The sequence below is a fragment of the Giraffa tippelskirchi genome, chromosome 4, assembly GCF_054371585.1.
Source record: "Giraffa tippelskirchi isolate mGirTip1 chromosome 4, T2T-mGirTip1v1.2.pri, whole genome shotgun sequence".
Taxonomy (NCBI): Eukaryota; Metazoa; Chordata; class Mammalia; order Artiodactyla; family Giraffidae; genus Giraffa; species Giraffa tippelskirchi.
In genome coordinates, this window is record NC_137278.1 from 78,398,495 (window position 1) to 78,542,673 (window position 144,179).

Genomic DNA, 144,179 nt, shown 5'->3' on the forward strand with positions numbered 1-144,179 from the left:
ATGTTGGTGAATGTTTCATATGTACTTGAAAATGATGTATATTCCATAATTGTTAGATGTAGTAATCCAAAGTCAAATCAGCCAATTTCTTAATGGTGTTATCAAGCCTTCTATATCTTTATTGACTTTTATGATTCCTATCAGCTGTTGATAGGGTAGTGTTAACATTTCCAAAGTTGCTTGTAATTTGTCTATCTTTCCTTTAAATTTTTTAGTTTTACTTTTGTATTTTGAAATTCCATTTTTGGTGATGAAGTACAGCATACTTTGTCTGATGTTAAATACCCATTCCTGCTTTCTTATTCTTAGTATTCTCAAGGTATACACTTCACCGCCATTTTATTTTAAAGCAGTCTACTTTACATAATACTCCTTGTAGGTATATAGGCAGTCTTGATTTTTTAATTTGGGCTTACAATCAAGATCTTTTAAGTAAAGTGTTTATTCCTTTCCCATTTATTGTATGTTTGGCATTTGTTCCAAATACTGATGTAGCCTATATTCCTCAGTTTTATGCTTTTTGATTAGTAACATTTTTTCTAGTATTTGATTTGTATTTCCTCTGTTGAGTTTTAAGATACATCTTTTTGCATTTTATTTGATTTCAATGTATCTTTAACTTATCACAGTTTATATTCAAATATATGGAATTTAAAGAGTATAATTCTATTTAACACTTTCATGTCCTATGGGCTCTTGCTACTTTTCTTCTAAATAGTCTATAATGCTGCCATGTATAATAGTTTTGTTTTTGTTTTTTTTTTGCTTTTAACAACTACCTTGCAGAAAAATTTAAAGATATATTTAAAGTTTCATCATGGATAAACACATGTACATTTATGTATACTTTGATACCACTTTCCCTTTAGACAGATAAAGAAAAATATATTGCTTACATGTGGAATCTAAAAGATGGTAAGAGTGGACTTGTTTACAAAACAGAAAGAGAATCACAGAAGAAGAAAACAAATCTAGGGAGGAGGGATAAATTGAGCAATTGAGACTGACACGTACACTCTACCATATACAACATATATAACTAAAAAGGACTTACTGTATAGCACAGTGAACTCTACTCAATAATCTGTAATGACCTACTCAGGAAAAGAATATAAAAAAGAGTGGATATATGTATATGTATAACTGATTCACTTTGCTGTATGGCAGAAACTAATACAACACTGAAAATCAAGTATACTCTAACAAAACTTAATTTTAAAAAAGGTGAGAGTTTTGAAATACAGATTATTATAACATACACATTGTTCTGTGCCTTAACACTTTTGATTTTATATATGTTAGACACTTTGCATGCAGATCCCAGCTGTAGCTCAGAAGTAAAGAATCTACTTGCCAGTGCAGGAGATGCAGGTTCAATCTGTGGGTCAGGAAGATCTCCTGGAGAAGGAAATGGCAACACACTCCAGTATTCTTGCCTGGGAAATCCCATGGACAGAGGAACCTGGTGGGCTACAGCCCATGGGTTAACAAAGAGTCAGACATGACTTACTGACCTAACAACAACAACAACAACAACAACATGTGATATTTTATAAAAGATGCATGTTTTTCCATTGTATGGATATGCTATCATTGATTTAAGCAGGCTACCGTTGAGTATTGCTTGATGTTAAAAACAGTGTTTCAGTGAACAATCTTTCCTTTACATCTTTATATACAAGTGATGATTTCTGTAAATATCTAAATGTGGAACTACATAACAAAGAAAATATTTATTTTAATTGTCATAGATGTTCTTCCAAAAAGATTGCACCAATTTACAGTTCCATCTACAGTGTATAAGAGTGCCTAATTCTAGGACTTACTTTTAAATAGTTATTGGCTATAATTTATATACAAAATTACTCTTTTAGGAGTACAATTTGATACATTTTCTAATTGTATAAAATTCTATATCTTCCATTACAATGAAAATACAGTATCCATCACCCCCAAAGGCTCTCTTATGATCATTTAAAGTGACTCCTTCTTATCTCCAGGCAGCCACTAATCTGTTTTCTGTCATTATTCGCTTTGCCTTTTATAGAATTTCATGTAAATAGAATTCAACAGTACCGATCTTTTGGTTATGAATTCTTTCACTTAGCAAAATGTGTTTTAGTTACATCTATGATGTTGGTCATTTTATTGCTGACTGATATTTTATAGGATGGTTAAAAGATAATTTGTTTATCCATTCTCCATTTGATTGACAACTTCAGGTGTTTCCAGACTCTAAGATAAATAAAACTCTGAATACTCATGCATAAGTTGTATGTGTGTGTTTTCATTTCATTTTATTTTGTTTATCTGTTCTTACACAATGGGATTGCTAAATCATATGATAAGTGACTTATATATACTGCTTTAAATTTCTCAAACTGCCCATGCCATTTTGCAATCCTACTGACAATGTAAGAGCTTTCCAGTTGCTCCACATTCTCTCCCATTCTTGGTAATTTCACATTTTTCTTTTTTAAAATGTAATCATTCTAATGGGTGTTAGTAGTTTTAATTGCATGTCACTGATGATTGATGATGTTGAACGTCTTTGAGGTTTTATTAATCATTCATGTACCTTCTTTGTGAAGCATCAGTGCAATAGTTTGACCCATTTTATATTTGGTTGTTTGTTTTCTTATCATTTGTGGACACATGACACATGACACATATATGGAAAGAGACAGGAGAAAATGGACTTAGGAAAAGAAGCAAGGCTTGTACCTGATTATTACATAAAAAAGACTCATTAAGAGATTTCAAGCTTTCATTGGGTACTGATTTCTAACGTAATTCCACAGAGATAAGAGAACAAACTATGTATGATTTCAATACCTTTATACCATGAAATTTTTGCACCTTGTTTTATGTCCTTGGATATCTTCCAGTGTCTGTTAGTTTATAGTCTATGGGAATTTGAATAGAATTTGTATCCTACTGCTCTCTGAAAATTGTAAATTTTAATTAGTTTGAACTGGTTCGTAGTGCTTTTCAGGTCCACTATACCTTTCTACTTTGTATATATTCATGCTATTAATTTTTGGAAGTCTGATATTGAAACTGCAACTAAAAATCTTAATTTATATACTTAAAAAAAATATAGTGGAACTATGTGTAATTTTGTTCTGTTTTATAACTTAAATAAATAAAGGGAATAAAAAATTTAAAAAAAGGTCCTTAAATGTCCCTTTGTGGGTATGTCTTACTTTCTCTTCTTGATTAAATTATCTCAACTGGGGGTTACTCTCTCTAGGCTTTTGAGTTTATCTTTCTCTGATTCTCTCTGTGGACTAGGACTCTTAGATTTATCTATGACTAAAAACTGAGGAAGCCATCATAATCAAAGACTCATAATTACTCTTTCTGGCACCATGAGCAAACCTGTTCAGCTGTACCAAAAAAATGCATGCATGGATGCATACATGCATGCTCAGTCATGTCCGACTATTTGCAACCCTATGGACTGTAGCCTGCCAGGCTCTTCTGCCCATGGGATTTCCAGGCAAGAATACTGAATGGGTTGCTATTTCCTCCTGTAGGGGATCTTCTCGACCCAGAGATTAAACCCATTTCTCTTGTGTCTTCTATATTGGTAGGTGGATTCTTTGTCAGCTGAGCCTCTAGGGAAGCCCCCAACCAACAAAATGGTGGTTCTCTTTCCCAGCTTCTACACAATGAAAGCCAGCTACCAAACACTGGTACCTCTGCTTATGTTCATGAAAAAAAAGCAAATACCTTACCTGAGGTAACAGAAAGCTTTAAAGCAGCCTGCCAACACTGTAGAAATACATCCAATAATTACAAAATGATATGTACTCATGGTTGTGTTTGTGTGTGTGCATTTGCATATCAAAATAGTGAGCATTATTTCCAGAAGTGGACATGTAGGCAATTTCTTTTTTTTCTTAAAATTTTCTGTGCTATTTGAATTGCTTCTAATAAATAATACACTATAAAATGTGAATTTAAAAAATTCAACTTTTAAAGTACATTTGTGAGAGAAACTTTTAAGATTTGTGTCTCAGGGTTACAATACAATGGAACAGTTGCTAAATAAAATCATTCTGATCTTTGTAAAATAGCAGCGAGAGAGAGAGATTTCAAGATTTTCTTTAAGCAGTTGTTCTGAAACCTGAGGCTTCACTGGTGACATGGATTTGATCCCTGGGTTGGGAAGGAAATGGCAACCCCCTCCAGTATTCTTGCCTTTGAAATCCCATAGACAGAGGAGCCTAGTGGGCTACAGCCCATGGTGATACAAAGAGTCAGACACGACTTAATGACTGAGAGCACACATGCACTCTGAAACCCAGCTACATGTGAGAATCCCCTGGAAAGACTAGAAATCTACCCAAGCCCAGGTCCAACCAAAATACAATTAAATCAGGATAAGTAGTGATGAGAAAGTCTCAGTAGTTATTAAATCTCCCCAAATGATCCAATTATGCATTTAGGATTGAACACAACTTCTTTATAAACTTTTGATAGTGGTAGGATTTTCAAAAGGATTAAAGCTAAGTTGGCTTTAAATCCCATTATGGATGTTTAATTCAAAGAATGAGATAATGCCATTTGGAGCAACATGAATGAACCTAGAGATCGTCATACTTAGTGAAGTCAGACAAAAAAACAAATATTATATCATGAATCTCAAGGTAAATAGACACTTTAAATATTGACTGATATTAAATATGTGTCCATTAAAGGGAATCAAAGTGAGATGAATTTTAGCTCATTGTAAAATGGCACAATGGACTTCCCTGGTGGCTCAGAGGTTAAAGCGTCTGCCTCCAATGCGGGAGACCTGGGTTCGATCCCTGGGTCGGGAAGATCCCCTGGAGAAGGAAATGGCAAACCACTCCAGTGTTCTTGCCTGGAGAATCCCATGGACGGAGGAGCCTGGCAGGCTACAGTCCACGGGGTCGCAAAGAGTCGGACACGACTGAGCGACTTTCCTTTCCTTTAAAATGGCACAAATATTCTAAAGATATGCCGCTACAACATCTAGTACATAATATCAAACATATCTTTTTCTAGCTGTGTGTTAGCAGCTCAGTCATGTCTGACTCTTTGGAACCCCCTGGACTGTAGCCCTCAAGGCTCCTCTGTCCAGTGGAATTCTCCAGGCAAGAATACTGAAGTGGGTTGCCATTCCCTTCTCCAGGAAATCTTCCCAACCCAGGGATTGAACCTGTGTCTCTGACGTCTCCTGCACCTCAGGTGGACTCTTTACTACCCGAGCCACCAGTCAGGAAGGCCCCAGTCAATACTTATTTTATGTAAATAAATGGACACTTTAGGAGAACGTAGTCCCTACCACTACAGTATCTTTAAGCAGAAGCTAGACGGCCATCTGCTAGAGATACTGCTTGAAATATTTCTAAAGGGTAGAAAATTGGTGACAATGACTTACAAAGTTCTTTTGACCTCTAAAATTATTTGATCCTATACCTTCAATATTTTGACATTTACACTTCACAATACCTTACTGATATTTCACCTGCTATGAGAGAAAAATGAAGTTTTAACAGAAAAGCTTTCTGACCCAATTCTTTTTTCATATTTAAAGAATTCTTATTAATTTTCTCTTAGGTTAGGTAGAAGTGTATGGAAACATGCAGGGTCTTAAAATTGAATTAGTAACACATGACAGAAAGTGGAGTTGACTGGATTGTAAGAATTCAATATGGAAAGGAATAGTATCTAAGTGAAACCACTGTATCAAACAAGTCTGAGACTTTGTGCTTTTGGTTGCTGAAAACAACACATCTCATTCTTGTTTTTTAAATAAGATCCTTCTTTTCCACCTTTGAAACTGCATGGATTGGAGTCATTTATGCCTACTGCCTCAAGACCAACATTATTAGCCTTCCCTTACCCCTGTAAATAGTAGGAATCCAGTCTCAGTATGACATTGATAATGTTTTATCATGCTGGTAGTTCAACTTATTACCTATCCTTTGCATTGTATTTTCCACACTGTATTATAAACTTTATAACAACATTCTAATTGTTATTAAATTTTACAACTACATATTTGTTTTCACAGAATTGCTTGTACTGACAGTGTCTGTTTTTAATTGTTTATGAAAATCACTTCTTTCCCTTTGTCCAGAACTAAAGAAAAATTTGTAGACTATAGATAAAAAAAAAAACAAACACAACTTTTCTTCTGTCCTATCATGATCTTTCCTTTTATTTATTTATTTTTTACTCTAACCTTTCTACTCTGTCCCTCAAATTACCTTTAACCTATTATGTTCTAAAGTTACATTTTCTGTGCATGACAAACATGATACTACTTTGCTACCAAAAGCTTAATACATAAAACTTGCTTTATATCCCCAAGTTTTGGATAGGAGCACTTAGCTATTTATTCAACACTTATTATCTACCCACCATATAAAAGGTACTCAATAAAAAGTCATGAAATACAAATACTTTCACAAAAAAACATGTATTATAATCTTGGGGGCAGTGAGATGAAAGTGAAAGTAAAGTCGTTCAGTTGTGTCCAACTCTTTGCAACCCCATGGTATGTAGCCTGCCAGGCTCCTCCATTCATGGGATTTTCCTGGCAAGAATACTGAAGTGGGTTGCCATTCCCTTCTCCAGGGAATCTTCCCAAACCAGGGATCGAATACAGTTCTCCCACACTGCGGGCAGACTCTACTGTCTGAGCCACCAGGGAATCCCTGCCACCAGGGGCAATAAGATAGACACACCAATAAATCCTGAAGTTACACAAAGAGAAAGCAAATAGATTAACTTAATTTTGGCAGCTAAGGAGACATATCTGCCATATTTCACTCTACGAAGATTTACATGAGACATCAAAACAAGAACTTAAAGATGATGTTTAAAAGTTTGGTATTTGTTATTGACACTTGCAAGAGCATCTAGCCCAACTATATTATGCCCCATACCCACAAAAAATATATTAACAGATGGAGACAGCTCGCTAAGAATCTGCAAAGGCCAAAAACTTAGAAGAGGAGGAATGAAATTAAGATTCCAACACCTAAATTACACTTTGGACTACTCCAGTGGAAACTCTAAACGGGCAAATATCCCTTCATCACAATGATATAGCCTCTTCAGTAAATTCTGCCCAGCATACTCTTCCTCATATCACTCTCTCCCTGAATCAAGCTTTCATGTGTGTTTGGTTGACAAAACCTTGGTCATCTGTCTGATTCAGATTGAAGGAGATTAGGAAGACAAACTCAGGTTTTTAGCTTGGGCAGTCTGTACCCCAATGTACTGATTTCTGCTAATCCAGAAAGTATTCAAAAGGTGCTCAGTAGTAACAAGTATATAAATAATCGCTGGGGTATCAAAAGAGTCTTTTTTATATTGATACTTACACAACTCTCATCACAAACTTCTTAAGACAGCAATCACATAGTAAGCAGTTAATGGTTGGGAGAGGATTTCTAACCAAGGGAGAAAATAATAACCATTCTAGAAAGAATAATTCTTTAGCAAAGGGAGTAGGTATCACCAGGATATAGATACAGAATTTTTTTCATTTTTTTGCCACAGAAATATTGAGCATACTATTTAACTGGTTATACATTTTTAATCCCTTCTTAATAAAATGTACTTAGCAGAGACTTTCAGTTAGATATTAGAAAAGAAAGTGTGTTATTAGCTCAGTCGTGTCTGACTCTTTGTGACCCTATGGACTATAGCCCACCAGGCTCCTCTGTCCATAGGATTCTCCAGGCAAGGATACTGGAGTGGGTTGTCATTTCCTCTTCCAGGGGATCTTCCTGACTCAGGGATTGAACCCAGGTTTCCTGTGTTGCAGGCAGATTCTTTACAGCCCGAGCCACTAGGGAAGCCCCAGATACTAGAAAACCTGACTCCAATTCTATAACGGAATTCTATGTGAAGAAGTTCTATACCTGATAGGCATTTGCTTCATAGAGCACGTGGAATTTATTATTTCTGGAATTTGAGGTTTGCCTGAAAACACAAGTCATCTTCAGTACATATACAAGTGTGCCACACAGCTCTTTGGACTGTAGCCCACCAGGCTCCTCTGTTCATGGGATTCTCCAGGCAAGAATACTGTAGTGGGTTGCCATGCCCTCCACCAAGGGATCTTTCCAATCTAGGGATTGAACCCAGGTCTCTCACATCGCAGGCAGATTCCTTACCATCTAAGCCATCAGGGAAGGCCAAGGATACTGGAATGGGTAACCTATCCCTTCTCCAGGGAAGATCTCCTGGATCTTCTCAACCCAGGAATCGAACCAGGGTCTCCTGCATTGCAGGCAGATTCTTTACCAGCTGAGCTACCATGGAAACCCCTACCTGCCAACAGCTCTATATCATGGGAGCTGGGCTAAGAGTTCTTTTACCACTGCTGCAAGCTGAGGAGACACTGAATGTACTCTATTCAGCAGCAGGAACTAAAAACCTTGTCAAAATCATGCCATTTTGGAGACAGGCTGGGATGACTTCCACAGTATCAACAGACCTGCACTGTGAGGGCAGCTGATCTGTTGCGTCTAAGAAAGCTGATCTGTTGTGTCCACCTGACCCAGTGGCTGCCACAAAGGCCTACTGTCTCCTGCCAATCCCTGGGTGTATCTGTACCACATGCTGCTCCCCCATGTCACTTACACAGCACTGCCATTCATCAAATGGGCTCCAAGTAGGCACTCTGCTGGGGTCTTTCCTAAATATGGTAGGAATTAGGGGATGAGAAAAAATACAGTGCTATAGTGCTGGCAGCAGCAATGGAACAAAGGAAATGCACATTTGAAAAATGTCTGATTTAAACATTACCACCATAACAATTTGACTTCCCTATTAATATTTACTTATAAGCTTTTATCTTCTTTCTCTGCCCCTATTCTAGAATTGTTCCTTTTTGCTGATGCTAGATATTTTTTGTAAAAAGTTCTTGAAAAGCACTATAAAAGATTTTGTTTTAATTGTCATTCTTAAACAGGATTTCATTCATCTTATGAATGCAGTTGTCAGCAAACCAGGGCAGAATCAGCATGAGCTTAGGTTGGTGCGGGAGAAAATATTTTTTCCTTATTCTGTTTAGAGATTCAGAGCCTTGGGTTTGAAGCCTGGTTCTGATTTTTGTTGTTGTTCTGTTTTTAGTGTATACTTTCCCTTTCTGAGCCTCAGTATCCTCAACTACATAATGGAAGCAAATAAGACAAACTCAAACAACAACAAAAAGAACCTAGTTCATAGTGCTAGGGCTATACTCAATATAAAATAAGGAAATAGTTGTAAAAGTACCAGTAGCAGTACTTGAAAGATGGTAGCAATTCAGCATATATTAACTAGATATAGATGTAGTTCACTAGATATAGATGTAGTTCATAGATAGCAAACAATACATATTAAAATTAGAAAACATGGTCAAGAAATATCCTGTGCTTTTCATGTAAACAGAAAGTATAGTTTAAATTTTTCAGTTTTCCTCTTGCCCTTAGAAATGAGTGAAACTCCATGGCTGCTATTTTTTTTTTTTTTTTTTTTTACTACTTCCACTGGTCATTCACCATAGTATGAATAGTAGAAATGAATTTAAATAAATTGTGACTTCAGTCACACTCAAAGAAATCTTCATGAAGGGATTATTTTAAATATATACAACAAAAACATTCTGAGAGAACACATATCCTTTTTTAGGTGAGTGTTCTCATTATGCTTTAAATTATTTTAAAAATGTATAGGATGCACAGTTATATAATGTGTTTTGCTATTCTTGAGCTGGCAAAATAATGATCATCTGTATAAAACTGTATTCATCGTATAGCAAAATAATCTTGACTTTTATTAGAAAAGAAGACAATGATTTCGGAGATGTTTCAGTTTGACTTCTGACAATTTGAAGCTTCTTGTAATAATGAGTGATTGCTGGTTGAAATACTGAATTAATAATTAATGGCAGTGTGTGTCAAATAAAAATTTAAGTGCCTAAAATGAATGGTTGCTTCTGACTAATTTTTGGCCTTTGCCAGATGAGATGTAAAAAGGTAGTCTGGAACCCCCGGTGAGACAGAATGACGTTGGTCATTTAGCCGAGACAAAGGGAAGGCAAGCCACTGACTGAAATCCAATCAGGTAACTACATTTCTTTTAACATAAAATTCTCATGTTGTTTCAATTAAATATTATATTTTCATTTCAGGTTAGACATGAAAATGAGAGAGCTACTGATTTATTCAAGGAGACTAGCAACATCATTTTAGCTGTAGGAGAAATGATGTTTGTGACATTTGGTATGAAACTTGCAAATAGACTCCACAGCTGAAGTATTGAGTGATTGTTCAAAAGGTAAGTAAAAAGAAGAAGCAGGAATTCAAAGATGATAAGAGCTGGATTTCTAACATGTTTTCAGTCAAAAAAAAAAAAAAGGTTTAAGCTGAAGGAAGCCCATGTTGTAAGCTAGTTCAGGGGTCAGCAAAATTTTCTGCAAAGGCCAAATAGTAAATATTTGAGGCTCATGGGCCACACAGTAACTTTCACAACTATTCAATGATGCCTGTGCAGAAGAAAGGCAGCCATGGGCAGTACATGAACAAACAAATGTGGCTGTGTTCCAGTGAAATATTTACAAAACCAGGGGGTTAGCCAGATTGAGATGCAAGTTATTAATATTTATGGACCACTCATTTAATCTAGGGGCTTCCCTGGTGGCTCAGACCATTAAGAATCCACCTGCAATGTGGGAGACTCAGGTTTGATCCCTGGAAAAGGGAATGACCACCCATGTGAGTATTCTGGCTTGGAGAATTCCATGGCCAGAGGAGCCTGGCAGGCTACAGTACATGGGGTCACAAAGAGTCAGACACAACTAAGCAACTTTCACTTCAGTTCACTTCATTTAATCTAATCTCTTGAGTTTAGAGGAGGAGAAAATCAGGTTCAGAGATACCGTGTGTGTGTGCTCAGTCACTCAGTCATGTCTGACTCTGCAACCCCATGGACTGTAGCCCACCAGGCCCTTCTGTCCATGAGATTTCCCAGGCAAGAGTACTGGAGTGGGTTGCCATTTCCTTCTCCAGGGAATCTTTCCAACCCAGGGGTCAAACCTGTATCTCCTGCAATGGCAGGAGGATTCTTTACCACTGAGCCAACTGGGAAGCCCTCAGAGATACTAAATGAAGTTAAATGATATACTTAAGTTCCTTAAAACTTTTTATCAGAGCTCAAGTTGCAGCCAAGTTTTCATGTATCCTAATCTGCTCTTTTCCCATTGCATCACTGTTACATAAACGCACAAAAAATGGTCTCTCTGTGTTGGCCCCAATGTTACTTATTCCCTTCAAACTGGGACTTTCCAGCTCCAAAGCCTGCCACCGTCAGACTCAAATTTTTGCACATGTAGTTATTAAAATAGACAAAACAAGCAAATGTTTGGCTATGTCTAGCCTTCCTACTTTGAATATACTATATAACCTCACCGACCAGCTGTTGATCAAATGGAACCTTGAAATTATAAGGTCGCTCCTTTTCAATTCTCTGACCAAAGAGTGTTCCTAAGAGGCTAAGAGCACACAGGTCTAAGCCCCCTCTCAGGTTCCCCTCTCCAGTTAAAGTTGTCTTATCTCTCTCCCCATCTGAGTAGTAGACCCCTGAGCAACAGGCTCTGAATAAGCTTATTCTGTGCGGGATGTCTTTCCATGCAAAACTGTCAAAGAATTGCCAGCCAAAACCGGATGTTCTGTTGCCTGTCATGGTCATGTGTTTTTCCTGGACCAGTCCAAGAATCCCCTGATTTCCTACAATCATGATTCATGAAAAGCAAGAAAAATGGAAAATAAAAATAAGAATATTTAAGTCATCTTTAGACTGTTTTCTGCAATTACCAAAATAAATGTTTTACAACAGGAAATTATTTCTGTAAAGTATGTTTCCCAGAATACTCTGCTATAAAATGGTTAAACTGTTAGGATTATATTCATATGTGCAATCCCTCTGTTAACCAAAGGACTTCTTTTTCTGTGGAAAATAGAAAGTATCAAAGAGTTTAAGAAGTAATACACATTTAGCAGATAGAAACTTTTTCATTATAGTCTATCCACAATGCTTAGTGGGAAGTGGTTCCAAATTGTCTGTGATAGGATGACGAATAGTAAGGGATTTCAACCACTCCCTATCTTTGTGAATGTCCTTTCAAAGAAAAGTGTGTGTCCATAGTATAATTGAAAAATACGTCTGTGAAGCAAATAAAATGGCAAGATCCCTACCAATGTTTATAAATGCCTATTTGAAAATCTAAAGAATGAGTTTCAAATTTTCTAATTAACTTTTCTGTGAACAGACTACTTTGAAATGTATAATGATACCTGTTGAGTAGTATGATAGATTACGATTAGTGTTCAGGAAATATTCACCTTCCATAACCACCATCTACATTGGAAGACTATACTTTTCATTATGTTGATTCAGGACTTGGCCATGAAACTTGCCTTGGCCAGCAGGATTCTAGCACACATGATGTAAGCAGAAGCTTGAAGTGTTTGCATAGTCAGGCCACATATAAGGAAACATAGAAGGCTGGAAAATAGTGACTCAGAGTGGTGAAACACTTGGTAAAGGTGTTGCCTAAAATAACTTGAAAAGGAAACTTAACCAAAAAATTGAGTGAGGAGATTTTGAAAGAGAATGCTAAAAGTATGAAGCATGAGCTGGTTCCTGCTAGTTGTAATTGTTTCAATGATGCAAGAAAATGATGCACTTAGACCAAGGCTGTCTAGATTAAAAGATAATTTAGAAGGAAATTAAAGATAAATTTCAGAGTCAGAGTTTTTCACCAAATCAAAGGTAAGCCACTTAAATGCAGTTGCAGGGAAAAGATCAAACACAGTATGCAACCATTAATAAACGGGCTCCAGGCAAAGACCAAAGAGTGTGGCTTCAATCCCATTTTGTTATTTGTTAACACTTTTGAAAATATTTAGATGGTATCTAGCAGACCATTCTTCTGGACTGAAATGACTTCAGAAAGATTAAATGCCTTGTTATACACACACTTGTATCCAAATTACCTGAAATTAAATAGAGAGTTCTATCTCAAAAAGGATTATGAATGTAGCTTTTGCCAAAGGAATTGATCCGTCTTTGAAAAAGATGTGTGCTAGCAAAAACAATGCCAACTGAGTCTAAAACATTAAAGTAATTGAGTCGCAAAATTACATATGGTCTCCGACTTAATAAAGGAAAGGAACAGGCTGGAAAATCTCCTTGGCTATCAAGAAGGGTACACTCTCATATTCTAACTCTGCAGACATGGCCAACGAGGGTAATGGAAAAGGAAGTGCACCCCAAAGGTGGAGTCAAGAGCTGGCAGGAGTGAAGGACTCAGGTACCATTCTGTAGGAACAAAGTTGGGACTAGTCAGTATCTTTTGGAGTTGGAGGACCTGACAACATCTGCCCAGGAGAATTTCAGAATTCAAATGGTCCTCTGACTTCTACATGCTTTACACATTTCATCTTCTGTTTTAAAATCAAAAGTTTAAGAAGGAATAATTGGAATTAACAAAATATGTAGACCTGAATATAGACAAAAGTATACGTCAAAATCTCTGGGATGCAGATGCAACTACAGAAGTTAGTGGTGAAATTATACCTTTAAATGCATTTAATAAAATCAAGTAAGAATGAAAATAAATAATCAAAATATTCATCATACAAAGCTATCCTTAGAAGAAATGGCTTCTTTTAACTCAACTTCTCTGTGAAATCGATGTTGTAGTTCAATCCTTTGCATGGTTGTGCTAAATTCTACTGTAGAGTTAACCACATTCATTTATCAGCTTTCCTGTTGATGAAGACTTGTGCTACTTCTAATTTTTAGTTATTGTGAATAAAGTTGCTATGAAAATTCAGGTATAGTTTTATCTGTGGACATATGATTTTATTTGTCTTGTATTAATACTTAGAAATAACGTTACAGGTCAAATGTTAGGTGTGGTTTTAACTTTCATGAGAAACTGTCAACTCTTATGTCCAAACTATCTTATATTCCAGCAGGTATAGTATCTGAAAGGAATGATAAGTCCATCACCTCCTTGTTAGGTTATCAAGAAAGTAATCAGAACTGTATTTAAATCCAGTAATATTTATGGTTTTAAATTTAAAAAGCAGCCTGCCTATATACAAACATTTATCATTTAGTAAAATATAATGAAAGAATTCTATTACAAAAGTTAAAAGGAAAACTATATTAAAATATAATTAGGAAAACATTAAACAGGAAATATGCAAGTACCATATGAATGAAATCATGAAATATTAGTGAGGAACATAGAAGATACAAGTAATGGTAAAATATGCTATAATCCTATTTAGTGAAAAATATCAATTTTCCTCAAATTTATAAACAAAATGAAATCACAATCAAAAGTGCCATATATATATGACAGAAAATTACAAGCTCATATTAAAATTTATATGGAAGACTAAAAATTATGTTGAATTTTATGTGATTGTGCAAATGTGAAGGAACAGTGAAGATATTTCAGAAAGAAAAGTACAAATCAATGTATAATTTACTTAAATAAGATGTTTGAATGTATTTAACAGAATGGCATTGATGCAAGAACCCACAAGTTTATAGAAGAAATTATTAAAAGAACTGCATTGCTTATCCATTTAGAAACAAATGCAGTTAGAATTTGGGGGCTTCTCTGGTGGTTCAGATGGTAAGGTATCTGCCTGCAATGTGAGAGACCTAGGTTCAATCCCTGGGTCAGGAAGATCCCTTGGAGAGGGGAATGGCAACCCACTCCAGTATTCTTGCCTGGAGAATTCCATGGACAGAGGAGCTTGGTGGGCTAGAGTTCATGGGGTCACAAAGAATTGGACATGACTGAGTGACTAACACATACACACACAGTTTAGAATTTACCTCAAACCATCTACGAGTAAAACTCCAGAGTGATTTGAGAGGGAGAGATGAAGAGAGATCTTAAATGTATAGTCATTTGAAAGTCCCTTCCTTTTATTCAATAATGGAGCTTTAGAGTATAAGGAAAACAGAGATCATCTGGTCCAGACTTTTTTTTTTTTTCAAATTATATTTTGTAAGATAATATTACCCTGAAGAATTAGATTGGGAAGAAAAGTGAGCCTACAGAAAGATAAGGGATACTAATGAATCTTTGGAAAGAGAAAGGGAAACGGAGCCTGTGGGACAATTTGAGGTGGTATGTAAGGTTGCATTTTGAAAAGGTTCCACATCAACAGGTAGGTAGCTAAGTATGTAAATGTTTAATGAGAGACAGATTTCTTCCAAGCCAGGTCCATCTCTTTTTAAATTTTTCAGCATTATTTTGGATTGAGAATAATATCTTGGACTTAAGTGGAACTATAGCTGCTATAAAATAGTGTTTTATGCTATGACTAGATATTAGAAATACATGTATGTTTCTAAGTGAATTGGTGTATCATCTGCAAGAGAAAAGTATAAAGAATTAATGCAATTATACCCTTATCTGTAGGGAAATTTGGGAATCAATGAAATGTGATTCAATATCCATATATCTTTAGTAATAACATGAACATGAAATTAATGCATTTAAAATTATTCAAATATGATGCCAGCAGTACTTCTGTGATAATAATAACAAATCTATCAACACATAATGATTAGTTCATGTGATCATTTAGTAGTTTTATGTAACATTAGTAGTTTAAAATGAATTCCATATTTCATGAAACAAAGTCCTACCCACTTGCATTGTCATGAGAAAAATCAGCAGATCTTTCTAAAGAACACCAACCACCATTCACTACGAAAATGCACCCTAATTGCCACAGGAGTCCTATAATATACCTGAGATCTTTAAGTTTGTCAACCAAAAATCTGGAACTTAATTGCTGCTTCAGAATTTATTAGCAAAGTGCCTTTGCACATGTCACTTTTTCCTCTGAAAACATTTGCTCCTTTGTAAATGTATTGTGACAATCAAATGAGGGACTATAAAACATACATTGTATATCAAAAAGTGCTCCACAGATTGTGGTCGTTGGTATTGCTACAACAAATGGGAGCATGAGAAGATGTATAGGAATGATTTTTAAAACTTCAATTTTCTATTTTCATCATAAGTTTTATATTTAACAATGTGACTGTTAATAACGTTTTACAATATTTATGCCTTGGAAAAAATTTAAAGTCATTAGCTCATAAACTACCATACTATTGCACTCATTTCATATGCTAGCAAGGTAATGTTCAAAATCCTTTAAGCTAGGTTTCAACTGTAAGTGAACTGAGAGCTTCCAGAAGTACAAGCTGGATTTAGAAAAGGCAGAATAACCAGAGATCAAATTGTCAATATTTATTGGATCATAGAAAAAGCAAGGGAATTCTAGAAAAACATCTACTTCTGCTTCATTGACTATGCTACAGTCTTTGTGTGGATCACAACAAACTGTGGAAAATTCTTAGAGCTGGGAATATCAGACCACTTTTCCTGTCTCCTGAGAAACAATATGCAGGCCAAGCAGCAACAGTTATTATTAATAGAACCAGACATGGAACAATAGACTGGTTCAAAGTTGGGAAAGTAGTACGTCAAGACTGTATATTATCACTCTGCTTATTTAACTTATATCCAGAGTACATTATGTGAAATGCAAGGCTGGATGACTCACAAGCTGGAATCAAAATTATTGGACGAAATATCAACAACCTCAGATATGCAGATGACACCACCCTTATGGCAGAAAGCAAAGAGGAACTAAAGAGCTTCTTGATGAGAGTGAAAAAGGAAAGTGAAAAAGCTGGCTTAAAACTCAACATTCAAAAAGCTAAGATCATGGAATCCAGTCCCATCACTAGAAGGCAAATAGAAGAGGAAAAAGTAGAAACAGTGACAGATTTCATTTTCTTGGGCTCCAAAAGCACTGCAGACAGTGACTGCAGCCACAAAAATAAAAGACGCTTGCTCCTTGGAAGAAAAGCTTTGACACACCTAGACAGTGTATTAAAAATTAGAGACATCACTTTGCGGACAAAGGTCTTATAGTCAAAGCCAGTGTGTTCTTCAGTAGTCATGTATGGATGTGAGAGCTGAACCATAAAGAAGGCTAAGTGCTGAAGAATTGATGCTTCTGAATTGTAGTGCTGGAGAAGGCTCTTGAGAGTCCCTTGGACTGCAAGGAGATCCAACCAGGCAATCCTAAAGGAAATCAACCCTGACTATTCATTGGAAGAACTGATGCTGAAGTTGAAGCTCTGATATTTTGGCCTCCTGAGGTGATGAGCCAACTCATTGGAAAAGATCCTGATGCTTGAAAAGTCTGAGGTCAGGAGAAGGGGAAAACAGAGGATGCAATGGTTGGATAGCATCACTGACTCAATGGACGTGAGTCAGTCACTCAATGGACTTCACTCTGGGGGACAGTGAAGGACAGCAAAGTCTGTCATACTGCAGTTCATGGGGTTGTAAAGAGTTGGGCATGACTTAGTGACTGAATAATGAACAACATAAAGCATAACAATTTCTATGAGTTTGTTAAATTTCATGTTCTTTATTCCTTTTTTAAGAAAGAACACATTATTGAAGTATGATTTTTTTTTTTTACTAAAAGGCAAATGATTTATTTGATCTGAAGAGAAACCAGAGTATTATTGAGGTATAACTGACATACAAAAATCTGTATATATTGGATACAACTTGATGTATTTGCGGATAAAAATACACCCATGAAACCATCACCATAATCAATGCCACAAACATATCCATCACCAGACTGCTCCTAATGGCACCTTTTTGGTCTGCTCTTGATACCTATTCAAGAAAAGATTCTGACAGTTGTCCCAGAGGACAGTCCCAACTGAAAATCATATTTTGAAATATATCCCTGAGTAGCTGGTGTGACAGGGAAAACTAATGATTCCAGGATGTGATATTGAAAATAAAATGCTATGACATTGTAATAACTGCATCTTCAACAGTGCCTGTTAAAGGAAATGGAAAATAAGAGTCTAGGTATGGAAAGAAAATGTAGAGAATTACTAGAATTGAAGGCAATTATGATTCTTGTCAGGATGTATGTGTGTAATGGAAAACATTTTACAAAAGAAGATTGTTTTTCTTTCATACAATGAAGTAATAATAGTACTGATTTTGTCTAGTATGGAGAGACAAGAGGACTACATTTTGAGTTAGAGGAACTGTGTAATAATATTGGAATGACCCACCCTTATAACTGTCTGCTTATCAACTTTCTCATCTTAACATGTGGACCCTGAGGAGAAAGGCTATCTAAGATTTTTCAACATTCTATTAATAAAAGATGATGATAGGGTGGGGTGAAAAACAAAGCAAAAAAAAAATACGGCAGGAATTCAACACATCTATAAGAAACACTCTGTAAAAATTACTTGCAGATTTTGACTGGGTGTAAACAGAGAGAAACAATAGAATAGGAAAGACTAGAGGCTCTTCAAAAAAACTGGAGATACCAAGGGAACATTTCATGCAAAGATGGGCAAAATAAAGAGCAGAAAGGTAAGGACCTAACACAAGCAGAAGATAGTAAGAAGAGGTGGCAAGAATACACAGAAGAACTGCATAAAAAGGTCCTAATGAAATGGATAACCATGATGGTGTGGTCAGTCACCTAGAGCCAGACAGTTTGGAATGTGAAGTCAAGTGGGCCTTAGAAAGCATCACTTTATTGTCCCTTTTCCAGGTCTCTTGGGCTCAGCTGCATGCTGCCTGGTCATTAGGCAGCTGCCAGCCCAGGGCCTTTGTATACTGTACTCAGGCTTATCCATAGTGTTGTAACTGCTCGTGTCTTTATGTCAGCACTTTAGTCACTCTAGGCATGGCTGGACCCCTGTAGGAGGGACAGAGCAGAGAGGCCTGTGTCAAGTGGACTGCTACTGAAATCACCCCAAGAGACCTGCAGAGAGCTGGCGGGCTTGAGCACTAAAGCCATGAAAAGACTCACAAGCCAGTGGCTCACTACTTCTCTTGCTGTTCCCAGACAGAGGCGTCAACTGTTAGAATTATTGTTTAGCTGCTCAGTCGTGTCCGACTCCGTGAACCCATGGGCTGTAGGGGGTTTCTCTGTGCAGGAAATTCTCCAGGTAAGAATACTGGAGTGGGTTGCCATTTCCTTCTCCAGGGGATCTTCCCGACCCAAAGATTGATTCTTTACCACTGAGCCACCAGGGAATACTGTGTGAGATTTGAAGCTGGGACAAGGTTTGTCTGTCCAGCCATCTTCACTTCCCCATCCGAGCCCTGCTATTGCCTAGCAGGGCTGATTTGCTGGCCTCCAAAAATGTCCGTGGAGGGGAGCAAAACAGAAGACACTAAGGACAGATGAGGGAAAGAGAGGAAACCAAAACTAAGGATTCTCTTAGGAGATTTTTTGGGGAAGGTCAATCTCAAGCCAAAATAATAATAATAATAATAATAATAATAAAGTTACAGGCTTTGTTTAAAAAAGAAAAAAAAAGCACCACTACAAACAAAGCTAGTGGAAGTGATGGAATTCCAGCTGAGCTATTTCAAATCCTAAAAGATAATGCTGTTAGAAGTGCTGCACTCAGTATGTCAGCAAATTCGGAAAATTCAGCAGTGGCCACGGGACTGAAAAGATCGAGTTTCATTCCAATACCAAAGGGCATTGTCAAAGAATATACAAACTACCACACAACTGCACTCATTTCACATGCTAGCAAGGTATCGCTCAAAATCCTTCAAGCTAGGCTTCAACAGTATGTGAACCGAGAACTTCCAGATGTATAAGCTGGATTTAAGAAAAGGCAGAGGAACCAGAGATTAAATTGCTAACATCCACTAGATCATAGAAAAAGAAAAGGAATTCCATAAAAACATCTACTTCTGCTTCATTGACTACGCTAAAGCCTTTGATTGTGTGGATCACAACAAACTGTGGAAAATTCTTGAGATGGGAATACAGAACCATCTTACCTGCCTCTTGAGAAACCTGTAGCAGGTCAAGAAGCAACAGTTAGAACAGGACATGTAACAACAAACTGTTTCAAAATTGGGAAAGGAGTATGTCAAGGCTGTATGTTGTCACTCTGCTTATTTAACTTATATGCAGAGTATATCATGCAAAATGTCGGGCTGGATGAAGCACAAACTGGAATCAAGATTGCTGGGAGAAATATCAACAACTTTAGATATGCAGATAATAACTCTCTAATGGAAGAAAGTGAAGAGGAACTAAAGAGCCTCTTGATGAAGGTGAAAGAGGAGAGAGAAAAAGGTGGCTTAAAACTCAACATTAAAAACAACTAAGATAATGGCATCTGGTCCCATCATTTCATGGCCAATAGATGGGGTAAAAGTGGAAACAGTGACAGGTTTCATTTTCTTAGGCTCCAAAATCACTGTGGATGGTGACCACATCCACAAAATTAAATGACGCTTGCTCCTTGGAAGAAAAGCTATGACAAATTTACATGGTATATTAAAAATTAGAGACATCACTCTGTGGACAAAGGCCCATATAGTCAAAGCTATGGTTTTTCCAGTAGTCATGTATGGATGGGAGAGTTGGACCATAAAGTAGGCTGAACACCAAAGAATTTATGCCTGCAAACTGTGGTTTGGAGAAGACTTTTGAGAGTCTGTTGGAGAGCAAGGAGATCGAAACTGTCTATCCTAAAGGACATCACACTGAATATTCATTGGAAGGACTGATGTTGAAGCTCCACTACTTTCACCACCTCATGTGAAGAGCTGACTCACTGGGAAAGACCCTGATTCTGGGAAAGATTAAGGGCAAGAAGATAAGGGGGTGACATAGGATGAGATTGTTGGGATAGCATCACTGACTCAATGGACATGAGTCTGAGAAAACTCAGGGAGACAGTGAAGGACAGGAAAACCTGACCTGCTCCAGTTCATGGGGTCACAAAGAGTTGGACATGACTTAGAAACTGAACAACAACAAATGAGTGAGTGAAAGTTGCTCAGTTGTGTCCGACTCTTTGAGACCCCATGGACTATACAGTCCTTGGAATTCTCGATGCCAGAATACTGGAGTGGGTAGCCTTTCCCTTCTCCGGGAGATCTTCCCAACCCAGGGATTGAACCCAGGTCTCCTGCATTGCAGGCGGATTCTTTACCAGCTGAGCCACAAGAGAAGCCCAAGAATACTGGAGTGGGTAGCCTATCCCTTCTCCAGTGGATCTTCCCAACCCAGGAATTGAACCACGGTCTCCTGCATTGCAGGTGGATTTTTTTTTTTTTACCAATTGAGCTATCAGGGAAGCCCAAAAAAGAACAAATAGAGGCTACCTATGTTTTTGAACCTTGTGTATATCAGTATCACTTGGAAAAAATTTTAAATATAAATTACCAGATCCCACCACTCAGAATTTCTGATCTAAGAAATTCATCCTCATTGTATAGTGAAATCACTAAAAACATCCATTTATATTCCCAGTACTCAGACTAATTTAGGCTCAGCAAAGGTACACAAATTTTAAGTTTTGGGAGAAACAGCATTAGGATATGTGGGGAGAATGCAAGAAAGTATGTGTCGGGGTGAGTGTTTGTATAAAATGAATCCTTAACACACGTTGAATTCAAGTGTTACAGGGAATGGATGAAGAGAGAAAGGACATCAACTATTGTTTTAACCCAAAATTGGGAGAATTAAGTCGAAAATCAGAAATTCCAAAATCAGAAAATTACAAGTTAATTATTCAAGTGGGTAAGTACATTGCAAATAGCATGATGAGCTGATGTTAGAAAGGAAAGCAAGTTAATGTGTCTATCTAGGCACATTATTCTATAAGCTTAATACTTTCAATTTTTAATTTTATAAAAAAATTGATTATGAAACGCTTTTTTCTGTGAAATATTACAAAGAAACTTAGCACATGAATTAGATCTTTAAAAGAGTAGCAATGCTGGAAAAAACTCTTAGATCTTCTTAGCCCTACAGGTCTTAGGAGCTAGCCCAGCCTCCAACACATTTTCATTAAATAAACACAAGGTTTTACAAAATGCAGAATGTAGCAGTCAGATTTGGGTGGCAAAGCACACTGATGGCAGAGATTGCTTATCAACCTCTTGGTTGTTCATCAGAAACAGCTGGGACTGTGAACATGAGTGAGGTCTAAGTTTTGCTATCTAAAAACTTAGATCACAGGACTCTGGGGACATTGACTCTCCAGATCTGGAAATCATTTCCAGTTTCATCCCTGAATAGTCCCACATTTATCAGTTATCACATGTACAGGACACAGTGCATATGAAAAGCTGGGGCTTATTTCAACAAACAGTAATGCTTCTTGGTGTCTGGAAAAGCTTTTTAAGTGTATGGTGAAGATGAAAGTGAATTTTGTGTAGTGTATGCCAGCTTCTTTGTACGAAAACATCTAGTACAGAATAGCACACAGCTTTCTCTAGCTGCTGAAGAGAGACGAAGTGAAAGGTGCATTCATGATCTCATACAGCAAGCTAAACCAGAGTTAAGTTACCAAGGACATGTTATTAACCTCAAGCAGATGCAAACGCTTTTATGAAATCCAATCCATACTAAAAGCTAATGCAATAGCAGGTATTATCCATACTACTTCCATCAGCTAGGAATGTACTTGGCTCCAAGTAAAAGAAAACCTGTAAAAGTTTCACACGAGTTTATTTAATTTATGCACCAAGAAGTACCAGGAATGGCGTTTCTAGCAGCTTAACACCTTTAGAGAGATGCTCCTTCTGTCTTTCTCTTTCACAGCGTTTAGTGATGGCTGCTCCAGTTTCATGCATTGAGAGCCCCTTCCAGACAGAAAGATGGAATGAGGAGAAGAGCCACTAATCTTATAAATCACTAATCACAGATCACTGGCTAACCAGGCTTTACGTTTCATTGTGCCTCGTGGCAACTTGCAGTTTGAAGGGAGGATGGAAAATTGGTATTTTAGCTTTAGAATGACTGAACTAGTTAGAAGGGAAATGGAGCTTAGGACATCCAACTTAAGTCTAATACTAGTTCTAATATAAAAAATATTTAAATATGTCTTAAATATTAATGTTAGAGAAGACCAGAGGAAACAATATATAATTTGAAACTTCTTATAACATATCCTAATGTATCTCTACTTGATCTATGTGTCTAAAATGTTTTGACATTCTTACTATTTTTTATCTTGCTGAAAGAAGTCAAACATTTTCACATGACAATGTCACAATGTTCACATACCTCCTCTAATTTCAGAGGTTAGGAGGTCAAAAATGATGCACATTTATGTATCTTCTAATATTGACCACCTCTATGTCATTAATTGGTAACATTTTCAAATATAAAAGCACCATTTTAAAATAACATTTTAGAAAGAAAAACATTGTCATTTTAGTATTTTTTCTTTCTTTTTTTAAAATTAATTTATTTTAATTGGAGGCTAATTACTTTACAATATTGTAGTGGTTTTGCAATACACTGACATGAATCAGCCATAGGTGTACATATGTCCCCCATCCTGAACCCTCCTCCTAACTCCCTCCCCATCCCATCCCTCAGGGTCGTTTCAGTGCACTGGCCCTGAGTGCCGTGTTTCATGCATCGAAATTGGACTGGTCATCTATTTCATATATGGTAATATACATGTTTCAATGCTGTTCTCTCAAATCATCTGACCCTCGCCTTTTCCCACAGAGTCCAAAAGTCTGTTCTTTATATCTGTGTCTCTTTTGGTATTTTAACAAAAATGGCTATAACCCCAGGGTTCATATTTAGGGTGTAATATTCCAGTGCTTGGAGAAGGCAATGGCACCCCACTCCAGCACTCTTGCCTGGAAAATCCCATGGATGGAGGAGCCTGGTAGGCTACAGTCCATGGGGTCGCTAAGAGTCGGACACGACTGAGCAACTTCACTTTCACTTTTCCCTCTCATGCACTGGAGAAGGAAATGGCAACCCACTCCAGTATCCTTGCCTGGAGAATCCCGGGGATTCTGGTGGGCTGCCGTCTATGGGGTCGCACAGAGTCGGACACGACTGAAGTGACTTAGCAGCAGCAGCAGCATTCCAGTGCTATAATTTGATGGATTTTCAATCACACAATTAAAATAATTTTATAAGATTAGTGTACTGAATTTAATGAAAAATAAATGTTTATTTTTAGCCTGTACTTTTGGATATTGATTTTGCAAGCCTATTAAATCAAAATTTACTTTGAATGCATGTAGGATGGCATAAGACTAATTGAACAGACAGGTGGTATTCATATGATTTCTTACAGAATAATGGACTATAGAAAGGTGCGCATTAAATTTTTTTTTTTTTTTTTTTAATAAATTTATTTATTTTAGTTGGGGGCTAATTACTTTACAATATTGTAATAGTTTTTGCCATACATTGACATGAATCAGCCATGGGTTTACATGTGTTCCCCTTCCCGGACCCCCCACCCACCTCCCTCCCCATCCCATCCTTCTGGATCATCCCATTGCCCCGGCCCTGAGCCCTTGTCACATGCATCGAACATGGAATGGTGCTCTGTTTCACATATGACAATACACATGTCTCAATGCCATTCTCCCAGAACGTCCCACCCTCACCTTCTCCCTCAGAGTCCATAAAATTGTTCCATGCATCTGTGTCTCTTAGAAACTGGAGCCCATTATACAGAGTGAAGTAAGCCAGAAAGAAAAACAACAATACAGTATACTAATGCATATATATGGAATTTGAAAGATGGTAACGATAACCCTATATGCGAGACAGAATAAGAGACACAGACGCATTAAATTTTTAAAACATAAGTTCTAATATAGGTGTGATAGAGTCCCTGAAGAAGAGAAGTAGAAGGAGCAGTAGACAAATATTTGAAGAAACAGTGATCACAGTTTTTCAATTTGATGAAAAAATGGACACCATACATCCAGGAAAACTCAACAAGCACCAAGACAAGAAATGTGAAAACAGCTATTCCAAGATATCACAGACTACTCAAAAACTATGGAGAAAGAGAAAATCTTAAAACCAAGTAACCCCTCTTCCCCCCCAAAAAGACATGCTATATAATGTAAAAAGAATAGATGTAGGCATGACTTCAGATTTCTCATGGGCAAAGATGCAAGTGAGACTGCAACCACCACAGTACATGGTACAGCTATATAATGGCATAGTATGAAGCAACAAAAGAAATGAACTATTGATACACATGCAAAATGAATGAACATCAACATAATTATCTGAAGCCAGACAAAACACACTGTATGCTTTCATTTTTATCAAATTATAGAGTAGACAAATTGATTATCAGTAACAGCAGATCAGTGGTTGTCTGATGGACAAGGTGCAGAACCTGAAGGGGAACAAAGAAACTTTCAGGGGTGATGGACAAAATCATTTTCTTTTTTTGTTGGACTATGCTTCCTACACACATCATACTTTTGAAAACTTTTTGAGATAATTTGAGGTTCACGTAGAGTTATAAGAAATGATACAGAGGGAGCACATGCATTCTTTACTCAGTTTCCCCTGTTGGCAAATTCATGCATAATTATAATACAGGAATTATATAAACAGGAAATTTATATTGACACAATCTACCAACCTTATTAAGATATTACTAGTTTTAAATATTCTCATTTGTGAGTGGGTATTTAACTGTATACAGTATTATTACCTATGTTGTTTCAGTGACCACCACCAGTCAAGATATAGAAGGATTCCATTGCTATCTTTTCACTATCCCTTTATAGCCGCAGTCACTTGGTTTTCTATCCTTCATCACCACCATACCCCAGGCAACCACTAAACTGTTTTCCATCTTTTTAAGTTCGTCATTTCAAGAATATTATGTAAAGTGAAATTATACAGCATCCACTAAATACAATGAAATGCACGTATCTTTTTTCATTTTGCTGATTTTGGTGATGATTTCTTATATCTATATGTCAATCCTATCAAATTTTACACTTTACATATGGTCAGTGTGTATGTCAATTATATCTCCACAAAATACTTTAAATAAAAATAAAATAAAAATCCTATGAAGTAGTAAAAATTGCTAAATCCTGTCATGATTGTCCACATCTTCTTTTTATGCTGAATTTAGCATACAATGAAAATGTGCAGGGAAATATGATAAAACTCTTATGCCAATTGGTTTTTCATTCACTACTGAACGTTATAGGTTATAAAGGCTCCAGTATTTTTTTTCCTGTGCAAATTCTTGCCAATTTAAACATGAAGCTATCAAAGCTAAAGGGCACCTATGTCAATTTTCAAACACTTTGGTAAGTGTAGAGCTTTTACTTAAGAAAAAGTTTTGACATGAAAACTTGGATTTCCCAAAGACTTGTCATGAAAAATCCTGCAAATTTGCTTATCACCTGGTGAAGAAAAGTAAGATAACATCATTATGGAATATTGATGAGGCCAGGTATTACTAAAATTATTAAGCTTGGAGTAGAAGAAACCTCAAGCAAATCATCTTGAATGATATCATCTACTCGAATCACTAATTGCTGAAGTTCCTTTTATGCCATTTATCTGCAGCATGAAATAGGGTGCACTTTATTTTAGGACAACTTTTGATCTTCATCTACTCCAGGCAAACTGACACCATTGCAGAAGTCATTGAATTTTGTTATATCCCTTCATATATTACAAAGGATATTATCATATAGAAATATCAAGATATAAAAATCTTATTACATTTATTCTATGGAGCATCTATAATTTTTGATAATGATATCATCCTGCTTCAGTCATGAAGAGCATCCATAAGTCATTGTTTCTGCATTGGCCTATGTTATCCTCAAATACTGTTAGGCTAAAATACAGCTAGTGTTACTGTTTCTTAGGTTTTTCTGTCAAACAAGCAAAGTAGCAAGGTAAGTGTTATACTGGGGATAAAGAATAAAAATGAGGAGTTGCTACGTTGCGAGGTTGATCACGTGATGCCATTTGTTCCTGGAGATGTGCCTGAAGGTTAATGATCAAACAGCTTGTATAGAATAGGAAATCCATGTGATTAGGGATGGGCATAGTTGAGGCTTTTGCTTTTTTGTTTCCTCACAGAAAATCCATCAATTCTCAAAAGTTCCCTCTATTGCCATACATGTAAATGGTTGCCTCATGAACATATATTGCAACATTCGATTTCTTAATGCATCATTATCAGGCCAACCTGAGATTTTAGTGTATTAGGCCAGACAATAGTCTATCAGAATCCACTTCTGGTCAGCAATAAGGTGACAATCCCCAATTTTCAAACAATTTTTCATTAATCCCATCTTAGTAATTGTTACTACTTTACCCTGGTGACAAAAAATTATCGAAAAAAACACATATAAGCAGGTAATATTAATTACAACTCCATTTATTGTAGCCCTCTCCACTCTCCTTTTCATTATAGATCACAGATTTTTATTATGGAATAATAAAAATTCCAATGTGACCCTTGAGTTTGTAGGAGCCAGTGTTTGTGTTTTATCTCATGTTGCCCAGGATTTGAAATCGCAGATGTTCATTCTGACACCGTTGAAGATCTCTTCAAATTTTAGTAGTCAGCTTTCATCTGATTGAACTGACTTTCAAGAATGCATTCTTATAGCTTCCAAGGCCATTAGCCAAGGTTTAGAGTTTTGAGGTTATGCAATCAGAAAGCCTATCACTAGGAGGAACCAGCTCAGGGTTGGGAGGTCCAGGACCACTTCATCATTCCAACATACCTTGAGTTGGTTTTTGCAGATTTGAAGCAATAGTAGCAATTCTCCCAAATTCTAAGACTAGAGAGTGATTGAACGCTGAGGGAAGTCCTTTATATTGTGCTTCTGTCCAGTCTCATTCCACTGCGAGTGCTACATCTTTATTTCATTAAGAGTAATCTTTACATTCTACTCGCCTTCCTTATTTAGCTATTAAATTAGTATTTCAAAAAACCTATGCCGATTCCCATGATGTAATACTGACATGCCTCAAGCAGCCTGAATAATAAGAGGAATCCTGAGTCTTCTAATGGGTCTGGTCCAGCACATTTCTTCATGCTGAGTAAATGAGCCAGCACTACTCACTCCTAATTTTCTGTTCTTTTATATCAAGTTAAGCATTTTTGCCTAGCATGCAATTACTAGTGCCTAACTTCTCAAGTTCCCAAAACACCAGAATGTCTGATCCAAACCCCAGCCCACTTTAGCAACATTTTGGCAAATGTTCTCTCTGCCTGAATTAAGATATCAACACTAACCACGGAGTATTCTAGGTGGAGAGGTTATGAAGTTGAACCTTCTACTTCATTGCAGTTAGCCAGGATATCCTTGGCCCCCAGAGGGTGGTACTTTAGGTCATTTGGGTTTCAAGGTGCCATATCTATACCTCTAGGCTTGGTGCAGAAATTTTGGATTATAACGTTAGTAAAACAGATTCTGCTAGCTTGTACCAGCTCTGAAACAGCTATTAGGTGCCAACCTAAGCAGGCAGTACCTTCAGTTTATGGGTACAGTTTCCATGCTTAAATCAAAGACCCAAACTTGGCATCATTTTATGAAAATTGAAATGGCAAGAGATCTTCCTTCCTATGTTATTAACTATTTATAGTATTACATAGTATTTTCTGAGATACATTTTCAGAGCCAGAACAGGATAGCACTCAGCAGTAGTCTGGCCACCTTAACAGGTATTCTTCCTAAATAGTGACTAGAATAAAACATTGTGTATTGGTGAAGCACATTAAACTAGTAATAAAATTCTAAGAGTTTTCTCTTTATTAAAATTAGAGTGAATCAAACTGGGCATGGAGTAACAAGCAAAATAAAGTTCTTGTCTATGAGTGCCTTGGGAAAGAGTACTTGCCAGCGAAGCAGCATAAGAATAGATTTCACACTTAGGATTCATTTCAAATAAAAACTAGAATTTAAGACACAAGATGATGCCTGTCTACATCAAGTACAGAGGCCCAAAATCTAGAGTTTTAGATGTCTGTCTACTTACTAGATGCTTCTCATTAGCCATATGTCCGTATTGCTCCCATTAAAAAGAAAAGCAAGAAGAACATAAAAAGAGGAGGAGGTGTGAAAGAAAAAGAGGAAAAGCAAGAAAATGGAAAGGAAAACAGCAAAGAAAAGGAACGTCAACAATACAAAGACTACTTAATTCAGTAGAGAAAGCATTTAGTATCTTTCCTCTCTGATGTGACACAAACTTTTCTTTGCCATTATCTGGGTTCCCTGACTTCCTTAATAATAAAATACCTCATTTTTAGCTGGGCACATGGCCTACCTAGAATAGAGAATACATTTCCCAGACTCTTAATAATAGGCTTGGCTACGTGACTAAGCACTGATCAGCAGAATGCAAATAAAAGTATATGAAAGTGTCCAGAAATCATCACTGTTGGAGTAGACAAGCCTCTGTCATCTTTGTCATCCTTTCCCCTTCCTGATGGCTGGACTGTAGTCAGTATGGCCTGAGAGTCAACAGACCTCTAAAATTATAAAATAGAAGCTGATGATGGGGAAGCAAGCTGACAGAGGTGGGTCCTGATTGTCATGAAGCTTAAATTTACACAAAGTTATATGTCAATTATAGCTCAATAAAGTTGAAAAAAATTATAGTGATTGTGCTGTAAGGATGACATAATGTTGAAAAGTTTTGGTACAAAAAGCCTTATTTTCTTTTACAAATGCTTGCTATTAAAAATGTGCTTAATAGGAGACGTCCCTGGTAGTTGAGTGTTTGGGACTCCGTGCTTCCAACGCAGGGGGTGTGGGTTCAATCCCTGGTTGGGGAACTAAAATCCCACATGCTGCATGGTGTGGCCAAAAAAATAAAAAATAAACTAAAATGTGCTTAATAAATGGTAGCTATTATAATGATGATGATATTTTTAGTAAAGCATTGTGCTAGGCAGTATGTGTACAGCAAGACAGTCCCTATCCTCAGTGAGCTTGTAGTAGAGGATAGACATATCAAAACATATTAAGATGCATAAAATTGTGAAATATAAGCAGATGTAATAACTTTTAATTTTATAATGTACTATATATTTTTCCTGAGATTTCTTAAAGTCACTGTAAAATTCTATTGAACTTTCACCTTTTAGACATATCTCCAATAATAAAAATGGGTTTTAGTAGTAAAACTACAAAACATCCACAAACCATCTCTTTGCAATTAATCCAGTTTACTTTCCACAGTAGAACAAAAATAATCCCCAAATATTTTGTCATATCCTTGAAACAAAGATCTGAAAGGAAAAAAACCCTATTATGCCATTTCAATGCATATCATCTTTTAAAGTACAGCCTGTTTACTTGAGGGAATATAATTTCAATTGTGACATGTATATATGATAGATGTTACATGTGTGTATATTGTTATTTGCTTAGATAAAAATTGGTGGTAAATATGAAGCCTGACTATAATATATACCTATTTAATAATAAAATTCTAATAGTACTATTCACAATTTTATTTTATATGGAGAAAATTTAACCCAGTGCGTTGATATCTTGAATATATCTATATTGTTTTTACCAACGTGAGATTTTTTAAAAAATTATAAACAACTCTGGATTAAATTTTAAAAAAGAGAAAGGGACAATTCAGGTTTTCTCTTGGATTTTATTTTCAGTAATGCCCATGTTTCAGATAATAATATTAGATAATTAACATTTTTTAAAATAAATTAATTTCAGTAATGGAATCAGATTATCTCATAAAACCACAAGTTATTTCCTCACATGTACTATATAAAAATGGCCCTCAAATTTTTCTTTTAATCAATAAGCTTCATGAATATTTTTTCAATTGGCATAATATAGACTATGGAGAACAGGTACTTAATCTGGATAAAATAAGATCCAAAACAGAAAAAGTTCTGGATCTTTATTCACTCAGATTTCCTTCTTCCTCAAGTGGCCCCTGACAGGATTCCTATTGGCCAATAAAGCGTGAAGAAAAATCTGTGTGTGTGTGTGCTTGGGAAATGAGGTGCTATTGTGAAGAGGTCTCTTCTCTGACATGTTATGAATGCATAAGTCATGTGAACCCACTTGAGTCATCTGGAAGCCAGGGAAGAACTAACCCAGTGATAAAGTTGAACATAAGGTGGAAAACAAGAGAAGAATGAAAGAACCTGAGACTATCTATTATACCATTATTGACCCATTAAATCAGCAAAATCTAGATCCACCCTATGTCTAAGCTTGCTGTTTAAGGAGGAAATAAATTTTCTATTGCTTAAGTCAATTTGAATTTCTTGTTGCTGCTGCTGCTGCTGCTAAGTCGCTTCAGTCGTGTCCGACTCTGTGCGACCCCATAGACGGCAGCCCACCAGGCTCCACCGTCCCTGGGATTCTCCAGGCAAGAATACTGGAGTGGGTTGCCATTTGCTTCTCCAGTGCATGAAAGGGAAAAGTGAAAGTGAAGTCACTCTGTCGTGTCCGACTCTTAGCGACCCCATGGACGGTAGCCTACCAGGCTCCTCCATCCATGGGATTTTCCAGGCAAGAGTACTGGAGTGGGATGCCATTGCCTTCTCCGGAATTTCTTGTTACTCTAAGTCAAAAGTCTCCTGATTAATATAGTCTCTGCACAATTGGAAAACCACTACATATAGACCAATTGTAGAATGGATAAGCAGATTGTGGCATATCCATATAATAGAATACTTCTTAACAATAAAAGCAATGAGCAGATACATGCAATGACATGGTTCAATCTCAAAAACATCAAGCTAAATGAAAGAAGTGAGACTAAAAATATCACCAACTGTACAACCAGATTTATACGAAATTCTTGAAAGGTCAAAATCAGACCAGTGATTACAAGATGGGGAGGGGGAGGTTTGACCTCCAAGAAGCAGAAAGGGAATTTTAGGCACTGAGAGAAATGTTCTATATCTTGACTATAGTGATGATTACATTCCTTATACATTGTACATACATCACATAAGAATGGTGAACTTTACTGTATTTAAATTGTACCTCAGTGAATAAAAATATCTCTTTTTAAAATATATAAATGAAAATACTCCAAAAAAGGGACTGGAAGTCATCATGCTACAATATCTTCTCAATACACAGTAGAAGTGGTGAAGTATTTTACAAGTAATATTTTGCTTATATTTAAATTTTAATACTAAAAAGTGATGAGCTTTCTAAGTTAATTGCAATAGATTTAATGTAATCCTTAGAGTAACATGACTTTTCCTCACTTTCAGTCCTTTTCTCCAACCAAACTTCTTCAATAAATAGCTTAGCCTCTCTACTGCACTGTTGGAAAATCATGTGTTCTGCTTTCTTAACTGAGAGAGAAAAAAATGATCATCCAGTGTCCATTTTAATGCTCCTGATGAATGTCTCTACTGACTTTTTAAAAGATGAAAAGTATCCAAGTATTTAAGAAGTAGGAAGAGTCAAGACCATCAAGTATTAAAAGTAAGTGAGGATTCAAGGTTTTCATTAGAAGAATTTTTCCTGAGTTTGCTGGTCAATTGGAACATTAATTATGAGTAGTTTTGGCATAAGTCCTTGCTAATGCAACACTAAAGCAGTTCATTCTACTAATGGCTAGCTCTAATTCATGGCAAGGTCTTTCTTATAATAAGCAGAACTCTGGCTTGCTTTAACTTATAAACATTTATCTTCTGAATGAGGCAGCAGGCATTCCCCATCCCTCTCCACATTTCTGTCTTTTCTTTCTAGGGTCTGTGTGTTACAAGGATGGAGAAAAAGGGACATTTCTTTATCTATGAGGTTATATAATAATAATTTTATTTGTTTTTTCATCAGCGATGAGTATGAGAGACACAATTGATTCTCTCTCTATTCACACCGTCTACCCACACCCTTTTCTCTCTTCCACCTGGAAAAATGATTAATACAGGCAAAGGCCGAATATCTATTCTCTAATGGTCAGAGTTCACTGTTCCATGTTCACTGACCATGTCTGTCTTGGCCTCTCTCAGTTTCTCTCCCAGATGACAAGAATGCCTTTAAGTGGCAGATATTCTCCTCAATTCTGTCTATGTGGTAAGCTCACCCTAAAGACCTTTCCAGTCTTACTAACTATAGGAAATAACAGTTATTCAACTGCCTGGCCTGAAACTGGATGGGCAAGAGAGTTCAACTCATAATGAAGAGTGTAGAAAGCCTCTCTTCACTGTTAAGTCCAAGACACATTTTCACATTCAATGTGAATAGTAAGCTGTGTGCTTTGGACAATAAAGTTGATGCTGGATGCATTCCATCCTTCATCCAAATCCTTGAACTTCATCTCAGTTGGCTCACAATTTAGAATGAGTCTGAGTATTATTCAGAGCTGGCGAATCTCCCCTAATAATCCCTAGTTCTTTCAATATTCTTCTGTACATGTTGTCCTTATTCTCCAACATTATGTTTATCCTTTTCTGAATAGTCTTTAATTTGTGTAGGCAACTCTAACACGGTGGCCTCAGAGTATCATTATATACTGGAAAAAATCCTTAAATTGAATTCAGTTAGACCTTGGTTAACATCCTGACTCCACTGGTTATCAGATGAGAGTGGTTGGGCAGATTACCTCATGGCCCTGAGTCTCAGGTTCTCCATCTTGAATGAAGAGAATATCAACCTCACGGAATTGTTATGAAGCTAGAGATAATTAAGAGATTAATAGCATTTGTAAGTCATTTAGCACAGTGCTTGATATACATAAAGTCCACGAAGAATGCAGTTTTCCTTTCAGTGCTCTCACACAAACCTACACCTATTTCAGTGTCATACCTGGGGCATACTGAAGACATTTTAAAATGTGATACTTGCTCCACAGACTAGACATATTTTGAGAAAATTTTGTGAAGCTGATTTATTTCTCTATAAATCATTGTCAGACAATCTTTTTTAAAGGAAGTTATACTTCCTCAAAACATTTGTTCATTGCATCAAAATCAGACAAACTTAACCTTCTTTCTGAGCCTCAATTAAATGCTGTCTTTTCGGTGAAGGTTTAATGATGTCTTCTCAGCCTTAACATAATCAGAATGATGCATTTAGGTATCTTTTATATCACTGACTGCATTCTTTATTTTGCGATTTCAGTTCAGTTCAGTCACTCAGTCCTGTCCAGTTCTTTGCAACCCCATGAACCGCACCATGCCAGGCCTCTCTGTCCGTTACCAACTCCCGGAGTCCACCCAAATCCAAGTCCATTGAGTTGGTGATGCCATCCAACCATCTCATCCTCTGTCGTCCCCTTCTTCTCCTGCCCTCAATCTTTCCCAGCATCAGGGTCTTTTCAAATGAGTCAGCTCTTCGTATCAGGTGGCCAAAGTATTGGAGTTTCGGCTTCAACATCAGTCCTTCCAATGAACATCCAGGACTGATCTCCTTTAGGATGGACTGGTTGGATCTCCTTGCAGTCCAAGGGACTCTCAAGAGTCTTCTCCAACACGACAGCTCAAAAGCATCAATTCTTTGGCGCTCAGCTTTCTTTATAGTCCAAGTCTCACATCCATACATGACCACTGGAAAAGCCATAGCCTTGACTAGATTATTGTTTTCTAATAATTCACATTACATTGTACACTTCTATGAAATTAGGCCTCACACAATGGTACTGATTCATACCAGGATTCCTATCTAATATCAGAGTTTCTTAGAGGTCAAAGGGCAGTGTAAATAAAATGTTAACACTGGGCCTACTTGAAGTTAACACAACACTGCTTGAAGTTTTCCTTGGAAGTACTGGTGAAGACAAGTGAATGTTTATGCCTCCTTTGTGGTGTGGTACTGCACTGGTTTGGGAGAGATGTGATTTAGGATGGAAGGCTTCAACTGCAATGGTATACAAAATTGGTGGGTAGAGGGGTGATGCCCTTCCATAGGTCAAGGTGATCCTCACACTCTTTGATCCTCAGCTGTGGCAACCATATGTGACCCATGTATCTAAAGAGACAAAAGTAGCTGCATTTTTCGGTACATTTTGCTCAGGCCTTCTAATGAGATGAAGATACTGTATTTCCTGCTTTGTACCCTTCTAAGCAGCTAAGTAACTATAGTATTATATTACTATTCTCTATTATTAGATTTTATTGCCTTTTTGTTTATGTCACATGAGTCTTATTGCCAACCTGAAACCATAGCCATAGATTTGCTACTGCCAGGAGTCTTTCATAACTTATCTAAATCATTCATAACCAATAGAACATTTACCAAATGCTCCTGGTTCATCAGAATAATAACCCTGGCATTTGCAATTATTGAAAGATCACAAGGTTGGAGGAGAAGGCAATGGCAACCCACTCCAGTGTTCTTGCCTGGAGGATCCCAGGGACGGCAGAGCCTGGTGGGCTGCTGTCCATGGGGTCGCACAGAGTTGGACACGACTGAAGCGACTTAGTAGCAGCAGCAGGAGCAGCAGCAGCAGCACAAAGTTGGGGGTCACAGAAGTTCAGGATGTATTACACCATTGAGTAGCTACTGTGACTACTATGTAAGATAGAAGCCAGAAAAATGGGTAGATACAGAGTCTGTGAAACACTGCAGTGAACTTGTGTACCTCCCTAAAATTTTACGCAGTATCTTTATAAATATGCATTGATTATTTCTCAGAATATGCTCACATTTTAAAGAGGTGCTGAAACATGACCACATAAAAGGTTAAGAGTTATTACTTTACTTTAGAGAGGCTGAATGCTCTTTTGAGATAAATTCAGGCAATTTATGTGGAAAATTATTTCTTTGATGCCTCCAGGTTACCACTTAGCAAATTACTCTTAGACTCTACCAAGTGGCCTTAATTACGTAAAATTAAGGTTAATTTTTCCACCTAAAATGTCTTGCTCATCTCTGAGGAACTTACTCAAACACTGTTAAGGACAAATTTTTCCAAGAGTTCCAGAACAATAGGCAACGTGTGTATGCTTAGTCGCTCAGTACTGTAAGACTCTTTGACCTCATGGGCTGTAACCCGCCAGGCTCCTCTATTCATGAAATTTTCCAGGCAAGAATACTGGAGTGGGTCTTCCCGATCCAAGGATCGATCCTTTGTCTCCTGCATTGGCAGGCAGATTTTTTTTTTAATCACTGTACCACCTGGAAAGCCAACAATAGTCAATATATTATTTCTAATGAAGGTTATCAGAACGTCCCTTCATCTTTTCCTTAGAGGAAAAATGCTCATACAGGAACAAAGTTCATGTAAAAACAAAGTGTTACTTTGATTGGCACTGGGGACAAAACAGTTGAAACAAAGTGTCCCCTCACCCCTATCCTCATCTAATGACCTTCAAGTTCCTACAATAGAATGAAGCATTCAGGAAAGGGCAACACCAGGGCACTAAAAAAAAAAAAATCAACAAATGGAAAGAATTAACTATTCACTACTAGTACTGGTGATTATGGTAGTGTTTCTTTTTTAACATAGAGATTGTATACATGTGCTAATGTATCAATTAGGAAAGGCTTTCCCTTCAAGTGAGACAATAGCCAAGCAACAGTAGCCTAGACTGCTGCCACTGCTGCTAAGTCGCCTCAGTTGTGTCCGACTCTGTGCGACCCCATAGATGGCAGCCCACCAGGCTCCGCCGTCTATGGGATTTTCCAGGCAAGAGTACTGGAGTGGGGTGCCATAGAGACTTGATTTTCTCTTTCTCACTTAACAAGGGTAGGATAATTATTTCTTGTAGTCATTTGTTAAGCCAGCACCAAGGATTTAAGACTGGCATCATTACAGTTTCCCAGGTCTTTTTTTTCAGTGTTCCAAAATGATGGAAGGTATTCTGATCATCATATCCTCACAAAGATTTCATTCAAAATAATGAGACAAGCAAGATGTAACCCAGAACAAATGTTTCTTCCTGAATCTACTGTAACTTTTTACGAAATAGGAGTAATTTTCTCTGAACTATCTCTGCCCCCAAAGGGCTTATTCCCAGAATTGAGTCACTTGCCAAACTCTTGAAAAAGTGCTATCTATAACCACAATTGATGATGTCAGAGGTCACCACCTAATTCATAAACAAGAGATATTCGCAGAAATGAAGTAGTAATACTAGCCATGGAGTAAGCAGTGGTTTTATTTTTGCTTTTTTCATTTTCTTGTTTGTTGAGCTTCAGTTACAAAGATTTCAATTCATCATAGTGCACAGTTCAAGTTATAGTCTCAATAGTGATAAATGCAAGATGCCTCTCTTTTATAGATATTATATATATTTATTTACCACGTTTGATCTCCATATTTCCCTAACATGGGACAATGGCTATGCTCATTTATTGCTGGCTTTGATATTATTTCCATGCCTTTGTAGTGGTCAAAAGTAAAATATCTGTACTTTTAAAGATAAACTACATCAAGAATTCTTACTATTAATTTATACTGAATTCATTATTACAGATTTTACTTAGCTTCATTAAAATTTTCCAATTGAATCTAATTTATCTCATGACATAAATTTTAATCTCAATGATATCAACCTAGCTATTCATACCACAAAATAAAAACAACAGTCTCTGAATACCAATGATAATATTTAAGTCATCAAGATAGTGACTAGGTAGTTCAAAAAACACAACAGTGTGGCAATGGCATAAAAATAGATGCATAGACCAACGGAACAGAATAAGGAGTTCCAAAATAAACCCTAATAAACTAACTAATATTTGAAAGGGAACCAAGAAAAGTTAGTTTCTTCAATAAATGGTGCTAGGAAAGCTGGATATTCATACACAAAAGAATGAAACTGGACCCCAGTCTTACACCTCTCCCCCAATTAACTTGAAATGGATTAAATACTTATGCAAAACCTGAAACCATAAAACTCCCAGAATAAAAAAAAGGGACAATTTTTTTCATTGGTTTTGGCAATGATTTTATGGCTGTCACCAAAAGCACAAGCAATAAAAGCAAGAACAAGCAAGTAAACCAAAAAGCTTCTGCACAGCAAGGGAAACCGTACACAGAATGCAAAGGAAACTTACTGAATAGGAGGAAATATTTACAAACCACAAATGTGATAATGTATTAATACTCAAAATATATAAGAAATGCATATAACTCAACAGCTAAAAACTCTACAATAAATAATTCAAATTTTAAAAATGAGAAAATAGACATTTTTCTTTCTTTTCTAAAAAATTAATTTAGTTTAATTGGAGGCTTGTTACTTTACAATATTGTGGTGGTTTTTGCCATACATTGACATGAATCAGCCACGGGTGTACATGTGTCCCCCATCCCAAACCACCCTCCCACCTTCCTCCCCATCCCATCCCTCTGGGTTGTCCCAGTGCACCAGCTTTGAGTGCCCTGTTTCATGCATCAAACTTGGACTGGTCATCTATTTCACATATGGTAATATATATGTTTCAATACTATTCTCTCAAATCATGCCACCCTCACCTTCTCCCACAGAGTCCAAAAGTCTGTTCTTTATATCTGTGTCTCTTTTGCTGTCTCGTATATAGGGTTGTTGTTACCATCTTTCTAAATTCCATATATATGCATTAATATACTGTTTTGGTATTTTTCTTTCTGACTTACTTCACTCTGTATAATAGGCTTCAGTTTCATCCAGCTCATTATAAATGCTGGAGAGGGTGTGAAGAAAAGGGAACCCTCTTACACTGTTGGTAGGAATGCAAACTAGTACAGCCACTATGGAGAACAGTGTGGAGATTCCTTAAAAAACTGGAAATAGAACTGCCATATGACCCAGCAATCCCACTGCTGGGCATACACACCAAGGAAACCAGAACTGAAAGAGACACGTCCCCCAATGTTCATCACAGCACTTTTTACAATAGCCAGGACATGGAAGCAACCTAGATGTCCACCGGCAGGCTAATGGATAAGAAACCTGTGGTACATATACACAGTAGAATATTACTCAGCTATGAAAATAGACATTTTTCAAAGAAGATGTTCAAATGAATAACAAGAGCATAAAAAGGTATTCGACCTCACCAATCACTAAGGAAATATGAATCAAAACCACGAGTCTTATACCATAAACCACCATTGAAAATTATGAAATGCTGATAGTTATTGGCTTTCCACATAATTTTCTCTTCTGAAAGCACAATCTTTATTGGAAAAAGGATTAGAGAAACCACTTCTGCTCCTTGATCCAGCTCCCACTCCTGGACTTTATAATCACAAATGAGATGTTTTTTAATATAATAATTTATCAATATTACCATGAAACTGAGCAAAAGTTGGCACTACATGTAGAACTGGTGAATTGGAACAGACTAAATTACATCCCTACCCAGGAAAACAGCATACCTTCTATTTGACACACTAGTGTCTAGGAAGTCAGTATCTTGTACCTAACCAAATGTCTCAGTACATGCTTCTTCCATCAGAGAGAGATATATAGATTGCGATAGTTATAGCTATAAAAGAAGAGATTCCTTATAGGAACTGACTCACAGTTATGCAGATCAAGAAGTCCCACGATCTGCCATCTTCAAGCCCGAGAACTAGGAGAGTCACTGATGTAATTTAATCCAAGTCCAAAGAAGGGAAAACCAGAAGTGCCAGTGTCTGTGGGCAGAAGAGAGTTGTCACAGGTAAGTAAAGAGAGAAAATTCACCCTTCCTTCACCATTTTTGTTCTATTTGAGCCCTCAGCAGGTTGCATAGTGCACATGGACACAAGTAGAGGTGGCCCTCTTCACTCAGTCTGCTGATTCAAATGCCAATCTTTTCTGGAGACACTGTCATAGACACGCCACGAGATAATGCTGTACCAGCTGTCTGGGCATCCCTTAGCCCAGTCAAGTTGACTCATAAAATTAACCATCATAGGAATCAACAATTTTCCTTAAACTATTATTGCCTGAATACCCTCTTCATCATTCTGTTAAAAATATTAAACTCTACCGCTTCATATAATCCAGATACAGCATCTAGGTTCTTGATTTCATAATTTTTCCGTACCCACTTGCCTTGCTCTATTTTTGCCACACATCTTATCACCTCCTAATGTTCTATATTATGTTATCATTGTATTTTCTGTCTCCTCTTGCTAAAATTCAAGCTCTGTAAAGACTAATTTTTATCTGTTTTAGTTTAGTGATATATTTCAAGCATCTATTTAAAATACACCTAGTAAATACTAGGGGCTCAATATCCATTTCATACATGAACATAAATAAAATCTTATTTAATGTAATGGTATATAGTTTCCTCTGTTTCTCTTCCTCTTCTGTAGTGGACTACTCTTTGATAAAGCCCAGTGCAGAGTTATTCCTTGTAATATTCATCCAACTCCATTTTTTTAGATAACAGAAGTAGTGTTTACTTGTCTAACATACAAATACATTTTATTAGTCTCCATATATTTTAGTTTATCATGGATTTCCTATAGATTATTTTCTTATATTCTCTCAAATAAGTTAGAGCAGACACATAGTACAATTCAAACTTTTTCAGAAAGCTTTTCTAAGAAGGTGTTGCACATATGAATATAGTACTAATGACCATATCAATGGAGGAGACACATAACATACATATTCTGTTGGTCTCAAGAACTTTTTTTTTTTTTGCTGGAAACTGAACTGTAGCACTTTACATTTACTCTCACCTCCAAAACGCCCAGAGTAAAATGCTTTTGGTGTGTGTGTTGTTCAGTGAGAGACAGTATCATTGTTATAGTTAAATCTTCATGGTATAGTAATGAAAGACATGGTTGCTTAAAAGACTGAAACAGTATTTCTCTCTAGGTTCTTATGTCACTGTCAGAAAGGGACTCGGGCTCAAAGAAAACACAGTCTGATACTTGCAGATCCTTAAGGATTAAACAACCAAGATGAAATTCCACACTCTTGCTCTGACTCTGTTGGTTGAACCCTAAAGCATGTTTCATGGGTTGATGGAAATCAGAGTTAACTTTTATCTGTAGGAAAATAATATTTTTATAGCTGCTCACAATCCTCCCTGTAAAACTGTCAATTTTACAAATGTTGGCAATAGAAGCATACGTTGCAATGCCTCAAGATAATCCTAAGTGCTATGCAATAAAAATAAATATCCATGGCCTGTTTTTTACTGAAACTATTATTTCTTGATTCACACTGACATAGAACCAGTTGCTAATATTTTTATTCATTAGATTTATCTTCTTCCCCTTATCTTCTTGCCTCCTATGAAGACATAAGAACATATATTCTCATGACAATTAGGGTATTAATGACACTATCAGGTTGGCCCAAAGGAGCAGCCAACAAAAGCACCTGCCTTTCTCTCTCTTCTTATATTCATTTAATTGCAAGTCCTTCTCCCACCATGTATACACAAGTATATCCTCCCAAAACTCCACAAAGAGTAAACCCACTAAGTACGGTGGTATTATGCCACCAACCAGAGAGTATTTTCTCTTTTTGGAACAATCTCAGCCTTAAAGAATATTTGTAATATTATCCTTAGTGAGAATATCCTAATATTCTTCACGAAATGCTACTCATAAGGTTATCCTGCCCATTATGAACCTAGGAATATGGCTATTAATTAATTATGTAGGCAAATTACCTTTTGGGGTTTCATGTGGGCAGTATAAGTAAATTCTGGAGTCAAATTTTCTGGGTTCAGTTCACAGCTCTGACATTTACTAGCTTTGTGACATTAGGCAGGTTATTTAAACCTCAGGGTTTGTTCATCTGTATAAATCAATCTATAAAAGGATGGTGGTGATGATTTGGTATGTTATTATCTGTAAAGATCTTAACAGTTTCTGGTATCATATAATGTAAGATGCCATTATCAATATATAGCTACAAGTGATGGGGTGTTTTAGAAATATGTTGATGGTGGCATTCAGTATCCCTCCAGTTCTTACTCTTCCTATCTCTTAGGAAACTGAACTTGCCACTGCCCCTAGGCAACTAAAAATGCTAAATAAATCAGCAAAGACCAGTAAAGGACTGGATTTATTTGTTGTGTTTTCTTATAGAAATTAAAAGCAAAAGTGAGTTTGTAATATAAAAGATTTTTAAAACAATTTCTAAGACTTGAAAGACAGTAAACATTTCTCTGTACTGAACAGAAATGTGTTGTTTTACTATTATTTTACATATGAAAGTCAAATTGATATTTTAAAAATCAGTAACGTGCCAAGTGGAGAACTCCTGGGTGATTCCATTTGTGATTCAATCCTTCTTTGTATTTAGGCTATTACAAAGCAAGATGGAGTCCAAGATGTCCACAGAACTTTTGCCAAGATAAGCTTTTACTACATAGACATGTGATGTTAACAGAGTGGAGGATTTACCAAAAGATCTGTTTTTAAAAACTCAAGAAAAGTATAAGCATCAGTCACAATGCACTGCCTGGTCCCCTAAACTGTACTGAATAGCTTTTGTAAAAAATTCTTTCCTTAGATTTTACTGATATACTTTCAACATGAAACAGCATATGAATAATTTCTCCCTTTAAAAAGAACTTGTAAAAATTGGTACAGAATTAATATTAAAATTTCAATCACACAGGCCAAGTCCACAGAAAAATGAACCATTACCATACCATCCTAAAGAAGTACTGTTTGCATTTAAAAGAGATATTGGATTATTACTCTCATATTTGGATAAAGAAAAAAACTGAAATGAAACTAAAATTTGTGGTGTATTTCAAATAGTTTCTTTACCATAGACATGTTATTTCCTAAGTATCAATCTAGAGTCATATGAAATCAACATGAAAATATTGAAGTCCTTAAAAACTGGTTCTGCATTTCAATGGTTTAAACACTCAGCCCTACTTTTTCCAGAATTTCTCTATTTCTGAGTATTTTAATCTAGATTTAGTTCTTTGTTTATGTTCCATTTTGTTATAGACTAGCTTTATTGGTTTAACAAAGATGTATATTGTCTTTTCCTACTTCTGCTTTATTTAACGTCTTCCTGTTTCCTTTAGAGATGAAGGGTAGATAGGAGAATGTAACATTCTTGGGCTGCTCTTTAGTTCTGGAACTGTGGGTTATTGGGAAGAAGTCCAAGACCACCTTGATCTCCCCTTCTGTACTGACTCACTCTTTTACCTGGATACACATGTTTTATTCCATCCTTGAAATTTAGCAACAAAGGGCCTTTGTAACGAACTTTACTAAAAGATCTCTAGCACCCCTCTTGGCTTTGCAGCTCTAGTTCACCCTTAGTTTTCCTCTGTTTCTGTAATTTTATTTTTATTTCTTTCCCACCCACCAAATCTTTCACTCCTCTTCAGCTTGTTGTTGCTTCTCTTGTTTGAGATACAATTATGTGTCCAAATCATGTGCTCTGAACATCTGTGTGATAAACTATTCACTGAACTATATATTGTGTTTTTGGACACAATTGTGTATTCTCTGTCTACTTAACAGAATGTGGTACTTCTAAGTGAAAAAAGTGTTACAAGGGGCAAGTGATAAATACAGAGACATTAGAAGTCATGTATTTGCTAAATAAAAATAGCATCCCTGCAGTAATTGTCAGAATCACATGCTATATCAAATAGGCTTGGGCTGAAGAGCATCATTTGTCAAACAGTCTCACTGAGAACATCTCTCCCTTGGAACCCTCCCTGCCAGCATAATTTCTGTTGATTTCAAAGATTTCTCTGTGGTTATCCTAGGTCTCTTGGCCAGCTTGCCACAAAGGGCAAACTGGTCTTTTACCATCATGCACCCAACTCAGGATTTTATCCTAGCCATTTTTTTAGAGAGAATTAAGTTTCGTTTTCATAGAGAAGATGTTAGTTTGAGAAGACCAAATAGAACAGTTAAGAATAGAGACATTTGAACTTTCAGAGGCAACGTATACAATAAAAGTTTTCTTAGGGAAAAAAATTATTTATCTTCTTTATATTTATCTACTGTTCTTTCCTACTCTCCGGACAAAAGAATTTTGTTGTAAAAGCATTTTTTAAAACAGGAACTTACAAATTTAGAATCAAATTTAAAGGCTCTATTCACAAAATAGGCAAACAACACATTTTGGGGCCATTATGAAAAATCAGCTCCATACACAGCATACATTTTATAGATTGCTAAATGTTTATGGTAGGTTGTACATAGAGCAGTCCTCATCAAAGACCTTAAGATGACACAAACAATAATAATACGTGAGTGTCTTTGGTAAGGGTCTGAGAGCAGTATAGAAAATTCTTTAGGAGCTTCGAGAGGATGAGCCCACTTTTTCTTGAAGGAATCAAGAAAGATTTTATCAAATACTCAAGTGATAGAGAGAAGTGGACAGAATCAGAGAGTAACAGAAGCAAAGGCATGGAGACAGGCTATTATGATGCAAGTGTTCCCCCCCACCCCGGAAATATCCTATCTAATGACAGCTGTGACCCTTAAAGGTTATTAAAAGTTGTATAGCTATTGCACACACATCAGTAGTTTTACAAGCCTCTCTTATAACAGGTAATATGAAATGAAATTATAGTTGATACTATATTTTGTACCAGGTCATTGATTTACAGAAGGTCAAGATTAGCCACAGACTGAACAGCTGAACAGGTGAAGCTTATTATGTTCCTCAGGTTACTAAGCTTTTATGACCATCCCTACACACACATACACAACACACACACACGTGTGCCCTTTCATCCTAGACCTTTAGCTTATTTTCCATTAACTTTATGTGTCTTCTGCCATCCCACTTCCCTGATTCTCATGTCTGCAAATACAGTGACACTCTTTAAGAGGTACCCTTCTATGATTTCACTATGTTCCAAAAGCTAGCTTTGAAGCTCCATGTGATTTCATTTTTGCTATAGACCTAGTGCCTGTAACATGGTGAATACTCAATAATAGTTGTCAAATGAACAGAAGATTAAGAGACTGTCATAGGGTAAACTGTTTGACAAGCAGAAGATGAATTATTGTGTCCATTTTGTAGACAAGTTTGCAGAGATAAAGAGAGGTTCTAATTCTCCAACTTGTGCTTGTTTTATCATGAGACATTGCTTTTACTCAAACAATGATTAATGGTAGCAATTACAGATTGGGTGCAGGAGTAATGTAATGATGGTTTGGATACACAGAACCTACAATGGTCCCTCAAATCATGCTATACAAGCATCACACAGTCAGCCAAGGAGGTGATAGTAGTATCTAATGAAAGATAATACAACTGGGAAGAGACACAAATTAAATATGTGTGGTTTGTCACAATTTCCTTAACTGTCCTGCCCTCTAACTTAACCTTTTCCTACTCAATCTCTCCCCTTCCTATAACCTGGATTATTAAGAATTATACTTTTAGCTAATGATTCCCAACTGTTTTCTTGCAAGGAGAATTGGGGCAATGGTAGAAACAGCACAGGAGTAGTGAGACATTTTCATTAGAAGGAGCTTGAATCTATTTCTGAATTAGAGCAAAAGCAATGAAATAGAGTTATACAGGGAGAAACTGAGTCTATGTGAATTATGTGAGAGTAATTTGGGGTACCTTTGTCATAAAATGGTGAGATCCTTAGAAATATTTGCACATTATGTGTGACACTGATAAACTGGTAGAAACAAGGCTTTTAGAAGTTTTGCTCTATGCTAAAAATAGGAACTTCTAGAGAGACTGTAATGAAGATTTCAATTCCTGTTAATCATCTTTTATTGCCAGACATGTTGCTCACTGAACACGGGTTCACTCACAAGTGGACATGAGGCAGTTGAGTTACTATGATTTCTTTGTGGTCTCCTGATTTGGTAGGAATGTTCAGCTCTATATATTGTAGCAGAAAACATGATATATAGGGGCCCACATGTAGAGGGGTTAATTTCTTCCCGGCTAACAAGAAGTCTGGAAGTACTTTCTTCTACCACTTTCTTCCTTCAGAAAAGGATGTGGGGAAAGTGCTTGTGTCCAAACAAATGTAGAGAATTCATAACACTGTGCAAATCTCAGTAAAAACAGAGGGTGGTCTGTGAGGTATTTCATATACCACTATTGTGAAGTAAGTCAAGGATAGTTCAGAGAAAGGAATAAAGAGGCAAAGAACAGAGAAGTATGGAAAGTATGTTTGCTGAAGTATTTAAGAATATTCATTTCTGTTGTAAAGACCATGACAAAAAATAACAGACAAACTTAAGCACAGAAGTAACTGCTGAGATATAGTAGACATAGAGTTAGCATAGCACATATACATGTGTTAATTATAAGAGAGATGATGGAAGGAATAAGTAAACCTTATCTATTCATAAGACATATATTAGGTCATCTTCAATTGGTAGCAATGTAATCAGGTATCCATAGATGACACACATTCTGGCCTTAGGCATCCTCTTCCAAATCACAGATAAAAACCAGATACTCAGCAGGTTATCAACCAATTTTAACCATAACCAGTAATTTACCTTGACTCTCCCTAATAAAGCAAGTGTTTTAGGTACAAGGTAACTTCCATCTGCCAAACCTTGCTTAGCTTGTCTTCTGAACCATATGATTAACAGAAGAGGTTGCTGTGATTAGAGATAGAACATACAAACACTGCACAAGGTAGAATCCATCTTTCTCGCATTTTATTTAAGGATATTTCCTTACCCTATTATTAATATTGATAGTTTTTAATATATATAATGCATGCATATTATGTATGCATGTTATATATTAATTGTATACATTATATCAGCCATTGATAATATCAACCATATAACATATTACAGCACATAATATTGTATATATGCATGTATTATATGTCACATAATTATTAATATTAACAATTAATAGTCACAGTATGCAAGTATTTGCTCCAGAAAATGACTGGTTTTCAAACAAATCAATTTCCTTTGCATCTAATGAAAATTTTAAAAGAAGATTTTATATAAAGAAGCTATTTAATGTGGAAACCTGTGTTTATCTCCTATAGATATTTTCCTCTTGATATTGCATATGAAACTTTTCATGCATACACAACTCAGAGCTGACTTCCAGGCAGAACGCCTAGCACAGAGATCTCCCTGTATGGCATAGATCCTTGGAAGAAGGCTGAGTGCTGAAGAATTGGTGCTTTCAAACTGTGGTGCTGGATGAGATTCTTGAGAGTCTCCTGGACAGCAAGGAGATCAAACCTGTCAATCCTAAAGGAAATTAACCCTGAATATTCATTGGAAGGACTGATGCTGAAGCTGAAGTTCCAGTACTTAGGACTTGATATGAAGAGTCAACTCACTGGAAAACACCCTGATGCTGGGAAAGATTGAAAGCAAAAGGAGGAGGAGGTGGTAGAGGATGAGCTGGTTAGACAGCATCACTGATTCAATGGCCATGAGTTTGAGCAAACTCCCAGAGACAGTGAAGGATAGTGGAGCCTGGCATGCTTTAGTCCATGGGATTGCAAAGAGTTGGACATGACTCAGCAACTGAACAACAACAATAAATCAGAGCCTTAATGTCTATATAATCTCTATTATAAACTTATTTGCCTGAGCATGTGTGTGTCCTTGGTTGAATCATGCTGGTTCTTATTCACCTCTTTTACAATTGCTCTTTTTCGCATGTTGTAGAAGTTCTAGAACTACACCTCATTCAATTTGACTCTTACTGTGATACCTTACCCCAGATGCACAGTCCTAAAAACAGCCTATAAGCATACCACAAATTATTCACGTATTCACCTCAAGAGAAATTTATTTCAACATAATTATTCTTTTTATGTTTAATGTTTGTTCACCAAATGGTTAATACATTCAAGACTTGATGTTTTTATGCTAATAATAATTGGAATGAGAATTTAATTAAGAAGAAAATATTAGCACATAAATCCATGTGGTCACAGGAAAGAAATTAAAATTTTCAATTATGTACACAGTTTTATTGTAGAGAAGAATGACAGAGTGATTACTAAAATACTTTCAAGCATAAAATTATATTACGTTAGTATAAAATTCTATTGAAGTAGAGTGAAAATACAAACTTCTGAGAAAAGGCAGCAATGTCAAATTTATAATAATAAAGAAGAGAATTGTTCATTTTAAATGATTTATAGCTAGTAACAAATTGCTATTACATTAGTACACCATTGGAAATATATAAAGGGATGATATGTGCTAATTATTTTTTAACATCAAATTTTACAGTATATGATAAATCACACCTGTTCCAATTGCTTAAGTTTAGTATCTAAATGGATTTTTAAAAATCTAGATGTAACTACAATGTGTACAAAGTAGTATAGCAGTAAAATACAAGTATATTATTAATGAAAGTGCAACAGACTAAAATTTGCAGATAAAAGACAAAGAATATCATAATAGTGAAAAAAACTTGGACTCTTACAAACTGACTAATGTTTATATGGATTCAAAGGACTCAGGGTAATCAATTCAATATTAAAAGAGAAGAACAATGTTGGGGAACTGATTACTGACTTCAAGACTTAAAGCTATAGTAATCAAGACAGTGTGATATTGGACAAAGAATAAACAAATCAATGGAGCAATAGAAAGTTCAGGAAGAGACCTCTATGAGGATACCCAATTGTTCTTTAACAAAGGAACAAGGGCACTGCAATGGAGAATGGACAGCTTTTTCAACAAATGGTGTTGGAACAACTGGACATCCACATACCAAAAGAAAAGAATCTAGACACAGATCTTACACCATTCAAAAAGAGTAATTCAAAATGATCATGGACATAAATGTAAATTTTAAAACTATGAAACTTCTAGAAGATGTAATAGGAGAAAATCCAGATGACCTTAGATATGGCAATAGTTTTTAGATACAACACCAAAGGCATGATCCATGAAAGAAATAATTCTAAACTGAAGAAATAAAAGCAAAAATAAACAAGTGGGGCCTAATCAAACTTATAAGCTTTTGCACAGCAAAGGAAACCACAGGCAAAATGAAAAGACAACCTACTGAATGGGAGAAAATATTTGCAAATGACGTGACTGATAAGGACTTAATTTCCAAAATATACAGAAGCTCATACAACTCAACAACAACAGAAAGAACAACAACAAGAGCAACAACAACAAAAAATCAACTGAGAAAGAGCATAAGAACTAAATAGATACTTCTTCAAAGAAGATACACAGATGGCCAACAGAGCCATGAAAAGATGCTCAACATCACTAATCTTTAGAGAAATGCAAATCAAAATTACAATAAGGTATTAACTCACATAGGTTAGAATGACCATCATTAAGAAATCTACAAATAAACACTGGAGAGGGTGTGGCAACAATGGAACCATCTTACAACTGTTGGTGGAAATGTAAGTTTGTGCAGCCACTATGGAAAACAGTATGGATATTCTCCAAAACACTAAAAACAGAATTTACATATGATCCAGCAACTTTACTCCTGGACATATATCTGCACAAAACTATAATTCAAAACATACATGCACCCCTATGTTCATAGCAGCACTATACACAACAGCCAAGACATGGAAACAACCTAAATGTTCATTGATGGAAGAATGGATAAAGAAGATGTGTCACATATATACAACAGAATACTACTTAACCATAAAAAAGAATGAAATAATGGCATTTGCAGCAACATGGATGCACGAGAGATTACCATAAGTCAGAAATAGAGAGACAAACACCATATGATATTGCTTAAATGTGGAATCTAAAATATGGCACAAATGAACATATCTACAAAACAGAAATGGATTCACAGACAGAACAGACTTGGTTGCTAATGGGGGTGGTGTGAGAGGGATGGAGTAGGAGGTTGGGGTTATCAGAGGCAAGCTATTATATATAGAATGGATAAACAGTATGTTCCATTATACTTAACGTAGAAAATGAATAAGCAGCTACCATATAGCACAGGGAACTCTGCTCAATATTATGTAGAACTTAAATGGGAAAATAATTTGAAAAAGAATGGATACATGTGTAAGTATAGTGGAGTCACTTTGCACAGCAGAAATTAACACAACATCGTAACTCGACTATATTTGAATTAAAACATAAATTACTGCACCAGTTTTCCTGGGAAAAATTGTTAAACTGGCTTTATTAAAATTAAAATTAAATTAAAATAAAAAAATTCTGCTCTGTGAAAGACAGTGTCAAGAGAGTGAGAAGACAAAACACAGCCTGGGAGAAAATATTTGCACAAGCAACAGCTGATAAAGAGTTGCTATTAAAAATATTAAGAATTCCTAAAAGTTAGTAATAAAAAAATAATAACCTAATTAAAAAAGGGGTTATCATGGTAACTATTTTGAAATGTACAGAAATACCAAGTCACTGAGTTGTATAAGGACTGATGTTGAAGCTGAAACTCCAATACTTTGGCCACCTGATGCAACGAACTGACTCATTTGAAAAGACTCTGATGCGGGAAAGATCGAAGGCGGGAGGAGAAGCAGATGAAGAGGATGAGGTGGTTGGATGGCATCACCAACTCAAGGGACATGAGTCTGAGTAAACTCCGGGAGTTGGTGATGGACAGGGAGGCCTGGCATGCTGCAGTCCATGGAGTCGCAAAGAGTCGGACATGACTGAGTGACTGAACTGAACTGAGTTATATAAAAGGAAATAACATAGTGTTGTAGGCTAATTATTCTTTAAAAACAAACAAACTCACAGAAAAAGATCAGATTTGTGATTACCAGAGGCAAGTGGTGGGAGGAGATAGAATTAGATGAAGGCAATCAAAAGGTACAAATTTCCAGTTTCACTTTAACTGTAAGTAAGTACTAAGGAAATAACAGAGAACATAATAAATATAATTAACACTGCTGTTTGTTATGGGAGTTTGTGTTACAAGAGTAAATCCTATGAGTTCTCATATAAGGAAAAATTTTTATTTGCTATTTCTGTAATTTCCTATTCACATGATATGACAGATGGTCACTGAACTTACTGTGATAATCATTTCATGATGTATAGAAGTCAAATTATGCTATACACTTTAAACTTATACAGTGCTGTATATCAATTATATTTCAACAGGATGAATTAGGAGATTAAGATTGATATATATACATATATATATGTATATATTATCAAGTGTAAAACACCTGGTGGGAAGCTGCTGTATAGCACCAGGAGCTCAGCTTGGTGCTCTGTGATGACCTAGAAGGGTGGGATAGGGGAGGTGGGAGGGAGGTGCAAGAGAGAAGGGATATATGTATACATAATAACTCATTCAGTTTGTTGTTCCACAGAAAGTAACACAACATATAAAGAAATTATACTCCAATAATACAATTAAAAATAACAAATACAAAAGCAGTTTAGATAAGAATACTACTACATGATTCTTTGCGCCTGTTAACTCTTTTTGATAACAGCACAGCAATGTGGAGGAATGTTTCCGAGACACTGAGAACAGGCCTGTGTCCATGCTCAGGTATGTGTGTGTGTGTGTGCATGTAAAATGAGCCGAACCAAAATATTAATGCTTTATGAATATATATGCAATATAACCACAGAGAAAAGCATGGGAATGATAACACAATAATCAGGAGTATAACCACCCCTGGACAATGGAAGAGGAAAGTAACTGAGAGGAGAATACAGTGATTTTCTGAAGTGTAAATATTCCATTTCTAAGCTGCATGGGGAGAACTTGGGTGTTAATTTATTTCATAATCTTTAAATGTCATATGTGCATTATGAAATTATAAGGGAAAGAGGTGGTAGAATTTATTTAAATCTATGAAATAGTCCTGGGATGGGGGAGTTTCTAGATAGTGTTTGCTAGAGAGGGCCCTGTTATCATCAAGATCCCAGTTCCTCTGTTTTCCTGGTCTGTTTTCCTCCATGTGTCAGCTGCATCCTTTCCTCCTTGTAGTAAGAGTTGGCTGTTACAGTTCTGGGTTATAGTATATGAACACAAGACTACACTGAAAAGGAGAACTTCTGTTATTCAAACTATCAGGCAAAAGCCCTTGGCTTCACACACATCAAACCTACATAGGTTATGTCCCTGCCTGAACAAATCCCTGTGCAGAGGAAGTAGGGGCGAGGCCAATTATTCTTCACCCAGGATGTGGGTGGAGGTTGTGGAGTCATCCCACTAGGGTGACCATTCTGCTCAGTAGCCTGAGACTTGACATGTTCTAGTTGATGCTTCTGTGTCCCACAAAACCTCTTAATCCCAGGCAAACCAAGATTACTGGTCACCATACAACCAGCAGTGTAGACATAAAAATCAGCTACCTCCTCCCCCCAAACCCATGCTCAAGTCTTATTACTAGGTAGTAGATTTAAATAAATGACTATTTCTACTTTCTCATAACAGACATCTTTCTCCCAAAGGTACTACTGAATCTTTTTCAATTATAGAATTCCACACTCAAAGAATTTCTTAAAATTTTTATCTCTTTCTCTTAAATGATCAATTAATATCCCTTATGTTTTCTAATATTATTTGATGTAATTTCCTAGTCTGTCAGCCCCATTTCTAAACCTTCTTTAGAATCAGAGCCCCAAAACATGAGATCCTATGCAGGGTGTTGTGTAACATTTCCCAATTTCAGAGATGTTTTCTCAGCTATTCCCCAAATCCTGGTGAGGTGGGAGCCAGAAGGAGCTGTCTTCTGAGAAAGATCTGTAATTTCCTAGCATAAAGAAGGGATTTAAAGGCCACTTTATTTAGAACGATAAAGTTAATTGTTTTCTTAAATTATATCAAACAATATCCTGGTTAATTTCTTGATTCATCTCAATTTATGCTTCTCATTGTTTGCAAATATTCTACTAGTTTCCCTGATGAGCTTATAAAGCAGTTAATTTTACAGTTAAATTTCTCTCCCATTTTCTGTTTGCTTTTCACTGTGTCTAAATGCGTGAAACTGAGACTCCGAGGTTCTGTCCAACTACTAATAACATCAAAGAAAACATTAAGCTATTTGATCATTACTATGTAAAACAGATAGGAAGAATTTCATATGTTTTATATCTTTCATTAGGTTAATTTCAGTGATGGGTTATAGAATCTGCAGGAACTCTTGTTAAAAATGGAGATTTTAGGCTTTTAAATTCAATAATTTGAGGTGGTAAGGACCTTGCTTTGAATGAGGATCCAAGACTAATCTCATTAAAATAACCTCTGATGTATATATAAATGCAGATACCAGGCTGGAGCCTCCAGGAACTAATTCCAAAGTTTGTAGACAACCATGAAATCTACAGTTCTGAGAGAGTCTGAAACCAGAGTGTTGAAATTCCACCACAGCTGAAGCTTTAATTATGTTTTTTGTCAAAGATATTAGATAACATGAAGGGGTTGAAATCCATAGGATTTCGATGGAAAATGTCATGGAAAGCCCCAATATCCTCCATCCCCTCAAAAAAATGTGATTTGGAGGTCTTTTGGAATACAATTACAAAGCTATCATCTGTGAGTATTAATATGGTGAGAAGAACAATAGTTTCTTTTGAATTAAAATTTTGTCAGAATTGATCAATCATTTCCTCTTCAAGCCTTTGGAATTAAACCCTATTATAGCACAGGGTTCTTTTTTCCCCTGTTGTATACTGACCAAGGACATTTTCTGGTCAAGAATTCATTCAGGAACTTTGCTGTATCCACAGAGGAAATGGCTGTGACCTTTCCGGCCTGAAAGGTTATGCATTTTGACAGGCGGCACTGAGCCAATCCCTCCAACCACGCGGCACAGACGACCACACACTGTTCTCCCGAGGCATGCTGCTACTCATGTTGTTTAATCACATTCGGCATGTCTGGAGCTGAACGTCACTCAGAACATCAGAAAGGCAAAAAATCTGCTACCGATTCCATAGAAATCCTCAGTGAGAAGCAGCATTCATAGCTGGCTAGTGATTTAATGGATATGTGTTTGCTTCCAAAAATATCATCCCCTTCTGTCTCTGTTACTTGCCACCATATCCAACTGCAGCCTCAAACATGAGTTTTGATTTGTCAGAAATTACAGAACTTGTTAAAATCAAAATAAAACATTAGATGCCTTCTTTGTTCCACATTATGTACAGAAAAATGAATCATAGCCCTGACTTAAAGCTTATACCCTGGTTGGAGTAGTGCACTAATACATGTTTCCTATCAGAGTCCTTCATTTAGCAAATGTTAGCTCTATTTTGACCTATGTCAGAAACAAAGCATATCTCTTCTAACACACACACACACAAACACACAGAACACCTGAAATTCATCATGGATTTTGGGAGTCTAGCTACATTGCTGAGATTCAAGAATAACAGTGAGTGTTCACATTGCACTTTGTATGAATTCCCACCATCTCTAATTGATTCCTCAGTTGTCTCAGTCTCTTTTGCTTTCTCCTCCAGCTCCTGGTTTTTTCAGGAACAATATGAATTCTCATTTTTGCCTTTATAGCAATTCAGCCAGGCATGTGCTGTGCTCTGTGCTCAGTCGTGTCTGACTCTTTGTGACCCCACAGACTGTAGCCCACCAGGCTCCTCTGTCCATGGGATCTTCCAGGCAAGAATACTGGAGTAGCCATTTCCTCCTCCAGGAGATCTTCTCAACCCAGGGATCGGACTCCTGTCTACTGCATTAGCAGGCAGATTCTTTACCACTGAACCACCTGCCTACCATCAAACTTCAACCTCTATACTAGGTTCCTTATTAAAATATCTCCATGAAAAAAATACAGTTTTCTTCTCCAGGAAAAAATCTAGTGAATAAAAGTTTCTCCACCTTCAATTTATGAAACAACATTGACAAACACAAAACAATATTCACTAAAGTGTGAAACTGTATGGTGTAAGGAAAGGGTAATAGAAGTGTGAGAAAACTGAAAACATCAGTGATGGCTGGAGTACTTAAGGACTTGCTGAGGTGCCCTTCTGATATGTTCCCAGGATAATTTATTATTCAAAGAAATAATGCTCATATGTTTGCTAGTTCTCTTTTCACTAAATACTAAGCTTACTGAGGACAGACACTATGCCTAAACCACTATTTAGACTGTCAACCCTGAGAACGAGGTTTTAGGAAAAGAGAGAGCCAATTTTAAACTGAGGAGTATCTTGACTGAGTCTTGAAAAAAGCATGAGATTAAGGTGGTTTAAAGTAAAAAGAGAAAGTTTTCCCAGCAGAAAGAATAAAATGAGTCAACTACTGGAGAACTTAAAGACTAAGGAATCAGACTTAACAATAAGGTAAAAGAGTTGGGAGATATTGAAAAGTGAGTGTGTTTAATTTAAACAGTGGTCAGGAAAAGGGAACTTGAATGCCTGTTGGAGGATGTTAGATGCATTGTTGCAGAAAATAGAATGATCAGAATTTTTGAACATAGGACATAACTAAGAAGACTAGTATCCAAGAAACTTAATTATACTCAATATGTGGGTCACTTATGCTCCTTGCTTTTTCAGACTATCTAAAGTATTTGGGTTTCTCCTATTAAATTAGAGTTGCTATCTTTTTTTTCTCTGTTCCATTTCTTTCATACCATTTCTCGTCTACCAAACAGAATATTATACATAGCACAGGTTTATTCTATCAAGTGAAAAATATTTGAAAAACTCACGTAGAAAGAGGTTGTAGGGTCTTAAAATATAGGCTCTCCTGCAATGATATACAAAAGCATTTAAAGCAGAGACCAAAGCTCAATACTCAGGAATTACTATAGGAGCAATTTTTATCACCACAGTAGGGTTAGAGTGTTGTGGGCTGGAGAAGCAGGTAATTTGGACTTCAGAGTACAATTCAAATCCCACTTAATAAAAAAATAGATTCACAGTTTATTGATAAGATTGATCTATTTGACAACAAAAGAAAAATTACGCCTTAAATATTTATATTATATAAATCTCTGACAGCTATTGTTCTACCTATTGTAATCACCCTGTAAACACAGGATAGATCCTCATCCGAAATATAGATTGGATGTTCACTGATACTGCATACATACCAATAGGGTAGGAAAACTTTTATTACTTACATAAATAAGACTTTCTGGGGACACAGGGCATAACACCCTAGATGGTCAAAAAATGGCTTAAGATAGTGGGGGAAGGTTCCTGTCTTTTTGAGTTCAGTCACTCAGTCGTGTCTGACTCTGTGACTCCATGGACTGCAGCACGCCAGGCTTCCCTGTCCATCACCAACTCCCAGAGTTTACCCAAACTCATGTCCATTGAGTCGGTGATGCCACCCAACCATCTCATCCTCTGTCGTCCCTGTCTCCTCCCGCCCTCAATCTTTCCCACCATTAGGGTCTTTTCCAACGAGTCAGTTCTTCGCATCAGGTGGCCAAAGTATTGGAGTTTCAGCTTCAGCATAAGTCCTTCCAATGAATATTCAGGACGGATTTCCTTTAGGATGGACTGGTTGCATCTTCTTGCAGAGTCTTCAAGAGTCTTCTCCAACACCACAATTCAAAAGCATCAATTCTTTAGTGCTCAGCTTTCTTTTTGTCCAACTCTCATATCCATACATGACTACTGGAAAAACCATAGCTTTGACGAGACGGACTTTTGTTGGTAAAGTAATGTCTCTGCTTTTTAATGGGCTCTCTAGGTTGGTCATAACTTTCCTTCCAAGGAGCAAGCATCTTTTAATTTCATGGCTGCAGTCACCATCTGCATGTGATTTTGGAGCCCCCAAAAATAAAGTCTGTCACTGTTTCCATTGTTTCTCCATTATTTGCCATGAAGTGATGGGACCAGATGCCATGATCTTAGTTTTCTGAATGTTGAGTTTTAAGCCAACTTTTTCACTCTCCTCTTTCACTTTCATCAAGAGGCTCTTCAGTTTCTCTTTGTTTTCTGCCATTAGGGTGGTGTCATCTGCATATCTGAGGTTATTGATATTTCTCCTGGAAATCTTGATTCCAGCTTGTGCTTTATCCAGTCCAGCATTTCTCATGAGGTACTCTTCATATAAGGTAAATAAGCAGGGTGACAATATACAGCCTTGACATACTCCTTTCCCAATTTGGAAGCAGTCTGTTGTTCCATGTCCAGTTCTAACTGTTTTTTCTTGACCTGCATACAGATCTCTCAGGAGGCGGATCAGGTGGTCTGGTATTCCCATCTCTTGAAGAATTTTCCACAGTTTTTTGTGATCCACACAGTCAAGGCTTTGGCATAGTCAATAAACAGAAATAGAAGTAGAACCTGTCTTTTTAGGTTTCTATTGTAGTACAGGGGGTGGGGCCAAGATGAGGGCTTATGCTGGTGGGCAGGGGATTGCATGGCTTGAACTTCCCATTGGCAACAAAGGAGAAAGCACCCATGTTTGTTAACAGCTTGTCCAGATTAAGGGCATAGGGTAGAGAGGGGATGCTAATAGCTATCAGAAGTTAAACATGAAATGAAGTCAGACTCTTCATTTTACTTTCACAGTTTAATTTGCCTCAGTATCCCAAAATCACAACAGGGTTTTTTTTTGTTTGTTTGTTTTTTTAAGAGAAAGACATACATTTTTTTCTTTTCCCAAGTAATCTTACAGTACGTGATAGTAGCACATGGTGTTATACTAGTTCATTGCCCCTAAACACTAGTTACTGTAATCAACTCTCCAAAATCCTTTCACTCTAAACAGCAGTACTCTCATTCCCATAGTCAGAGATTAGAAACAGGCATGTAATGGTAACCTGGCCAGTGAGACTGGAGGGGAAGCTTACTGGGAATTCTGGATAGGATTCCTCACTACCAAAAAGAAAACAAAAAGAAGAGATTGCTCTGATTTTTCACTCTGGTAGTGGCCAAGCTTGAAAGTGGTACCTGAAAGTCCTGAAGTTAAAGCATCCTAATTTATATTCCTTGTTTAACAGAAATGCTCTGGCCAAAGAACCAATTTTTATACAGTCACACCTTTAAATGAACAAGACAGTACCATGGTAATGTGCAAAGATTATTAGCTGCTGTATGGGAAGACCTGGATTTCAGCTCCTGTTCTAACCTTTACCAGCAATGCAAACCTGAGTGGACAATTTAAGTCATCTTGAGCATCAGTTTTATTCATTTGTAAATAGTGAGTATGTATTAACACTCACTAGATATGCTTTGCAGAGTTATTGTTGTCATCATATAAACTAATGTTTTATTCATTACTTAATTATTAATTAAAACATATTTAATGAGGACCTACTGCAGCCAGATATTATGCCCAGAGCGCAGAAAAGACTGGTGAATAAAATAAAGTCCCTGCCTTCACAGCATTTATAATATAGTTTAAGTAAATTTCTCTACGTATTATAAAGCCTCAAATACACATAAATATGCATTCACTATACATTATTAGCACCCACTATGTGGGAAACATTGTTTTAGGTGCCGAGCATTTAAAAATAAAGAAGATACAATTCCTGTTGAGACGTAGTCAACTGCATTTATATTGCATATAACTTAAGAATTGCTTCAACAATAGAAAGCAAAATATCAGATGAACCTGAGGGCTAAACAATGAAAATATTAAGTTTTTAAAACCACAGAATGCTTGGATATAGACTTAAAATGTCAACAAAGGTATAGCTCTTCTTTCCAAACTTCAGCTCTAAGGAAGCTAGGCAAGTATGTATCTGGCACAGGGGACTAGAATAACAGTATTAACTTAGGCAAGTCATGATTCATCATTCGGGTCTGAAAACATTGTGCTACAAACAGAATTGACAAGAAGAAAGATAAATGGCTCATGGGAAGGTGATTAAAATATGTTCCAATATCTATGACAATTATATACTATTTAAAAGTAACAAAGTAACATCTTAATTTTTACAAGATATTAATTTTGTGCTGGGGAGCATCATTCTCATATCATGCAGTTGCTAGTCCATAATTTGCATGTTTATAAATTTGTGATTTTCATGTTTATATGTTTGAGTATTTTCTCTAAGTGGGCTTAACCTAAAGTTAAAAAGACATCTAAAGGTATAATCCCTTTGGATTTAATTCCTATTTACCTTTGGATTTAACATTAGACTTCTGAAGGACCTATCCATGGTACTGGCTAGATTAAGTAGTTAAAAACAAAATAATACATGTACTCAGTTTATACACTGAGCCCTAGATATATCTCAGAGAAAGAGATACATGTCAGTTTAAATTCAGCACAACTCAGCATCAAAAATAAAATTTTCTTGCATTTTTATTATTTTCAAGAATAAAATTATTCTTGCATTTAGAGTTTTTAAAGAATGTCTTATATCTTGTTTTACTCATAAAACATGTTTATGACATCAAATGGAAAACATCTGTTTTATGGGTGAGGTAACTGAAACAGGGGCTTCCCAGGTGGCTCAGTGGTAAAGAATCTGCCTGCCAGTGCAGGAGATGCAGACTCTAGCCTTGGATCAGTAAGATCCCCTGAAGAAGGAAGTAGCAACACACTCCAGTTTTCTTGCCTGGGACATCCCATGGACACAGGAGCCTGGTGGGCTACCTTCCGTGGGGTCACCAAGAGTTGTACATGACTTCGCAACCAAGCATGCACACACCTGAAACAAAGACCTCTGAATGGCTTTTTAAAAAATACACAATATATCAATGTCTGCAGAAGACTATATTCATTATGGTTCAGGTTGGAAAAATTTGGTAGCACTCCAAGCTCACAATCATATTTGCTCAGCCTGGGGCTGACATTCAAGGACTTGAGATAGTAAGAATTCTTCAAAGTTGAAGAGCCATTCATATGATATGAAGAACACTTACCAAGATACTAAAATACAAAACTAGCAAGAGGTGAAGTCATAAAAAAGCAATTTAAAAAAATGAAAATATAGTCATATGTACTGTATAATTTTGTGAATGCATAGACACATACATCAGACTAGAAATATAATCATAAAAATGTTAAGAGTGATTACCCCTGAGTGAGATAATGAGGGAATCTTAATTTTTGTCTTTTCTTTTTATGTGTTTTTTTCCATTTTTTTCTATACTGAAAATATATTAGTTTATATAAATAACTAATATAATTAAAAATAAAATGGGTGGTGACATGGAACAAAAAAGAATCCAATCCTTTGTCACATATGCCAATTCAGTGTCTTGCTTCATGCCTTTTTTTTTTTTATTGTTATCTTCAAAATTGGATCCTAATCCTTCAGAAAACCCCTAGAACAAGGAAAGTATGTCTATCCTTTGGTTATACTCTTTATCAAGTACAGGCTTTTCCTTGGTTCTCTATCCCCTTTGGCTTCATTAGAATTGACCAATGATTTTAATAGGAAAAAAATGTCCATTGATTCAGAGTAATTCCATGTTTTTCCATACCAAGGAAGATTAATAGGGATAATGGATTTGCAAACCATTTTCCAGGATTTTATGTTTTCTTTCTGGCTCAAAATTGCTACTATTGATAATAAAATCAAATTATGTGCACAAAAAGAGACATGCCAATAGTGTCATCTGAAAAACAAATAAACAAACAAACCAAAATGCCCTAGAAACATGTACTTAGAAAATGTAGAAGCCTCACTCTTCAATGATATTATAATTGTTAGTAAGGAAACCAGTCATTAATCAATTTTTTTTTTCTGAGCAGCCTTTCTTTAAAGATAAGTGTTAATACTCATCTGCTTTTCTATTTCCTGCTGTAAAACAATCTACTCAAAATATCTTTATCGCAAGATTTTTCAGGAAATGTGCAGTTTTTCTTGCAACAGTAGGAAGTGACATGAAGCAACAGAGAAATTACTACATATGCAGACAGAGCAGGTGGCTATTATGGAGACAGACATGAGCATTAACCTTCATTCCCATAATAGCTTCAGCTGAGCTAGCACTTTCTACATTGTGCAAGGTCTTTACATGTGTGATTCTTATGAATCATTCCAATTTGGAATGAGTGGGTGGTAGCTGTTCTCTTCATTTTATGTGCAGGAAAACTGTACAAACACCAGAAAACTACCCACCATTTCCAGTGTCATGTAAAAGTCAACTGAGATGGGTAAAGAAGCCCAATTCTTTACAGTGAATATACTTAGATTTCAAAGTTACCTTTTGAAAACAACAGCTTTAAAACGAGTGCATTTTTTAATATGTATATACCTTATATTTAAATGGAAGAAAAAATTCTATGTCTACATGCCTACCAAAAAAATAGAATTAATAATATCAGTTCCTTGATAGAAAATGTCAAGAGCTTAAACAAACATCTAAAAGGAGAACCTCCTTAGGTGTCAACACATACCAGAACTATTTAATGATGGGATGGCGACAAATACATCTCTATACCAAGTAGAAAGATATTCCTGTTTGGGATTTTTTTTTCCTTTTGTATTACATGCCACTAATAGGATCATAGAATGTGTAGGTTTGAGACATAGCATTAAGGACTAAAAATTCAAATTTCTGAACATCTTAAGGAAAATAAAGCCATATATATGGGGTTACATTCTTGAGTAAATATTCTTGACATTTTAATTAGTTTATGGGAATTCTTAGGGAAAATAAAAGGAAGAAATTTATCGCACTCAAATTGATGACAATAAGAACAAATTATAAATTTTTAAATCACCATAGAAATCAATATTTTGTCAAAATTTTAACAGTTGGTATCGTTTGCCTAGAGACTTCAAATACAAAACATCTCCAACATCAATTACCTTCTTTGCTAAAGCACTAAGGCTACTATCCTTTTGCCTTTTTCTCCCCCTCACTAATTCTGGTAGTTTCCAAAACTTCACTAACAAATAGGATGATCATTTGTTTTCATAGAAACCTCTGCATTTTGTGGTTTAGGGTTATCTTGGGGCTACCCTAGTGGCTCAGTAGTAAAGGCTCTCCTTGCCAAGCAGGAGATGCGAGTTCAATCTTTGGGTCGAGACAATCTCCCAGAGAAGATAATGGCAACCCTCTCCAGTGTTCTTGCTTGGAAAATCCCATGGACAGAGGAACCAGGCAGGCTACAGTCCACAGGGTCACAAAAAGAGTCAGACATGACTTCGTGACTAAAGGACAAAGTTTATCTTAAAATATTTATAAATGGCAGAGAAGGCAATGGCACCCCACTCCAGTACTCTTGCCTGGTAAATCCCACGGACAGAGGAACCTGGTAGGCTGCAGTCCATGGGGTCGCGAAGAGTCGGACACGACTGAGCGACTTCACTTTCACTTTTCACCTTCATGCACTGGAGAAGGAAATGGCAACCCACTCCAGTATTCTTGCCTGGAGAATCCCAGGGACGGGGGAGCCTAGTGGGCTGCTGTCTATGGGGTCGCACAGAGTCAGACACGACTGAAGCGACTTAGCAGCAGCAGCGGCAGCAGCATTTATAAATGGAATCTATAAATGTGTTTTTCTCCCCTTTTCCTGAACAAGTATACCCATTCTCTTGTACTAGACTTTTACTCCTCCCATTGCTGCTACATTTGGCATAACATCCATTCAAATGAAAACTCTAGGCTCAGACTAAGCAAAGGCTGCTACCATTTACTTACATTTTCTATATTTTGCTTCATGAAAACATTATTGTGACAGTTGCATTTAATCCTTGTATGTAGTTTTAATGTATAGACTAAAGCTTGAATTCTGTCTGATGATATTGGTTAACAGCTATGGTGTTTCAAAAACCTTTCTTCTGTTGAGGTACAAAGCATTTCAAAACTTTCTCTCTGGTACAGAAATAGAACCACAAATGGCAGTGGATGCCCCTTCTTTATCCCTACCAACAGAACCATCACCAAATTCAATAGGGGTAGAAATTTCCCTAAAATGCCTTCTTTATATTTTATGGCATCCAGCAACCTATGGGGTAATGCTCATTATCCTCATTCATTTCTGTGATGCCAGAAATTTCCATTTCCTTTAGCAATGAAAATCAGCCTTCCAGAAAGATGAAAAATAGGGATATTCTTTTATATTTTTTATTATTGAGGTTAAATTTGGTGCAAAATCTTTTACTTATTGAAAATGAGACTTGCGTGCATAATTTTCTGATCTTAGCCATGAGGAATTTCTTTGCTTATCTCCCAAGGCTCAAATATGTTAGGGTTTCTGTCTATTGGAAAATGTCAGATAAAACACTAAATTAAATGAGGTAAAGCTTTTTTTCTCCTTTTTACAAGGCTGCTTAAAGGAATCAGCTTAAATTAAAAAGAGCAATGTAAAGAAGATAAAATGTAAATGGTGACTGGTTTGACATGATGAATGTGTAGCTGATTCCAGGCTGCCTCATGAAAATGTCACAGTGCTGGGGAGATTTACCATTTTCTTCACTAAGCCAAATGCTATTGTTACTCATGTTCAGTGAAGGCCATCAAATGCCATTTACACAATATATAATAGATTTTTAAGATACATCCACAATAGTCACAGGTCTCAATCATGCTGTCAACTCTTGGAGTTTTGCACCAAGTTAGGAATGGCCAGCCCTGGATCATGACTGGCCTAGAAGTTAGTCAACTGAGACAAATGTAAAATATGACGGGGGATCAGAGGGAAGGGAGGACAAAAAGAAAAAAGAGTTTTGAAGCCTAACCCACTTAATACTTTAAGAAGAGAAGCATGTGAAATCTTGGAAGCATTTTCTCTTCCAAAACACAGGCCTAATGGTAAATGTCTGTGACCAGCATTTTTATTTTGACTTGAGCTACAGTTTTAGATTGATACGGTCAGTTAATTGCTCAGCTGTGCTCAATTACATTACATTTGAAACTACTAGGTTAAATATCATACAAGGGTGTTTAATCCTCCTCCAGGGAAATGGTATCTTACTAAATACACGATTGAGGCATCCGTAGTAAACAAATATAACTTTATATTTATATAAAGGAAGGGAAGAAAAAGTTTAAGCATCCCTTCATACTCCCCCATCTGCACATTATGTATTAGGAATCAGAAGGAAATTCACACCTCTAATTTGAATCACAAGCAGATTGCTTCAAGAAATGTGTCACATCACTGGCTTCAGGAAGAACTTTAAATTCTTGGAGCAAAATACAGCACTTCTGTGGGTTTCAAATATCGCATAACTGCATGTTAATTTCAAAGGGTTCAGAAGGAGGCTTTGCCAGCTTCATGTCACTAATCCCACAGTTGGATCATTGTCAGAGCTGGATTTTTTCATTTACAGTCCAGAGGGGCTAATTGACTCGAGGAAGAGTAGGTCAGGTTTTTTTTCTCAGTTCAGTCCCTGAGTTTGGGCCACCTGGGGATACAGGCATTACAGGGCCTCAAATACCCTCAAAGTTTCCATCTTTGAGATCAACAGTCTTGTGAAATAAATGCCCTTTATAAGCAAAGAAGAACAGTGGGGAAAAAAAAAAAATCCCAGGTAGAAGGAGAATAGCAATTTTGGCTTTCTCCTCTTTCCACACCTCACAGAACTCTCACTACTCCAGTCCTCCAACCCTGCCTTCATGAGTGCAGCCACAGTTTTAATCATTGCCTCAAACACTCTGGACCATTATCTTTTTTAATGGATCCCAAATTTTAGTGTGGCAAGCTACTCATTTAGAAAAGTCTCACTAGAATAAGCATTCCTTTCTTCTCCTTCACTTGCTTCTCCTCTTCCTTCTTTACTCCAATAAGCACAGACTTGGGTTGTGAAAGCTCTTCATTTTAGTCAGAAAGTAATTCGGTGGCTATAAGTTATCAGGCATAGTTTATTTGCTCCCCTTCCTAGAACCAATATTGTCTGAGTTACACTACAAGACTCTTTTTTTAAAATTTCAATTGCTTTCTTTTTCACAGAGCTATCTAGTGGTGGGGATGGAGTAGGAATGATGACCTTTCCAAGGGGGAGTGTTTAGTAAGTGTGGAGTGGAAGCTTGACCTTTCCCTTAGGGCATGAAAAAAACAATAGACCCATCTTACAGAAGATGGTATTACATTATCCTGCAGAAGAACAGGAGAGTAGTTAGCAGAGGAGTTCATCCAAAGAAAGAAGAAATAGATGGCAATATATAATTATGTTTTCCTCCCTCAAGAAGGTTTGCATGAGACATGAAATGAGCCTCAAACTAAATAGCTGGTGCATTAAGCAAACTATTAAGTGGAAGGGTCGGTATTTGAACATAGGATATCTGAGTCCCCAAATCCAGACTCTTTCTGGGGAACCATATTGCTTCACTCACAAAGTCAGTCAATCTCCAAATGAGATTTTCATTCATACACTCAACGAAAGTGATCAACTGCAATCCAGTCACTACATAAGAGCTGGGGAGTACAAATGATAAAACCAAGGTCCAGAGCCCAAGATTTTATATTCTAGTATAACTCATATACAACCATAGGAAGACTATATTTGATATCCAACTATCCTTACTGATATTCAGTTAATCAGGTCATAATTGTTAGATATTCACAGATCGAATCAAAGAATTTGAAGCAGTTAGATATCACAGCCTCCAAATGCTTTGACTAGAGGTTTTACATGCTTTTAAGAGTTTTGAAATCTCTCCTGCTTCCTCTTCCTCTTCTTCTCTTCTCAATCAATGAGATAGTAATTATTGCTATTGATGGTGTCTGAGTTGTTGTAGATAGTAATCTAGTAACCCTGGGAATTATGGTTAGCGTATTTAGAGCAATTACTTTGGAGATACTCAAAAACGAAAAGAAATTTATAAAATGACCTTGGGAAGAGCAGTGATAAAATTTTAACGAGGACAATGCCTAAGGCTGCATTTCAATGTCACTAAAAACACACAAATTATATGCAAATCTAAGAGTATGCCTCTGGAAAATCCTTGTAGAAGCCACATTTGTACATCATTTCAAAATGCTGAGTTTAGGCAGAGATGACACTTTTAGGAACTTAGTCTATTACAATCTATCCAAGTAGTTTTCTGCCATAGCATAATAGTCTGTGTGAACACTGAATTAGCTTTATGTTTATCAGCCTACTTAAATGTCAGTTACGTGCATAAATTATTAGACTAAATTATGACTGCAGACGTACTTTAAAAATCAAATTTTCTTCTGCTAAATCTAGAGTTATAAGGCCAACTGTGAAAATAAATAATGAATTATAAAAAGAAATTGGCAGACTCAAAACAAGTTAGGGAAATACCTTTTCGAAAATCTAGTTGTAAAACATCCAGTAAAATCAGTAGTTTCAGAACACTAAAACTAGGTAAAATTGTAAATATTAGATTCCATCTTCAGTTAATAAATCAATCCATCAAAAATCTACTGTGAAGAATTCAGAAGACATAAAATGGGTTCTCAGTCATTATCACATAGGAAAAATTTTCAGTGCACTTGAAGTGCATTCTGAGCTATGAGCACCTTAGTGCAATCTTCTTTTGGGAAAGAGAGAAATTCTTTGACTGTCCACAAAGTTAGGAAATCTTCACAGGTCAGACTGATCACAATCCACACTTTACAAAAATGAAAAGCCAAGAGAAGGATGTCCTGAGGGAGGGATAACAGGTGTGTGAACATTAATTAAACAGTAAAAACACAGAAGCAGACAGGATGGTTTCGACATTGTGAGATGCAGGAGGAAATTGGTAAGCCTGACACAGATGGTGCAGGATAAGTTGATCATATAAGTTAACATTGGATTCTTGAAGACTGAACCATGACCTTTCCCATTCCCCAAACAATGTCCTATTCAGAAGGGGATCTCAGCTCCACCATCCACCATAATTGGCAATATTACAAACTAACAAGCATGTTGTGGGTCTGCCTATGTTCCACAGTTTCATAGACCTAGCAGGTACTTGTGTGTGTATTGAGAGGTAAAATATAACTGTGGTGGAGAAGGAAGTAGATAAATAACAGCACTGTACTTTTGTATGAATGGAGTTCATAGTCATTTTTGCCAGTTTTATTTCCATGAATAAATATTTATAATTATCTATTCAGGATCTTAGTTGGAAAAAAGGACATTTTAATGATAAACATTTCAGCCACTATAAACCAATTTTACAGTAGAGAATTAAACTTCATGACTGAGCATGGACAAAAGTGCTTATGTCATCAAGAGAAAGGGTTGACTCTGCAAATTTGGCCAAATGTCACCTATTATATAAAACTCTATATGGTGATATGATGAATTTTTATTACAGATGCATAATAGAGCTGTAAATAGAGATATAAATTTGAGCATATTCAGAGTATATATAGCTGTTATAAAATTACCAAGGTAACAAGTATATCTAGAGAATATGAAAAGTGTGAGGGCTAAGCCAACGGCCTATCAATATTTAAAAGTCAGCACGATGATGAAGAAAAAATATGGAAAAAGACTGGAAAGGAAATACCAATTAGGTAAGCAAGAACTGAAGAAAAATTGTGTCTAGAAATGAAGACATGAATAACAATGTCACACCATGCTGAAAGTTAAAGTAAAACATGGTCTAATAGTTGCTAATTCAGTTGAACCAAGGGGAACTCCTTGGTGAACTCTACCAGAGCAATTCTCACAGAATGGTGAAGGCAAAATCCAGATTGAAATGACTTCAAGAGGAGAGAAATTGGAGACAGCGAGGTACAGGCATATAGGACCAAAGTGGAGATTTTAAATTCCGAAAAGATTACTGGGAAACAGCCATCTAGAGAGGTGGGAAGGGGAACTATGAAAAACTAAGGAAGGCCATCACCTGGTGCCCATTATCTCACAGTGCAAAAAAGTAAATAGGGTGCATTTTATAAGTTATAAAATAGTAATCTGGGAGAGTGACACGGTGAATGAACTATTAAATAAAAAAAGCACCCAGGGCCCTTTTAAGCTAGGGATCATGAAATGAAAGTTCAGGTGAGTCAGCATGTTTGAGTTTTATTCTTCAGACATGTTATGTTGTCCATATAGATGGAGTAGCAGCAGTAGTGATAAGAGATACATACTCTTATATATATAATGAGCCAGACTTCACAACGCATACCTCAGAGGGTTATTTAATTTAATTTCTACAACAACCCTACAAGGTAGTAACAGCTTTCAATTTACAACTTCCACTACTTTATAGATCAGGAAAGAGTTCACCATGAGTAAGTGGCAAAGCCAGAATCTGAATGTAGATGGTAGTTAAGACTTTGACTTCATAACCGCTCACTACAATGTCTCAGGCACTCTATTTCATTCTGTGAACAGCAACCTCACTACCTTTTCTAAGTCTGGTTAGAAAATATTCCCATTCCTTCTCATGCCCCAGCCCAAAGTTCTCCCTTGAGTTTCAGAACTAAATATTTTTTAGCCCACTTGCCCTTCCCCTTGGACAGTCAATCCAAAATCAACATGACCCAAGCAGCTCTTAATTTCTTCTCCCCAAGCCAGCTTCTTTTCTATCTTCCCCATCTTTCCATATTATAATTCAATAACTTTAAAAAAAATTCCAAAATATTTATGGATACCTATAGGAGTGAAAAATGTAAATGCAAAGTCAGTAGAGTAAAAATTATAATGGCCATTGAGGAATGGAGGATTCACAGAATATTAAGTAAAAAACTGCAAAATAATATACTTAACTATAAAGGAATATGTGTGAATTAAAATGATTATCTCATCAAATCAGACCATTTATGTTTCTTTTTGAAAATTACTATTTTGGTTAAATTATCACAGCTGAGGGGGGAAAAGACTTTCAACATAGACATAATATATGAGACCAAAAAAGTATATCTTTTCCATTTTTTTCATGACAGAAATTGGTCTTAAAGTGTTGCTAAAAAGTGATAATTCTCAAAAGATTCATGAAAAGACACTGGATTCCTTGCAGTTAGTATCACTAACTGTTTAACCTATTTCCCAAATATTTAAAAGTTTCTATTTTTCTTCTAAGTGCTCAGAAATGTGATAAATAATCATTGAGGATTTTTCTCTCTGACAATTACACAGCACTAACAAGAGCATAAGAAGAGAGAAACTGAAGGATTTCTTGCAGGTTTCTGAAAACAGCAACCTGTGATTTTCATTAAATAGTTCAAAGGCTTCCTGCTGATACAATCATTTTCTCTATCTACAACTCAGATTTTGTGTCTCCTAAAGAGGAGACCTGCTTAAAGATGCAAGTTTTGATTGAGTCAATATACAAAAGCATACCTTATTTAAACCTTAAGTAATTGCAAAAAATATTTTCATTCCAAATAAAGAATATGGCTTCATTAAGATCAACTATATCCCTTGATGAAAATGTAAATTTAAACTGGAAAGTCACGGAGACTTCTGTGAAACATAGTATCTTGCCTCACTGCATTCAACCAGGGGCAAAAAGGCTGTGAGATATGTCTATGTAAAGGTGCATTCACATGTCTATGAGAAGAAGTCATAGTTTTTGACATATTTTTTTTTTCTTATATGCTATGTTGTTAAGATCTCAAGAAGAAAGCCTCTCTGAACACTCTGCCCCAAAAAAGACCTTAAGCCTATGATCACTGTCATTTAAAAATTTAACAGATCTAACAAAAGTAAGACTTTTTGTATTTCTTAATAACATAATACTCTACATTATATATGATTGCAAATTGTTCTCATGCCATATCTGAAGGTCTAGAAGAAATAAGGAAGAGATGTAAAATATATATTATATATTGAGGGAGATGGTTCTGATTAGGGTATTAACTAGGGGGTCCTTGGTGAGATGAAGGTAATAAATGCATTGGTACAAGGGGCTATTTCAAATCCTAAAAGATAATGCTGTGAAAGTGCTACACTCAATATTCCAGCAAATCTGGAAAACTCAGCAGTGGCCACAGGACTCGAAAAGGTCAGTTTTCATTCCAATCCCAAAGAAAGGCAATGCCAAAGAATGTTCAAACTACTGCACAATTGCACTCATCTCACATGCTAGCAAAGTAATGCTCAAAATTCTCCAAGCCATGCTTCAACAGTACATGAACTGCAAATTTCCAGATGTTCAAACTGGATTTAGAAAAGGCAGAGGAACCAGAGATCAAATTGCCAACATCCAATGGATCATCAAAAAAGCAAGAGAGTTCCAGAAAAACATCTACTTTTGTTTTATTGAATACACCAAATCCTTTGTGTGGATCACAACAAACTAGAAATTTTTTCAAGAGATGGGAATACCAGACCACATGACCTGCTTCCTGAGAAATCTCTATGCAGGTCAAGAAGCAACAGTTAGAACTGGACATGGAACAACAGACTGGTTCCAAATTGGGAAAGGAGTATGTCAAGCCTGTATACCGTCACTGTGCTTATTTAACTTGTATGCAGAATACATCATGCAAAATGCCAGGCTGGATGAAGCACAAGCTGGAATCAAGATTGCCAGGAGAAATATCAATAACCTTAGATATGCAGATGACACCACCCTAATGGAAGAAAGAGAAGAACTAAAGAGTCTCTTGATGAAAGTGAAAGAGGATAGTGAAAAAGTTGGCTTAAAACTCAACATTGAGAAAACTAAGATCATGGCATCCAGTCCTATCACTTCATGACAAATAGATGGGGAATCAATGGAAACAGTGACAGACTATCTTTTTGGGCTCCAAAATCAATGCAGATGGTGACTGCAGCCATGAAGTTAAAAGACATTTGCTCCTTGGAAGAAAAGTTATGACCAACCTAGACAGCATATTAAAAAGCAGAGACATTACTTTACCAACGAAGGTCCATCTAGTCAAAGCTATGGTTTTTCAAGTAGTCATGTACGAATGTGAGACTTGGACTATAAAGAAAGCTGAATGTTGAAGAATCGATGCTTTTGAACTGTGGTGTTGGAGAAGACTCTTGAGAGTCCCTTGGACTGCAAGGAGATCCAACCAGTCCATCCTAAAGGAAATCAGTCCTGAATATTCATTGGAAGAACTGATGTTGAAGCTGGAACTCCAATACTTTGGCCACCTGATGCGAAGAACCGACTCGTTAGCATCAGGATGCTGGGAAAGATTGAAGATGGGAGGAGAAGGGGATGACACAGAATGAGATGGTTGGGTGGCATCACCAACTCAATGGACATGAGTTTGAGTAGGTTCCAGGAGTTGGTGATAGACAGGGAGGCCTGGTGTACTGCAGTCCATGCGGTCGCAAAGAGTTGGACATGACTGAACTGAACTGACAAGGGGCTATGGAAAGGGAAGATGAATGGAGTTTTTCTGTTTAGGGTATTACAAGAGTGAAATCAAGATGGTGGTCAGAATGAGTCCTGATCTGGAGGCTCTTGGGAAATGTTTTACCTCCAAGCTCGTTCTTGTTAAATTTATTGTATTATTCTTTCTACTTCAGTTTCTATTTACTTTTCTTCAAGTTCATGGCTTCCTTCCTTGGCTGTATCAAGTCTACTAATGAGCATATCAGAGGAATCTTGTGTGTCTGAAATCATGATTATTATGGCTAATAAGCTGGCATTTCCTTTTATCTGTCATAGTTTCTATCCTTTGCTTAATCTCCTATTTGCTTGTACACTTCACAACTAGATTCTTTAGCAAAGTAATCACAATCATTTCAAGGTTCCTGTGTATAAATTCAACATCTGGGTCATCTCTGAGTCTGGTTCTGTTTACTGCTTTTCAATTGACGATGGGTTGCTTTTTCCTTCCTTTTTATGTATTATCATTTCTGGAATATCAGCTGTCTTATGTAAAACAGGAGGGACTGAGATAAACTGTGTTTATACCTGGAAATGGATATGTGTCTTTGTCAGGCCATCAGTGTGTGGGATTGAGTCAATCTAGTCAAAAAGGACATTTGGTTTTCTTGTTAACATGGTTATCAACAGTGTACCACAGACCTCAAATTCCTCTAGCATTGACTGCCGTTGCTCTGTGGTTAGAATTGAGGCTCAGTTGTTGGAAGGTTTTCTCCCTATTCAATTATCCCCTCTTTCTTGCAGCCCAGGAGAACTTCTCTTCATGCATTTTTTCTTTCCCCAGAGTCTGCTGTTACTTCTACTTTGTCTTAGGCTCATGTTGTGAGTACAGGTTTTTTGTTGTTCTAGTTCCACCCAAGTCTAAGGGTTGCCCATATGCCTAAGTCTTAGTGGGGAGACTTTCTCCATCTTTCTGCTCCTCATACCTTTGGCAGACAAATCGTGCCTTAGCTGTGATAGGTCTTAGATGTGAGTTTCTAGCCCACCACAGATAGTTATCTAATCTTTATATGGTGTCTTTGTAGGCTCTTAGGCTCAAGGAAGTTTCTTGCTCCTCCCTCCAGTGGTAAAAACATATTTTTCTAATCTTAAAATGCACCTGGGAAGCTTTGCATCTATCTTGTACAGCTCATCGCCAATTTTGAAAAGAGGAAAAGAGGACTCATTCCTACTCTCAGAGCAACTTCTTTTCCTTAAGAGATAAGAGCTTGAAAATGTAGGCATGTCTTTGTGCCAATCTCAGCAACCATCACCTGCCCCACTGAACGGAGGCCTCACTAGTCTTCTGCTCAGTCCTTTCTTCCTCCAACCTGAGACCTGAGGCCCCACCTCGCTCCTGACAATGGCTTATGGGAGAAAGCTTACAAGTGAGTGTGAGCTCCCCTTGTTTGTGTGTGTGTGTGTGTGCACTCACACTTGTGTGTGTGCTCAGTGGTCTTCTACTCTCTGTGGACCCATAGACTGTAGCCCACCAGGCTCCTCTGTCCATGGAATTTTCCAGGCAAGAATTCTGGAGTGGGGTGCCATTTCCTACTTCAAGGGATGTTCTTGACCCAAGGATCAAACCCATATCTCTTGGGTCTCTGCATTGGCAGACGAGTTATTTATCAGTAGTGCTAACTGGAAGCCCTAGTTTCTGTGGTCCCCAGCTGTTTTAGTCCATGATTGGCCTTTGCTTTTGTTAAAGTTTTGTTAAAATTTAACTGATTCTGGACAGAGCCTCTTTTTTTCTGTGTTCTGCTGGTCTGTGTTGCAGTGTCCACATCACTTTAGGGAAGCTTGGGCCACTTTGGAATTCACTTCGAGGTTGCTTTGCAACCTCAGTTCTCTGGTGATGGTTTCCAAGTAATGACTTGGATGAAAATTTACTAGGCTTTTACTCATTTTTGAGATGGGAGCAATACCCTTTGTGGCTTTCTATAGCTTAGGAAAACAAAATTCCTTGCACATCAGTTTTAAAATTTTGAATGTGAATTCTTTTAGTTGAGACACACTGTAATTCTCCCATTCTCACTTATCTTTACAAGATTTATGAATTAACCTTAGGACCTGTCCTTTGTTTCATGGTAATTAGAGACATTTGAATTTGCAAAAACCTTTTATAGTTCAGTATTGTAGGAAATCTAAGTTTTTCAGAGACTCAAAATACCTAAAATCTTAGAGATTTTAAAGACAATTATTCATTTGAAATGGTGAATATATAATCTTTAACTATTAAAATTTATCTTTCAAATTTCTAAAGGGATCTTCTATATTAATTTTTTCTCTGCATATTAACTGTATTTTATATATTCAAACACAATAGACAAAAGGTTAGCACTTTCAAAAATAGTATTTATAAAAAGAGGTCCTAGATTATAACCGCAAGGGCAAATATAAAAATCATGACTCATTGATTTTCAACTTGAGTTTTTGTATTTCTTTAACAACAAAAAAAAGTTGTAAATAAAGTAGAAGCAAAGAACCAAATAAGGACAAATGTGTTTGTGTATCAACTTATCATTCAGGTATAGCTGATTGATTAGAACCTAAAAGTGTACAGTTGCTATAAAACTGTGTGCCTAGCACTAGCTGTCTCATCAAGCTGTCCATTTTCCAACTCTTAAGAACAAAGCCATCTAAGTTGCTGACCTCATTTGCTTAGACCAGGATGAAAAGGAGAAAAAAAATATAGAGCCTTTAACTTCATAAACTATTTAGAAAGTGCCTAGCTTCCTTGAAATTCAAATTGGCTAAGATCAATAAAATAATAAAACTATAAAAGCAGAGCAAGTTCAGTTTTCTGGCCTATGCCCCTACCCTCAGGCAGCAGATATCCAAATATTCTAACCAAAAATCTATCTGTGCTATAGTTAATGTTCTTTAAGGGAGCGATTCTGTAATAGATTTTAGGGTTAAATTTTTGTAATAGATTTTAGGGTTGAATTTTTCACAGGCTTAGGAGGTTACATTTGAGCCTCATAATTTGGTGGAAGATGCGGAAAAATGAACTGTACCATTTTGTGTAAAACATTATGGTCAGGAGTAAGAGCATTTGGCCTGCATTTAGGACAATTTATAAATATTCACTAGCATGCAAACACTGCAGCAAAACTGACTTGTTTTCTTTCCTATGCTTGGCACAAAAATAAGTGTGTCTGTTACCTATTGCCACAGTGAAAAATACCCTTAAACTCAGATAACAATTAATTTGGCTCATCTAGTTCGGCCTTGGCTTCCGGCTCTGGTCCAGGCTGTTTAGGTAACTGGGCAGTGTATACCTGATGCTTGCACTAATGATGAATCATTGTGGTACAAAAGACAAGTCAGGTATTGCTATAATAATACTGCATAAGGAAACTCCTAAAATCTCAGTGGTGTAAAATATAAGCATCCCGCCACCCCCACCTCCATTCAATGTGTGGGCAGCTATGACTTAGGCTGGACTTAGTTTAAGTTTAGGGTTTGGGTTCAAATCCATTTTATACACCTCCATAGGGTCCTTGAATAAGCACTACCTGCAGCATGTTCTTCTCAAGGCAAATCTGGAAAAAGAGCCACACTGATGCTTACTTAGGCACATTGAAACTGTTCACATCATGCCATTTGGATAACTATAATCAAAGCAACACAGCCAAACTAAATTCAATGAAGTAAGGCAGTAGGCTCTGCCTCAAAGAGGATGCTAATGTAAGAGAATAGTTACTGTACAACATGCCAGTATATTAGTGTAGGCATCCACATGTTGTTGAAGATGTAATAATCACGATACATAACAAATGCATTCATTGATCATTTGTTCAACCAACTACCAGGCTAAGACATATGTCATTTAATTTGACCCTCAGAAGACCCCTTTGAAAACATACTACAATTATCCACATTTACAGATAAGAAAACTAAGACAAAGTGGGTGTGAGTCATTTCCCAATTACATGCAGGTTCTATGTGTCCACAATGGTATCTGAACCCAGGTGGTCTCACTCTAGAACATGGCCTGCAAACCACTGTGATAATGACATTGTGTTGATTGAGTCATCCCACAACTAGACTGAGCAATCAAACTTTCTGACTGGTTGACACTATCACTCTTTATTAAGTGATATGTTTTCTGGGTTGTAGACAGATGTTGAACACACAGATTCACAATGCTTTTAGTGTTCAGGGAAATCCCTGCACTCCCTGTAATCAAGCCTTTCAAGCTTCCTGTCCATTTATACTGGGGTTTTGCCTTCCAGCCTTTCTTCAGATTGTTTGTCAACTGGCTGATACCTAAATAGCCATGTGTCAGTTTATAATCTGCTTGATCTCCTATGTCTCATGTTTATCACCTGCAAGAGTTAACATGTGCAGTTCAATGAAGTATTTCTGAGCCCTCCTAGGAGCATCAGCATATCCACAGTATCACAGCAGTGGAGCAAGAGGAGGGAAAGATCCTGAAGAAGGCACGAAATGCAGACCACAGAAGAGCAGAGGCACCAGAGAGGTAATTTTTCCTATACTAGAAAAGAAAAAAGTGAAATTCAGAGAAGCTGGTTAGTTCATTAAAGGTTGCTCAAATGACAAGCTGCACAGTCAACTCTCAGTTCAGTGTTTATATGATTCCTAAAATGATCTTACCTACTACTCAGGACTGCCTTCCATAACTAGCCAGAATTTAATATGAGTCTAACAAAACTCACTTCCAACTATGCTCCTACACTCTAGATTAGAGTCACAGAGAACTTCCCCAAGTCTATTTTCTCCCTACAGAAAAGCATCTTGAACACTCTCCCCATTAATCTCCCTAATTCATTATTTACATCACAAGTTAACAAATCTAAATTCTTCCTTCTGACTTTCAAGCTCCTGATTAACTAATTATTAATACACCTGTCCTAAACTGATAGCCATAAAGGCAGTATGAATCACAAATGCCATTCTACCCTGTGGACCACAGGTAGTATTTCTCATTCAACAACACTGACAGATCATAATTTATTCTCACATGAATATGTTCTGAAGTCCATCAAAAAGTGAATCTTTCTGATCTACTTTTCCTGCATGATGAAATCCAATTAAATGACACTCAAACATCAGCCCACAGCACCAAGATAGTGTGTATGTTAAGTCGCTTCAGTCATGTCCGATTCTTTGCAACCCTCTGGCCTGTAGCCCACCAGCCTTTTCTGTCCATGGGACTTTCCAGACAAGAATACTTGGAGTGGGTTGCCATGCCCTCCTCCAGGGGATCTTCCTGACCCAGGGATTGAACCTGCGTCTCCTGAGACTCCTGCACTTCAGGCAGATTCTTTACAGCTGAGCCACCAGGGAAGCCAAGATAGTGCTATATTGAGTCTTATTTTTCTTTCTTTTGCCTTAATCAGTCACATATATCAAAAAGCTATCCTTTATATACAAAGATGGGTCAATATTCTTATAAAGAATTTAGTAGAGGAAACTACATTCTCACTCTCTTTCTCTACATCCATAGAAATAAAACAGGAAAATAATCATAAAGAGGGAATCATAATGTGGTAGATATGACTTGAATCTAAATGTCAAAGGATATGAGTTCTGCCAATAAAAAAATAACTCTGTGATTTGAGAAAACTAACTCCATCATTTTCTTGGATCTCCTAGCAACTCCACTAGCTTACAACTATCTCATTGTGGTTTGCTCTCTGCCCCCAAATCTATTCAACTGTTTCCTTTCTTAGTAAATGGTATAATCACCACCCATTGCCTAAACTAGAAACTTAGGAATCAGTCACCTCCTCTTGCTTTCCTACCAACTCGGTGAGATACTAAATCTTATCTGGCTTACTCATAAATATATTTAAAATATGTCCTCCTCTTTCTACATCAGCTGCCATCACCAGGTTCAACTCTTAAAGCTCTGGGCACAACCTTTTAACTCCTTTCTCTACACCCCTTCTTGTTCCCATTCAGTCCACTCTCCACAAAACAGACAGAGTACTATTCTGTTTGCAAAATGTTGCCTTAATCATGTCCCTCTTCTTCTTGAAACCCTTCAATGGCTTCCCATTGCCTGAAGATGCAGAATAAAATTTATAACCTGAGCTACAGGCTCTGTATAGCCTAGTTTCTATCTTTACCCCTCCTAGTCTCCACTCGTAAGTCCCCTTCCACTGTTGTCTCTATAGCTACACCAGCCTTCTTTCATTTTCTTTTATGTGATCTCTTTTGCTTTAGGACATTTGTATATGTTCCCTGTGTTTGGCACTGTTCTGGTCTTCCACCCTTCACTTACTATGTGGTGCTAAACCTGTTCATTTTTCAGTTCTCAATATAAGGTCATGATGATAGGAAAGGTTTTTTTTTTATTTTTTTCATACCCCAGATTAGAAAAGATATAGGATATTAAATTATATCTACAAATTATGCAATACTCTTTTCAAAAGGTGGAGCCTAATTATACTTCTTCCCCCTTGAGTGTGGGCTGTACTTAGTGACTCATTTCTCACAAATAGAATGTGGTGGAAATGACATTATGAGTAATGAGCAAGTTATGAGACTAGGTCATAAAAAGGTACTGTGGCTTCTCTTACTGCTCTTTCTTTTGGATCATTCATTCTAAGCAAAGTCAGAAGCCATATCATGAGAATATTCGAGCAGCCTTATGGAGAAGTCAATGTGGTAAGGAACTGAGCCCTCTTGCCATAAACCATGTGAGTAATTCATCTTTAAAGTAGATCCTTCAGTCCCTGAACCTCCCTTAACAACCTCCCTAGTCAGCATAAGTCTGCAGCCTCGTGAGACACCCTGAGCCAGTGCCAACCAGCTGGGCCAATCTCAGATTTCACTGTGTCTGGGTGCTCAGTCACTCAGTTGTATGTGTGACTCTTTGCGACTTCATGGACTCTAGCCCACCAGGCTCCTCTGTCCATGGAATTTTCCAGGCAAGAATACTGGAGTGGGTTGCCATTTCCTACTCTAGGGTATTTACCACTGTGCCACCTGGGAAGCCTGAAGATTTCACTGTAAGATAATAAATACTTGTGTTTTAAGTTGATAAATTTTGGAGTAATTTATTCTGCTGCATAGATAATTATCACAGCATGTGTGTCATCAGGCATATTCAAAATATGTTCATAATATTTATACATTATAACTACATTATTTCATAATAATATTTAAAAAATGGCACCTATGATTGATAGCAACTGCACAAAGGTAAAGACTATATATATTTTTTTGCTTATAATTTTATCCCTCTTCACTCCTCTCCAAAACAGAGCCTATAGTACACAAAAATATTTCTTAACAGTATTCATCCATCTGAATTAATATGTATGCTAATGCTACAGAGACAGAACCTTCTGGTTATTTAATGAGTGCTATTTAAGTGATTGATTTATTCATTATGCAAAATTAGAAAAATAGATATCCTTATGGCAGAATGATTAAAATTTCTCTTTTAATGGTGCCTTCTGGATATGAGATAAACCAGTACATCCCTACAAATGTCTGAGAAATGATCCTCTCAGCAACAAATAGAACCCTCAAAATCAACTCAGAGTTTTGGAGAAGAATTATATTTAGAGTAACAAAGCATGTAAGGAATAAGTAGTTGCTATAAAATGCAGTGTGAAATGTGCTATTTAAAGTAACATTTTGGGGTGTTTGGTCATTCAATCATTGACTCAACAAATTCATTTTTTAAAAACAGTCTCTAGCTGTTGCATTCTATTATCAATAAATTTGAAAATTCTGTAATGTATTTTGAAGATAGAAAGTCAGTCTGAGACATTACAACTCTTTTCCATTAACTAGAACTAACATGATCTAACTACATTTTTTTGTTATATTTGTGACTGTCTTTATAAATTTTCTAATAGTAATTTTCTTTCCAGGATGTTGGAGCTCCTAATATTGAAATATTAATTCCAATTATCATCCTTGCTGTTAATATCATTACTTGACCTCTTCCAAAACATTGCTCTACATATAGGAATTTTGGCACCTAGGTTCACTGTATTTCTCTCATTCTCATTCACTCTCATCACTCAAGGTTAGCTTAAAGCCCCTTTGTTCATTCATATATTCAATAAATATTTATTGCACCTCTATTTTGTGTCATAGTACAGAATTTAAAACTATGATTACATCACTGACCAGATTCTAATCTGGTGAGTGAAATGGTCCTTGAACAAGTAAGTATTTTATTGCAACTCTGATAGGCATAGCTTACCAAGGAGAATCAGATTCTGTAGGATATATATAGGAGAAAATGGGAAAGGAGTACATCAAAGTTGTATATTGTCACCTTGTTTATTTAACTTTTATGCAGAGCACATCATGCAGAATTCCAGGATGGATGAATCACAAGCTGGAATCAAGATTGCCAGGAGAAATATCAATAACCTCAAATATGCAGATGATGCCTTCCTAATGGCAGAAAATGAAAAGAAACTAAACAGCCTCTTGATGAAGGTCAAATAGGAGAGTGAAAAAGCTGGCTTAAAGCTCAACATTCAAAAAACGAAGATCATGGCACCCAGCCCAATCATTTCATGGCAAACAGATGGGGAAAAAATGCAAACAGTGACAGACTTTATTTTCTGGGCTCCAAAATCACTGCAGACAGTGAGTGCAGCCATGGAATTAAGACACTTGCTCCTTGGAAGAAAAGCTATGACGAACTTAGACAGTGTATTAAAAAGCAGACATTACTTTGACAGCAAATGTCTGTATAGTCAAACCTATTGTTTTGCTAGTAGTCATGTATGGATGTGAGAGCTGGACCATAGGGAAGGCTTAGCACCAAAGAATTGACGCTTTCAAACAGCAGTGCTGGAGAAGACTCCTGAGAGTCCCTTGGACTACAAAGAGATTAAACCCTGAATATTCACTGGAAGGACTGATGCTGAAGCTCTGATACTTTGGTCACCTTATGCATAGAGCCAATTCACTGGAAAAGACCCTGATGCTGGGAAAGATTGAGGGCAGGAGGAGAAGGGGGTGACAGAGGATGAGACAGTTGGATGGCATCATTCACTCTATGGACATGGGTTTGAGCACACTCTGGGAGATAGTGAAGGACAGAAAAGCCTGGCGTGCTGCAGTGCAAGAGGTTGCAGAGTTGAACACAACTAAATGACTGAACAACAACAACAATGCTAGAAGAGCAGTGCCAAAGAATGTTCAAACTACAGATAATTGTGCTCATTTCACATGCTAGTAAGGTTATGCTCAAAATCCTTTAAGCTAGGCTTCAGCAGTATGTGAACTGAGAACTTCCAGATGTACAAACTGGGTTTAGAAAAGGCAGAGGAATCAGAGATCAAATTGCCAACATTCACTGGATCATAGAGAAAGCAAGGGAATTCCAGAAAAATATCTACTTCTGCTTCATTGACTACGCTATAAAGCCTTTGACTGTGTGGATCAAAACAAAGCATGGAAAATTCTTTTTTTTTTTTTTTTTTAAATTTATTTATTTTAGTTGGGGGCTAATTACTTTACAATATTGTAATAGTTTTTGCCATACATTGACATGAATCAGCCATGGGTTTACATGTGTTCCCCTTCCTGGACCCCCCACCCACCTCCCTCCCCATCCCATCCCTCTGGGTCATCCCATTGCCCCAGCCCTGAGCCCTTGTCTCATGCATCGAACATGGAATGGTGTTCTGTTTCACATATGATAATATACATGTTTCAATGCTATTCTCCCAGAATGTCCCACCCTCACCTTCTCCCTCAGAGTCCATAAAATTGTTCTATGCATCTGTGTCTCTTATTCTGTCTCGCATATAGGGTTATCGTTACCATCTTTCAAATTCCATATATATGCATTAGTATACTGTATTGTTGTTTTTCTTTCTGGCTTACTTCACTCTGTATAATGGGCTCCAGTTTCATCCATCTCAGTAGAACCGATTCAAATGTATTTTTTTTAATGGCTGAGTAATATTCCATTGTGTATATGTACCACAGCTTCCTTATCCATTCGTCTGCTGATGGACATCTAGGTTGCTTCCATGTCCTGGCTATTGTAAACAGTGCTGCGATGAACATTGGGGTACACGCATCTCTTTCAATTCTGGTTTCCTCGGTGTATATGCCCAGCTGTGGGATTGCTGGGTCATATGGCAGTTCTATTCCCAGTTTTTTAAGGAATCGCCACACTGTTCTCCATAGTGGCTGTACTAGTTTGCATTCCCACCAACAGTGTAAGAGGGTTCCCTTTTCTCCACACCCTCTCCAGCATTTATTGCTTGTAGACTTTTGGATAGCAGCCATTCTGACTGGTGTGAAATGATACCTCATTGTGGTTTTGATTTGCATTTCTCTAATAATGAGTGATGTTGAGCATCTTTTCATGTGTTTGTTAGCCATCTGTATCTCTTCTTTGGAGAAATGTCTGTTTAGTTCTTTGGCCCATTTTTTGATTGGGTCGTTTATTTTTCTGGAATTCAGCTGCAGAAGTTGCTTGTATATTTTTGAGATTAATTATTTGTCTGTTGCTTCGTTTGCTATTATTTTCTCCCATTCTGAAGGCTGTCTTTTCACCTTGCTTATAGTTTCCATATGGACATATGGACACCTTATCTTCAACAAAGGAGGCAAGAATATACAATGGAGAAAAGACAATCTCTTTAACAAGTGGTGCTGGGAAAACTGGTCAACCACTTGTAAAAGAATGAAACTAGAACACTTCCTAACACCATACACAAAAATAAACTCAAAATGGATTAAAGATCTAAACGTAAGACCAGAAACTATAAAACTCCTAGAGGAAAACATAGGCAAAACACTCTCCGACATAAATCACAGCAGGATCCTCCATGACCCACCTCCCAGAATATTGGAAATAAAAGAAAAAATAAACAAATGGGACCTAATTAAAATTAAAAGCTTTTGCACAACAAAGGAAAATTCTTAAAAGATGGGAATAAGAGACCACCTTACTTGCTTCCTAAGAAACTGTATGCAGGTCAAGATGCAACAGAAACAGACATGCAACAACTGACTGGTTAAAAATTGGGAAAGGAGTACATCCAGGCTGTATATTGTCACCCTGCTTATTTAACTTATATGCAGAGTACATCATGCAAAATACTGGGCTGGATGCATCACAAGCTGGAATCAAGATTGCCAGAAGAAATATCAACAACCTCAGATACGGAGATAGTGAAGGACCCATGCTACAGTCCACAGGGTTGAAAAGAGTGAGACATGACTTAACGACTGAACAGTATCTTCATCATCCTAGAATGTTGGTTAGGGCAAAATATAAAAATGGATATAATGAATACTGGCATAAAGATGAAAGTTTAAAAAAGGTTTCTCAATCTCAGCACCATTTATATTTTGAGGTTATCTTTTATCTCTGGTTGTGGATTGTGGAATATTTAGCAGTATTCTTGGCCTCTACCTGTTAAATGCCATTAGAATCCTTTCTTGTAGTGACCAAAATTGCCAGATGCCCTCTCGTGTAGTGCTGTCACGTTCAGCGAATAAGCACACAAGAAACGCAGCTGAATTTTAATTTCATATAAACAACAATTATTTTTAATATAAATATGTCACACATATTTCATGGAGCATACTTATGCTTTAAAAGTTATTTGCTTATTTGATACTCAAATTTAACCACATGTTCTGTATTTTATTTGCCAGTCCTACTTGGGGGATTAGTTGAGAACTAAGTTGAGAACCACTGCTTTAAGAACTTATTGATGAGTCTGTAGACCTTCAGCCTTATGGACCACTGATCTATTAAACATCTCTAATTTTATATTTTGTTCACTTTATCATCTCAAGGTATTCTTATTGCTCTCAGGGAGCTTAAAGACTATGAATAAACTGAGATTCTTAATAGACTCAATAGTATAGTATCATCTCTTTTTTTTTGCCTTCTTTTCTCTCTAAAATGAAACAATTCTTCTAAATTACAACCAGTTTGAAATTCTTATTAAACTTCTCTCTTTAGGTGAACTCATTCATAAAAAAAAATTAAAATACTAATGATTCACAAATATCCATCGCCTACCTCCTAAATTCCAGATTGAAACTACAACTGACCACTAACTAGCCTATCTCACTGGGATCTTAAATTCAAAGTGACTTAAGTGAACTAAGTGACCTAAACTCCACACCTTGGATCTTAATCAACTACAAATTCCATATTTGCTAACTTAATTACAGGGATCATTACCTTTATTGATAGGCAAAGCTTCTAAAAGCTTTAAACAGTTATTTAAAATTTTTCTTCTCCCTCCTTCTACTTACAGTGAATAGATAGAATAGATAGAATAGATATAGTGATAGATAGAATTCTAAGATGAACCCATGATTATTCTGAGAAATGGGATACTCCCTGGCATATCAATTAACAAAGGACATCATAATCATCAGCGATTGCAGCCGCTGCCAATGGTGAACGGGTATGTGCTGAGGGAACGCAAGGAGGAAGAGAATACCTGCCACCTAGCAGCCATCAGACTGCAGCCACTCCCAATGGTGAGCCCTGAGGAAACAGGATATGAAAACACAGGATAATGGCCCCAGGTACATATCAAAGGGATGATTTCTTTGAGCCCATTGAACCCAGACTTTCACATCTTCCCATACATAGACAAGCACTAAACTCTTTAACTTGAAATATCTGGTTTTCCTTTAATTACAGTACTCATTTGATGTTCAGACTATCTACTCTTTGTTGAAAAAAGTCTACATAACTTGGTCTCCCCCTTACCCCGCTGTTTAACTCTTTTCAACAATTATCTAAGGGTTACTTGAAAAGCTGCCTCCTAGGCTTGAAGTCTTACAAATTTCCACTGAATAAAACATAACTCCTAACTTTTAAGTTGTGAATATTTTTTAAGTCAACAACTGTCCCTGGTATACACATACATTTCTCAATTATTCAATCAAACCCAAATCTAGGTACTGCTATGAAGGAATTTTATAGCTATGATAATGTAGCAAATCTGCTAACCTTAAAATAGGGAGATTATCCAAATCTGGTGAGTTCATAAAAGGAATGACCAGTTCTTGAAATAAAGATTCAAAGTGAGCGAGATTTAACATGAGGGAGATTCTTCACTGCTGGGTTTGGAATGGATGGGCCTATGAAGCAAGGAATTTCATCAGTGTCTAAAAGTTGAGAACAGTTTTTGGCTGACTGAAGCAAGGAAATAGGGACCTCAGGAATCTCAGTTCTACAACCCCAAAGAACTAAATTCTCCCACAGGCTCTCTAAAGGTCCAGATGAGAAAGCAACCAGGTCTTGAAATTGGCTTGTAGATTCCGAGCAGAGGACCTAGATAAGCCGTATCTCTACTTCTGACATACGGAACTGTGAACTAGTAAATGGGGATTATTTTAAATTGTGAACTTTGCGGTAATTTGTCACACAGCAATAGAAAACCAATACAGGCTATTTTTGAGAGGGGTATTATTTTTGCTAGTACTGGCACCACAATGTGTCTCCACAGGGTATGTGTGAATCTTCCTCTTTTTTCATTACCACTGCAACAAATTATTAAAGAACTTATCTCTGACATGATGATTGAAAATCTAGAATGGCCTTTCTATAACATTCTGTCCTATGAAAATATCTGCTCATATTACATTGATCCTAGATAATTGTAGGAAGTTTAGTCCTTCTTCCTTTGTCTCAAAACTTTTAAATCATTTTATATCACTTTATGATAAGATATGGCATTTATCTCAATGATCTTATAGCACAACCCATTGTATGCACCCACTCCTACACTAATCTCTCAACACCTTGAGGTTAGAGATGTGTACTTGGGGGTGGCCCCCAATAATGAATAAATGTTTTAACCATGGGCTTCCTAGTGCCTCACATTCCACACCATAGTCTTGTTCAATATATCCAGTTCAATATGATGAAATGAACACAGAACTTGGAGTTGTGCCTTCTTAAATGGCTGACTCATCTACTTAGCATAAGTTTTGTGATCTAGAGTTGGCTGCTTTGGCCATCATGATCTTATTTTCCTCCTCTCTAGTTAGGAAAGATAAATAATATGAGATAATTTAAAGGAAATACTTTTGAAAAAAATGAACTAATCAGATTAGATATTACTTACAAGAAAAATAAGTCTTTTGTCACTTTAAGCCTATTGTTTGGTTTTTTTAAGAGGACTGATAAAAGCTGCTGGGCCTCATTAGCAGAGCTGGGGTAAGGTTCAATAGAGGAAGATTAGCAACAATACAATAGAAATAATTCGAAGAGCTAGATGCAGTGCTATCTGGTGATATCGCAATTTTAAAAGTCATGTGTCACTCAAAATTTCGTGATGCTTCCATTTCCTACCACTGTAAATTTCACCTAGGCAGTCTGCACTCAGAATATTTGCTACTGACAAATTTGCATCATGATTATTAAGACATTAGCTAGCCAGCCCATTCTTTGGACAAAAATATAATCTGAGTCTATCATATATAGTTGAAAGAAAAAATGCTAACATTTTCAGATAAAATGACTTGGGAGAAATCACATGCTTTTAGTTATTAATACTTTTAAAAATTAAATTGAAATCCAATTAAAACAACTTCCATTTTGGGTATGATAGCATTGTTATGTTTGATTCTAATACAAATACAAATGTTGAAAGAGTTTCTGTAAGCTATTCTTTAGATCTAAATTATTTTCTACTTTGCTTATAAGTATCATATTTATCAATGAGTCATCAAAAAACATAGATAATTATCATGTATTTCTCAAGCATAAATCAAATTCAGGAACAATGAATAACTAAATACTATTTAACTCTTGTTTAAAAATTCTTAAAGGAAGTTGTCTTTTGTCTCCCCTTATTTAAAGCATTGAAACATTTTTCCATTCATTTAAAAAGCTCATGACAACTTTGCAGTCCATTGCAGTTTATCAACAGGGAGTCCACTTCTAAGAAACTCTTTCACTTTATTACCCAATTTTTCTCTGTTCTTTGGACAACGTCTTCTATCTTTTTTTAACTCTTTCAACTTATAGAAACATTAAGTTTCATCAACGTCACTGAAAATGAGGTCCATTTTAAAAATTTAAGTGAAATTGTCAGATATTAATAAGAGTTTTGGAGAAGGAAATGGCAACCCACTCCAGTATTCTTGCCTGGAAAATGCCGTGGATGGAGGAGCCTGGTGGGCTACAGTCCACGGGGTTGCAAAGAGTCAGATGTGACTGAGTGACTAACACACACAAAATGAGTTTAGTCCCTAAGTGATTCAAGAACCAAAATATTTCTTTCTAGAAACACTTTGAAATAAGTTTACAAATATAATCTTCAAAACAGTCCTAAGAGACAAAGTAATGAAAATTTTTGCCTAAATCTACTTTGTGATTGAAATATTATGGATGAGCAAACTGATCTGTGTTATTTATAACTCTATATAAAATACAGCATAGGAGACTTTATATACCAATATGGAAAAGCCACAGAAAATTTTGGTTAATCAGTAACTTACCCCAAAATTCATAGTGGTATATAGAATGACTAAGTCTTCATTGTTTCTGTAAAAGTATACTTGCCCTGTACAAGTTTTGTCCCTTTGGTGAGCTTTTGTGTTTGTCTCATCCCAACACTTAACTTAGACCCTGCATTAGCAGGTGGTTTCTTTACCACTAGCGCCACTTGGGAAGAATTAAGTCAGTTATATTAACATTTCAGTAAAGCTATAGCTTTACTATCTTCCACGGGAAGATCCTCTGGAGGCAGGCATGGAAACCCACTCCAGTATTCTTGCCTGGAGAATTCCCATGGACAGAGGAGCCTGACAGGCTCCTAGGTTCATAGGGTTGCAAAAAGTCGGACGCAACTGAAGTGACCACGCAAAGCAATTTTAAAACAAAATAAATATGTATATATTGAGAGTTGGGTTGGTGATAAGCAGACTTACTGGTAATTTTAAAGTATTTTTGACTTAATTTTTTAAAATTTGTTTTTCTGTTTCTTTGTACTTTTATTTGCCTTTTCTTCAAAACTCGCCTTAGTTTCTTAGGGAGTAAGAGTCTGCTTTGCAGAAAACATTTTCGTTTTGAAACATGAACATATGGAAGTAGTGGAAAGGGTCATTTTGTTTATTTCTAAAAAAAGAAAGAAATGTCTCAGCTTCCTTCTAGTGTTTACTTCTCACTATAATGCACAATCTTCTAAAACATATTAAACTACCCAAATTCAGTTTTTCTATGAGAATAAATTATTTAAGCGAATATGTTTCCCTTACTGTTTCCAGAAGTTTCTATTCCATAGAAAATCAACATTTTCTGGTTACTTTTCCCTGGAATATTTTAGTGCCATTATGTCATTGTGTCATTTTTTTTTTTACATGATTTTCATGTAGAAAGTACTAGAATTATCTGAAATTGTAAAGCAGTTGCTCATACTGGGGTAGGCATATCAGATCTGATCTGGGACCTTCATCCTGGCAATATATTCTGGCATTCTTGACTTAAGTTTCTTAGACTTTAAACCTGACTCAAATACATCTGTTGATGAATTAGATATCTTCATTTTTATCAATTTACTTACTCACTTAGTTATTCATTTATTCAGGATCAATGGAGAACCCATTTTACCCCAAATATCATAATAGAACCATAAACAGTTAAAAAGTAGAATTTCTAGTACTTATATTCAGGGAGCTTATGATCTGGTTTGTCTGTAGAACACAAATGGTAAAGAAGTGAAGCAAGTATATTAAGTTACCACCCAAAGAATTAGACAGTTTAATTTAAAAAAAAATAGAACTGAAAAAATGATGGAAAAGATTCATAAAGTGAACTTTGTTAGTGTGGTATTGTTAGTGTCATAACAAGTCTTCAAGATGGCTTCCAATCACTACCTCCTCTTATTATTTATACTCTTTCGTACCACTTTCCTCTTCAACCCTTTGGCTAGGACTGATCTATGTGATGAATAGAATATTGCAAAAATGACTGAAACTAGTCCAGAAAAAGCATGTGGTTTTGACTTTGAAGCACTCTTCTGTAGGGAGCCAATTGCCATGTTGTGAAGACAACTCAGTAGGCCTGTGTAGCGGTTCATATGGTGAGTGACTGAAGCTTCCAGTCAAGAGCCAGCACCAACTTGACAGCCACGTGAGTGAGCTATCTAGAAAGCAAATTCTTAAGTAGTGCTGACTTTAGCCTTCAGTTAACTGCAGTTACTGCCAACTTCAAGACTAGAAATTCATGGGAGACCATGAATCACCCAGCAAAGCCACTCCAAAATTAAAAATTTAGAAATCCACAGAAACTGTTTGAGAAAATAAATGCTTGGTGCTGCTTTAAGCCATCCAGGGATAATTAGTTACACAGCAATTGATGTTTAATAGACTTAGACAAAGCTTGGAATCGAAATTGGCTCTACTATCTGTTAACATGGTCAAGTCATTAACCTGTCTAAGCCTTAATTTACTTAACTGTGAAATAGTGGTATCATCCAACTTTGGATATTTTATTATGTCTTTGCGGTAAAGAAATAAGTTTTTTTTTTATAAGAATTTTATAAAACTTCAGATATAATGAATATTATTATTTGCTTTTTTTCATATAGGGATTTGGTATTTTCTGTTAACCCTTTTATATTCTGATTTTATTAGGAAAACATTGTCTATGATGAACTTTGAACTCCATAGAAGAAAGAGTATTTATAGAGCAAAGCTTGTAGGTATGGCAACCTCATGCAAATGTCAGGTTTAACGTTAAGGCGCTGAAAGTTTAAGTCGCTCAGTCGTGTGCGACTCTTTGTGACCCCATGGACTATAGCCTGCCAGGTTCCTCTGTCCATGGAATTCTCCAGGCCAGAATATTGGAGTGGGTAGCCATTCCCTTCTTCAGGGGATCTTCCCAACCCAGGGATTGAACCCAGGACTCCCACATTACAGGCGATTCTTTACCATTTGAGCCACAAGGCACTGACGGGGACCAAACAATGAACACATACTATCAGAGATTACCATCAGAGACTGAGTTTGAAAAATTCAGAGATACAGTAAACATGAGAAGAGGATATATCCTCCTCCAATATTTTGAAAATTCTAGGTGCTTCCTATTGGTTCTGTTAAAATTGTCTTCTTATTGGTTCTGTTACCACTTTTCCAATTATTTCCAGCTTCTTACTTCCTCTTTTCTGCTACTTTTTCTTCTTCTGCCTCAATATCACTTTTCACAGGGATTCCTTTATAGTTAAATGTTTCCACATTTATCATCTTCATATAAAACCTTATAATGACCTCACCTACAAAACTGAGCTTTGTTTTCAAAAAGCAAAGAATTATTTTGTGATTCCTCCTGTTTAGAAAAGTGTCTGAGGCCATACCATGTTATTTCTTTCTTCAAGTCAGAGAGTTATACAATATGTATGATTTTCTCCCCTGCTGTTCTTACAGGATATTTCTTTTAACCTTTGTCAGTATCTTCAAAGTCCTCACTTGCACCTAAAAATAATAGGACTAAAAAGATTGCTCAGCTATGCTCTAAGTGCTGTTCTCATCTTTTAAAGATAGTATCAAATGACAGAATTAGAAAGATTCAATTATTTATGTATGTTGCATGGTAGAAATCATCTTTGCATATATAGATATTACTTAGATATAAGATTACTACTTGGAAAAATATTTTTATAAGAAATATAAATTATCATGCTCATTAGCACAGTTTCTTTTTCAGTTTCCGGACCTCCTTCAACATCCTATCTCTTTTGGATTCTGTGAAGATAATTAACTCATTAAATAAATGTCATCACTCTATTCAATGGTCTAAAATTTTCTGAGGTTAAATTTTCACATTTTCCTATTGACACAGAGATTATGAATGTAAAAATTAATATTTTTTTAAATTGGCATGAAAATTTTCTTTTTTTATCTTGCTAAAGATATACAATCCCTATATCATACAAAGAGAATTTGTAGAAGGAAGCAGGGAAGGAAAAACAGGAAGCAAGAAACTTCTCTGGTATAGTTGGGTTTGTTTTTTTTTTTTAACCCCCTCTTCTTTCTTTGATGCACAAAAAGCCTTGATGTGTCTGGGAGTATATGATGATGTAAAATGTGCAATCTCATTGACTGTAGAAGAGTCAGGTTTATTTTTGCTTTTCTTTGCCTTGTGTTCATTTTTCCTGTTGCGTAAGCTTCTTATCGACATTAATTTTAGCCTCTAAAGATGTTTTGCATAACAGAATTAAAATGTAGTGTCTAAAATAGTGCTGCAAACCATAGTTTCAAATGCATTAGGAAGATGAATCATTTCCTTAACATGGGCCACTGTGTTATTTGAAATGATTACTTATGAGACAGAAGCAATACATAATTAAGCAGGGCAAAAAAAGAAATCAAGGAAATTCAAACAATAACTGCTTCTTCTGCTCTTCACGGAGGATAGGAGAAATCTGAAACTGTTTCTCATTTCCATTTTGAAATGAAGGGGTGCTGAGAACTGTAACTATGTATTCTAGTAGTGAGTAGAAAGATCTGGGCTGCAGAGATGAAGAAATGGGCTGAGACTAATTTACATCACTCTGGGTAACCAATTCTCTACAAGACTATTACTGGATATAGATCATTGCTGTTAAATCTATTTTTTATTTGAATTTTACTTTTGTGTGTATGTGTTACATTTTATTTACTCCTCTTGAAATAGCTTGAAAATAAAAATTCTGTGTCAACTTTGAACAACAAGAGGGAAGGGAAAAGGGGTTAGCTATTTCTAATGCATTCAAGTGCATAAGATTTTCGAATCTCTTTTTCTAGGCTTTCACTCTTAACAGCCACACCAGTACCACGGTGAATACTAATGAAATGTACTAGAGGGCATCAATCATGGTCCATCCAGGCTAGGGACATAACCATGTACAAAGTAATAGTCCCTCTGGCTTAATGAAGCCGTCTTAAAGGAAAACTATTTGCATTCAAGTTCAGAGGAATTATCAGAGAGCTTGTAAAAAAGGAAGATAACACTTCTTATCCTGAGTGATCTTGGAAACTAGACTGTACAGTTTCTAAGGGCAGACACTGGTGCAGAGAATCTCTATCATCTTACTTCTTCTCTTTCTCCTACTTACTGTGCCTCCTTAAAGTCTGAGTCTATAAGGTTTACTGAACAAATATTGAAAAAAATCATAGGAGATAAAGCATTAAAGTGAATAATTAGAAAGTAAAACATCATAAACAGCTATACTTAATAAGATTTATACCAGCAAAGAATTTTCTCTGCAATCTTCAAGGTTTGCTATTTGTGGAGTTCAAATTAATATCTCTCTCTCCGACTGAAGCGACTTAGCAGCAGCAGCAGCAGCTCTGACTTAAGCTTGATCGTTTTGCCATCTTCTTAGACTCTGTTTCTATATCCTATATATTCTTCCTTTCTTAACAAATAAGTCTCAGGAATGGTTTTGCAAATCACAAACTTTGGGACCAAGTAATATATATCAGCCTTATTGTAACGTGAAGCTATTGCCCAAATACATATCAGAGACACTATCACAGCAGCTACATTCTTGGAATCACTGTATTAGTTACAAATCTCTCCCTGGAAGAAGCTCCTGATTAACCTCAAAAGCATTGAAATAAAAGCAAACTGCAATGTGTTAAAACACTAAAAGAGAGTGTGTAATTCATTCTAACGCATCATATTTCCCATAATCTGCTCAGGACTCTATCTTCCAAGGTCCTTCTTAGACCTACTTCCAACATGAAAACTCATTGCAAATAAAAGTGGTTATTATAGAACAGACATATCCACATTTATTTAGTAATATATTTGATATGAATGCAAAGATTCCTCGGGCCAGGGTGCATATGTAAACTTAGTTTATAAATATGTCCCATGTACAAATGAGTCTTCATCTTTTCTTCCCTCTTGTTATTCTCACCATATACAATTTAGATGCAGAAATAAAGAAAGGGGCTGAGGCCCATTTATGCCACTTCTGGTTACCAACTGCCGACAAAACTATTACTAGATTCATGTTATTGATGTTGAATGTACAGGAAACAACCTTAGCTGAATTCCTGTATCTACCTGAGGGAGGAGGTATGGAGAAATATGGTGTATTAGTTAAATATTGCTGTAATAATGCTGCATGACAAAGAACCACAAAATCTCAGTGGTATGCAATGATAAGCATCCATTTTTCACCCTGTCTGCGTGTCAGTTAACACGGCACTATCTCAGCCTGTGAACCTACACATCTGGGGAACTTGCTCCTCTTGGTTCATGCTGGAGCAAAGGCTGAACTAGCAGTAACACTTAAACCACACTCTTCTCATGGCAGACATCTGAAGCCCCTTGGGGGGCGAGCCAAAACATGTAATATCTCTTAAGGCCTAGGCTTAGTATTTAACCACTGAGCCTGCTGCCCATTGTCCTCTTGATAAATCATATCCTTTGGTCTAGGATAACATCAAAGGGTTAAGGTAATATACTCTTGCTATGGAAGTGGGGTGCGTAAGAGTTGAATACATGCTGAGAAGTATTCTAAATCTACCCTAATCTCCTCCTTCATTCAAAAAAATTCACATCTCTTTCATTTGCACAAAGAAAGTTCACCCCATTGCAAGAATCCCCAGTCTCTTTTCCCAAGTCTTATCAAAACAAAGCATCAGGCTTGAAGGCCATATGTAGTTCCTCATGAGCCACCGATCAACTAAAAAGAAAAATAATGTGCTCCCTACCCAGGCAACAGAAAACAGTGTCAAAGGGACAGGATAACTCCAGCAAACACTTTTCCACAGAAAAGGGGGAATCCAAGTGGGAAAATATTACTAGGACCCCTAGCTTGTAAATAGACTCTCTTACTTGAATAAGCCCTAGTTCTGCTTCCTGGAAATAATTCCTTAGTACACTGTTTTCTATGATTTTCAGTTTCACCTTCTGGAAGATTCTTCATGTTTCATCCTCCTTCTTGGCTACTTCAAAAAAGAGAACAGCACTGTTTACAATAGCCAGGACATGGAAGCAACCTAGATGTCCATCAGCAGACGAATGGATAAGGAAGCTGTGGTACATATACACAATGGAATATTACTCAGCCATTAAAAAAATACATTTGAATCGGTTCTACTGAGATGGATGAAACTGGAGCCCATTATACAGAGTGAAGTAAGCCAGAAAGAAAAACAACAATACAGTATACTAATGCATATATATGGAATTGGAAAGATGGTAACGATAACCCTATATGCGAGATAGAATAAGAGACACAGATGCATAGAACAATTTTATGGACTCTGAGGGAGAAGGTGAGGGTGGGACGTTCTGGGAGAATAGCATTGAAACATGTATATTATCATATGTGAAACAGAACACCATTCCATGTTCGATGCATGAGACAAGGGCTCAGGGCCGGGGCAATGGGATGACCCAGAGGGATGGGATGGGGAGGGAGGTGAGTGGGGGGTCCAGGAAGGGGAACACATGTAAACCCATGGCTGATTCATGTCAATGTATGGCAAAAACTATTACAATATTGTAAAGTAATTAGCCCCCAACTAAAATAAATAAATTTATTAAAAATAAATAAATAAATAAATAAATAAATAAAAAGGAGAACATACCCTCTATTTCAATTATCTGTTTCTCCATAACAAAATCCAGTGGTTTAAAAGAGCAATGACTTACTATTTCTCATGATTCTATGGGATGTCTGAATTTAACTGATGGTTCTTCTATTCCATGTGCTTTTTCTAGGGTCACTCACATGGCTGCATTCATTTGGGAACTTGGGTGGAGCTGGGACATCCATGATGACTTCACTTATAAGTCTGGTGGTCAGTCATAACTAGTCATTCCAGCAACTAGATTCTCCTCTACATGACCTATTTATGAGGCTGTCACTGTTCAGTAGGACTTTGTTATGACATGTAGTAAACCACATTTATGGCAGAAAGCAAAGAAGAACTAAAGAGCCTCTTGATGAAAGTGAAAGAGGAGAGTGAAAAAGTTGGCTTAAAACTCAACATTCAAAAAACTAAGATCATGGCATCTGGCCCCATCATTGCATGGCAAATAGATGGGGAAACAGTGGAAACACTGGCTGACTTTATTTTTCTGGGCTCCAAACTCACTGCAGATGGTGACTGCAGCCATGAAATTAAAAGACGCTTACTCCTTGGAAGGAAAGTTATGACCAACCTAGACAGCACATTAAAAAGCAGAGACATTACTTTGCCAACAAAGGCCCATTTAGTCAAAGCTTTGGTTTTTCCAGTAGTCATGTATGGATGTGAGAGTTGGACTATAAAGAAAGCTGAGTGCCGAAGAATTGATGCTTTTGAACTGTGGTGTTGGAGAAGACTCTTGAGATTCCCTTGGACTGCAAGGAGATCCAACCAGTCCATCCTAAAGCAGATCAGTCCTGGGTGTTCATTGGAAGGACTGATGTTGAAGCTGAAACTCCAATACTTTGGCCACCTGATGCAAAGAGCTGACTCATTGGAAAAGACCCTGATTCTGGGAAGGATTGAGGGCAGGAGGAGAAGGGGACGACAGAGGATGAGATGGTTGGATGGCATCACCAACTCAATGGAGATGAGTTTGAGAAATCTCTGGGAGTTGGTGATGGACAGGGAGGCCTGGTGTGCTGCAGTTCATGGGGTTGCAAAGAGTCGGACAAGACTGAGCAACTGAACTGAAGTGAACTGAAAGCTATTTTGAATCAGTTTGAATCTTTCAAATCTTGCTTTTGAGACTTCTTGGTTTACATCCAGAGCAGTCTCTGGCTTAATCATCCCTTAACTCCATTAGTGAGGCAATATCTTACTTAAGACTCTACTGGATGCCTCATATATTTTAAGTTCTCTCTGTTCTTGCTGGTGAGAATGCAAATATTCCCCAAACATCATGAGCTCTTAGAATAGTTAATAATAGCTTTCCCTGACTTCATAGTCTTTGGTGAGGATCTGAACTCAGCCAAAATATGATAGTTCTTCCCCTCTTTACATATCTTTGAAATATTCTCTATGTTGCTCTTTTCCCATATTTTCTCCTGAATATTCTAGCCTGGAATCACCTAATAGTCCCTGAACTTTCATTTTTGGAAGTTCACCAAAAAACTGTTCTGTTTGTTTACCCACTCACTGCACTGCAGCCTAGAAACTCTTTCCTGGAATGTCAGCTAGGGAAATTGTAGGGTTCCCTCTACTGATTTTCTTCTCTCACTGATAGAAGTCCTGCCTACCGACCAATGTGTGAAAACAGTTGTTTCATAGACTTTGGCTGTCCTTCTACTTGCTGCTGCTGCTCATTTGCTTTAGTTGTGTCCAACTCTGTGTAACGCCATGGACTAAAGCCCGCCAAGCACCTCTGCCCATGGGATTCTCCAGGCAAGAATACTGGAGTGGGTTGCCATACCCTTCCTCCAGGGGATCTTTCTGACCCAGGGATTGAATCCGTGTCTCTTATATCTTCTGCATTGGCAGGCAGACCCCTTACCACTAGTGCCATCTAGGAAGTCCTGTCCTACTTGGTTATGGACAAAATGCAATTAATCCTTTATTGCTGGAGTGAGGAGCAGTGCCCAAATAAAGTACTTTAGAGTAGTCTATTTTATCCTCACTCCTGGCTACTTACCTATACTTTATTTTTAGTGATAACTTTACCATTTACAATATGTAACTTTAATTTATAAAAGACTACTTTCAAATGCTATTATTTCATTTTACATACAATGTAATAACTGATAACATACTTTAATATCTCCTTCCTATTCTCTGTACTATTTTTTCACTCATTTTGTTCACATGTTATAAATGTTTTAATATATTGTTACTGTTTACATAAAAAGTAGATTGTCTTTTAAAACAAACACTTTTGTTTGTACCCTAAAATTAAAGACTTTAGAGAATGAGAAAGTAAGTCTTATGTATTCATATGCATATTAACCATTTCTAGAGTTCTTCATCCCTTGGATAGATCCAAGTTTCTTTCTCAAATTATTTTTCTTTCTTCTAATAATTTTTTTACATTTTTTGTAGTGCAGGTCTGCTGGCTACAAATTCTCTCAGCTTGTGTTTATATAGTAGTTTTTCCTCACATTGTTGCTAGATATAGAATTCTAGATTGACCATTTTTCTTTGTCTTGTTTTATAATTTTCCTTCAACACTTGAATATAATCACCTCAAACTTTTAGGCATAGTGTTTTCCCATCCTTTTACTCTTAATCTTGCATGGGTTTTGATGAAAAAGGTGAATTCTTATCACTGTTATCCTATACATACTGAGGTTTTCTTTGCCCACTTTCATATTTTGTTCTCCTGTATAAGCTATGAAAATTCCCATTCTAGACTTTTTATGTTTATAGTTTACATGGTAATTTTTTCTCTTTCCATACTTTGAATCCCCTGGCTGTGTATATGCATATATGTATATGTATATACACATATGTATTATCTTGAGACAGTATATAATTTGATTTTGTTTTTATATTCAATCTGAAATTTCTGCCTTTTAATCGGAGTGTTTCAATTAAATTAATTCAGTTGGATTTAACACTGTTTTTCCCGTTTCTTCTAATGTTCTTTCTTTCCTTTTATAAATTTACTGAATATTTTTATAATTCAATTTTCACTATTTATTGACCTTTTAACCTACATCTGATTCCATTATTTTTACTGATTACTCTAGAGATTAGCATATATACTCTTTAAAAAATTTTTTTAATTAGTTTATTTTCTATTTTTTAACTTTACAATATTCATTAACTTTAGTTTACTTAGTATTAACAGTTTATCACTTCACATAAAATATAGAAACCTTGCAACCATACATGCTTACTTACCCCCTAGTCTTTTGTGAAATAGTCATTATATGTTACATTTATGTACACTGAAAGCTTATAATACAATACTATGATTTTCTTGCATTAAAAAAATCTTCATATTTTCAAAAACAATATAAAAATTGTCTTCTATATTCATTGATACATTTTCACTCCCAATACTGTATATTCCATCCTGGAATTCCAATTTTCCACCTGATATAATTTTCCTTCAATCTGCAATATTCTTTGTTGATCTAAAAATGTTTTTACTTAGCCTATATTATCAAACAATATTTTTTGAATTCCAGGAATTACGGACTTTTTTGGTATGGTTTTGCCTGAATACCTAGAAATGGAGAAATGGAGAAGCTACTCTTCAGACAGAGTAGCTTTGAATGATTAAATCAGCATATTGGTATCAGGCTTATTGATTTTCAGATCATTAAAACTCCAAGTATATATAAGCCTGTTGGTTGAGATAACAGTCAGAATTGAACATAAAAAATCATCAGCATATAGAGCAGACATTATTGAGCTGTGAGACCAGAAAAAAAATCAACCAGGGATTGAGGACAGATGAAAAAGTGAAATATGGACCATCTCTTAGGGCACCCCAACATTAAAATGTTTGTAAGAAGAGAAAGTAGCAATAGAAAGTGAGAAAACAAAAATCCACAAGTTAAAAGGAAAATTAGTAGTTTGCGGTACTTGGCAAGCCATATAAAGGAACAGAATAAAGGAAGATAGAATAACCAACCATATTAAGCACTACTGACAGGTAAGATGAGGAAAGAAAATTGACCATTAGAAGTAGTAGAAGGTAGGATATCAGCAACATTGATGTTTTGATGAAGTGATAGCATTAATATTCTGATTGAAATAGGCAGTACATTTCTGATTATGACAAATGTGAATGCTAAACACTTAATGCTCAAAATTCTCCAAGCCAGGCTTTAGCAATACGTGAACCGTGAACTTCTACATGTTCAAGCTGGTTTTAGAAAAGGCAGAGGAACCAGAGATCAAATCGCCAACATCCGATGGATCATCGAAAAAGCAAGAGAGTTCCAGAAAAACATCTATTTCTGCTTTATTGACTATGCCAAAGCCTTTGACTGTGTGGATCACAATAAACTGTGGAAAATTCTTCAAGAGACGGGCATACCAGACCACCTGACCTGCCTCTTGAGAAACCTGTATCCAGGTCAGGAAGCAACAGTTAGAGCTGGACATGGAACAACAGACTGGTTCCAAATAGGAAAAGGAGTATGTCAAGGCTGTATATCATCACCTTGTTTTTTAACTTATATGCAGAGTACATCATGAGAAACGCTGGGTTGGATGAAGCACAAGATGGAGTCAAGATTGCAGGGAGAAATATCAATAACCTCAGATATGCCGATGCTGCTGCTGCTGCTAAGTCGCTTGAGTCGTGTCCGACTCTGTGCGACCCCATAGACGGCAGCCCACCAGGCTCCGCCGTCCCTGGGATTCTCCAGGAAAGAATACTGGAGTGGGTTGCCATTTCCTTCTCCAGTGCATGAAAGGGAAAAGTGAAAGTGAAGTCGCTCAGTCGTGTCCGACTCTTAGCGACCCCATGGACTGTAGCCCACCCGGCTCCTCCATCCATGGGATTTTCCAGGCACGAGTACTGGAGTTGGGTGCCATTGCCTTCTCCATATGCCGATGACACCACCCTTATTGTAGAAAGTGAAGAAGTATTAAAGAACCTCTTGATGAAAGTGAAAGAGGAGAGTGAAAAAGTTGGCTTAAAGCTCAACATTCAGAAAACTAAGATCATGGCATCTGGTCCCATCATTGCATGGCAAACAGATGGGGAAACAGTGACAGACTTTATTTTTCTGGGCTCCAAAATCACAGCAGATGGTGACTGCAGCCATGAAATTAAAAGACGCTTACTACTTGGAAGGAAAGTTATGACCAATCTAGACAGCATATTAAAAAGCAGAGACATTACTTTGCCAACAAAGGTCCATTTAGTCAAAGCTATGGTTTTTCCAGTAGTCATGTATGCATGTGAGAGTTGGACTATAAAGACAGCTGAGCGCAGAAGAATTGATGCTTTTGAACTGTGGTGTTAGAGAAGACTCTTGAGAGTCCCTTGGACTGCAAGGGGATCCAACCAGTCCATCCTAAAGGAAATCAGTCCTGAGTGTTCATTTGAAGGACTGATGTTGAAGCTGAAACTCCAATACTTTGACCACCTGATGTGAAGAACTGACTCATTTGAAATGGCCCTGATTCTGGGAAAGATTGAAGGCAGGAGGAGAAGGGGACGACAGAGGATGAGATGGTTGGATGACATCACTGACTTAATGGACATGAGTTTGAGTAAACTCCGGGAGGTAGTGATGGACATGGAGGCCTGGCATGCCACAGTCCATGGGGTCACAAAGAGTTGGACACGACTGAAACACTTTAACTAGATCATAATAATGACGTACAAATAATATTACATTCCTTTTTACATTTTATTTACAGTACTTTTATTTTATAATTTTATAATATTTGGTTAGAGTTATACCCAACAGACAACTACCACTTCACTGAGAACTACCCTCCACCTCTGCTCCTGAAAGTATATTGCAAGAACATTTCCTCTCAGCCCTAACTGATTTAACAAAATGGGAATTTATGTTCCAACCAATCCCACCAGCTCATCAGTCTATTAAATTTGAATCAGGTTGTGCTGATTATTTGAACTGGGGACAAGTTCTTCTAACTGCATAGAATTACAAAATGAGAAAAGGAATATGTACAAAAAGGAACATGAATAACAAATCATGAACTCTAAAAATAGAGAATATTTATTTTCTAACATATTTCTAGATCCTGATTTTGGTATTTCATGAACTCAACTGCTCCTTCTTTCTTTGGATTCCATGAAGTATTCTTGTATCGTGATGATATAATTTATTCCCTAAGCAGCTGACCTTAATATACCAATACAAAATGAAAAACATTCTTTTCCCACATCAGTCAGAGCCTTGAACTTTAGTTCACTTCCATGCCAATCTCATCCACTCTGAGTGTTCAAGTCAGAAAACAAGGGAAGAGAAGTCACCCTTATCAAAATGGTTATGGTCTTTTGGACTAAAATCAGTTGTTTAATAGAGAAATTAGGAAATACAATTGTCAAGGTCACATCTCCCTGTCATGAGGTTGATGACATCCAATATAACCTATTTTAATATGGGCACATTTACTACCAAAAGAGTGTTTCTTATCATAAATGAAGACTATTTTTGAACTAAACTCTATTTTGAGCTAAACAGCTGGAAGCCAGTTGTGACATGCAAATATTAACAAAAAAATCACCCTGATAATATGGTATGATATCATGATATTAATGTCATGATAGTAATATCATCCTGATAATAATATGGTATTTCCTCATGGATTTTGAAATTACTCAAATTGCTAATATCTAGAGAATAATAAGATTAGTAATAGTAAGAGTAATAATGTATGGCTGTGAGTGTTGGACCATAAAGAAGGTTGAATGCCAAAGAAGTGATGCTTTCAAATTGTAGTGCTGGAGAAGATTCTTCAGAGTCCCTTGTACTGTAAGGAGATCAAACTAGTCAAATCTAAAGGAAATCGACCCTGAATATTCATGGAAGAACTGATGTTGTAGCTGCAGCTTCAATATCTTTGGCCACCTGATGCAAAGAGCCAACACACTGGAAAAGACCCTAATGCTGGGAAAGATTGAGAGCAGAAGGGAAAGACAGAGGATCAAATGATTGGATAGCAACACTGACTCAATGGATATGAATTTTGAGCAAACTCTAGGAGATAGTGAAGGACAGAGAAACCTGGCATGCTACAGTCCATAGGGTTGCAAAGAGTCCAACATGACTTAGCAACTGAACAACGGTAAGACTAGAAGGATATAGAAATCTTGTAGGTAGGTAACCATCAGAAAATAGCAGTGTTACTTTACTATGTCTTAGTTGAAGCACAATGCTTCCCCATCTGCAAAGTGATAATTTAAATATTTATGAGAAATTCTTATGATACTACAGGCACTACTGGAAGCAAGACTTTACTGTTCAAAAATACAAGAAAAATACCCATGAATCATCAAATATGAATGATATTTGAATCAAAAATAGAAATCAGAAATAGCAAAATGTATACTTATATCAACATATACATACTGATATTTATATCATTATACGTTTTGATAATATAAACAACATAATGGGCCAAAAGAAGAAATGTGCCTTTTAATTTGATTTAGGTAATTATATATGATAAATCTTCCCTGGTAGCTCAGCTGGTAAAGAATCCATCTGTGAAGTAGGAGACCCCGGTTCAATTCCTGGTTTGGGAAGATCCACGGGAGAAGGGATAAGCTACCCACTCCAGTATTCTTGGGCTTCCCTGGTGACTCAGCCAGTAAAGAATCCGCCTGCAATGTGGGAGACTTGGGTTTGATCCCCGGGTTAGGAAGACCCCCCGGAGAAGGGAACAGCTACCCATTCCAGTATTCTGGCCTGCAGAATTCCATGGACTATATAGTCCATGGGGTCGCAAAGAGTCAGACATGACTGAGCAACTTTCACTTCACAGTACAAATCTACTAACACTTTGTTCAGTTGTTACACTTACAAAAAAAAAAAAAATAAAGAACCTCCTATAGTCCTCCCTATTTGTAAAATTTTAATTGCTTGGTAATCAAGAAATAAGAAAATGCCAATTCCGAACAATCTACTGAGTTTTGTTGGTTGATACGCCCAAAAATCATTGGCCTGCAGTAAAGAAGGTGACTAGAATGCTGATACAGCTAATCCTTTAGTAGAGCCATGTACTACTTGTCCCTTTTTTAGACAGAAGATAAATGAATAAATATGCTCAATATGTTCCAAAGAAAAGAACAAAGATAAATCTCTTGAAACCAATCTTAATGAAACACAGATAAGTGATTTACCTGAAGGTTCAAAATAATGGTCATAGAAATGCTCATCACGGTCAGAAGAGTAATGAACAAAGTGAGAATTACGACTAAGAGATAGAAATATTTTTTAAAAAATACCACAAAAGAATCCACAAAACTGAAGAATAACTAAAACACACTCAATACATGAATTCAATAGCAGTCTAGATCAAGCAGAAGAAAAGATCAGGAAATTCAAAGATAAATCAGTGGAATTCATCCCATCAGAGAAGAAAAAAAAAAAAGTTTGAAATGTTGAAAGAGCTTGAGGGATTTGGGGACACCATTAGAAGACCTAAAACGAGGTCTTGGAAGGAGAATAGAGAGAGAAAGGGGCAGCGAACCTAAAAAAGAAATCATAGCTGACAAGTTCATTAAATTGAGTGACTAAACAGATCTCCAGATCCAGGAAGTTCAAAGAGTACCAAAAAAGATGACTCTAAAAGACCCACACTTATGCCCTAAAATAAACCGTTATAATTAAGATATTTTACCTAACCCTCAAGATAACCACAAAGAAAAAAAAAAAAACTATCATAGAGTCACAAAAGATAAAAAAAAATCAAAGCATTCCACTACCGAACATCACCCAATCACGAAGCAAGAGAATAGTAAAGTAACAAATTACAAAACATCCAGAAAACACTTGACAATATTAAGTTCATGCCTATCAATTATTACTGTAAATGTACTAAATTCTACAGTAACAAAAACATGGCATGACTGAATGAATAAAAAGAACAGATACAACTATGTGTAGCCTACAAGAGACTCACTTCAGCGTTAAGAATACACACAGACTGAAAGTGAGCAGCTGGAAAAAAGACATTTCATGCAAACTGAAACCAAAAGAAATCAAGGTTAGTAATATTTACATCAGAAAAAAAGAGGCGTTAGGCAAAATAATAATGAGGCAAAGCAGATACTTATATAATAATAAAGAGGTCAGTTCAAAAAGGATATAATGAAGTGTAAATATTTATACAGTCACCATATATAAAGAAATGTTACCAGTTCAGAAGGGAGAAATAGACAACAGTACAATAATAGAAGGGGTAATTCAATACTGTACTCTCAACAATGGATAGATTCATCAGACAAAAAATGAATCAGGAAACATTGGGCTTAAACTGTATCTTAGACTAGATGAACCCAACAGAAACAAAACAATCCATCCAACAGCATCAGAATAGACATTCTTCTTAAGTGCACATAAAACATTCTCAAGGACCAATTATAGAATGTTAGGCCAAATAAAAATCTTAAAAAAGTTAAGAATATTGAAATCATATCAAGCATGCTTTCCAATCACATGGTATGAATAAATATCAATAATTAAAAAATAAAAATGAGAATTTTAAATAGTTTGTAATTAAATTTCTGAGCTGAGTGCTTGATGGTGCCAGTTGAACTGAAAAGCAAATGTTGTTTATTTCATTGTCAGGGTGCGAGTATGATGGAAGAGAGTTTCTAACATACTTTGGAACCAATTTAAACATTCCAGGGAAAAAACTTCCCTGCTTAATAGTTTTGCAAAATATTTTCTTTGAGTGAATCTTGAGTTAGAGGAAAATTTAGATCTTCTCTAACTTCTTTTAATAAGTTGTTCATACTTTTAACATATTTAACAATAAGCAAAGTTAGTAAAGTTGCTTTGCAGGATACTTTTCTTAATCAAAAAATTTTTTGGTTTCATGAGTTTACCAATATTGAAACCTAATAATTTCCTCTTATACATTTGCCTTCAAATTTCTTTTAATTTTTGCATCTTAAAAAAATTAAGTCAGTGGCAAAAGTAAAAAAATATTTCAAGTAAATTGAAACATATGTCAATTAACACAAATAAGGTTTTGCCATTAGGTTCTAAGTCTTATTTAATTGTGATATTTTAAAACTTCATTGTAGCTTGATATTTATATGCAATTTGATTTCAACAATCTATGAGGGGCAAAGGAAACAAAAACAAAAGTAGGAAATAGGCAATGGATAGGTTTTGAACTGAAAGTTTTGTTAGATATTGGGTAGAGAAGCTGATGAAGCCAAGTGATAATGAGATGATATATCAGAGTGATTCCAACTCAAGAAGATACATGGAATTCTTTGGGGAAAAAATGGCATTTAATAAATTCTGGATTCATTCTTAGTTCTGAATGACTTTATATCATATTTGGGTTCTTATTTTTAAAATCCTTTGAATGAACTAGAGGAATATGCCATTTAACAAAATCATTTGCTAAAACTTTTCATAAAATAATACCCTGGAAATATAAGCCAGAGTTCTACAAATATTTTTAACAGATATATCCATTATGCCCACATTTATAGTTCATAAAAGACTAACAACAGTAATATACTACATTTCATCAATTCTAAAGTGCATTTAATTTTTTAAAAATATTTCCCAAATCAGGTTGCATTTCACATTTATACTCAGACACCTACTCATAGTTCAGTGATTTTAAGTTATGTGCCTTGATGGTTCTGTGCATATTGAATTTATTGTTACTTAAGTCTTCAAAATGATTATCCTGTGATTGGGTACTGAAAGAAAAGATATTAAGTAATCAGCTAGACATGAAAGCAGGGTGGCAGAGAACAAATCCAATATAAGTGAAGCAAATATTTGTATTTAGAAAAATGACTTCAATTTCATATTTGTTGCAAAGCAATATATATATATATATATATATATGTCCTAAGGAAGAAAGATCTTCCCAAGTAAGCAAATCTGTGTTATTACTCATTTAAAGGTATCAAACACCAAGTAATGCAACTGATGAAAGCCAAAAAAATGAATACCTTAGGGCATGTCAAAGATATTCCAAAGCAACAAACATCTATTGTGATCAATTTATGTCATTTAGACTCATTTTTAAAAATAGATCTTAAAAGTTTTCTAACATATTATTTTTCTTTCCTAATGTTATATAAAACAATAATGTTATAACTGGTTTCACCTTAGAGTCTATATGAAACAGACCAAAATGTGAGATATTAGAAATCAAATAATTATGCCTAACATACATGTACTATTTTATGGTAATTGTTCTTAAAAGTTTTCACTACTTACATAATATTTATACATAATAACGAAGAAAATTGAAAACTCGTGAGAGTTACCAAAATGTAACGGCAAGACACCAAGTGAGCAAATGCTGTTGGAAAAATTGTGCTGCTATATTTGGTTTTCACAGGGTTCCCACAAACCTTCAATCATTTTAAAAACACAGTATCTGCAAAGTAGTACAATAAAGCAAAGCACAATAAAATGAGATGTGCTTGTATGAAAGTATTTTATGCACACACACTGATATTTTCTTTCTAAACGACCAGCAGATATTGTTCCTATTCCTGTGGTACACACACACTACACATGAACATCAATAGATGTAATCAAACCCCTTCCAGCAGGAAAGGTTTATTTATTTAGGTACTAATTCATTACTTTGTATCAAATTGCTAGAGTGGAATTCTTAAGAAGAATCATGCAATAAATTATTATCTACCTTCCTGTATGTACCGAATAGCATGTCCCTCCCCTGCTCAGTGGTCAAGAATACGTCTGCCAATTCAGGAGATGCAAGAGACGCAGGTTCAATCCCTGGTAAAGAAGATCCCCTGAAGGAGGAACTGGCAACCCCCTCCAGTATTCTTGCCTTGAAAACTACATGGACAGAGGAGCCTGACAGGTTACAGTTCATGTGGTTGCAAACAGTTGGAGTGACTGAGCATGCATTCACACATCCCCCAAAAACTGTCTTCAACCCTTCCCAGAGGGCTGCTCATGGCCAATGGCTCATGTGGAAATTCAATGACCTATCTCCCATGCCTCAATCTGAGACAACGTCAAAAGCCATCGTATCTCCACAGGCTCTTATAGGACATAGACTAAGCCTTCAGTTGCAGCCACCTTGTGGGCCAGCTTCTCTCCATACCCAGCCCTGCCTTTCTCACTTCTTCACAGGTGTTATCTCCCAATAAGCCTGCACACAACTCCCCATCTCAGAGTATGACTGTGGGAAATCCAGTCTAAAATACTACATGATATTTGAATTTTCAGCATGGAAAGAGTTCATGGAGTCTTGAATGGTACTTTATCTGTAATTTTTAAAATAAAATTTTATTTGTAATAGAAACCAAAGTGCCTTGAACTAAACAAGGTAAGAGGATTAGAAACTGGTATTAAAAGGGAGGCTGGTTTGTAACTGAAGAAAAATAGCCTGATACATAATGACTCACATACAATAGTTTATTTTCTTCCCATAAAAGAACAGATAGTGTGTCTCCTTGTAGTGATTTAATGTTCCTTTCACAGTGCAGCTTCCCCAGTTCCTAGGGTATTATATCCCAGGGGCAGCAAAAGGGAGAAGAAAGTAGAGAGTCGGTGATCCTTTCTAAAAAGCAGCACTCTAAAAATTGCATATATCAGTTCAGTTCACATTCCATTGTCTTGACTTCCTTCTTTAGCTTCAAGAGAGGCTGGGAAAATTAGTCTAGATAGGATCCAAGAAGAAGGGAAAATGGATTTTTGATAAGTTAAAAGAGCCCTTGCTATATATACTTTTCACAGAGTGTAAATGAACTCCCAAGATAGATGGTCAAGTAAATATGTATTTTCCTAAATCAACTCATTCCTATTGGAATGAAAACAAATGAACCAATTTCAAAGAATGAGACCCATCTTAAAGTGAAGCTCAAGGATTTTCACAACCTCATACCAATGTCATGTAGCTAGACATCATACAATTTTAAAAATGATAGAAAAAGAAATCCAAGATATAATATATACCTTTCTAATATAAGTAGAAAGTAAAAATATTTTCTAAAATACCCACAGCCCCTACTTTGGAGGGATAAGAACTAGTAATTTGTTGGAATCTTCTAGGAAATTAAGAACCCTATTTGAAATCCAAATAAACTTCCAAATGAGATTTTGAAAACTGACAAAATGACTCTTCATTTGGAGTGATAAATGATATTAGCTAATAAAATATTGAAAATGAAATATAACTACAGAGTATGTATTCTTCCATGTAAACGTGCTATGAAATAGTTAAAACACTATGACTCTACTATAATAATTGACACATAAACTAGCACTTAGTATAGTGACTGACATATAGTAGGCAGTTGGCAAACAGTTTGTCAATAAATGAATTAGATGACAAATAATAAAACAGCCAGAAACTGAAAAAAGTAAATATTCATTCTATATTAGGGCATTTCAAATGAGGAAAGGATGAGTTATTCACTAAATATTTATAAAATACATATTATCTGAAAAAGAAACTTAGATTACAAACAACCAACTCCAATGCATGCACAAATATTTCATTTTACCAAATAAATAAAAGCATAGGCTATTGAAAAAATCAGACAGGTTGTATTGTTCATCCTCATTACCTTACATTAGAAGAAAACTGATTTCAGAAAGGTTAAGTTTCTATTAAAAGACCAATTTAGTAGAGAGCCATAACCTGGATATCTGATTCAGTGCTTTTTCAATCATATTGTGCTTTACTGTTGTGCTGTGCTCAGTCATGTCCAGCTCTTTGTGACCCCATGGACTGTAGCCTGCCAAGCCCCTTTGTCCATGGAATTTTCCAGGCAAGAATACTGGAGTAGGTTGCCATTTTCTCCTCCAGGGGATTTTTCTGACCCAGGGATTGAACCCGCATCTCTTGCATCTCCTGCATTGACAGGGGGATTCTTTCACCACTGGCCACCTGGGAAGCCCATTATGCTTTCTTAGAAGACTGTTCGGAGAAGGCAATGGCACCCCACTTCAGTATTCTTGCCTGGAAACTCCCATGGATGGAGGAGCCTGGTAGGCTGCAGTCCATGGGGTCGTGAAGAGTCAGACACGACTGAGCGACTTCACTTTCACTTTTCACTTTCATGCATTGGAGAAGGAAATGGCAACCCACTCCAGTGTTCTTGCCTGGAGAATCCCAGGGACGGGGGTGCCTGGTGGGCTGCTGTCTATGGCGTTTCACAGAGTCGGACATGACTGAAGCGACTTAGCAGCAGCAGCAGCAGCAGAAGACTGTTAAATATACATAGGCCCAATGGGAGGCTCAAATTTAATTACTTTACATTCTCATCCACAGAGATATAAATAGAGAATTGAATTAAAAGGTAATTAAGCTTGAAATCTTAAAAGTATTGATATTTCCTATTTTCAAAAATCTCCAATAAAAGTAACCCCACCACAGTTCTTATCAGAGTGAGTAAGCCCTTGAGTTTTAATACTCCAAATGTCTAATCTTAAATCTCATTTGCTATAGTTTGAACTTCCTTCCTCATTGTCTTCTTGGAGTAGTTCAAGACAAATTCTATAGTGGTCACTTTCATAGAACTCAATTTTAGTAGAAACCTAGAGATGGCAAAAAGCACTTTTTCTTCAAGTAACATTAAATTAGTTTGACTCCATTTTCAAAAGTTTTCAATGTAAGAAATGGTATTGTCAAAAGAATAGGCCCTATTCAGCTAATACATTGATATAAGAAGTTTTAGATCATTTTCTGAATTAGTTGCCCTAGCCCTGAAACTTCTGTTTCTGAGGTTGTGGAGTGTATAACCTGCCCTACGCAGTTCCCGTTCCCTGACTGTTTCACTCACATTCCAGCTGCAGTTGAGGACTGACAACAACAGCTCAGGTTTACCTGTCTCCTAAGACTTGCCACTGGCCTGATACCTAGAAAATGACACGATCTCCACAAAGGGTAGTCTGCACCTCATGACTGACTGGCTGTGCAGGACAAAAGGTCAGCTCCTCATCCATGTGGGGCTTTGCGTTACTCTTCATGTTCCAGAGCTCACCCAGGCTCTGGAATGACTATGGGCTTCAGCTAAGCCCTCACCTTTGCAGATTCCTCACAGCTTGTTTCTCTTACTCCCTGGCAGTAAGTTCAGGAGTGCACTTACTAGTGCAGCGGTCCCCAGGGTTTTTGGCATCAGGAACTGGTTTTGTGAAAAACACTTTTTCCATGGACCTGGGGTAGGGGGATGGTTTTGGGCTGATTCAAATGCATTACATTTATTGTGCATTTTATTTCTATTAAGATTACATCAGTTCCACCTCAGATCATCAGACATTAGATCTCAGAGGTTGGCTGCCCTCGTGCACTCCTTGAAATGACTTGCATAAGAATTCTCACTCGCTCCTTCTAGAGACAAAACTTAGCACAAGGAATGGATAAGAAATTTCTCCATCCCCACAGAAAAACTGACTTGCTTTCGACCACCAAAGATAAAAAGAACCCTATTATTTGAGGATATGATAGTCCTCTATATTGTGTGATACTCTGTTGAGTCTACTATCCCCTAAACAGCCTCCAAAACTCCTTCTCTGGTTCTATCTTATGACATATGGAAATATACACTTATTTATTATATTCATCTATTTCTTCACTCTACTTAGCTTATGACACTGTATTGGTTTAGCTGTAGCTAGTTTTCCCCCCTCAACTTCTCATATAGTATTGAGATATAGCTGAAGCATGACTTCATGACCCAATTTATGTGGTAGCAAGTAGAGGGGCAATTACAGGTAACAGGTAGTTAAGTTAACAGGAATGGGTCTCTGCAGTCTCTTGGAACAGAGAACTATGAAGACCTCATAACAGAATGTGGAGGCAGTTATTCACTTCTCCCTTCAATCATGCATTCAACAAGCACATATCAAATATTTTATATGTGCCAAGAAGATATTAAATACATGTTGGAAATATTAAATACAATGGCACCCCTCCCCTAACAGATAGAAACTTCGCCTTTAAGGAAGTTAAATTCTATTGGAGGAGGTAAAAGAACATTAATTTAGTAATTACAAGAAATGTTATAGTTTCTGTGATAGTAAAAGCAGGAGGTGATCAGTAGCACATAGCAGAATCATCATCTAACTCAGCATCTAGTACATGACTTTCTGGGGGAAGCAATGTCCATACTGGGGTGTGAAGTTTGGGTTACCATTAGAGAAATTAAGAAAGTAGAAAGCACACTACAGATAGAGGAGGGGGAAAAAAAGACCATGTAAGAGACCCAGAATCAAAAAATGTCTGGGAATATTTGAGGAAGGTAAAGTGCAGTATGTTTGTACTGGGGGAAAGGGAATGAGAATCAGAGATTAAAGACTAGGAAGGAAAAAAGATCAAAAAGGACTTTATTAATTTATGATTGAAAGACTAAGATCCTTCTGTCTCACCTCATCTGAGTCAGGCAAGGGATAATCTTGTCTTTTCATCATTACATAGCTTTCAGAAAACAATGTTACAAATCACTAGAAGGTATATATATTCTGGTCAGTGCCAAAGCAGGTGACTTGAAAAGTGGTGGCATTTTGAAGCTCTGAATAGCGTTGTCACCTCCATGTGGTATTTCAAAACTCTATCATCTTTGGCCACAGGACTGCCGAAGTGCTGCCACAGTACTGCATCACCCTCACAATATTGTTTATATTGGTATGGTTCTTCGACATTTACAAAGATTTTTTTCTTGGACTTAGCCTACACTTTTGTTCTTAGCTGCTAGCTACTAGTCTTTGTTGGTTCAAGTGACACTTTCTATTAGGTAGATCAGATAGAATATTTTATCACAGTCATTTAGGAGGAGGGGCAAATGAGACCAAACACTTTGAAATGACTTTATAAATTAACAAATCAAGAACAGGTTGAATTTTGGACACCATCCTGGTTTCTTGACTCCATGTCCAGAGCTCAACCTTCATCCATCACACGCCCATCTCAGTTCCTTCACAAAGCAGAGGGCTGGATTCAAGACTTAAAACACTGTTTAAATTCATTAGCTTTTATAACTTGAATCATTTTACATAGATCTATGTCCTGTTAGAGAAGACAGTCTAATGGAAACAAGATTCTTTCTTGTAAAAGAAAGGGGGGGGGTGGTTAATCATGATTTTTCATGATAAAGTTTTTAAATTTAAGTTTTAAGTCATTTCAGTATACAAGTTTCACTAAGAAATAAAAACCAGTGAGTAGAATAATTTCAAATATATAAGGATTACTTCAAACAGAAAACTAAGGATGTGTGTATCTGTCATATGTTTAGTAGAAATGGTGAACAACTGTTGACATGACCACAACTGAATGATCAAGCAATGCATTCAAAGGCATGGGGTTTGGGGGATTACAAATAAATTACATTCTGCCTGTTACAGTGCCTGGCAAACATCCAATTTTCTAGCAGATGAAATAGTTTTGCTTTATCTTCCCTGAAAGTGATTAAACCCTTTCGCTGATGTTATTCATTCTCCGTATGAAGTTAGGACCATTATTTGAGAAAACATGTGATTATTCATGTCACATAGGAGGAAGTTTTTTTCACAGTGAGAGGTATTTGGAGATACTGCTGTTTTCTATCTGTCTCCTTTGTGGTCATCACAAACTCCCGTCATGCCCTGCAAGTCCACTGCAGAACTCTGATGTTTGTCCTGGGATGGCAGGTCCTTTTCTCAGTAAAGGGAAACAGAGCAGAGAGGACTCAGCATGTGAGCAGAGCATGTTCCTTTCAATAGCCCAACAAGGACACACACTCTGAAGACAACTGTGAGATAAGAAAGCTTCCTTTGAAATCCTCCCTCATCCATTGCCATGCTTACTCTTACGCCATCCTTTAAGACAGCCTCCAATCATTATCCCAGTGTGTGTCTATGTCAGACTTAACCTTCAATATCTAGTCACTCTTGTTGTCTCCTCCCACAGGGTGCTTGATTTTTAGTTCAAAAGCCTCTTTATTTTGTACTTCATGTCTTGCTTGGAAACTCTGTACTCACATTAGTCTTATAATAAGAAAATGAAAATATATTACTACTTGTGAAAACACGGTTTTGTGGATAAACATTTTTTAAAAACTGAATTATACACAAAGATAAATGGGGAAATTAAGGAGGAAGTTGCTGCCTCTTTTCTCTGTCCCAGCACAACCCATTAGTCTTCTGGGAGTGACAAAACACTTCAGATGTTTCTAATGGAGGGAATTTAAAACTGGGTATTGGGTACACATGTGATGGAAGAGCTAAGAAATCAAATATGGACTTGGGACACAACACGGCAATTAATAAGCCACTATTAAGTAACAGTTAAGAAAACATAGTGACCAATTTAAAGTCTGTAAAAGATGATTTCAAGACTATACCATATTTCTTCAGAGATATTTCTGGGGAAATGTCTGCTTTTAAGAAAAATTAGGAACCAAGAGGAAAACCTGGTTTAGAAGGAAAGATGATAATTTGTGGTGATTATGGAGAATACAAGCAGATATTTTAAGTATGATTATCAGTATTTGGCATATAGGAAATACTAAGTGTGCTTTGCTTTAAAAAATATATATAAGAAGTATTATGCTAAAATGATGGTTAAATCACCTACATTAAATATTTATCAACAGGTGGGTAAAATCACCAACAGTATGTGTAGATAGATAAAAAGCCAAGGATCAGACTCAAGGAATATCTGAAAACAAGAGCTCAAAGAAAAAGAATTAGAAGAGGGAAATAACTATATTGTGCATCTTTGATGAACCATGTTCAATATGAGATGCTTTATGAAATATGGAAACAGTAATTAACAAAAGCCTCCTGAAAAAAGCACAATATTGGAAATAAAAATAAATCACATTTTGTTAAAGGGACGCCATGAGGCAAGCCATTTGAACCTACAAAGGCTTTTTTAAATGTTTAGATACTATACTACATATAAATCTCTTTATTTGACTGATAAAATTAAATGATATTACATGTTACCAACCAAAGAAACAAAAAAAGGGTCCTCTTTTTTCCCAGGTTTATTTAAACTGGCATAAGAACATTGTGTAGGTTTAAGGTGTTAAATGTGTTGATTTGATACACTTACATATTGTAAAATAAATACCAACATTCCTTAGCTAACACCTCCATCAAGTCACATAATTACCACTTCTTTTTTGGTCTCAAGAATAATTTTGTCCACGTTCTCATCTCTTTCAGAATTACTAGGTTTCTTCTCACATGTTTTTTAACCTTTCCTACAGAGATTAGGGGTTCTTGCTGATATTTTTTTTACTTCTCAGCTTCCCTCTACCCAGCTAGAGTTGTAAACACTGTATCACAAGACACCAACTTTCAGGAGACGTGGTGTAGGTAACTGTGCAAACCCACAAGTCATGGTGTATTTGTTTTCTATATTGCCGATGTAACACATTACCATGAACTTTGTAGTAATTTGTGGATTTAAAACAACACAAAGATGATTTATTTTCTTACTGTTCTGTAGGTCAGAAGTCACAGGTCCTTGCAGGCTTCATGGGAAAGTCCATTCCTCACTTTTTTCCAGCTTCTGGAAGTCACATGCATTTCTTCTGCAGTGGCGCCTTTCCTCAGCAACACCTTTCTGACCTTTCTTTCATTGTTAGGCTCCTCCTCTCACCACAGCTGAGAAAGGTTCTCCTTTTTAAGGACTTGCACAATACATTGGTTTCATCTGGATTATCCAGTTTTTTCCCCATCTGAAGTTCATCAGATTAGCAAACTTCATTGCATCATTAATTCCCTTTTGCCATATTCACAGGTTCTGGTGATCTGGCAGTCGGAAAAATATTAATAATTTATGCCCCTGCCAAGGAAGTCCATGTCTGGATCACCGGAACCTGTGAACAAGGCAAAAGGGAATTAAAGTCAGGGGAAACAAAAGATCTAGCCAACTCTCCTCACTGGCTTGAAAATTCCTTTGAAAATGAGAATCATAAAAAGTAATTTGTCAAGTGTTTTCACTAAGCCAATAAGAAAATTTGCCAAATTGATGATAACTGGCTATATCCCAATCTGAAGTTACTCTGTGGATATCATGCCTTTTGTTGTCATAAGTCAAAACATCACATCTCAGTCCACTTGTATCAGAACATAGAAAAAGAAAAAATGCTGAGATTCATCTATAATATATGATGTAATACTCTAAGAGAGGACTTCAAAGTAACAATTTGGCAAATCATAGTTCATGGTGTGATCCTCATATTTCTCCTCTGATTTCATCTGCTGTGGCTACTGCCTTGCCCATTCTACTCAAACTAGGCTGGCTTCCTTGCTGTCTTTTAAACACAGCTGCCATGCTTCCATCTCAGAGCCTTTCCACTTTCTCTTGTTTCCCTGGAATGCTTTGTGCTAAACATCAACCTCTTTCACTTCACCTTACTCAGGACATTACTTAGATGCAAACTTATCAATAAGACCTTCCTTGGCTACCCCTCATAAAGTTGCAAAATCCCAACCCTAATTTCTATATCCTTTCCTGTTTAGGATTTCTTCCTGTTATACTGTTTTTATCTTTATTGTTTACCTTATCCCTCCAGAAGTTATGATCTTCTGTGTGTGTGTGTTTGTGTGTGTGTGAGTGCACACACATGCTCAGTCGTGTCTGGCTCTTTGCCACCCCATGGATTGTAGCCCACTAGCCCCCTCTGTCCATGGAATTTTCCAGGCAAGAATACTGGAGTGGGTTGCCATTTCTTACTCCAAGGGATCTTCCCAACCCAGGAATCAAACCTGTTTGTCTTGTGTCTCCTGCATTGGCAGGCAGATTCTTTAACAACTGTGCCACCTGGGAAGCCCTGGTCTTGAAGCAGAGAATATTTGGTGGACTCTCAGAACTTAGAACTTTCCTGGGCACTCAGTAAAAAAAAATAGATTTCTATGACACTTAATTCCAGAATTCCAGTAGGTAGCTTTAGTATGTAACCAACCAGTGAATTCTTAAACGGTAGGCTCTCTCTCTATCTTGTTTATCTGTTTATGTTGTAGTTCCAGAGTGCCTGGCAAAAAGTAGTCAGTTAAAAGTATGTTAAACTTAAAGTTAGCTATATTTTATAATAACATTGGAAATCTATTGTCCTAGAAGAGTTTTGAGTCCCAGGCCTCTTTGATTTTATGTAATAACTCATGAAATAGGATGCCTTTAACAAAGTGAGTGATTTTGTGGAGACGAGGTAATTGGGAAGGATGTTCTTTCCAGATAAGTGGGAATTAAGTATACTTCCTTTCACTTCAAATAGTTTTACCATATTTATGAGAGGGAGATTTATGCTAGAGAGGAACCATAAATCTCATGAAAATACTATTCTCCTCTAAGAAGCAGCACAGAGTGTGGGAGGAAATTCTGGCAAAATGGTCACTTACTAAATTCAGCCAAAATCTTGATGGTTTAAGCAGAAAATATGGTATTTTGAAAAGTTACACCCCAAAATAGAATGCTTGAAGCTTGCTTTCATTTAATTATAGATCTTCCTGATTTCCTAGTCAAGCTGTTGCCTGTTGGTGGCCCTTCACATAGAAACAGTATTAACATAGCAGTGATTTATATTAGCTCTCAGTGGTTCTGCTACTTTAAGGTTTCTCCAACTTGCTAAACTTGTCTTGCACAGTTCTGATTATATTTTCTATATACGCCTTTAAAGCTATTTCTCACATACTGACACCAACCTATAACATGAAAAAAGGGAGGATAAGGACCAAAATAAATCTGGAAAGTTTCATATATGCTGAGGTAAACATGTAGATTTGATTTTTTCTTATTTTATTTCCTGCACTCTTTCATTCCCTACTTTCATTTATTGCCATCCATTACAAAGGAGTAAGAAAGGGATATTGAGTTTCTTAAATCCAAGATTCAATATGGAAAAGATGAAAGTATATCTTAGGTTTTTTTTAATCAGCCCACAAAAGAGAATCTGATGTTTTTCCGAGATTCTCTTTAATAATTGTACCTAGTTTCTCCATTACAGGTTCTCTCTGTTCAATCCAAATATTGTCTCTTTTCTCCGTTTAAGTATTAAGCAAGTGAGTAGCAAATCCATAAACATAAAACAGACATGATTTTGAAAACACACATGGTATGAGGTTTAATAAGTTCTCTTTCTCTTTAGAAAATAATCTAACACAAAATAGTATTAAGAATTTCTAATGAGAATGCTTTGAGAGAAGCAGTATTAATGTTCCCTGTTTAATCTGATTACTTAAAATATTTTTTATTATTTTCATGAGTTAACTATATTTACTATAACCAACCTTTGGCTGATGTAATTTTCTAACCATATTATATATATATATATACACTGTAAAATGAGGAAGTACTAGCAATCAAAAGTTCAAGACTGAATCATAAGATTATTTTCAAAAAGCAGTTATAATTTTCAAACTTAATGATAAACCCTATTGTCCACATTTCACCTGAAAATTTATGTCATGATTAAGAAAAACAGCTAAAATGGATCTGGTAGAATTAAGCTACAAATATTTTATAACAATGTACATGGGAATACCTCAGTTCTCAATGATAAAATTGCCTGTGAATGTGGACTATGTAATTCTTTGTTATTTAAGAGTAGATTTCTATCGTATTTCAGTGAAGAAAACCTAATACTATCTCAGCTAAGATTAATACAAACAACCTGAAACAATCACAACATTTTAAATCCAGTATACACCAATAAAAAGAATAATAAAGTTTATTTAAAAATTAACATGAAAAGTAATATGTTGATAGAATATACCCTTGGTACAATGGGATGAGAATTGTACTTGACCTTTGGGTCTTTCTTTCCAAAACTCATAACCATTGTCTAACTATGAGAAAATCATCAAACAATTCCACTGTAGAACATTCTATAACATGCTTAGCCAGTATTCCTTAAAAATGTCAAGATCATCAAAAACAAAGAGAGCCTGAGAAACTATTACAATCCAGAGAAGACTAAGGAAACATTATGACTAAACATAATGTGATATCCTGGATGGTATTTTTGAACAGAAAAAGGATATTAGATAAAAACTAAAGAATCTAAATCAAATATGTGGTTAATAAGAAGAAAAATAATGTATAAATAGCAATTAATAGTTGTGACAAGTGTAACAAATTAATATATGGTGTTTCTCATGGGGAAACTGGATATAGAAACTGCATTACCTTTGTAACTTTTCCATAGATCAAGAATTATTTTTTAAAATGTTTATTAAATATTTTGTAGTTTACCAAATGTGTCAATATAAAGTTTTGATAATATATTTATTCATAAATATGAAATGAAATAAAAACTAGAAAATATTTTGTCAGTTCCACTAACCATTTAAAGGGTTCAATAGCTACATGTGACTAGAGGCAATCTTTTAAGACATCACAGATATTGAACAGAAATGATCATCTTAGAAAGTTGTTGCATTGCACAGTGTCAAACTATGGAGATGTCTCTCTTTCAACTGCTGACATGGTCTTGAAGAAACCATTTGTTATTTATTCATTCTCTTAAAGTTATGTATTTCACTTTACTGATTTCATCTGCTCTTTTTTCCAGTATTATTTTTTCCACTTCCTGTTTTTTCTTGGTTTTTTTTTTTTTACTTTCTTGTTCAATTTTTTAGCTTCTTGTTAAACTAAGAACAGATTAACAGTCTCCAGTGTTTTTTTAATATGTACATGTAGAGATAAACATTAAACCAGACATATACATTTAAAGCCTTAAGATTAGCTATATATCACATTGTGATATTTTCTTTATACTCAGTATAATATATATTCTGACTTCTATTTGCTCTCCTCTTGTCTTGGTGTAATGTTATTAGGTATTTTACTTCTGTGCATGTTATACTTGTTATACAACATGATTGTTATTGCTGTTTTAAAGAATCAGCATCATTTTTAAATTTTTTCACAAATTTACACTTATTCATTCCTTAATGTAGTTTCACACTTACAATAACGTCTTTGTTTTAGTACATCTTACTTTATCAATGATTTTTTCTCAGCTCTGCTTCTCTAGAAGCATTTTTAATCTCAATTTCATTTTACAAAGATATTCTTCTGAGTATAAAACTCTAGTTTGACAGTTATTTATTTATCTATTTATTTGCCCTTTCAGCAGCACACTAAATGTGTCATTCCATTGTCTTCTTGGTTCAATAGCTTTAATTAAAAAACAAGATATATTTTATTGTTTAATTTTTTTAAAGTTAATACACCTTTTCTGTAGCCGCTTTTAAGATTTTCTACTTGCTCTAGTTTTTATTTTTTTAATTTATTTATATATTTTAATTGGAGAATAATTACTTTACAATATATTGATGGATCTTGCAAACATCAACATGAATCCACCATAAGGTATACATGCGTCTCCCCATCCTGAATCGCCTCCCACCTCCTCCAACCCCATCCCTACAGGTTGTCACAAAGCACCAGCCCTGGGTGCCCTGCTAGTTTCTTAAATGTTTCCTATTAAGAACTGGTGTGGTTTTCTTGATGTTGATCCTGCTTAGGACAGGCAGACCATAGTGAATCCATGGGTTCAAAATTTTCACCATTTTTGGCAAAATCTTTGCCTTTATCTCATAAAATATTGCTTCATGCCGATTATATTTTGCTTTCAGGGAATCTAACTAGATATACATTTGACCCACATATTTCTTTTGTTCTATACTTTTCATTCTTTGTTTTCCTCTGTGTTGCACTTTGATCATTCTCTGTTGATCTGTCTTTGGGTTTACTAATTTTCTTCTTCTGTGTTCAGTACTATATATTACATCTATCAAATAAGCTATCAACATTAGATACTTTAAAATTCTAGAATGCCCATTGGATTCTTTTTTATATATTTCAACTTTCTGCAGGCATTGGTCACCTTTTTCATGTTTCTCTATGTTTTCCTCTATTTTCTTAATATGCACTAATCATGGTTATTTTTAAATCCCTACGTACTAACTCCAACAACTGACAAATGTGTTTTTCTCTTTTTTTCTCTTTCCTGTCAATCACATTTTTCTTTTTTTTTAAATGTATATAGCATTTTTTTCTTATTACTTTATTTTGTACATTGCACATAAAGTGACCATACATATGTCATTTTAATGATCTTCTAGAAAGATTACCATACTAAAATAAGCTATACTTTAATAATAAACCAGCTAAATACATGAAATAATAACCACAAAACAAAGAATGCTCTTGGAACTAAAAGATAAAAGTTTCCAGGGTATATTGTTAAGTATAAAAAGTAAAATAAAAAAATACATTGCTCTGCATGATTAACATCAGGGAAATATAAATCAAAACTGCAGTAAGATAACACTTCACACCTGTCAGAATGCTATCATCAAAAACACCAGAAATAACAAGTTTTGGTGAGGAAGTAAAGATAAAGGAACACTTGTTCACTACTGGTGGCAATGCAAATCCATACAGCCACTATGGAAAACAGTATGGAAGTTCTTAGGAAAATTAAAAACAGAACTACCACATGATTCAGGAATTCCACTTCTGGGTACTAGCTGAAGAAACTAAAAACACTAATTCAAAAAGATATATGCACCACTATGTTCATTGCAGCATTATTTACAATAGCCAATACAATGGAAACAACCTAAATGAATGGATGAAGAAGATGGATACAATGAAATATTACTCAGCTATAAAAAAAGAATGAAATCTTGCCATTGTGACAACATGGATGGATCTTGAGGAAATAATGCTAAATGAAATCAGTCACCCAGAGATAAACATTTTATAATCTCATATGTGGATCTAAACAAATAAATATGAACATGTAATATACATATTATATATAGTAACATATTACAATATTTTATTAAAAATAAATATAAATAAAGTCTTACATACAAAGGGCAGATTGGTGGTTGCCAGAGGCAGAGACTAGAGATTAGAGAAATAGGTGAATTTTTTTTTTAAGATTAAATAAGCTGAATTAAAAAGAAGAATTTTGTTTAAAAAAAATACAGGCATTAAACAATTTTGGAACAATTAGCAAGAGGTATTTGGTTTAATTTTTTATTATTAACATAAAAACCCCCAACATACATCTGGAAGTGCATTGTTTCATTCCTGTAGTACTTCAGAAAATTTATACCTCCTTTTCAAAAGGAAGAAGGGGTAGACAAAGAAGGAAAAGAAAAGCCAGAAGAAATAAGCAGAAAGGAAGGCAAGGAGAGGAATGATGAGAGGAGAAAGAGAAAGAAGTAAATAACACCATATCTGAAAATAACATCACCAATCAGAGCCTTAGAATTACTTTCTATAACTGTGTTACATTCTTCATCAAAGGTAAACATATTACTTGGTGTAATATTAAAGAGTTCACTTTTAATTGTGTTCTTTTATAATAAAATTACTCATTTTTATATTAGATTATCTCTAAAGTACACAGCTGAGTAAATATCAGGTCAACTGTTATGTGTATGAATCAGAGCTGTATTCTGACTTAGTCTTGGCCCTTATTACAATTTTGTTGTATCTCACCCAAATATGTTAATGCTGTGAAAAAAACAACACAAAGCAAACAAACAAACAAAAAAAACCCATCTACCCAATGAGAAGAGTGATCTTCTTGAAAAAGAAAGAGTGTTAGTCACTCAGTAGTGCTGACTCTTTGTGACCCCATGGACTGTAGCCTGCCAGGCTCCTCTGTCTATGGAATTCTCCACGCAAGAATACTGGAGTGGGTTGCCATTCTCTTCTCCAGGGGATCTTCAGGGACTGAAACAGCATCTCATATCTCCTGCATTCCCAGCTAGGTTCTTTACCACTAGTGCCACTTGAGATCTTCTTGAACATAAATGATATTCATTCTCTTGGCAAACAATATATATAAAAACTTTTATTAATATGTTTACTTATGTAAAATAATTAAATTTGTACATGTGTTTATACATATAATATGGTAGGACTTAGAGTAATAAAGATAAGTATCAAAAATCATAAGCCATAAATTCTTAGCATTAACCCTAAGATTCACAAAGTGATTAATATTTGACTCAATCTAGGGATTTCCTAAAATATACATGTCAAATGACTACTAATGTGTCAACTAACTAAAATAACTGAATGCTCAGTACTGTTCAAGGCAATGAAGGTCAGTATCCTACAGTTCTGTTAGAAATGTAATTCTTACACTGAGTAAAATTAATTAACTCTCTCCTTAGGTCATCTCACCTATTAATTACTATACAGACAATTCCCATATCTAATTCACCAGCCTTGTCCTCCCAAGAAATTCTCGGCTTGAATTCAAATTATCTTTTATCATCACTGCCTTTTATTATTAGGTGTACAGAGTAAAGTCTTCTAAACCAAAATTGCATCTGAGTGTCATTATCCTTCCCACATCTGCATTATCTATCTCACACCCTCCTAATTACACTAGAAAATATCTTTAATTTTGACCTTTACTTCATCCCAAATAGCTACTCCTTCAATAATTTATTTTGATTTTTACTTATAGAATATTACTAATATTTATTTCCACATCATTTCTACTTTGACAGCCTCTGTAGGCCTTCATTATATAACCTCCTCTTTTTCCTTCTCTTCCTTCTTGGTTGCAAATATTTGCTTTGACTATAATCTCTAGTTTATAATATAATATATTACTCAATGCATGGATCTTTTACTTTATTTACTCTAACAATATAATGAACACTGTGACCACATTATTGAACCTTAGAACTGGAAAATCAACAATAAATATGTGCTTCTTTCTGATCCCAAGACGTTGTTTCTTCCTAAATTCCAAACAAACCAAATAAACTTCACGTCAACAATTTTATATTGAGTGTTACTACTAATATATGATTTGGTCATCTCTCTCTTAATCCTTTTATTCAGACATATATTGAAGTGTCTTGGTCACTTGAAATGGAAGTTCAAATGTCATGTTTCAAGAAATTTCTGGTAATATATTTTTATTACAGTACCACAAGATCTATAGCACTTCAGGGAGAACTACTATTTCTACAGCTATAATCTTATTGATGAACAAAGGCTCTCTTCCCATTTGTATGTCTTCTTTATTAAAGTTCAGTAAAATTTAATTTTTTTTCTATATAGGTTTTATATACCTTTTTAAAGAATCTTCCCAAGTGTTCTTTAGTTTTTTCTTTTCATTATTATAAGTGGTATCTATTTTTGAAAGATTATTATTGAAAAATAGTATACCTACAAAAAATAAACATATCAAAAGGGTATAGCTTAATGAATTTAAATTTTAAGTAAAATTAAATCAATGAACTATAGCTAATCTAAAGTATGGTCAGTTTAACTGGGCAACCAGTATCAAATCAAGAAGACATTAATTGATGTTTGTTTTTTTAATTTACCTTTCTTGATTTTTGTTGCATGTTTTTACAACTGTAGGTTCCTCTATGATATACTGGGATTGGGACATGACTAAAGTCCTCAGGACAGAATACAGAGGAGGAAAGATCTTTACAGAGACTGACCTAAGGATTGGCAACTGAAGACTGCAAATATTAAGGTCATTCTACAAAGTCATGAGAACTTTTCCATCTTAGTCCCCTCAGACTGTCATTTCCAAGGTGCAGTCATCACCCTGTGGCAGTCATAGGGTTCATCATATTTGTTGCTCATTTCTCAGGGATCTCTTTCCTTTGTTGCCAGATGTTCAGTGCTTGCAAAACCAATTTCCACATATTTTGCTCTTTCTGTTTTTCTGATTGCTTCAGGTAGGATTGTAAATTTGATTTCTATTAGTCCATCTTGAAGGGAAAATGAACTCTCCTTCCTGTTTCCATTTTAACTTTTTATGTCTAATAAGCCAAAGAATACTTAAGTCAGATGATACAAAGTATAAAACAGAATTCAAGTTGTAGAAGTGACTTAAAAAAATGAGGGATCTAGAATATATAGGACCTTCCTTGAAATATTAGCTTTGCTTTCTGAAGAAAAAAAAAAGTGGTTTACTTTGACTATGACCTACTAGAATTAGTATTTGAAGGGAAGATCATGAATAGTCATAATTTCTCTTAATCTGATATAAAACTATATCAAAGTAACATATCAAGGTGATACTTATAAAAACGTTAGATGTGTTTACAATAGACATGAAAATGTCATAAACTCAACCACAAAAGATTTTACTCATGTTGTTTTCTTAGTTTTGTTATCCTGCATTTCACATCTCCAAATCCCACTTAATCTTGGAAGATCAGATTCAATCCTACCTTTATAGGAAAGCATTCCAAACAGCTCTAGGCTTTTAAAATTACAGCCTTTATGGCATAAGAAAACAAATTCCAGTGTTTTATGCTATTCTATTATGTAAAAAATGCTATGACAGCAGAAATTAACAACTTTTTCCACATTATTATATACCTGCATACATTACTTTTTTCCCTTATAATTCAGACCAATTTACTGGTTATCATCTTAATTATGACATTCTGTTTGTTAGAAACTAAACTCCAATACTTTGGCCACCTCATGTGAAGAGCTGACTCATTGGAAAAGACCCTGATGCTGGGAAGGATTGGGGGCAGGAGGAGAAGGGGACGACAAGGATGAGATGGCTGGATGGCATCACTGACTCGATGGACATGAGTTTGGGTAAACTCCAGGAGTTGGTGATGGACAGGGAGGCCTGGCATGCTGTGATTCATGGGGTCAGAAAGAGTTGGACATGACTGAGCGACTGAACTGAACTGAACTGAACTGATACATAATAAGCATGTAGTTCAGGTTCTAAATTTCAATCTGCCTTTATAGAGTAAGAACTTTCAGATGTTCAAGCTGGATTTAGAAAAGGCAGAGGAAGTAGAGATCAAATTGCCAACATCCGCTGGATCATCAAAAAAGCAAGACAGGTCCAGAAAAATATCCGTTTCTGCTTTATTGACTATGCCAAAGCCTTTGACTGAGTGGGTCACAACAAACTGTGGAAAATTCTGAAAGAGATGGGAATATCAGACCACCTGATCTGCCTCTTGAGAAACCTGTATGCAGGTCAGGAAGCAACAGTTAGAACTGGACATGGAACAACAGACTGGTTCCAATTAGGGAAAGGAGTACATTAAGGCTGTTTTGTCACCCTGCTTATTTAACTTATATGCAGAGTACATCATGAGAAACACTGGGCTGGATGAAGCACAAGCTGGAATCAAGATTGCCGAGAGAAATATCAATAACCTCAGATACGCAGATGATGCCACCCTTATGGCAGAAAGTGAAGAAGAACAAAAGAGACTCTTGATGAAAGTGAAAGAGGAGAGTGAAAATGTTAGCTTATGCTCAACATTCAGAAAACTAAGATCATGGCATCTGGTCCCATCACCTCAAGGAAAATAGATGGGGAAACAATGGAAACAGTGACAGACTTTGTTTTAGGGGGCTCCAAAATCACTGTAGATGGTGACTATAGTCATGAAACTCCACTTGCTCCTTGGAAGAAATGTTATGACCAACCTAGACAGCATATTAAAAAGAAGAGACATTACTTTGCCAACAAAGGTCCATCTAGTCAAAGCTATGGTGTTTCTAATAGTTATGTATGGATGTAAGAGTTGGACTATAAAGAAATCTGAGCACCAAAGAATCGATGCTTTTGAATTGTGGTGTTGGAGAAGACTCTTGAGAGTCCCTCGGACTGCAAGGAGGTCCAACTAGTCCATCCTAAGTGAAATCAGTCCTGAATATTCATTGGAAGGACTGATGCTGAAGCTGAAACTACACTACTTTGGCCACCTGATGCGAAAAACTGACACATTTGTAAAAACCCTGATGCTGGGAAAGATTGAAGGCAGCAGGAGAAGGGGACAACAGAGAATGAGATGGTTGGATGGCATCACTGACTCAATGGACATGAGTTTGAGTAAATTCCCGGAGTTTGTGATGGACAGGGAGGCCTGGCGTGCTGCATTCCATGGGGTCACAAAGAGTGGGACATGACTGAACTGAACTGAACTGAGACCAAAGGAAATGGTTTATGATCATTCTATTTTTAAAAATGATCTATTGTTAATTAATGCTGTTTGTTAATGGTCACAGTAATATGAGTCCTAAGTAAAGACAGGATAAGAACAATAACAATATAAATATAAAGTCCTTTAGATAGAGCCAATAACCAGCAAAAAAAGAAACAAAGAGGAAACACTGAGTGTTATAGACAAAAATAGGATTTTAGCTGACACATAGAACTAAGATTCAAGAACAAATTGAAATTTGGATGGAGAAAGAGACAGATTGGGAGAGTTTGATGAAAGTCAAGGCAATTTGTCTTAAAACACCCAACTCTTTAATTTACTGGAGAATTTTTGAATGGCAGGTATGTGGAGGATCAAAATTTTGCCCCCAGTATAAATATTCAATTGAGTCAGCATCTTTTATTAGGTGGTTCCTCCTTTTTTCACTGTATTGTATAAAAGCACCATTGCCATTAATCAAGTAATCATTTACATATAGGTCTGTTTCTGGTCTTTATTCCATTTGTCCATCTTTAAAACTTTATACTTGTACCATATATTCTATGAATTAAATTATCAATTTTCACAAAAGAAAAACTCCTAGTTAACTGATCTGGCTTTAACTGCATCCATAGATCAATTGGAGGGAAATGATATTACTCATGAGCATGGTTTATAATTTCACTTATTTGTCTTTGCTTTTGCTCCATGAGAATTTGTAATTTCTTTTGCAGAAATACTTTTTATGTAACTGTAGTAGTCCCCCCTTATCCATGGTTTTGATTTTCAAGATTTCAGTTACCTGTGATCAATCTAGGTGAGAAAACATTAAATAGGAAATTCTAGAGCTAAACAATTCATATGTTTGAAATAGTCCTCCATTCTGAGTAGTGTGATGAAGTCTCATGCCATGCTGCTTCCTCCAGCCTGTGACATGAATCATCCCTTTATTTAGCATATCTCACCCATTAGTTAGTTCATCCTCTTGGTTTTTAGATCAACTGTCTTGCTGTGGAAGTGTTGATGTTCATGTAACCCTTATTTTACTTAACTATAGCCCAAAGCTCAAGAGTAGTGATGCTGACAATTTGGATAGATCAAAGAAAAGTCATAAAGTGCTCGGTTTAAGTGAAAAAGTGAAATATATTGCCTTAATAAGGAAAGAAAATATACATATGCTGAGTTTTCTAAAATCTATAGTAATAACAAATTTCCTGACCAAATTGTGAAGAAAAAGGAAATCCATGCTAGTTTTGTGGATGCACCTCAAATTGACAAAGTTATGGCCACAGTGAGTGATAACTGCTTAATTAAGATAGAAATGGATTTGAATTTGTAAGAGATTTTGATAGAGACCACATTTATATAATTTTTATTAAAATATATTTTTATAACTGCTCTACTTTAATATTAGTTATTACTTCTAATCTCTTACCATGCCTCATGTATAAATTGAACTTTATCATAGGTATGTGGTCTTCCCTGGTGACTCAGATGGTAAAGAATCTGCCTGCAATGCAGGAGACCTCGTTTCCATCCATGGGTTGGGAAGATTCCCTGAAGGAGGGCATGGCAACCCACTCCAGTATTCTTGCCTGGGGAATCCTCATGGACAGAGAAGACTGGAGGGCTACAATCCATGGGGTCTCAAAGAGTCGGACACGACTGAGTGACTAAGCACACACACATAGGTATATAGGTATAGGAAAAACTAATACATATAGGATTTGCTACTATCTACAGTTTCAGGCCTCCCTGTGGGACTTGGGATGTAACCATCACAGATATGGAGTGCTCACAGAATGAGATAGATGGGTGACAGGGTAGCTGCCGGTGGCTTGTGTTATCTATTTCTGTTAGTCAGTTCAGTTCAGTCACTCAGTCGTGTCAGACTCTGCGACCCCACGGACTGCAGCACGCCAGGCTTCTCTGTCCATCATCAACTCCCAGAGCTTGCTCAAAGTCATGTCCATCAAGTCAGTGATGCCATCCAACCATCTCGTCCTGTTGTCCCCTTCTTCTCCTGCTTAATGAGATGCTGGCCTTTCCCAGCATCAGGATGTTGGCCTTTCCCAGCATCAGATGCTGGCCTTTCCCAGCATCAGGGTCTTTTCCAAGGAGTCAGTTCATCGTATCAGGTAGCCAAAGTATTAGAGTTTCAGCCTCAGCATAAGTCCTTCCAATGAATATTCAGGATTGACTGGTTTGACATCCTTGCAGTCCAAGGGACTCTCAAGAGCCTTCTCCAACACCCCAGTTCAAAAGCATCAATTCTTCAGTGCTCAGCTTTCTTTGTAGTCCAAATCTCACATCCATACATGACTACTGGAAAAACCATAGCTTTGACTAGACCGATCTTTGTCAGCAAAGTAATGTCTCTGCTTTTGAATATGCTGTCTAGGTTGGTCATGGCTTTTTTCCAAGGAGCAAGTGATTTAATTTCATGACTGCAGTCACCATCTGCAGTGATTTTGGAGCCCTCCCAAATAAAGTATGTCACTGTTTTCATAGTTTCCACATGTATTTGCCATGAAGTGATGGGATCAGATGCCATGATGTTAGTTTTCTGAATGTTGAGTTTTAAGCCAGCTTTTTCATTCTCCTCTTTCATTTTCATCAAGAGGCTCTTTAGTTCCTCACTTTTTCAGGTGACTCTATATTCTTACCAACAGTTGACATCATAAGTCTTTTAAAATTTATTTATCTGATTATTTTTTAATTTTTAAGTAGGTTTGTATTTTTAAAATTTATTTTAAATTGAAAGATAATTGCTTTACAGTATTGCATTTGTTATGTGTATAATCCTTAGAGTTTTACATGTATATCATCTATACACAGTGACCATTTTCATCTTCCTTTCCAATTTGACTTACTTTTTTTCTTTTTCTTGTCTGAGTTCTGTGGTTAGGATTTCCAATGCTATGTTGAATAAAACTGGCAGAAGTGGGAAATCTTGTCTTGTGGATGATCTTATAGGAAATGCTTTTAGCTTTTCACCATTGAATATGATGTTGACTATAGGTTTGTCATGTGTGGCCTTTATTATGTTGAGGTGTGGTCCCTCTGTACCCACTTAGTTGACAGTTTCATCATGAATAGATATTGAATTTTGTCAAAAGATTTTTCTGCATCTCACTGTCATTCCTTCTTTATAATTTTGTTTGTGAAAAGTCTTTTTTGCTAGTCTTCAGTCATGCTCATCAATAATTGCTCTGTGAAAGTGAAAGTCACTCAGCTGTATCTGACTCTTTGTGACCCCATGGACTGTAGTTCACTGGGTTCGTCTGTTCATGGAATTCTCCAGGCAAGAATACTGGAGTGGGTATTCATTCCCTTCTCCAGGGCATCCTCCTGACCCAGGGTTTGAACCCAGGTCTCCTGCATTGCAGACAGATTCTTTACCATCTGAGTCACCAGGGAAATATTTGTAATTCTGGTGTGCTCATGGGTGGAGGTGAGCTCAGGCTTCCTACTCTACCATCTTGGCCACAGCAAGCCCAGAAAGAACAAAACAGTTTTTCCCAAGAGGACCCATATCCTGTTAGATGGTATAGTATCACCTGACAAAAATGTTGATGATTTTTGAGTGTCTTTGCTGACTAGGGTGGAATACATTCACTAGATATCAAGACCCATCTATATTAGGGATCTATATCAGGGTTCTATAACATAGCCTTACGGACATTTAAACTAACTTGAGAACCTCAAACTGCTGGTACTGATTTGTGGACTTCTGTAAACTCCACAATTTCAGGACTAAATTCTATTCCTTTGCCATCTGTGAGACAATGCCCAAGATGACATAGAGATGGTTTCCACAGAGTCACCCATTTCTGCCTGTGAAGTAGGCCAAAGGAACCCCCATGCCTATAGTTCTATCTTATTGTGACTAGTACTTAGTGAGCCTGATGATTAAAAATCCCCTACCCAGTCTTACTACTTTCTTTTTTCATCTAATAGAACTTGTGTTTATTTGCCTACCTGTTTGGAATAATGTATTCTTCACGGGCCTGAGTTTTCAAGAAATCCTTCAAATCTTTTATCCTATGATAAAAACAAAATACAAGACACGTTTTTTTCTTTGCTCTATAGAAAGAAAAATAATTCCTTTATATGATATTGCTGGTGTATGTACAAATAAACAAAAAAAAGGCTAGTTATTAAATTATGTTCAGAAACCTACCTTTTTATTTCCCCATATATATGGAATTATATTTTAAATGTATACTAATAATTTAAATAAAATAAATAGACTAAATTTAAATTTATTTTAAATTTAAATGATATCAATAAAGATATTGATGGGGAAAATAGAATGATTTTCTTTTTTCCTACAGAATATGCATCTATCACGGAGAAGGTGATGGCACCCCACTCCAGAACTCTTGCCTGGAAAATCCCATGGGCTGAGGAGCCTGGTGGGCTGCAGTCCATGGGGTTGCAAAGAGTCGGAGACGACTGGCAACTTCACTTTCACTTTTCACTTTCATGCATTGGAAAAGGAAATGGCAACCCACTCTAGTGTTCTTGCCTGGAGAATCCCAGGGACGGGGAGACTGGTGGGCTGCCGTCTATGGGGTCGCACAGAGTCGGACACAACTGAAGCGACTTAGCAGCAGCAGCGTGCATCTATCAAATGCTTAATTTATCAAAGAATAATAAATCATTTTGGGGTTGTCACTAGCTTTGATTCTTGTGATTCTAATGTATATCAATAAGAAGGCTGGTCTGTTGGGACAGAAATTCAATTAAGAGTGCCTATACCTTGATGTCAGAATGAGCTTTGCCTTAGTTTCCTGAGACTTTTGGAACAAATTTCCAAATCTGATATGCTTTACTTTGAAGGACTGCCTGTCTCCAAGGGGATTTATAAGAAATAGACTTCTGGAAATGGGTCCAACAAAAAGGAATGTATAGTGATGACAGATCACTCCCAGCAGGTGGCTCGAAATGATGATAATAGAGGCCCCGAAGGACAGAAAATTGTTGTCAGACATTCCTCTGTTGATTCACTGAGATCCTGGAAAGCAATCATTGCGAACTAATCATTGTCATCTACTTCTAGTGATTATTAGTTGAGGAGAACTTAAAAAGCGCCCAAATGGAAAACTTTTAACACTCACACCCTGGAAAAGCAATCTTAGTGTGCAATTCACATTTCGTTTCAACATGAACACTTACACAAAATCCCAGTTTAGAAAACTAACAAAAACAGAGCAGTTTTTGTAATGGGAGAGGTTCTGAAACTCAACTTCTCACCTTAACAGCATCAATCTATTAGGTTCTTCTTAGAGATTAAGAATAGGCAGGAAAAAAGACATATAAAAATAAATGATATTCTGAGTATTACTTATTGTCAGATCATTTCCATGTATTTATTGTTACTCGGTGTGTGCATTTTACTGAGCTACCTGAACATCACCTATGACATTTTTTGTGTGAGACATTTTTGATGGTTGCTGCTGCTGCTAAGTCACTTCAGTCGTGTCCTACTCTGTGTGACCCCATAGACGGCAGCCCACCAGGCTCCACCGTCCCTGGGATTCTCCAGTCAAGAACACTGGAGTGGGTTGCCATTTCCTTCTCCAATGCATGAAAGTGAAAGTGAAGTCCCTCAGTCATGTCCCATTGTTCGCGCCCCCATGGACTGCAGCCTACTAGGCTCCTCCGTCCAAGGGATTTTCCAGGCAAGAGTACTGGAGTGGGTTGCCATTGCCTTCTCCGTTTTTGATGGTTAACAGATGTTAAATGAGGAATCACAAATGTTGAGAGACCCAGGAAAAGTGACTTTTGAAGTAGTACATGTTGAATACACTTTTTGCAGCTACAGAATCAGTCCACACCCATCTTTTGTCACACTGATGGCCTGTGGAGAGCAGTTCTGGAGCCATGCTTTCCTGAGAGTTTTTCTGAGAATAAGGACAACTCCTTTTGTTTCTTTTCAACACCAGATCCATTTGATTATATTTCACTTTTGAACAGTATTACATTCTTTTCTGGAATACAGCATTTTGGTTTTACCTATTATTTCTCCTACCTCATAAATATTTGAGGAGATATTTGACTCCTGGCAGTACCTACAACTCGCTTGCTTATGGCAGATCCTCAGTGGATATTTATAGTGGTAAGGAGTTGGGATTTGGAAAGATTGGGTTTGAAAATAATAGCTACATAAGTTAGCTGCGTCACTTTGGTAAAGTCAATCCATTTCTTTACTTTTCAGTCCTTACTACTAGCTAAAAAGTAGCTAATGAGGATAATCATTCTAAACTGAGGGGAGGGAGGTTGTGAGGGTAGAAATAATGTTTATATAACATCATATTATCTGGTACATAGTAACCCTCTGAAATTCTAGTTGCTTTATTTTTTATGAGTATTGCCAAAATCATTGCTGAATGACCTCATCATACCTAATTCAGTTTAATAAATGCTGTTAGCCTACCAAATGTATCTTATTTTCAGTTAGACATGAGATGCCTGAGCAACAACAATTTCTTTATTGTTTCTTAACTTTATTTGTGCAAGCAAAAAATACTAACATGGGCTGGAGCACTAGAATAATTCAGCTCCGTGAACTCTTAGGAATATTTCAAGGGAATGAATTAGTACACAGCCATAGATAGTGTCACTGATATTTGCACCTTTGCATTAAATGACATAAGGGAGAAACAAAGTACCTAGTAAGATATTCAAAATAAGTCTCTTTATATTTTATAGTTGGAATCATCCTAGAATATCATATTATTTAGATTAATTCTAATCTATTTTCTACTTTATCAATTTCCCCAAAATGGTCGCTAAAGCTTATGCTTGATAATGTAATATATGTCAGTGTGTTATACTGTTAACACTATTATGAAAATAACTTTAAGGTAACTTTCTAACTGAGCATTGACACAAGACATTAATGAGTATGACTTAAGTATAGAATCAACTGAGTAGTGCTAATATGTCATTTGATAAAGTGGCAGAGGGCATGGGATCAGACATCAACCTGACAGATTGTACACAGAAGTATGCAACATAGATAAACAAGTTCTCTAGAGCCAAATGTAAACTACTGTGAAATTTTGTTTCATCTGAAACTTTGATAATTCTAGTTTTATATTATTATCTGCACTGTCTATACATTACATATTATGAATATGAATTACATATCATTACCTATCATTACATATCATTTCATATGAATATGAAAGACTTTTTCAGAGCAGAGAGCTCTACCAGTGTTTTGTTGACCTCCCAATTTTTTGACCCTGAGCCATTAAACTACTCTTCTTAAGTTTAACTATTTTGAGGTAAGTGCTTCAGAGAAAATTCAAATTCAGTTGTTGACCTTGGTAGTGGTCCTAGCTTCACATGCTAACTTGTAAAAGAGAGTAAACCTGAAACAGATTTTCCTTCTTGATTGATGATCTATAAGATTCATGACTTGTATCATACAGAGAAGACCTTATATGCTATTATTTACATTTAAAAGTGTTTTTTCAGCTTAAGCAAACAAATGCAGTACTCCAGTATTTCTTTTGGCTTTAATGAGGCCCATCAAATCAGTGTGATTTGTTTCTGGATTGGGAAAAGGGCTTTATTTTATAACTGCCATTTTATTCCCCTCACTTTGCTCCATGCACAAAAACAGCTGTTAGCAACAGGAGAAGTGGGAATTTTGCTCTCAGGACATAATAAACAACATTACTCTCTAGCAAAGTGGAGGAAGTGGGGGAAGAAGTCTCAGTTCCAAAAGGGTGTGTTCTGTGGCAGGATATTCTGCATGTATGACATAGTCTGAGTGCTCCCTGAGCAACCTGCTGGGAAAACAGAAACTCCTAACAATGAATACAGATACAAAAACCACAAAATCAAGCTTTAATATATACTGATTAAAAAAAAAAAGGAAAATGATGGGAAAACAGAGAAATCAGATTTCAGACATGAGACTTTGAAGTAACTTATTTACTTTTTTTTAATTTGAGATTTTTTTGGTCCTGTAATTAAGGGAGACCCAAATCACAACTCACTGCTGGACAACTATGAACAAAAAAGACTAGAACTTACCAAAAAAGATATTCTACAAGACTGAGAGAAATGAACTGGAGTGATATTTATGGTTAGGTGAATGATGCAGGGTATGAGGGGTGATGGGCAAGTTAACCCAGCAAAGATGGCTAGATGTATTAGAGATGAAAATAATGGATGTATATAGAGCAGGGTGTATACATGAATGCTAAGTCACTTCAGTTGTGTCTGTTTGTAACCCTATGGACTGCAGCCCTCCAGGATCCTCTGTCCATGGAGATTTTCCAGGCAAGAATATCAGAGTAGGTTGCCATGCCCTCCGCCAGAGGATCTTCCTAACCCAGGGATTGAACCCATGTCTCTTATGTCTCCTGTATTGGCAGGCGTGTTCTTTACCACTGGTTCCACCTGGAACCCATAGAGCAGGGTATGAGGTCACAATTAACATTTACCTGGAAATAATATGAATATAAAATCTATATTATATAAATATGATTCTCACTGAAGAATAGAATACAGTCAAAATGCACTAAGGGAATGGTGCCAAATGTAAATTAAATGTTCTACTAAGTAAAAATGTTTGCTATGACCAGTGCGTTCACTTGGCAAAACTCAATTAGCCTTTGCCCTGCTTCATTCTGTACTCAAAGGCCAAACTTGCCTGTTACGCCAGGTGTTTCTTGACTTTCTTCTTTTGCATTCCAGTCCCCTATAATGAAAAGGACATCTTTTTGGGGTGTTAGTTCTAAAAGGTCTTGTAGGTCTTCATAGAACTGTTCATCTTCAGCTTCTTCAGCATTAGTAGTTGGGGCATAGGATTGGATTACTGTGATATTGAATGGTTTGCCTTGGAAATGAACAGAGATCATTATGTTGTTTTTGAGATTGCATCCAAGTATTGCATTTTGGACTCTCTTGTTGACCATGATAGCTACTCCATTTCTTCTAAGGGATTCCTGCCCACAGTAGTAGATATAATGGCCATCTGAGTTAAATTCACCCATTCCAGTCCGTTTTAGTTCGCTGATTCCTACAATGTCGGTGTTCACTCTTGCCATCTCCTGTTTGACCATTTCCAATTTGCCTTGATTCATGGACCTAACGTTCCAGGTTCCTATGCAATATTGCTCTTTACAGCATCGGACCTTGCTTCTATCACCAGTCACATCCACAACTGGGTATTGTTTTTGCTTTGGCTCCATTCCTTCCTTCTTTCTGTAGTTATTTCTCCCCTGATCTCCAGTGGCATATTGGACACCTACTGACCTGAGGAGTTCCTCTTGCAGTATCCTGTCATTTTGTCTTTTCATACTGTTCATGGAGTTCTCAAGGCAAGAATACTGAAGTGGTTTGCTATTCCCTTCTCCAGTGGACCACATTCTGTCAGACCTCTCCACCATGACCTGTCTGTCTTGGGTGGCCCCACAAGGCATGGCTTAGTTTCATTGGTTAGACAAGGCTATGGTCCCTGTATTCAGACTGGCTAGTTTTCTGTGGTTATGGTTTCAGTGTGTCTGCCCTCTGATGCCCTCTCGCAACACCTACCATCTTACTTGGGTTTCTCTTACCTTGGGCGTGGGGTATTTCTTCACGGCTGCCCCAGCAAAGCACAGCCACTGCTCCTTACCTTGCACGACGGGTATCTCCTCACGGTCACCCCTCCTGCCTTGAACGTGGAGTAGCTCCCCTCGGCCCTCCTGCGCCCGCACAGCTGCCGCTCCCTTCAGTGCCCTGTGCCCCACCCGTGGAGCAGAGTGCTGTCCCTGGGGAGCTTGCAGGCCTCCTAGGGTGCTTCCCCACACTCCCATCACACCGGTGTCAGCGAGGCCTCCATCCGCTGTGTCCGTGGGCAGCAAACACCCTCTTCCAACAACACAAGAGAAGCCTCTACACGTGGACATCACCAGATGGTCAACACCAAAATCAGATTGATTATATTCTTTGCAGCCAAAGATGGAGAAGCTCTATACAGTCAGCAAAAACAAGACCGGGAGCAGACTGTGGCTCAGATCATGAACCCCTTATTGCCAAATTCAGACTTAAATTGAAAAAAGTAGGGAAAACCACTAGACCATTCAGGTATGACCTAAATCAAATCCCTTATGATTATATAGTGGAAGTGAGAAATAGATTTAGGGGACTAGATCTGGTAGACAGAGTGCCTGATGAACTATGGACGGAGGTTCGTGACATTGTACAGGAGACAGGGATCAAGACCATCCCCAAGGAAAAGAAATGCAAAAAAGCAAAATGGCTGTCTGAGGAGGCCTTACAAATAGCTGTGAAAAGAAGGGAAGTGAAAAGCAAAAGAGAAAAGGAAAGATATAACCATTTGAATGAAGAGTTCCAAAAGAATAGCAAGGAGAGATAAAAAAGCCTTCCTCAGCGAGCAATGCAAAGAAATAGAGGAAAACAATAGAATAGGAAAGACTAGAGATCTCCTCAAGAAAATTAGAGATACCAAGGGAACATTTCATGCAAAGATAGGCTCAATAAAGAACAGAAATGGTATGGACCTAAAAGAAGCAGAAGATATTAAGAAGAGGTGGCAAGAATACACTGAAGAAATGTATAAAAAAAGATCTTCATGACCCAGACAATCACAATGGTGTGATCACTCACCCAGAGCCAGACATCCTGGAATGTGAAGTCAAGTGGGCCTTAGGAAGCATCACTACAAACAAAGCGAGTGGAGGTGATGGAATTCCAGTTGAGCTATTTCAAATCCTGAAAGATGCTGCTGTGAAAGTGCTGCACTCAATATGTCAGAAAATTTGGGAAACTCAGCAGTGGCCACAGGACTGAGAAAGGCCAGTTTTCATTCCAATCCCAAAGAAAGGCAATGCCAAAGAATGCTCAAAATATCACACAATTGCACTCATCTCACACACTAGTAAAGTAATGCTCAAAATTCTCCAAGCCAGGCTTCAGCAATACGTGAAACATGAACTTCCAGATGTCCAAGATGGTTTTAGAAAAGGCAGAGGAACCAGAGATCAAATTGCCAATATCCTCTGGATCATCGAAAAAGCAAGAGAGATCCAGAAAAACTTGTATTTCTGCTTTATTGACTAAGCCAAAGTCTTTGACTGTGTGGATCACAATAAATGTAGAAAATTCTGAAAGAGATGGGAATACCAGATCACCTGACCTGCCTCTTGAGAAACCTGTATGCAGGTCAGGAAGCAACAGTTAGAACTGGACATGGAACAACAGACTGGTTCCAAATAGGAAAAGGAGTACATCAAGGCTGTATATTTTCACCTTGCTTATTGAACTTATATGCAGAGTACATCATGAGAACCGCTGGGCTGGAAGAAGCACAAGCTGGAATCAAGATTGCCAGGAGAAATATCAATAACCTCAGATTTGCATATGACACCACCCTTATGGCAGAAAGTGATGAGGAATTAAAAAGCCTCTTGAGGAAAGTGAGAGAGGAGAGTGAAAAAGTTGGCTTAAAGCTCAACGTTCAGAAAACTAAGATCATGGCATCTGATCCCATCGCTTCATGGGAAATAGATGGGGAAACAGTGGAAACAGTGTCAGACTTTATTTTTGGGGTCTCCAGAGTCACTGCTGATGGTGATTGCAGCCATGAAATTAAAAGACACTTCCTCCTTGGAAGGAAGGTTATGACCAACCTAGATAGCATATTGAAAAGCAGAGACATTACTTTGCCAACAAAGGTCCATCTAGTCAAGGCTATGGTTTTTCCAGTGGTCATGTATGGATGTGAGAGTTGGACTGTGAAGAAAGCTGAGTGCCGCAGAATTGATGCTTTTGAACTGTGGTGTCGGAGAAGACTCTTGAGAGTCCCTGGGACTGCAAGGAGATCCAACCAGTCCATCCTAAAGGAGATCAGCCCTGAGTGTTCATTGGAAGGACTGATTTTGAAGCTGATTTCCAATACTTTGGCTATCTCATCAGAAGTGTGGACTCATTGGAAAAGACCCTAATGCTGAGAAGGATTAGGGGCAGGAGGAGAAGGGGACAGCAGAGGATGAGATGGCTGGATGACATCACCGACTCAATGGACATGAGTTTGGGTAAACTCCGGGAGTTGGTGATGGACAGGGAGGCCTGGCATCCTGCGATTCATGGGGTCACAAAGAGTTGGACACGACTGAGTGACTGAACTGAGCTGAACTGAAGTAAAAATATAGATATATATATTAATACTAGGTGAAATATCCCTTTCAACTTTGCCTAGCCAAAGAAAAATAGGGTTTAGATTATGGACTTCAGTACTACTTTGGATACTAACAATGCGGACACAGCCAAGTCAGTTTAATGTCTTGAACTCCATATAAAATATCAACTCTTTTTATTAATTAAAAAATATTAATTGAACACCAATTATATGTCCAGAGCTAGTGGTGCTGGGGTTAGGTAGTATTAGGGGATTCATGGGAACAGAGGAAATAAGGAATCAAAAGATACTGAGCTTGTGAGCTAGTTGGGAAACACAAAACAAAAAACAATTGAGAAATAAGATGATGCTTATGACTAAACTTAAAAAAACTAATCTTTTTAAATAAATCTAAGGAATCATTTTGGGATAAAGTAAAACAATATTCTTTTAAATATATTATTACATGGACTGAACTTGGACTCAAAAGGAGCTGGGCTCTTTTTTTTTTTTTCTTACTTCTAACAGCTGTGTGAGCTAGGGTATGTCATTTATCTCGCTAAACTTTTATTTATCTCTAAAACAGGAATTATAGTATTTCTTTTAGATTTGTTTTGTAGTTTTATATGTTAATGCACTTATAACATTGAACATTTATCCCTGGTGCCTAATAAACAGTAAATAAATGACACTTTAATATTTCCCAGTGGAATTAACATAATAAAAATGGAATAAGACAAATAACATGTCCCATTAAAATATTGGGTCCCTTTATTCTTTTACTTTGCTGGATCCAATGGATATATATTATATAAAAAAGCACTATAATCAAAGAAGAGAAACATGTTTGCCTGTTATATCTACATAAAAATTTATTTCTTCCAATGAACAACTCTGTGTGCCATGGTTGATGTGTGTTATCTAATTATTTATTATTCAAAGTGACAATCAAATAAATTTTCCTTTTCATCAATTTAATGAAACAATTTTGTGCAACAGAAAATTCAGTCTTTGTAAACAACTCACTTTTATGTATTTTCAACTATCCTACACTTATTTCTAGTAATCTAGGAATACTATAAGGCTTCATGGATTATTTAATGTCATTTTGATACTCTTATTATCTTATTTGTTTATCCCTATTTTTCCTGGTTTTCTATTTAATCTATCTCTCTTTTTCTCCTTCAATCTGTTTTGAGGAGAATAAAATTTTCATTTTTTCAAATGACATGGTCAGATAGAGGTAGGGGCTTCTATCGAAAATTACTAAAAATTTGGGGAGAATAAATCCTCACATGAACTGAAAAAATAAGAAATTCTCCCAGATATTCACCCCTCCTCACTTAAAATGCCAAGAAACTTCGGAAAAGTTGTGGGAACACATTTGCCAATACTGAGGGCTGGACATTCGATATTCAGGTAAACACAATTGATCATAGTGTTTTGGTTTATTGTTAGGATGTTACCTCTAAATCTACTGACTGAAAGGTTTGAGCTGATTTTATAGATAACTATCCTCTTTTCTTCTTATCACACTTCATCTATATTTCTTTTAGAAATCCCCACTCAACTGAAGAGGTTGCCTTTTTTCCCCCAGTTTTATTGAGGTCTAGTCAACAAAACTGTCAGATAATGGACATGGTGATAACTTGATATCCAAACACATCATAAAAGCATTCTCCCTGAGTTTGATTAACATATCCATCACCTCACATACTTATTTTTTGAATATATGTGTGAAAAATACTTAAGTTCTTCTCTCAGCTAATTTCAATTATACCATACAGTATTATCTACCAACTAAGGTCATCAGGTTAAACACTAGATAATCAGATTAATTCATTTTTTAACTAAAAGTTATAAATTATCAGCCTCACTCTTTCCCCCCATTCCATGGCAACCACCGTTTTACATGTGAGTATACAGATATCTCTTCAAGATAATGGTTTCATTTCATTTGGACATATACCCAACACCAGACATCCTCATACTGTTAGGATGTCTATTAACAAAAAGACAAGAGATATTAATAACAAAACCTGGCAAAAATATGGAGAAAAATGATCCCTTGTTGGTGAGAAAGTACAGCTTTCTGATATAGCTACTATGGAAAGCAGTATGGAGATTCCTCAAGAAATTAAAAATAGAACTATTACATGATCCAGCAAACCCATTTCAGAGTATATATTCAGAGGATGTCTTCTGCAGAGTGAAAATCTGTAGCACACTTCCTGTCACCTGACTGGTCTTGAATCCATTTGGGGCAAATCATTTAACAAACCTTGTTCTCCACATTGTTATTCTTCACATACTAGCTTTCAATATAAAGTTTAAGAGCACAGGTTTAGAAACTTACAGAAATTATTTAGATTATCAGCTATGTTATTTACTAGCAATAAAATGGTATTTTAAAAATACTTAACTCAGAGTTATTTGTAAATATTAGATTTTATAATATGTATATTAAGCTTTTAGCACAATGCTTACTAAATCATTATCAAGTCAATGTAAAATGTATATATGTATGTGCATATGTGTGTGTGTGTGTGTGTATAGCCATGCTGTATGCTTAGTCACTCAGTCGTGTCTGACTCTTTGTGACCCCATGGACTTCAGCCCGCCAGGCTCCTCGGTCCATGAGGATTCTCCAGGCAAGAATACTGAAGTGGGTTGCCATGTCCTTCTTCAGGGAATCTTCCCAACCCAGGGAGCTAATAATGAAATAGTGTTACTAATAATGAAAATGCTACATAAATAGTAATTCATGCTTTCAAATATCCAAATGTTGATGATGGTCAACAAATATTTTCTTAAAAGGTCAGATGTTGAATATTTTCTGCTGGCATAGAGTTTCTGTCACCAACAATTCAAATATCCCATTGTAGCACAAAAGCAGTCATAGAGGGTATGTAACTGAATAGGCATTTCTGTTTTCCAATAAAGCCTTCTTTACAAAAACAGACAGTCAGCCACATGTTTGCTGACTCATGACACAGACTATCCTGTTTATTTGGTACTTGTAAAAGTAAAGTAAATGCTATAAATTTAACATCAAGTAATATATGAGATATGCCACATTTTTTTTAATACTTTACCATAATTTCATTATAGTTAGATAAAGCAGTTTGTTTTTACATATCTTCATCTGGCTACATGTTTTATTTCAACAAATACCCATAAAATAACAACCAAGCCCCAAATATTGGATCATGTGCTAGAACAACAGTGATGAATAAGGCCAGATCCCTTTCCAAAATGGAACAAAAACTTTTTTTTTCATGGTATGTCTGTGTTCACATACAAGGAGAGCAGGGTTATGAATCTACAGAAAATGAATATGCTCTCAAAGTCCACAGCTGTGGTAGATTGCAATAATTATCACCATATTTGGCACCTTTCCACCATCAAAAATCAGAATCTCTTTCTCCACCCCCTGACTCAAGCCGTGGTCATGTGATTTGCTCTGATAACAGCACGCTGACAGATAAAAGCAGAAGATTCAAATGTTCTTTAAAGTTGAAGTTTATCCTTTCTTGCTGCTCTTTTGTAACCATAGACCATTATGTGAAGAAGAATAACTTACTGAAGAATAAGAGAAGATATGAAACATAAATGAGCCATCACAGTTGAGACTTCCCATATTAACCCACTGCCAACAACAGATGTGTCAGATCTAAGCCATCCAACCTTGGCTGAAACTCCAGTCAACCAAACATATCAGAGAAGCTGACATAGACCAAATAAACCATCCAGCTCACCCATACAATTTTAAGAAATAATAGCTTTGAGGGTGAGAATGGATACATGTATATGTATGGCTGCATCCCTTTGCTGTCCACCTGAAACTATCACAACATTGTTAATAGGCTATGCCCCAATACAAAATAAGAAGTGAAAAAAACACATTGAATTTAATAATTGTTTTTTATACATCCAATAGTAACTGACATAATAGCCACTTATCTATCATATGGAAACACATGTAATTCATTGGCATATCCACATGTATGTTCATTTTTATGAGCGTGTTTGTATAGTATTTGGGCTTCCCTGGTGGTTCAAATGGTAAAGAATTGGCCTGCAATGCAAGAGACCCAGGTTTGATCCCTGGGCTGGAAGATCCCCTGGAAAAGAAAATGGCAACCCACTTCAGTGTCTTTGCCGGGAGAATTCCATGGACGGAGGAGCCTGGCAGGCTCCAGTCCGTGGGGTCACACAGTCGGACACGACTGAGTGACTAACACTTTCAACACTTTGTATAGCATTTATATTTCTAGAACAATCATACTCACAGCCCTATATTATTTTATCTCTTTAATATATATTCCAGTTTGGTTAAACTGAGATATTTTATAAAGAATGCCAATTAACATATTATTGACATCTTTAAATTGGCATTCTTCAGTTACTGAGAAAGGGTCTGTTTTCAAGGGAAAAAAATGAAGAAACTGGCACTGTATGAACTTTTGCCCCAAATTAAAATGTGGAACATTTAAAAATATGTGATATACCATATGTCACCTTGGCTTCTATTACCACAGTAATTCATAACGTTTCAGCATGCCAACACAACTTAGTAGTCTGTACAGTATGATCTTCACTTCACTGGCACTTATCATTGCTTCATATTGTATTACTCAGTGCTAGTAAAGGGATGAGATTTTTGACTATTTAGAGGGCCATTAATTCCTATAGCTCATTCAGTAACAATTCCTATGGTAAGTTCTAATGGGCTCAAGGGCTTTTAACAAATAATGTCCCCATAAAAGGTGAACAATTCTCCTTTCCCCACAGTAGAAAAAGATACAGCAAATACAAGGCTCATCTTCACTTAGCAATAAATGTCAATTCTTGAGCTATTGGATACCTAGTAACACTATATACCCCATAAGAGAATCACAGATTAAAAATCAAGTTGCTCATCTGCGTGACAGCTCCATAGCACCTGAGAGCTTCTGGATTCTCCAAAGGGAGACTGCTTTCCACTGTCCCATTCAGCTTCCTTTTTTTCTTCTACCTCTCCATATAAGTCCATATCATTCTTAGGATTGTACTCTAAGAAGAGCCTTCTTTCTAGTGTCTTGAACTTGGTTTTTGGTTTTCTATTTCTTTGTTTTGGATATGACAGCCATACTTTATTCATTTCCCCATATATTCATTTCCCTCATATCAGAACAATTCTCCATATCTGAGCACTAAGTAAAAACAAAACACTCTCAAATGAGAAAACCTTAGCCTCATTATAAGGCACATTAGGACAGATGTTTTTTGTAGAAGAAACTGAGCTCCAAATTCCTCCTTCATTCTATGAAGATCATCTATCAGTAAGTTAGAGCTAAGGCTACTGGTAACAATATATGGTGGCTGTCAGAGTCATAATGGAGACAAATAAGAATTGTCATCAGTCTATACTGCTTTCAGTTTTCCTTCTTTTCCTATTGTCAGTATCCAAAATATGTTTTTCTATTACTATTTGAAAAGAAACCAACTACTTCACCAAGACACTTGTAATTTCTCAAGCAAGATGTCCCATTTCCTCCTTATTCTCACACAACGCTATATGGTGAAATCTTTAGAATATGTTCACTTCTTTATTGAAGTATAGTTGATTTGCAACATTATATTAATTTCAGGTGTATATGTAGTGATTTAATATCTTTATAGGTTATACTCCATTTTAAGTTATAAAATATTGACTATATTCCCTGGGAAGTGCATTACATCTTTGCATCTTACTTATTTTATACCAGTAGTTTATACCTCTTAATCCCTTCCTCCTACCTTGTCTCTTCCCCACCCTATGCACATTGATAACCATTAGTTTGTTCTCTGTGTCTATGAGTCTGCTTGTGTTTTCTTACATTCATTCGTTTGTTTTATTTTTTAATTTTCACATATAAGTGAAAGCATACAGTATTTGTCTTTCTCAGTCTGACTTACTTCACTAAGCGTAATATCCTCCAGGTTCATCAATGTTCTTGCAAATGGCAAAATTTTATTCTTTTTATGGCTAAGTAATATTCCATTGTGTATCTATGTACTACATCTTCTTTATCCATTTATCAGTTGATGGACACAGGTTGCTTTCCCATCTTGGCTATTGAATGATGCTGCTATTAACATTGGGGTGCATATATTTTTTCAACATAGTGTTTGGCTTTCTTTGTAAATATACCCAAGAGTGGAAATGCTGGATTATATGGTGGTTCTACTTTTTGTTTTTTTGAGGAACCTCCATACTGTTTTCTATAGTGGTCGCACCAGTTTACATTTTCACCAACCGTGTGCTACGGTTCTATTTTCTTCACATCCTCATCAACATTCATTATTGTCTTTTTGATGATAGCCATTCTAGCAGGTATGAGGTGTTACTTATTGTGATTTTGATTTGCATTTCCCTGATGATTAGCGATTTAAATATCTTTTTGTGTGCCTGTTGGCCAACTGTATGTCTTCTTTGGAAAAATGAAGTCTTCTGTCCATTTTTATTTTGGTTATATTTTAAGTATCGAATTGCATGATAACTGCTTAGATATATCATTTACAAATATTTTCTACCATTCAACAGGTTGCCTTGTCCTTTTGCTAATGATTTTCTTTGCTGTGAAAAAGCTTTTACATTTAATTAGATCTCATTTGGCTTCCTAGGTGGTGCAGTGGTAAAGAATCCACCTGCCAATGCAGGAAATGAGAGAGACATGGATTCAATCTCTGGGTCAGGAAGTTCCCTTGGAGTAGGAAAAGGCAACCCACTCCAGTGTTCTTGCCTGAAAAATCCCGTGGACAGAGAAGCCTGGTGGGCCATAGTCTATGGAGTCACAAAAGAGTCAGATACAACTGAGCATGCAGATCTCACTTCTTTTCTTTTTTTTTTTTGTAAGATTTATTTATTGATAGATTTTTGGCTGCACAGGGTCTTCATAAACGCATGTAGGCTTTCTCTAGTTGCAGGGAGTGGGGCTACTCTTCTTTGCAGTGTTCAGCCTTACTGTGATGGATTCTCTTGTTGCGGAGCACAGGCTATAGGACGCTGGCTTCAGTAGCTGTGGCTCTTAGGCTCTAGAGCATGGGTCCAGTAATTGTGGTGCATTGGCTTAGTGGCTATGTGGCATGTAGGATCTTCCTGGATCAGGGATTGAACCTATATCCCATGAATTAGTCAGTGGAGTGTTTTTGTTTGTTTGTTTGTTTCTTTGTTTTAAGGCAGGCAGAGTTTTAACCACTAGACCACCAGATAAGCCCCTCCTTTCTTTATTTTGCGTTTTGTTCCTCTTGACTGAGGACACAGATTAAAAAATATTTCTAAGACTTATGTCAAAGAGCACACTGCTTATGTTTTCTTCCAGGAGTTTTATGAGTTCTGATCTTACATTTAGGTCTTTAACCCATTTTGACTTTATTTTTGTATATGACGTGAGAAAAAGTTCTAATTTTATTCTACATGAAGCTGTCCAGTTTTCCCAACGTCATTTATTGAAAAAAACATATCTCTTCTTTATGGTATACTTTTGTCTCCTTTGTTGAAGGTTATGTGACTATATCGGGACTTTGTATTCTGTTCCATTGATCTGTGTGTCTGTTTTTGTGCAAGTACCATGTTTTTTCACTACTGTAGCTTTGTAGTATAGTTTGAACTCAGGGAGCTTGACACCTCCAGCTTTGCTCCCCCTTCCCAGGATAGTTTTGGGTATTTGAAGTCTTTTGTGGTTCCATATAAATTTCAGGATTATTTATTCTAGTTCTGTGGGAAAATGTCATGGATATTTTGATAGAGATTGCATTAAATTTTTAGGTCGCTTTGGGTAGTACGATCATTGTAACAATAGTATGTCT

The 144,179-nt window shown here is 36.4% G+C and overlaps 1 long non-coding RNA gene across 1 annotated transcript; it reads right to left on the reverse strand.

The window, feature by feature from the left end:
* Positions 1-36,999: 36,999 nt before the first annotated feature.
* LOC145503532 (uncharacterized) lies at positions 37,000-114,092 on the reverse strand. The gene is made up of 3 exons (XR_014051545.1): positions 113,993-114,092; positions 112,718-113,100; positions 37,000-39,470 (listed from the first exon to the last, which is right to left on the reverse strand). It is a non-coding gene; the product is annotated as an uncharacterized LOC145503532 (long non-coding RNA).
* Positions 114,093-144,179: the final 30,087 nt, after the last annotated feature.